This window comes from Lepisma saccharinum, chromosome 15 (genome assembly GCF_977018435.1).
Source record: "Lepisma saccharinum chromosome 15, izLepSacc3.1, whole genome shotgun sequence".
NCBI lineage: Eukaryota > Metazoa > Arthropoda > Insecta > Zygentoma > Lepismatidae > Lepisma > Lepisma saccharinum.
Genome location: NC_139243.1, coordinates 35796175 through 35918063, shown reverse-complemented (window position 1 = coordinate 35918063; position 121889 = coordinate 35796175). Strand labels below are relative to the sequence as shown.

The following is a 121889-nucleotide window of genomic DNA, read 5'->3' as shown; positions in this document are numbered from 1 at the left end:
TATTGGCACATAAATGATTTTAATATTAGAATTTACATACAAAAATATGATACTTAATGTTTCAACATGCAAATCTCTAAAATATGTTTCTAATTTTGTTTATACAGTTCTCCCCTTCAAATACAACTCAGCTAACATCTGAAAAACGTAACTTTTAAAGCACAAGATTTGAGTATTAGTTGTATCAGTAAAGAACTGAATTTAGTTCTTATATAACAACTTCAATCCATATTTTTGAACAAAGAAAAAAGCAATATGATAAATAATAATATTTATATTCAACATTTTTCACCCACATGAAAAAAAAAATTGCACCTAGAGCTGATTCCAGTGGTGAATTGAACATCATGATTGGGATGAATGGTGATATTCCAGATGATTGCTGGTTCAGCCTGAGAAGCAATCCTATATACCAACTGGTGTGAACAGAATGGGTAATAGATTACCACCCACACAACCTTCTTGAACTTGACAAATTCTGAAGTCATGGTAATTTATGGACAGATATCATGATTAATGCAAGAAAAACACTGCATACTTCTCAACAGCCTTTTTCAGTCATTTAATGACAAGACACTTTATACAATTTTTTCAAACATGTTTTATAGTAATTTTACTGCAGGGAAGCTTCAAGAAATATTCCTTCAAGAAACTGTTTTCTGCCAATTACTAAGTTCCATGTGAGCACATCCTAATGGTTTCTCTTTGAAATGTACGTCCTCTCTGGTAAAGTTGCTGCCTTGTAATCAAGGGGTCCCAGTTTCGATGCCCTGTGGAGGAACAAGTGGTTCAAATCTGACTTTAAACTGAACGTAGAGTCCTGAGTAGCCTTCCAGGCCAAAAAAGTGGACTTAAATCCAAAATTCAAACTCAAGTATGTACTCTTCTCACACGTAGAGAAAGTATATTTTTATGGGGAAAATCTTAGTTGCAAATTGAACAATTAAAAGGTGTCTCCTTGGTGTAAAGCAAGCCCGTTGCTAGAATTGATCTCCATGGGGGCTCACGGGTTATCACGGGAGCTTTGTAAACCAAGTCCATTTTTAAAAAATTTAACAGTATTAAATGAAGGTAAATTATGTGTGTGGGGGGGAAGGGGCTCATTAAGTTATATAAAAAATTTATAAATACAAGGCACGTCCAGAAAGTAAGTTCCGTTTGGTAATAAAATTAAATTGTGTACAGATACAGAAAAGTTATTTATTGCACAAAATTCTACAACTCTTAAACTACTTTTCCACTTAACTGCCGAAATTTTGCAGGCATTTGTCATAGCGTGGCACAAGTTTTTGTATACCTTCTTCATAGAAATTTGCCGCCTGTGTCTTCAACCAGTTGGAAACAGTTTCTTTCAGCTCGTCGTCATTGTTGAAGTGTTGACCGCCAAGGAAAGACTTGAGATGTAAGAACAGATGAAAGTCGCTAGGAGCGAGGTCAGGGCTGTACGGAGGATGGTCAAACACGTCCCAGCCAAATCCCTGTAGGAGGTTTTTCGTCACATTTGCAGTGTGTGGTCGTGCGTTGTCGTGAAGAAAAACAACACCTGTTGACAGCAATCCTCGACGCTTATTCTGTATTGCGCAATAATAATAATACAGAATAATACAGAATAAGCGTCGAGGATTGCTGTCAAAAGGTGTTGTTTTTCTTCACGACAACGCACGACCACACACTGCAAATGTGACGAAAAACCTCCTACAGGGATTTGGCTGGGACGTGTTTGACCATCCTCCGTACAGCCCTGACCTCGCTCCTAGCGACTTTCATCTGTTCTTACATCTCAAGTCTTTCCTTGGCGGTCAACACTTCAACAATGACGACGAGCTGAAAGAAACTGTTTCCAATTGGTTGAAGACACAGGCGGCAAATTTCTATGAAGAAGGTATACAAAAACTTGTGCCACGCTATGACAAATGCGTGCAAAATTTCGGCAGTTATGTGGAAAAGTAGTTTAAGAGTTGTAGAATTTTGTGCAATAAATAACTTTTCTGTATCTGTACACAATTTAATTTTATTACCAAACGGAACTTACTTTCTGGACGTGCCTTGTATCATATACAGAGGGTTTCAAAAGTTGTGCAACCCAAACTTTGAAAATTTATATAATCAAAACCATAAGAGATATTTACACTGGGTTTGTTGCACTATAAAGCCTCATCCATTGAAATATTTTTCAATGCTTAACATTATCAATTTATTAAATGCAGAAAATTAATTATTGCAACCAATAATGATCATGTGCAGCATTTCATGGATTTATAACTGGTGATTTTATGGGTCCAATGAAAAAGTGTCATTTTTGGGACATATTTCCGCAGCTGGCAACACTAGCAGGTTGAAATGTTGTCATGAGATGTACACACCACGTGCCTAAGTATTGGCCATACATTTACAAGAAATATCAAAATCATAATTTTGCACCGAAATTTGACTTTTATGTGTAAATTTCCACGCACCTGGCAACCCTGCCATTCCAACACAGCTGACGGGAGCTTGTTACGAAATGGTAAGGGTGAGTCATAAATGTGGCTTCTACATGTCTACTTTTTAATTATTATTTTAATTTGGACATTAAGTGTCCTGATTAAATCACTAAACTAATCATGTAGGTTATCACTGGATTAATAAAATTATCATTTATCAAATAAAGAAAAATGTTTTAAATTTCCTGAAAACATCTGAGAATTGATCTTCAACACTAAATACCAACTCTTAACAATATGTGGGATCATCTGTTGGTGCTTAATATTGTTGATTTTTGTCTTCGGAAAATGGAAACAGTCTGACAACAATAATAAACATAATACTCATGTGTCACAGTACACCATACTCCAGGTTTTTTTTGGATGGAGCGGTACCTCGTGGAGCGCATGACGATTTTCAGCGAACCTTGTTCTGCTGTTTTGGTTGTTAACATATGGAACCAAACTTCATCAGTGAAAAAAAAACAAAAAAAAACAAAACAACGAAATCAAGAATTCTGATGCAATTTTCTTCGATGAGAGATCAACACCACCTGCAGTACTTCAAGCGTTTATCCTTATCAAGGTTTACGCCTTCCCGATGACGCAGTGGTACCGTCGTCTCCTTGTAATCAAGGGGTTCACTGGGTCGATATCCAGTGGAGGCATATAGAGGTTCGGATCCCACTTTAAACTGTAGGTCCAGTCCTGATTAGCCTTACTGTGCATAATGTGGACTTAAACAAATCAATCAATTATCAAGGTTTACGCACATCCCCCACTGCGGCAGGGGTTAAAACCGATGGCGACCACTTCTTTTTTTTTGTCACAAACACTTCCGCTTTCTTGAAATCGACGCTTTGTGAGGTACAGAAGAAGCAGGGTATTTTTCTTGGAAAACCTATTGCACATGAGTGTAAGAATGAGTAGTAAAATACTCTTCAACAATGCATGCACTCTGCTCCAATGAATACACCATACTGAAATAACCGGACACTAATGTCGAAGCGAGAGTGAAGAAAATTCAGGGTAGCCAGGGGCAGCCTAGGATTCTCTCAAGAGTCCAATTTCGGTACAAAATAACGACTTATGATTTTTCACATAAATGTATAGACAATACTTAGGCACATGTTGTGTGCGTCTGGTGACAAAATTTCAACCTGCTAGTGTTACCAGCTGGGGAGATATGTCCCAAAAATGGCACTTTTCACTCAACCCATAAAATCACCAGTCATAAATCCATGAAATGCTGCACATGATCATTATTGGTTGCAAATGACAGATTGACATCGCATCAACCATCGGACATCTAATTATGGCTCTCCGATAATATCTTATATAGTTTTCTCACTCCAAAGTACATTTCTGGAAAAATTTTAACGCTGCCTTCCGGCAGTTATTAATTTATTTAATTTTCTGAATGGAGTAAGCATATAGTGTCAAGCATTGAAAAATATCTTAATGGATGAGGCTTTATAATGCAGCAAACCTGGTATAAATATTTCTTACGGTTTTCGTGATATAAATTTTCAAAGTTTGGGTTGAGCAACTTTTGAAACACTCTGTACTATACAAATACTACATTTTTCTACATCTTTTAAAACATCTCTTGAAGTGTTAATTGACAGGTACTGAAATCATCCCTTACACATTCCATACTATTTTAGATTATAGTATTTATATCACACACACAAAAAAAAAAAATGCACAATATTCCATCACAGTGCCTTCAGTATATTCCACATCCAGCCAAAGCAATTAAACTCCCCTTCATTCCCAAATCTTGGGAGCTGTTGACCTTTGACACAGATGCAGATGGAATTTGCATGATGTCATCAGTGTCACAGATTTCTGTCTAAATGGGAGGTCGCAACAGGGACAGTGAAGGTACAGATAAAGAAGCTCCCCTATGAAAGAACTTTCTGAAGTCTAGAGAATATTCTAAATACTTGCAGCTACTTCTGCTCATAAACAAAATGAGCGAATGTAATAGCTGCTGTTCATGTTCTGTGGATTTATCCTTAAAGTTGTGAGCTGTCTACATTTCCACTCTTTACTGCAAACAAATTATGAAAAAACGTTTACCTAATGTCAAGGGGAGCTGATGGCAGTTCCTGTCTGCCTGGCTACGGGCCTGGTGTGAAGCCTCAGATGTATATTCAGGCTATATTTCCAGGCAAAACATTTATTGCAAATTGAACATTTGAAAGGCCTCTCTTTGGTATGAACTCTCGCATGCTTCTCAATACCTACTTTATGCACAAAATTTTTGTTGCAAATTGAACAATTAAAAGATTTTCCTTTGGTGTGAACCATTTTGTGTGTATTAAGATTACATTTCTGGATAAATCTTTTGTTGCAAATTGAACAACTGAAAGGTCGCTCATTGGTGTGTACTCTCACATGGATCTCAAGGTGTCCCTTACGGGCAAAACGTTTGTTGCAAATTGAACAACTAAAAGGTTTCTCATTGGCGTGAACTCTCACATGCCTATTAAGATCTCCTTTTCGAGCAAAAACTTTGTCACAAATTGAACAATTGAAAGGCCCCTCTTTGGTATGAACTCTCACATGCTTCTTAATATCCTCTTTATGCACAAAATTTTTGTTGCAAATTGAACAATTAAAAGATTTTCCTTTGGTGTGAACCATTTTGTGTGTATTAAGATTACCTTTCTGGATAAATCTTTTGTTGCAAATTGAACAACTGAAAGGTCTCTCATTGGTGTGTACTCTCACATGCCTACTAAGATCTCCTTTTCGAGCAAAAACTTTGTCACAATTTGAACAATTGAAAGGCCTCTCTTTGGTGTGAACTCTCACATGCCTATTAAGATCTACTTCACGGGCAAAACCTTTGTCACAAATTGAACAATTGAAAGGCTTCTCCTTGTTGTGAAGCACCATATGCACATTAAGGTTAGATTTCCAGGTAAAATCTTTATTACATATTGAGCAATTGAAAGGTTTATCTTTGGTGTGAACCCTTTTGTATATGTACAGGTTATCTTGAGGAATAACATTTTTCTTGTAAACTGAGTGATTAAAAAACTTCTCCTTTGCATTGACACCATTCTCCTTTGTATTATCATAATGCTTGGCGTCCTCAATATCTGTCTTGGTTTTAAGGTGTTTTGGTGAAGGTTCAGGCTCAAAATTTCCTTCTATATTGACACATTCTGAATTATCTTGTGGCTGCTCTTGTTTACTTGACTTTCCAGCAGGTACTAGGAAATTGGTAACTGACCTTGCGACATCTTGGACCAAATGCTTCTTGTTCAGGTATCTGGAAAAGAACAAAAATACATAAGATAATGACTGATATGTGCAAAAGCACTGAAAATAAAGGTATAGTGGAATGGACATACTCAGAAAAATGTAAATATGTTTTCAGTTCAGCATTAAATATTAAGACTTTTTATTTCCCCACTTGGACCAAACACATTAGAGTCAGTAAATAGTTTTCTGTACTTTAGAAACAATTTACTGGTTTTAGCACATATTCAATTTCATCACTCATTATATTATCCTCTTTGTCAGGGTAAACATGGCCATGCCACTCTCGCTTTGCACCGAACAACAACAGTGCATATTAGTGATTCATTTTTTGTAGTCTGAAGATGTATCAGGGGCCAAAATACACCTAAGACTTGCATCACAATGTGGGGAAAATGCTTTGCCATGACAAAATGTCCATGCCATGATACTGCCACTGAGGAATGTCTATGAATGAAGTGGTAATTCATCTGTACATAACAACCCCATAATGATACAAACCTTTGGTGGATCTCTGCAGTGTCAGACTGAAAATTCCAAGAGGGCGGTGGCAATTTCTCTTAAAAAGTGTACCAAGAAGTCATTGATTGTAATGACCTATCATTACAGTAAAGGCTGAATTGACACATACACCTATTTTATATAGGGTCTATAAAAATTGGACATAAGGAATTCAAAATATTGTTTGTGACCAACACAGATAAAAGAACAAGTGTCACGCTGTTCGCTAAAGTTTAAACTTACAACTTAACCCCGATATTAAAGTGCAAATATATGTATTTTCAAATTATTAAAAATGTGAAGTAAAAATTCAGATTTTAATTTTCTTAATGCCTGAATTTGTGTCCATATCATGATGCATGAACGCTTTCATGATCATCTAGTTTTCCTGACATTCTTTAAATTTTCTTCTGTCAGCTTCAATAGATGAACCCTGAAGTTCTGGAACTTTCCCCCTTATTAATCAATGTTTTTCGACATGATAGCAACAATCTTCTAGGAAGCCTGATAGATTTTCGAAAATGTATTCCTTGAAACCTCCAAATCTATTATTGCAGTGGAAACACATCCCACAGGTTGAACAAAATCCAAGTTCCTTGTTCGTAGAGAGGGGAGTTGTAATGATTGCCTTAAAAGCGGTGAACTTGTTCAGAAGTGCTGTCATAATTTCACACTTTTGTATGGAATTCATTAGAATGGGAAATGAGAAAGAGTGTTGTAACAAGCTGAGAGACCACACATTTGTGTATCCTCCCTTGATTTTCGTGATATTCAGTCCAGTAATGCAGATGACCAAAATATTTTAATCGTGGCATCACTTCTGCTGATTCCATTGCTGCAAGTCTAAGGCTGGGATTCTGTGATTCTGCCGCAAATAAACTTCCAAGCGATTGTGAGAATTTCAGAAACACTCACGTTTCTTACAAGCTAGAAAATGAAATGGCAACATTTAGACACTGTACTGTGTCTGTAAGCGAAAAATTGACGCAGGAGCATAGGACCATGTATGGGTGTGTTCTGGAATAATTTCAGTAAGTTTTTAAATTCATGGAAAAGAAATGCTTCTCCATGACATATAAGCAGAGTAGCAGAGTAGGATTTGTATGGGGTAGTCCTTCCTCTCTTCACTGCACCCCCTCATATAATGTAAATCTTTGACTCTTGGGAATGATATAGACCTATTATACATTCAAAAATTTATATAATATCACATTGCTTCAAAATAAGTAACTGTGAATTCTTCCACATTGCAATTTTATCAAGTACAGCACCAGTAGCGTAACTAACATGCTCTGCGCCACCCTGCAAAAAAGATCTCTTTTCTAAAATATTAATTCACGCCTACATTTATATTAGGCATATACAACTATGACAATTACATGTAATTCAAATCAATGTAAAAACTTGTACGGAAGGTTAAGACAACAGACAAAATGATATTGATATTGCATTATAATTATCCTATGAAAATTCACTGTTACTACAAAAATTACGAAATTGTCAAAATGCCCATTAGGCCAGTCCTCTGCATCTCTTCATGGAAGCAAATTCCTGTGCTAGTTTGATCAAGTCCAGTTTTCACTTTCGATGCTTAACAGCGCCAGTCCACTCAATGAGACTCTCGCCATTGTGCTTCTCAAGTAATATTTGATCAATTTTAGCTTAGAAAACGACCTCTCAGCTGATAATGACATCACAGGTAGGGTCAAATACAGCACATAAGTAGTAATATGTCAGGAATGCTACTAGCCAGAATTTTGTTTTCTATCAAGCGGAATTCTGCAGCTTCGCTGATGTTCGACATGTTTCTTCTCTTGATTTCAGTTAACACTACATTCCGAAAACAAACAATTTCTGTATCTATAGTGCAAGATACATCATCATCATATTTCTCGCAGAAATTAGTAGTGGATTCCACTGACTATTGGTGCGTTTTGTTAGGGCAGGAGGGCTCAGAAAGGTGAAGCTTTCTTTGATTCGTTTCATACTGTAAAATCTAGTGTTGACTTCATTTACTAGAATATCTAAAGCACGGTAGAAAAATGCATTTTCTTGACTGTTGTCTGCCTTCAGCGACGTAATGAATGGCAAACTATTCAGCTAATGAAGGTTTTCATCCAATCTGGTATTTCATTTTCTACTTTTCTAGTGATTAACATTTTCTGTTTGCAGTTGTATGGGCATAAAAATATAATATGTTTGGTTGAAAATATATTTTAACGCTGAAAGGAAATATTTTGTGAACTATTGATCTTTCTTAATTTATCATTCTTACTGCGCCCCCGAAAGCAGGGGTTGCGGGGGTGTTATTTACGCCCCTGTACAGCACTGTTTATAGGAAGTTCTTGTGCCGTTCTTAACATTAAAACAAATAGTGAAATACAGTAAAATTAAAAATAATCCACACGAACAATAATTAGACATATAGCATCTTTTAGCCTTGCTTATTTCTGACCTGCGAGGGGCAATGAAAAAGAATTGAAAAATGATGGCTTCAGAGAAATAGCAAGACTGGAGGGTGCAGATGCCTCAAGATGAATTTTGGAAATTTTCACGCTGTACAGTCGGCACGAGCTACTTTCGTGTTATTTTTTACCTGATTATTACAAATCCTTTTGAATCACTGTTTCTGTTCAGTAGGCACAAGGCAGCTCAGTCCTGCTTTGTTGTTTGTAAGTCCAAGGGCTTTTCAAGGATAAAATATTCACTCGGGCGAGATGAAGATGGCATCCCCCACTTTAACTGTGTCCTCCTCCCCCCTCTTTCTACCCTGTTCCTCCAACTTTCTACCTTCCTCCAATAAAAAAAAAGAAACATGACCATATTATGTAGCTATAGTTTTACTGACAAAAAATAATAGCCTCGTTTTAAAAATACTTTTAAGTGTTTCTGTTAAAGAACACTTATTGTAGTATGTGTTTAATTAATTCCTACATAATGACATCAAATTAACACTAATCTCTTAGCTTAAATTGCTACATGATTTTGCAATATACCGTAGCTCAGTTCTGTGTAATTCTGTTTTATACTACACTACTGTAGGTCCAGGCAGAATATAATTTAAAAATGTGTTAATTAAACCTCATTTGTACGTACTGCATTTATACGTAATTCGGTCTTATTTGTACTAATTTTCATAAAATATAGTTGAATTGTACGTAACCAAGCTATGTCACAATGTCACAGAAGTATACATTTCTTATCATTACAAAAACACAAGGTGATGAAATGGGATAGGTAATAGCTGACATTTGCAGTGTTCCATAATAAAAACAGAATAGTGGTTCCTTCAGTGAACGTTTTCAGTTGCTACTGGTCGGCTATGGAGAACAGAAAGATGAAAAGCACACTCTTGACCAGAAAATAAAATTTATACGGGAAGTGGACGCTAATCCACATAAAACTAAAGCTGAAAATGCTGCAGATTTAACCCTTAAACGACAGCCCGTCACTTATAGGCAGTGTGGTATTTGTAGAGGGGGATGGGGGAATTCCCCCTCCCTGGATACTTGTCCCCCTCTCTGCTTGATAAATTTTATAACCAGGGGGGAATGATATTAGGGGGGGGGAACAAAAATTATTGGCAATTTAGTTACTTTTTCCCATTTCGCCATTCAATTGCAACATTTTCTCCGACAACTGGAAGCTCATTTTGGCAAATGCAGATGTGGCCTCAAGCGCTGTTCAATTCGTGGAACTGTCAAACAAGTGGACAGGGTTGACAAACTTCCCTCTTCCTTTTTCTTTGTCCACAGAATTTGGCAGGATAATGCAACCCCAATGAATGTGCAAGTTACAAATGAGTTGTCACATGACTCGTACATGTCACCACAGAATCTGTCATTTGTATGAGAGGGACAATAGTGCACGAAGATAGCCTACGTGGAATTTTTAAAGTGAGCGAAAGAGCCCTTTACAAAGTCATTTTTTTAAAGAACATGTGTGTTCTATTTCTAGAATAATGAACTAGATTTCTTTATGAAACTAGAATGTTAGTGAAAAAAGTGAGCATTACGAGTTCTAGACTCTGCAATATCAGGAATCTGTCTTCGAAATGAACGAAATCTGATAAAACAGGTGGGGGTGAAGGCTGTGTTCATCGAAGGATGGGTTCTAAAAATTTGCAAGTACATCTACACAAGAAGGCAGGAGTATTAAAGCGGTGAGTTCCTTTGACAGTTGGCTAACTAACTAACTAACTAACTCCCTAGCCTTCTTAAACCCGAAGGTTCATGGCTGCAGCAACACAGGCCTTCCATCTTTCCCTATCTTGAGCAAGTTCTATATACTCTTTTCCATCCCTACCGATTTCCCTTACGTCCATCTCAACGTTGTCCCTCCATCTTCGTCTTGGCCTTCCTACAGGTCTCTTACCATCTGGTTTCCCAACAACAATCCTGTAAACTCCTCTTTCCTCTCCCATTCATGCCACATGGCCTGCCCACCTAAGTCTTCTTGATTTAATTATTCTAATAATATCTGGACATGAATACAAATTATGTAGTTCTAAATTATGTAACCTTCTCCACTCACCTGTCTCCTCATCCCTTTTAGGTCCAAAGATTTTCCTAAGGATCTTATTTTCAAATACTCTCAATTTATGTTCCTCTTTCAATGTAAGGGACCAAGTTTCACATCCATATAATACTACAGGCAAAATTACTGTTTTGTATATTTTAACTTTTAGTTTCTTAGATATTAAACGAGAAGACAAAAGTTTATGAAGAGAGAAGTAACATGCATTTCCTGAATTAAGCCTACTTTTTATTTCTTCTTTAATATAATTTTCATTTGTTAATATTACTCCTAAGTATTTGAATTTGGAAACTGGTTCAAACGAGTTGTTATCAATAATTAGATTTTGATTATTACCTAACACTTGGTTTCGGCCTGTAAGCATATATTTAGTTTTCTCTTTGTTAACTTCCAAACCTATCTCTTTAGCAGTTTTGAAAAATATTTTAGCATTATTCTTAATTGTATTTATATCATCCACTAATAAGCCTACATTGTCTGCATATGCTAACAACTGAGTCACAACATTTAATTTTAGTCCTTCGTTAGTTTCTTTTACCTTCCTAACAGCATATTCTAAGCCAAAATTAAAGAGCAATGGAGATAATGCATCTCCTTGTTTTAACCCATCATGAATTGTAAATTTGTCAGACACATTAATACCCACACGAATTTTACTTTCTGTTTCACTGGTGCATATTTTTATCATACTAACAAGCTTCTTAGGTATTCCAAACTCTACTAATATATTATATAATTTATCTCTTTTTGACCGAATCATATGCTTTTTTGAAACCAATGAATAGCTGATGGACATTTTGAATATATTCCCACTTTTTTTCAAGTGTCTGTCTGATGTAAAAATTTGATCTGTTACATTTAAATCCACATTGATAATCACCTATAATTTCATTAGCATATGGTGTTAGTCTTGTTAAAAGAATGTTAGATAATATTTTATATGTTGTTGAGAGTAGTAAAATTCCACTGTAATTATTGCAGTTCATTTTATCACCTTTTTTAAACACAGGAACAATTATGGATTCTTTCCACTGTTGAGGGATTTCTTCTTTATTCCATATTAAACAAATTAATTTATGAATTTGATATATTAATGAATTTCCACCATATTTAATTAACTCAGCTGGTATTAAATCAATGCCAGGTGCTTTGTTATTCTTTAGCCTTTTAATAGCATCCTTAACTTCAGTTAAGTTAGGTTCTGCTGTGTGGACTTCATTTACTTCTGATTTATCTCCTACATGGACATTTAAAAGGTCATGAAAGTAGTTCTTCCATCTATTTAGAATATCGCTTGGGTCAGCTAGAAAATCACCGTCTTTATCTTTTATCAAGTTTACTTTAGGTTGCCACCCCTTTCTAAACTCATTTACACCTTTATATAAATCTCTGATATTTTTATTTTTGATGTTTGTTTCAATTTCGTTAATTTTGCTTTTCAAGTAATCTCTTTTTTTACTTCTAAATGTGTGGTTAACTTCTCGCTTTATTCTATTATAATTGTTTAGATTTGTATCATCAGAGTTATTTAACCACCTAAGTCTAGCCTGATTTCTTATTTCTATTAGATTATGACATTCATTATCAAACCATGGCTTACTTTTTCTTGGTTTATGGTATCCTATACTTTCTTTAGCTGCTGATTCTATTGCATTACGTATGTGCTCCCAATTCTTATTTACGTTTGTTTCATTTATATTTTCATCATCATTTAAATCCTGCAAAACATCAAATCTATTTGACAGTTGGCTGCCTGTGAAAAATGTGAAGTTACATACATTATCTTTCAACATCACTGAATTAAAATACATGGGCCGACCCCCATGATGGAATGGTTAGCACATCGTGATACGATGCCAGGCGACCTGGGTTTGAATCCCTGCCTGGGCATGGATGTTTGTGAGTGTCCATTCATCAATTTCTTCATTTCATCACTCATCGCCATTAGCCAAAAGTGATAGAAAAGCAAAGTAAAATAAACTAAATCAACCAATCAATCAAGCTAAAACACATTGGCCAGTTTGGAATGTGATATTGTTTGTTGGAAATATTTTCAGCATGGGTTGTCAAGTTGGTAGTTGCAGCAAGCTAAACAGATTTATAAAATATCATGACTAAAAGTACAGAAGAATTGATATTGAATTCATTCTCTTGATCGCTTGCGTACCAAAAATGGATTATGAAATTACGTACACAATAATGGGCATTAGATATAGTAGTGGTAATTGCTATTGTCTTGTATTCAAGGAGTTTCAGACTAATTAGGCATAAGTTGGACGAAACACTTGCGCAGCTAACAAATTTTCAGAATTAACGAGCTAATGAAACTTGTGTTAAGCTCCTGGGACCTGAGAATCAAGTTAATGAGTAATTTTTCTGATTTCACAAATTTTTGTTTCTGCTCCCCCCCCCCCCCCCCCCAAGTTATGCCTAAATTCGATTCAGGTCCCCAAAAGTTAGGTCCCAGGCTGGAATTCTGAGGACGGGGGTGAAAATTTCACTTTGAAAATTGTAAGTCACCTATAGGTGATAAGATGCTTTTGTGTGTAGTATCTGAGTTTTGGACATACTGTGACTCTGATTATGTTCGGATATACATGTTTTGAGTTCTGCATGAGTCATGAGGTATGTGATGAACAATGAGCAAGGTTTAATATAATTTCAGTTATATGGGGGGAGGGGGTCAGCCCTCCAAAAATCACGTTCTATTTTTTTTTTTTTTTCCGCTATTTTCTCATTTCTGGGATATGCATAGGCTCTTCTAGTAAGGGAATGAATGCACCAAAATATTCTTCCAGCTTCCTTTTTCACATGTCAGTGGTAATGGGCTGGCAGCCAAGTTGCACGGGGGGGGGGGGGGGGGTCAAATTTGCTGAGAGGAGTTACATCGCTGGGACAAAATATTTTACGATGCCTTTGTTCATTTCCAAACAGGTTACAGCATGTCGGAAGAGTGTTTTCCAGTCTCTCCTCAGCCATGCTATGCTATTTTTGGCTGCAATGACATGTTTATCCAGGCCACGGGAGGAGGGGGAGGGGTTGGTGGCTGCCTTTTCAGGAAGGCATCTTGAAGGGCGAATTCATTGTCTTTGCAGTGTTACAAGTGGTTGTGTGTGCTTTTGCAGTTGGGAACTGTTTGTGTGCTCTTGTGTCTAATTTTTATATAGATCAGTGGTGGACTGTGTGCTCTTGTGTCGGCTTTATACACAGTTCAGTGGCAGACTGTTTGTGGGGTTTTGTGTCGGCTTTCTATATAGATCAGTGGCAGAATGTTGTGCCGGTTTTCCATTTGTTTCCCCTCCAACACGAGTACAGGTGTGTAAGATAGCAAGAAGACCCGGTTTGCCACTAAGTTATATTGATGAAGAGTTGCATGCATTAGATACGGATTTGGAACCAGATGATGACAACAATTCCAACCTCACGGTGTTTAGTAACGACAACTCTGATGATGATACAGGGATGGCTTCAGACAGCGACAGTGACTATGAACCTGATTACTTGACATGGTGCAAACCAACTGTACGGGACCGACGGATTACTGCTTTACAGTATACAGATAACCACGGTGTGACTGCCCCCATGGATGCCAATTCATCCCCCCTGGACTTCTTCAGACTTTTGTTTATGAACTTACTTTTCAATCTACTGGTGGTGGAATCCCAAAGATATTACGACCAGCGTGTTGCAAAACATGGGACAAGTAGTCCAGCAACTCTCTTTATGATTTACCAATTCTTTATCTTCTCTTCTGTTCTATTGGCACTGGGACATCACAAGCTGGACAGAATAACTGAGTATTGGACATGTGATGGAATATTTTCAGCCCCTTGGTTCAGACAAGCTATCACCCAAGAACGCTTATTACTTTTCCTCAGGTTTCTTCATTTCGAGGACAATTCCCAACACCAAGACCCAAATGCCTGAGACTATGATAGGTTGTGGAAGATCATACATTTCTTCATTGATGGAATCAATTACAATTTCAGCAGGCATTACGTTCCTACGGAATGTATATCCATTGATGAGGTCATGGTTCTGTTAAAAAAAAAAAGGGTGATCTTCAAACAGTATATCCTGAAGAAGCACAAACGATTTGGAATAAAAATATTTCAAATCAGTGAGGAAATGGGATATACTTACGACATGAAAGTATACCTGGGCAAAAACAGACGATGCCAGGCAGCAAATGACACCGACACATCAGCTAGTCATTGACCTGAAACAGATGGTCATAAATTGTTTATGGGAACTATTTCTCATCTCCTGCGTTATACAATGAAGTAGCAACTCTTGGAATCCAGTGCTGCGGTACTGTGATCTAAATCGACGAGGTTTGCCCCCCTCTTTATACCAAAGCACTTACGTCTCACAAAAGGAGATAAGGAGATATTTGTGCTTTTGTGAAAGGAGGTTTGACAGTGACCTGTTGGAAGGACAAACGAGAAGAATAAACGATCATAAATATGCATCCAACATCAGTAGACGGACACTTCATAGATAACAATGGCAATGCTATCAAGCCTGCCATTGTCAACTATAACAAGTCCATGGGGTACGTTGACAAATCAGACCAGATGACGTGTACATACTCCACACAAAGACAGACTCGAAAATGGACCAATAAACTGTTTATGCACTTACTGGACAAGACTGTTCTGAATGCTTTTGATGTACCGACTGTTCCACATGAACATCGCTTATAGGTCTTCTCTTGGAAGAGGGAAAGAGGTGAATATCCACCGGGCCCTCCCAAGTGACCCCGGGTCTTTCCAGGACCCCCTGATGAGCCCTCCACATGCCCGTGGAAGCTTCTGGGAGGCAGAGAGGTGCAGGTTGTGCGCAGAGAAAAAACATAATAAAAACAACATTATGTTGCCCAGAATATAGGGGTCTGCGGGACAGAATTTTTTTGGTCGGGATGGGAAATTTTTTTAATCCCGACATTCGGGATGTAAAAAAAATCGCCATTTCCAGACAATGTCGGGAAATTTTCAGGATGGGAAATGTTCGAAATTTCCCGAAGCTCTGAAAATCTTGAATTCTATACGTCATTTTCAACTTAAGTGATTGTTTTTGCATTTCTGGAATAAAAACAAACAATTTCTGATAAGTTCCAGTCACTTGGAATGCAGAAAACGTCGAGAATTAACAACTTTTTAAAATGACCATTCGGTATTTCCCAACTGCTCGGGATCCCAAAAAGTCAGGAAGTCATTTCCCGAAGTCGGGATCAGGATGGGAAATTTTCTTCCCGATCCCAGTCCCGACTTTTTTGGATCCCACACACTATTACCAGAATGCAACGTAAAGCTTTGCGCACCCTGCTTCCGAAAATACCATTCCCACTAGGAAGAGGGGATGGAAGTGACCATACACGGTAGCCACACGGAGTCAAGGTAAGATGAAAAATAATTTTTTGTAGCTTATATTTTTTTGATTCACATTGGAAAATACTTTCTTTCTCGGAAAGTATCTTGAATATTTGCGTGATTTTTTTGTACACTTTTGTTCACAGAAAGTGGCACACTCGTTGAGTTAAAGATCAGCTTCGGAGCCGATCGAGTGTGGCAGTACAGCCGAAGTAAAGGTTCGGAAAACAGCACTCAGCAGTGTTGCTTACCACTATACTAAACGCAACTCCAACTGATGGCTGGGAAACAGCGAATCAGCAATCAGTTGATTTTTCTTAGAAAGAGAACAGGTATTTTCAAGTCACAAAGTACCGAGCATTGTTCGTGGGATGAAACAAATGAGCATTGGGTTCACCACATGTTGCCAAACGTACTGTAAATGGAGAAATAGTTTTCTCGGTCAACACCAGAAATCAGAGGGTTCAACTACACATGTGGTTCTGCACGTTGAAGTTTCCGGAAGGTCCACCCACAGGTCGTAATGCAGGCGGACACACAGTCATATAAAGGCAACTGCCAAAAACAGAAGTATGCTTGGCAACATTGCTTCAGGAGAGCGATGTGATCCCTTCAGGTTTTTCTTCACAACTGAGTTTGTTGACGCCCATCGAACCACACGTCCTTAAAAGTGATTGGGGGACAGGACGCGCCAGAAACAACCATCAAGGTCAACAGCCAGTTGGAGTTGTGTTCAGTATAAAGTTTTTCACCGGATGCAGGGAATTTTCTGACTTGCTGAGTCAAAAGAAATGGTCACAGAAAAGCCTTGAATTTTAATAATTAATGCAATCCAGTGTCCAGTTTTACAAGACAATGGCAGGGAAAAAATCGGTAAAATATGTTCGAGATACTCAGTATCCCATAACTAATCTAAAAAAAGGTAACCTACTTCAATCCCTTTGCTTGGGGAATAGCTCATATTCATTTGAAAGCCAAGGGGAATGGATAGTGGTTCCATTACCTCTTTCCCTAGCTTAACGTAACAGCAACGTCGACGTTGACCAAGAGGACGCAGGTTCGAATTCCGACCTGAGCGTGGGTGTTCTTTGTGAGTGTCCCTTCATCACTTTTCTCATATCATCTTTTATCTTCTTCATCGCGATTAACTAAAAGTGGAAGAAAAGCGAAGCTAACAAAAATAAATCAAATTGACATTCAAGATGCGGACGGGAGAAAATAAACAATCCAAGGCAATAAGAATATCTACCACAGCCCAAATGACATGACTTCAGGATCACTTTTGTTACTTTCTCTTACGTATGCGAACTGCTTTTTAGACTTGTAATTTGAAAATGAAAGTAGTATAACAGAGCTCCCAAAATCAGTACAGGCTGGATGAATGTCTTCATATTTTCCTGAAAAATCACTCTTCTTCATCAAATAGTTAGTTTATAAATATAATTATGTATGTGCCACATATCAGAATCTGTTATGTTGATAGAAGCTCGAGTACGAAGATTATTAAGGGTTGGAAACACTAACCTTGCACAAAAGCACGTCTTTGATCGTCTTCATTAATATTGTTGTAATCCCTCCTTTACCAGGGATCTTAGGTCACAGGGATGCAACAATGACACATGTAGGTAGAGCTTAAATATACTTGTGGTTGAACCTGCTCCGACTGAGAGAAAGGAGATATGGATGATTGAATTTAGGTTATTCACACTTGTTCATACCTGGTAGACGAATGATGTTTCTTGTCCAAATGCTTCTTGCTGATCATATTTTGACTGATGCCAAGGTTCGATACCGTGACCCTCGGCTCACTCTTCCGAGCAATCCTGCACGAGTGGCTGCAAGGCATATGCAGCCGTAAACTTCGTACACCGTTGATGTAGTTCAGTTTGATGTAAAGTAAATGAGTAAAATGAGAGAAATAAGAGCGAACCCTGGGGCGAGCTTGCTTTTATAATCTTTTGCCTCGAAAGGTTATTACACCTTTCGAACACGCTGGATCATGTTAGATCCACATATTTACCTCTCAGTCAAAGCTCTGAGGAAATAACGATGCGTGCACATTCTTGAGATTGCTTGGCGGTCGGACAATTCCAGTTAATGAACAAGCATAAATAATCTCTTGACGAGGTTTTCTCGTACTTTCAATCACCATATCTCTACAATATACACACACAACATTAACTTATAGTGTGTATGAAGCATATTGCTTTCAAATTAATGTAATTAGAGAGAAGGGACATTGAAAGTTTGGAACCGGACAGGTAAAAGTGCAATCTTCAGGAGAAATCACCCTAATAGCATGCTTTTTCGCAACGCGGCTTGTGTCCATGTCTGTAAAATGCCAGCTTCGTAAACTGAAATCCTAGGTTCGATTCCTAGCATGGTCATTTTTTTTTCTTTTTCTGCCAAACGGGTGCCACGAAAAGTATTTCCTTAGTCACAGCTTTATACTTTTTTGTTGTTCGTGTGACAAGGAGAAAATAATTATTGAAAGGACTATGCGTGTAGCATAATTTTGAGTTTGGAAGGTATTTTTCTTTATTACGTTGTTACGTCACCAGAAGATCAAATGTTATTCTTCTGTGAAAGAAAAATAACAGAATTTAAGTTCGAACCTTCGGGTTTCATCGATAAGGAATATTAATGCCTTCCGTCAATTATTTGGCACTTCCCTCGTTTCACCCCCCCCCCCACACACACACACACGCACACAAACACTGACAGACTGGTTGCACACTCGATTCTACAGGGTGGTCCAAAAGTGTGGAAAAACCTGAATAAAAATTGAATGGCATGATATTTCCAAAAACTAACATTGCAGGTTTGTAATAGGGGTGGGGAAAAATGTTATAGGGCATATGACGATGATGGCCGCCATCTTGAAATCCGCCATCTTGAATGCAACTTTAAAAGTTCAAATGGAAACCATGTCGTGTAATACGTCATTTCAATAGGAAATTTTCTCACGAGTTCAACGGTGTGCATAATTTTGCTCTAGCACCAACAGGGACGAAGTTATTAACGTGTTTATGCTTGCTTTATCGTTGCAGGTGACGTAACACAGCATGGGTCTCATGCAGGCAGAATGCATTGAGATCATGTTGATCTCAGGTGAACGAAGCACGAGGGTGATTTCAGACGATTATAACCACCGTCACCCAGATAGGGTCCCCATCCATTATGGTACCGTCAGTAAAGTGCTTGCAAAATTTCATGGAACCGTCACTGTGGCTGGCAAACCAAAATCACGATGGTGGCCCTCCTCATTACGGAAATTGTGTTCGTCAGTACCTGGATGTGCAGTTTCCCCTACACTTGGATTGGACGACGAGGTGCTGTGGAGTGGCCACCACGTTCCCCAGACCTCACTCCGCTGGATTTCTACCTGTGGGGACAAGTCAAGCCCATCGTTTACTCCGAGAAAATTCGAGATATTGTTCACCTTAAGCAACGCATAATTGACGCATGTGCCAGCATTACTGCAGACACTTTATGCAGGGTTTTGCACGAATGGGTATCAAGACTGGCTTTAACTGTGGAACGTGTTAATTACGAACAAAATTTCCGTACTGTACTGTTGCTTGGCGTGCTGGCAGTGGCCACTGAAATTAATCAGAAAAGAAAAAACAGCTTCGTGGATGAGAGTGAGTACTAGTTTCTCCGTATTTGTATACATATTTGAGATGAGATCCAACTTTGTAGCAAAAAATGCATAATTTTCAACACGGATAGGTTGGTGTAATTCCCTCAATAGAGGTGAAACTTCCAATTACTATGCATGTGTACGAAATTTTCTATTGTGAGCATTTAGCTACTATATATGTGGTAAATTCTGCTACATCTCATGAATAAAACTTGCTTTCTTGTCTGATCATACTAAAAGTATGAAACATAATCATCAGAAAACACAAACCAAGTACCACTGTAAAACTCACATTTCTATCATATTTAAATTTTAATTATTGATTTCTTAAACAAGAAGTCATTTTAACCCTGTACTTCAAGCAAACGCAAAATGACTATCATTTCGGTTGATTTAAAATAAATTTTGAATATTTATAGTAATAACACCTTCAACCAGACATACAAGAATGTGTTGATTTTACAATTTTTACCAACATATTTCTCCTTGCATCCAGAAATTACTGATATAAAATTTAATGTGGAATGTCAGTGTTTGTGTGTGAGTGAGGGGGGGGGGGGTGAAACGAGGGAAGTGGCAAATGAATTATGGAAAATATTAATATTCACATACGGATGTAACTCAAAGTTTTGAACATAAATTCTGTAATTTTTTTCACAGAGGAATAACGTTTGATCTTCCGGTGGGATTTGTTACCAGAAGAAAACATCAGAAGTGGTTGTGATATGCAAGGAGTTTCAGTAACAACACAATAAAGAAAAATGCATTCCAAACTCAAAATTATGCCACATGCATAGTCTTTTCAATAATTATTTTCTCCTTGCCATGCGAACAACAACAAAGTATAAAGCTGTGACTCGGTGAAATACTTTTCGTGGCACCCGTTTGGCAGAAAAAGAAAACAACTGACCATGCTGGGAATCAAACCTAGGATTTCAGCTCATGAAGCTGGCATTTTAGTAGGGCGATTTCTCCTGAAGATTGCACTTTTACCTGCCCGGTTCCAAACTTTCAATGTCCCTTCTCTCTAATTACATTAATTTGAAATTTGAATGCTTCATGGTATAGTCTCTCTATGCTGTGCGCACATTGGTCTTAGACTATAAGTTAATGTTGTGTGTGTATATTAATGAAGACAATCAAATATGTGCTTCTGTGCAAGGTTAGTGTTTCCAACCCCTAATAATCTTCATGCTCTAGCTTCTGTCAACATAGCAGATTTTGACATGTGGCGACGAATCTTATAAGTCAATGGCACATACATAATTATATTTATAAACTAACTATTTGATGAAGAAGAGTGATTTTTCAGGAAAATATGAAGACATTCATCCAGCCTATACTGATTTTGTGAGCTCTATTATCCTACTTTCGTGTTCAAATTACAAGTCTAAAAAGCAGTTTGCATACCTAAGAGAAAGTAACGAAAGTGATCCTCAAGACATGTCATTCGGGCTGTAATAGATATTCTTATTGCCTTGGATTGTTTATTTTCTCCCGTCCGCATCTTGAATGTCAATTTGATTCATTTTTGTTAGCTACACTTTTCTTCCACTTTTAGTTAATCGCGACGAAGAAGATAAATGATGATATGAGAAAAGTGATGAAGGGACACTTGGAATTCGAACACACGTCCTCTTGGTGAACGTCGACATTGCTGTTACGTTAAGCTAGGGAAAGAGGTAATGGAACCACCAACCACGCCCCTCTACTTTGAAATGAATATGAACTATTCCCCAAGCGAAGGGATTGAAGTAGATTTTCTTTTTTTAGATTAGTTATAGGATACCGAGTATCTCGAACATATTTTCCCGATTTTTTCCCACCATAGTCTTGTAAAACTGGACACAATAAATACTTATTAATTTACACATGTAAACTCGAGGATAAAGCACCTGTGTGAAAACACATAAATTTGTCACAATATTCAATTTCCATTGTACAGTGTCATACTTGTATGCAGAGGTGCCCATCACCCCCCCCCCCCCCCAAGACTCTGGATTCAATCCCGCACCAAATTTGTTTATCAATTTTCTTGATAAATATGTAGAATTTGATTTTAATTTGAATGCAATAGCATGATAAGTGATCAACATTTATATATTGAAATGTAAATTTTCGAAATGCAGAAAGCTAGCACATTGATTGGTTAGATAATTTGAAATGTTAGAAAATAAATTAATATTAATAGTGTTTCTGGATGGGGAATAAATGTTAAAAAACCCAGAACTTAATGATAAGATAGAAAAATCTAAACTGGGACACCACTGGCATACAGAGGAATTCTTGTGGCTGGATTTGTAAAGGTAGATATTACATATCTGCATTCTGGGAGGAGACAAGATACAGTATAAAATATTTCGTAAATATAATTTTTTTCCTTTGTTTTAAAAATTGTTCAAAGACAAAATTGGTAATCAGAGGCTGTTTTAAGGGCAGTTTGCTTTTATCATAAGCATCATGTTCAAAGGTTAATTAAAGATCAAGCTGAACTAATGAAAACAATAACGGGAACAAAACATGGTTTAGAAATGCTTGAAAGTTTTTTATTTCTGGTTTCACACTAGAAACTACACATTCCAAACCAACCAAATAAAACATACCGGTAATATAGCCATATAAATGATTTTATTGTAGCAATTTGAAATTTACATACAAAACTATGATCATGTATGTTCAAACATGAAAATATCTCACATATGTTTACAATTTTGTTTACACAATTCTATCATCTGAAATGTAACTCTTCATGGATATAATTTGAGTAGTAATTGTAAAAATAAAGAACTGAATTGAGTCAACACATAACAACTTCAAACCTTATTTTAAACAAAGGAAAACAAATATAATCTAATTTTTCAACACATTTCACCAATAATTATGTGTAAAAATGTTTGCATAAAGATCTTGAACATCATCTCCAAGCCAGGTGTCAACAAACCAAATAAAGAAAATACTCAGAATATAAAATACAAAAATTATACACCTGAGATTTACATGAGGTGCTTTCTTGTAGAAAAACCTCATACTACAATGAGCTGACAGTCTTGAAAATACAGCATATTTCTGAGATTCTGATTATTCCTATGAAAATAAGTTGGAAATATTACACATTTACAAGATTATTCATCAAAATAAATCAATATGTTAAGAAACACAAAAACTTAATGCAAAAACTAAAATATGACTATAATTAATATCAAATTAATATCAATCATTGCAATCTCAGTCTAATAACACCAGCATAAGATTTTAACACTATTTGAAAGGAGGTAGAGGAACCTGATTATCAGTTTATTAAACTTCATCACCATTAAAAATAAATTTGTCATTAACATATCACAAAATCTGTGTCTACAACGGATTACAATTTCATTAGTATTAATATCGTGTACTATGAAAACAGTATCATAATTTGTTTCTTTTACAAGATACTTTTTAAATGAACTTAACTAGTACTTTGGATTTGGTTTCTAAGATGAAAGAAAATTTGAAATAAATATATTCAGAAAAATATACATTATAAAGAATTCAAAAAGTGTTTTGAAGTATACGGCCAGTATTACAATTATGCTATCATAGACAAAAATGTTACTTTCCACGAACAAAACTGAAGAACTAATTGTTCAAAGGAATAAACTGCACTGAGTTTATCTCCTGGATTATCTTGTAAAGTTATTGTATTGTAAAAGAATTATCTTGTAAACCAATGCATATTTACATCCCTACATTGGGATTCAAATCTGGGACCCCTGATCATAGTGCACTGTGCTAACCACTCTGCCGTGGACATTGGTAACACCAAAAAATTTGTAGGGTTTGGGAGATCAGTCTGTTGACAAAATTTGAATGATTCAAATCTTAACAATAATTATCACGAATTAATAAAAATATGCGCAAATAAGGAAGCCCCAACACCAGCAGAATCAGATAGGTGCTGGTGGAGGCAAAATTTCCTTGGCTAAAGAAAATGGATAAACAGTGGCTGACTTTGTTAACCCTAGAAAGTTAACGTGTCGTCTGACAGACTTGTTTTACCCCCTTCCACTAAAATCTTCCGCTTCCTACCCTGTCTACCTTCATTTGGATCGGAGAGACTGACAGAGAAGTATCAGCATCCTTTACAGGCATTTCTTCAGTGCATTTTAAGGGTTTTTAATTTTGCATCATCTGGCAGATTTTTCGACTTTAGATGGTGGCTGTTGATAAAGGATCAACTCCCAAATAAAATCCTGGTTATGGGCCTGGACCAAGACCTGCCAAGTGTTTATTCAATGGGTGACGGAATAGAGTTGCTTCGCCACACTTTCTAGAGTGGGGGGAATAGAAAGAATTCAGATGGGAAATTTGATTAGAAGAATTTATGAAAGGATTATGAATATTTTCTTTTACAGGTGTACCTCTTTTTTCCTCCCCTCTTTTTTTTTTTAGCATTTTGAAAGTTTGATTTATGGTTGCATGGTTGTGAACACAACTAAAAAAAAATTCTCCCTTTTTTTAAATCAATTACAAAAGTTTTTCGGAATTAAATAAATGGATTTACCATTGCTGACATAATTCTGTTAGTCAATTTTTTTATATGTTGATTAATTATTAATTAATGTGTAATTTTTTTTGTGTGTGTAATTGCCTGCAATTTGTTTTCATGATAAGTGTATCACCTTTTGAGGCATCTACCATAAAATTTTTGTTGACAGTAGCTACCATTAATTGTTTTTGTGTTTCTAATTGAAATTAAAATGAACAACATGAGTGAACCTGCAATTCCGACAACTTCTCGTAATTTTTCAAATGTTCCTCCAACCCTACCACCATTTCCCCGGCAGATTTCCTTTCGATGCACAGTAGATCAACTTTGATTCCTCCATTAACTTATCACCCCCCTTCTCGACCAACTACTTTTGCCCCTTCTCAAGTTAGAAGACCTTTCCAAACCCAGTTCAAACTGTACATTCTAATTTGGTTCATGCACCCAACTCCATCCTAAATTCTATTAGTTTAAAGAATTTAAACCTAAATATAGAATCTTTGCCTATGTGCAATGGACAAGTCCCGCATGAATCGTTTCATTTTCTACTGGCTTTGCAACGGATGGTAAATTCACCTCACTATTAATGGGAATGGATACTGCATAGTGCAATGTGTCGCACAGTGGGATTGTTACGTTCTATTTGGACGGATGCCTTATCTTTACCATCTTCTTGGAAAATTTTGAAAACTCGAATTTGGAATCAGCTGGTATCTATACCTCAATTTAATATGCTTACTGATACTTATATAATGCGTTTGTAGCGTCCTTCTGAACCATTGTACCTGTATATTTCTGAAATAGTTGATTCAGTAAAAGCTTTGGCTTTGAATTGGAGTGAGATGGACATGTTGCATTTTATTCTACAGCATTTAAATCAGGTATCGATCAGTTGTTTGGTTTTCTCCCTACACCTAGAACCTTACATGAGCTTAATGCCATGGCACAAGAAATTGCTCATGTTGAAGCAAGTAAATTTGACTCGTGGCAGCATTTGTCTCATTCTTACGCTGGTCGTCCTGATACAACTAAGCTATCTAATGTTTCCCATCAGATTGGGTAAACTAGGAACACACCTAATACTCCTCTTCAATCATTTACTCCAGATCATCATGTATTTTGCAGGTACTGTAAAGAAAGCGATCATTTGATAACTCAGTGCAATAAAAGACCCAAGCGTTCTCGCAATCCCAATCCACGATATAGAGACACTTAAGATGTAAGATTTCAATTGTCTGTATATGAGCAATACAGTTGTAATTGTGTACAGTACTGTGGTATCATGTGATTTCGACTAATGTTTAATACTTTCCTTGAATACTTGATGATTTTTTTTTGTTGTATTGTCATATATGATTTGTGATTGTATATCTTGAAATGATGATTTCTGTTGGTGTATTCTCTAGTCTGTGATGACATATTTATGATATATATTACTTTCTTCCTATTTTTAATGTGATTTCAAATCATTTTAACATAAAGAGCACAAAATTAAAATAATTCATAACTTACAATGGTAAATCTGCAAATTGAGATTTATGTCTATCTTTCATTTTTAATAAGTTAAAAGTTAAATCTGCCAATCTTTGTAATAGATGCTCAATTCCTAATCCATCCTTGCAAGTTTAAAAAGTTTTCTCTCTTCTATCCTATCAACCCTCTTGCAATTATTTTTTCTAATTTTTTCGTTTCAGCATTTTGAGAAAATGTGGACTACAAGTGCATGTGACATCAAGATTGGAACTATGTATTCATCATCTATGCGAAGATTACAGTAGGAAAACTTTATACTCTGGATTTTCATCAACTTTCGTGGGGAATCACTCAAGACGTCTTGAATCATCAATCATTTTGGAATCACCTGGCATCATCAATTGTCTTCAATTCCTAAATCATCGTGGATTTTTTTTTTTAAATATGTAAATTTTTTCAGGAAGAGTGTTGATTATATGTGTGTAGCAAGTGTCTTTGAAATTTTCTTAGAGGTAGACATTGTTGTGTTTAATAATCAAATAATATATATAGTCTGTTGTACAACTATCTTACACAGCGTAAACAATTATTCTTTATTAAGAAGATTTATAAGTGCTGTATAGTTAAAATTAAATGAAAGTGCATTCAAATTTTTTAGAACTTTTAGTTATGCAGAATGTTTTCACTGAATAATTCAATATTGGAATGCTAGTTTTGGTGTGCTCTATATATATATATAATTTTCTTGCATGCAAATAGAATATTGCATTCTTGCATGGGTCAAGGTCTGTTGAAATTACGATAACATTTTTTTTCTTGACTGTATGGAGTTAGTTGCAATTTACCTTGAAGGTTTAATGTATATTTAAATCGGTACTTTATTGCAATTGTACTATCTGCCAACTTAATATGATAATGCTTGGATAATTAATTAGCCCTGAAACTTATTAGGTGCTCAAGTATGCTTTATGAAGTTCTTTCCCTTTTAAATTCATCGGTGAGGGGAATTTGTAACGTGATGCCAAACATAGCTACAATTTTCGCTATTTACGTCATTACGATACACTTAATTCAATTTTTCCCTCAGGTAAAAATCCCCACCAGAATATTCCCTCGAGGTTAATTTTGTTTTTTGTTTCTGAAATCTCCCAACAGATGGTGCTGTGATCGTATTCAGACTTATCATTGTATTGAAAGTTGCGCAGCAGTTCTTCATCAACATCGCTCTGCATAACACACTCTCTTATATTTGTTTTCTGTATAAGAAACACACTGATTCTTCATTTTTAAACATCGTACAATTTTTACTTGTCGGTTGTAATATGTTTAGTCTGTGAATCAAGTGCATTCACCGTGGTTATTTTACGATGAAGTTTTTGTGAATTTTAACTTGCATAAAACTTATACTGCTTTCAATTTATACTCTATAATGTTATAATTATTTGCTGCACATTATGTACAGTAACAAGGAAGTAACTAAATCGCCAGATCGTCATTTATACTCTGGATAGAAATGGATTTTGTTCGGCACTTGTAAGAATTTTCGAACGTACATTACTCGCCATGCCGAAATAAGTCATTTCAACTCTGAACTAAAACAAGTGAAATATGACGGCCAATAAGATTGTTCTATGACTGGATTTCACGTGAAGATTGAAGTGTGTGCTTCTGTTACAAAAAGTCTGCACAATGGATTTGATAAGGTACGTAAATGTGCGCTATTGTGATGAATAATGTGTACTTTGCAACAAGTGAAAGAAAGGTTACTATTGTGAAAACTTGTGTGCCATATTTATTACTTTGTGCAACGATACGTGAACCTTGTTATATTGAACATAATTTGTGAATATTAGTGCTACATTGAACTCACGTAATTTAGACTTAAATTAAGCACATGTATAAACACGATAATTGCAAGTTCAATTAAATCGTTAATCCACGTGTAAAAGGTAATCTATTTGTGAAGGTACGTAAACTTGAACTTACGCTATCATGTATAAAAATTAAAATGGCGCCGAAGCCTGATGCATGCGCATGTAGTGCTCCGAAATTTCAACTGTTTTCCGGTTGCTTGGGTGCTGTTGTGTTTGTCTTACTTGTGATGTGGACTCGAAGTATTGCAAGAGAAGAAATGCTGGATAACTGCAAGTGTGTGGAGGACTGGTCGCTTAGTTACAGGCGATTTTCTTTCTCGGCCATGAGCTCGGATCGAAGTCTCGTGTGGACAGCTTCTGGAAGCCGCAAGAACAACGCTTCCCGCCAGCCACGTGGCTCGACCTAGCACTGCCTCTTGGTTGCTGCGTTCTCCCTCCTGCTGGCAGGCGACATTCATGTCAACCCCGGTCCCCGGCAGTTTCCCGTGGAGAATGTGGTTTCCGTATATACTACCAAAATGTGCAAAGTCTGGCCAAAAAGCTATCAACACTGGAAATGTTTTGTAGTGAATTTCACGAATACGACGTGATTGGTTTCAGTGAAGTGTGGTTTAATGAAACGATCGGCGAGAGTGAAATACCCCTGAAGGACTTGCAGGTATTCCGCAATGATAGAGGTTCACGTGGAGGCGGAGTAATGTTACTCGTAAACAACAAGTGGCCCTGCATCAGACGTCAGGATCTGGAAACGTCATGCGAATTAATATGGACTCAGGTAAATATAGGCTCACAAAAACTTTTAATTGGCTGTTTTTATAGACCCCCAAAATCTGGCACTACAACCTTGTCAGCATTATTAGATTCTGTGCTGGATGCTATGAAGAAAACTGACATTATTCTTATGGGTGATTTCAACCTTCACATAAAATGGTCATTGTCGAACTCTGGCCTCTGCACAGACAATGATGACAAGTGGTTTTTTGATCATTATATCAAAGCGATTGGACTTCATCAATTTGTAGACTTCCCCACAAGACACAGAAACTCTCGACCTGTTGCTGTCTTCATACACAAAGGTCAAGGCCAAGCCTGGTGAACAATTCATCGCCTCGGACCACACCCCCGTCCATGCCGAAATCCAAGTCCCTGGAAAAGCCCCCAGGCCCTCCCCCTTTGATATCCTGATATAAAATGGATTCTCTCTGTATTCAGGATTTCTCAAGTAAATAAAAAAAAACTGTATAAATTAACCTTACGTCAATCTTGAAACATAATAGAGTTCCTTCCCAATGAGAAAAAAAATAACCGATTTTTCCTTGATTAAAAATCAACTACCTATTTTGAGCATCTAGATTTTTTGAAGAAGTACAAATGGCAGATATAGCTGTATACAAGTTGTTTTATGATCATGTGCATGTTTAAGGAAGTTTTAATGCGATAGTATTTTTAATTGAGTTTTTACATGAACGTTCATTAATTGCATTACTAAAACTCATAATTGTTGCATCGCTTGTTGTTTGATTTAATGCACAATATATTTAGTATTGTTACTTTTGATACAAAAATGAATGAAGAACTATACACATGTTAAACTGACATAAATTGTGTGACAATCAAATATGCATGTTATTTATCAATGAATAAACTGCTTGGTTCACTATATTTTAAATTCTTTGCTTTCAGTACTAATAGGACACGTAGTTTGTTTGGAGGGTGTATAATGGTGGATTTATTGAGATTGTGCGAATGAGTATCCTTTCACTTGGTTGCTTATGGAAAATATTAATGCTATTGTCTTTCAGCAAAAAATCCCTTTTGCACGTAATGTGTGGCCACGGTGGCTCAGTCGGTAACGCGTCTGACTACCATGCTAAAGGTCCCGGGTTCGATCCCCGGCTGGTTCAAATTTGGGAACTTCTCTAACGATGGAAGCGGAACCGGCGCCCACCCAGCGTCGAATGACATGGTTGCCTGGGGGGAAACCTGGGGGGTAAAGGTGGTCAGGGGCATGATGCTGATCACATCACCCCCACTCACGACTGGATCAAGAAAGTGTGGGGCGTTACCCCCACACCCCCTATACGCCTTCATGGCGTGGTGCTATGCACAGGGGAGCACTTTACTTTTTTTTTAAAAGTATAAACGTAATTGTTGGTTCCTCGCCGAAAATAATCATCACGGTATTTGTCCTCTGCATGTATGGTAGCCCAGTACGCGCATTTATTATTATTATTCAGAGTACGCCAAGGAATGGCGTTACAGGGTTAAAAAGCCTGCATCATGTAATGAATGGTTTCTACCTTACAGCTATTGCCAACAGGTTTCCACAGTGCCATTTGAATACATGGTTACAATTCCTACCAGATAATAAAATGGTTTCTCCAGAGTTGCAGACATCAAGTAATGATTAGTATAATACAGAGATCAGGATCCTACTCCAAGTGATATATGCACAGACTGAAGAGAATTCCATTCAATTTCTACTTAGAAACACTCAATGTAACACACCACTATTCCCTGTGTGCAAATGCCACTAATGCTTTCTTTTCACATGTTCAGTAAGTGTACTTCTACGGGCAAAATATTTGTTACATATTGAACAATTAAAAGGCTTCTCTTTTGTGTGTACTCTCATATGTATATTAAGGTAAGATTTTTGGGCAAAATCTTTGTTGCAAACTGAACACTTAAAATATTTCTCTCTTGCGTGTACTCTCATGTGCATATTAAGGTTATCTTTTCGGGAAAAATCTTTGTTGCAAACTGAACACTGAAAACGTTTCTCTTTAGTGTGTACACTCATATGCATATATATTGCCTGTCTACTGGAAAAATCTTTACTGCAAATAGAACAATTAAAAGGTTTCTCTTTTGTGTGTACTCTCATATGCACTTTTAGGAAATATTTTTGTAAAAAATCTTTGTTGCAAATTGTACACTTAAAACATTTTCCATTTGTGTGCACCCTCATGTGTATATTAAGCATGTCTTTCTCAGGAAATTCTTTGCTGCAAATAGAACAAATAAACTGTTTCTCTTCTGTGTGTACTCTCATGTGTATATTAAGGTGATGTTTTTGGGTAAAACCTTTGTTGCAAACTGAACACTTTAAAGGTTTTTCTTTTGCGTGTGTTCTCATATGTATAGTAAGGCATTTTCTGTATGCAAAATTTTTGTGGCAAATTGAGCAATTAAAAGGTTTCTCTTCGGTGTGAACTCTCCCATGACTTTTAAGATCTCCTTTATAGGCAAAATTCCTTTTGCAAATTGTACACTTAAAAGGTTTCTCTTTTGTGTGTACTCTCATATGTCTATTAAGGTCTTTTCTATAAGCTAAATGTATGTTGCAAATTGAACAATTGAAAGGCTTCTCTTTTCTATGATACCTTATATGTCTATTCAAAAGTTCTATTTTGGAGAAACTTTTGGTGCACAAAGAACATATATAATGATTTCTCCTGTTCTCATCCTTGGCATCTTCAACGTCTCCCTTGGTTTTAGAGGACTTTGGTGAAGGTTCAGGCTCTACTACTTCTTCACTTAGATATTCTGGATTATCTTTTGGTTGCTCTTGTTCACTCAAATTTCCTGCAGATATTGGTAAATGGGTAAATAATGTTGTAACATCTTGGACCTGTCCCTCCAAATAGCTCTTGTTCAAGTATCTGAAAAAGAAAAAAAATGAACATGCAAATGTAGGGGTGCATCTAAAATAATTACTAATATCTGCAGTACAGAGGACTTTAAGGGACTGGCATTTATTTTCTGTGCTAACAAGAAAACAAGAAATGAGACTGTACTTTCATATTTGCCAAGATAACATTACTCTGACTTTCACCCCTTGTATTGTAATATCACGCATACTTACTTCATTAAATTATTCAATGTAAACAATTATAGATTGCAGTCACAAGATAAACTGATTTATCTACTTACTAATTTGAGGATTAGGCTATAAACATGCAACACAACAAGTCTAATATTACCGTACTACATAACAGTAAACTATAAATATCAAGGACAAGAATGCTGAGACCGGCTGTTCAAAATTTCTTGACATTTAAAAGATAAGTCACATGTTGATCAAAGAGTTTATTCATTCAGGATCTCTTCCTCGTAGTATTTAACAGATTCCAGTGGGATCTTACAATTGTTCAGTTGATGGTGGAGCTTAACATGAACAGGTTTAAGTTGACCAAAGTTCTTAGTTTGAAAAGATTGTTCATCTGGCGATCTGTACTAGTTCTGATAAGACTCTCACTGTACAGTTTTTTTTTTTATTTCTGGAACATCGTTACCAGTGATGAGTCAAGTTGTTTCTTAATAAGGAACGGTGACAGGTCTTTGAGTGTAGCAGCTCCATTTTTCATCTTTGTTTCTTTTTTAGATTGACTCTCATTCAGTTCAACAATGCTTATTACATGATAACATGGCACTGATGTGATTTGCAGGCTCAAAGGCCTCACACGCTTTGGAAATTTTCTCCCATGTGAAGGTGATTACATAATTTTCTAAGCAAGGTCCATAAAATGTCACCTCATCATGCCCTTTATGCCGAGGAAGGCCTACCCCTATAAATGAAGGTTATGCAGGAACCAAGCCTAAATCCCTGTAGCCACGTTCATGACTGCAACTATCCCTGCAGACAACACTGATCCATCAGCAAGTGCAACAAACGCCTTGGGATAGGTTTTTTTTTCTAAGCTGTCTCCTCTAGTAGGACTCTTAGTTATAGGGAGGTCAATGGAGATAAAAAATGTGAGGTATGGAAATCCATGATGGAAGAAATGAGATGAGAAGAAAAAGGCATTCCTACTAAGCCCCTCACCTCGTCAAGGAGGTCGAACATGGAGGGGGAGTTAAAGGATGAAGATATGGCAATATTTCTAAGAATGGGTGTGTCTGACGATAATGACCCACATATATAGGGTGTGCCACTCACTCTCAGCCCTAGATTTTCTCCTATAAAAATCAAACTATTGATCATAATATAATGAAATTTGCTATGGACATACCTTGGTGTACAAGAAGAATGATGTCATCAGTGGAGATGGTGCTACAGTCTCTCTCTAATCGTTGCATGGGCATGTGCATGTATCTGGGTGATTCTGCTGTTAAATGCTAATCGTACGGGTGTGTGCTCTTAGTCTGAATTCTTGGCCCTACTGTTGTGATGCACGTGTTTGTTGACCAGGCATATTGCCTGATCTTACCCCACTGGATGAAAGGAAAGGTCTGCCACAACAAGCCATGGACTATCATGGAACTGCACGACAGCATTTGACAAGAAACTGATGCTGAAACTCCTCATGTGTTGGTGGCTACATTCTGTAACATGGAGAGGCATGTGAAGCATGTGCTGATGCTAATGGTGACTACTTCCAACACTCCCTGTGACATCACAATGCTTCTCATACACAAAGGTATGTTCGCAGCAAAATTTCATTACATTATGACGAATAGTCTGATTTTTATAACTGAAAATCAAGGGCCAAGAGAGAGTGAAATACTCTGCATAATGACAAGTAAATACTTTATCCATGAAACAGATAAATGCAGTGATCCTCAAATAGGTTCAAAATGTAAAACACTCAAAACTTACACATGGTGATCTAATGGAAGAGCATCTGACTGCCATGCGGGAGACTTGAATTCGATTCCCAGAAATATTTCTAATCTTGTCTCTGGGGATCACCCAGCCTGAATTGATATTGATTTCATTTCATTTGATTTATTTTACTTCGCTTTATCTGCCACTTTTGGCTAATTTACGAAAATGGGGATGAGTGATGACATGACGAAATTGATGAATGGACACTCACAAACATTCATGCACAGGCCAGGATTCCAACCCGGGACCCCTGGCATCATAGTGCAATGTGCTAAGAACTCCGTCATGGGGGCCGGAACCCAGCCTGAATTAAATGGATACCTTGGGGCAACCCTGGGAGGAAAAGGTGACTGGAGCATAGTGCTGATTGCATCACCTCTAAAATGGCAGAGGTCAATAGAATGTGTGGGGCCTTATCCCCACATTGCCCACATATGCTTTATGGGATGGTGCATAATGCACAGGGAACCTTACCTTAACTACAAAACGTACAAGAAATTGCTAGAATTTTTATGAAAATTTAGTTCCTACTACTTAGTTTCATGACAGCTCTCTCACTAAATTTTCTATTTTTTGAAGATTTTTTTTATTCACGAATTTAAGAAATGAAAATTATATTGATCATGTTACTATAATAAACTCCATGACACAAACAGGCTACATAAGGACAAGCCCTGGTAAACAAGGTTCTATTGGGCAATGTGTGGTTAGGTCAGTGCATTGTGTCACATCATTGATTTTTTTCAGGACTGCAGTCTACTACTACTGATTTCTAGCAGCTCTACCATTGTGTTCTAACACTGAAATTATGAGTTCCCACAATGAAACAAGATAAGGGCTGGTCATACCAAAGGTGAGAGTGCTAACCATTATTCTATGTGGGAACTCAAATGCATTATAATAGGTGATTCACTGAAGATACACTTATGTTGTTTCTTTTTTAAATATCTTCAATACAATTTTAAGGACATATTTATTTGATGTAACAACTCATATTAAACTAACCTTAACTTATCTCTATGAATAAACAAGTGCACAATGAAGAGTTTGAATACAGATGGGAGTATGATATACTGCATAGTGCCCATGAAAGTAAATCACTATACTCCTTCAGTAAACAATGCTCTATGGCCTTCCTGATGGCACACTTGTAGCATAGTAACCTAGTAATCAAGGTGTCCAGGGTTCAATACCTGGTTGTGGCACATAGTGTTTCGAATCCCACTTTATGATGATCCAGCCACAACATGATAGTTAAAAAAGTAAAGAAATCCTTTTACCATCCTGAAGACATTTTTTAGGGTTAGGAATTGAAGAAGAAAACAATGTTTTCAAGGTAAGTGAAAAAACAGTAAAAAATGTAATGATTTGTTCTATCATATTGATCATGTTACCCATCCAATATAGCCAGAATAACATTTCATTTGACTAATTACCAATGACATACCGCAAGGCACATTTAACAATCCAATATATATCTACCATGAAGTATGCCTCTTTTCTAAAGAAATGTACTACGCAAAGAAACTGATTCGTACAATTACGTATTTTCAGGGTGTTGGCGATCAAACCTGCTTGGTTCATATTAGCACCAGATTGACATTCTAAGATTAATGAAAACTGATGAAACTAATGAAAACAACAATGATAGGCTAAGCCATGGGAACCATACATGTTTAGAAAGGCTTGAAACTTGGTTTTATTTATATCTTCACACTGGCAAATAATAAAAAAATTCTATAGAATCTACTCATTCCGAACCAACAAAAATCTTCAGAAGATCAGTGATAATAATCACAATAAAACACAATATTGCCATATAAATGCTTCTAATGTAATAATTTGAAATGTACATACAGAACTATGATCATGTAGACCCTATGTTCAAACATGAAAATATCTCAAATGTGTTTGCAATTTTGCTTACAAAATTCTTCTATCATCTCAAATGTAACACTTCATGCACACGATTTGAGTAGTAATTGTAAAAATAAAGAACTGAATTGAGTCCTCATGTAACAACTTCAATCATTATCTTTAAAGAAAGGAAAACAAATATTACTTTCAATTCTTCAACACATTTTGCCAATAATTTTACGTAAAAATGTTTGCATCAAGAGCTTGAACATGAACAAGACATCATCGTCAAACCCCGTCTGAACAAACCAAATAAAGAAAATACTCAGAATATAAAATCCAAAAATTATAAATCTAACATCTAAGTAAAGAAACATCCATAACAGAATTGCATGATATGTTTTCTTATACAAAAACCTGATATTGCAATGAGCTGACAATTTTAAAAGTACAGCATATTTATGAGATTCTGCTAGTTCCCATGAATCACTAGCATTGAATATTGCTTTCTGAGAATGGGAAGATTGAAATATTACACATTTACAAGATTCTTCTTCATCAAAATAAATCAATAGCAAAAACTTCATGCACAAAATTGAACATAAAATATCCTGGTGTATACAGAAAGCCCAAGCACACATACCTCTACCTTAATGCCCATAGTTTCCACCAAAAAGCTTAACGTCTTGCGGTTCTCAACACACTAGCCCACAGAGCAGTAACCATTTCGGATGAAGATAACCTACATTCAGAACTCAACCATCTTAGAACCATGCTACAACAGAATGAATACAACATCAGTGACATCAACAGGGCAATCAACAAGGCAGTGACATCTCAGTGGAAACCAACCCTGGACAACAGTCGACCATAGGGATGTTGTCCCTTCACCACACAGCATCCCTGCTAGCAGCAACACAGGAGAACGTCCCACTACAACAGTTTTTGTTGGGCACACCTCTGGGAAACTAAGTACAATTCTCACAAGACACGGAGTAAAGAGCATCCACAGACCACCACTCTTCTCTGCTCAGTCAAGGATAACCTAGAGCTACGGATTCCAGGAGTATACCATATTCCTTGCGAGTATGGGACACCATATATAGGCCAAACAGGATGCACCATTGAACAATGACGCAATGAACATCAGCATAATATCAGATTATTCCAACCTGAAAAGTCATGACTTGCAGAAGACAGCATCACAGAGGTACAGGGTTTTATTTTCCGACATCAAAATAGTAGCCAAATGTGCCGGTTACTGGGACTGACGAGTAAAAGAAGCCATAGCCATATCATGGGAAAGCGCCAATCTCAACAGGGACATGGGACTCCAGCTCAGTCATGTCTGAAAATCATTCCTCTGTAAAAACAAAGCTGCAGCCAATAAGAACACCAGGATCCACAGCAAGCAAGAAGACAGAGTCCAAACTCTGCCCCATAATAGTCATATATGTAACTCTACACTGGTCTCCATATCTATATTCCCTGATGATGATGAGAGCAATGCATGAGCTCGAAACATTGGAAGCCAACATGGATTTAACCTGGCTGGTAACCCGAGAACACTTGTTCAAATCACATCGCCAGGAAAGCTACAATTCCTATAAAATATCACAATAATTTTCAAAAAGAAGAAATTAATTTCAATCAATGCAATTTTATTCCAATCATACCAACATACGATATAAACATTATTTGAAAAGAGGTAAAGATTATCAGTGCACTGAACTTTATCACCAATAAAAATACACTTGTCATTAACGTATCATAAAATCTATGTCCATACTGATTATAACTTTGCTAGTACAAGGTGGACAGACACACTAGGATCATGATAAAATTCAAGTATAATTCCTGGTATCCAAGGCGAACTTTCCAGAAATTCAAGGGTACAAGCGGATGTTTGCTCCATTTCAATATTGCATATTACCACCTCTCACCACCCACACAGATACACACACAAATATATATAAGGTAAAGTGTCCATGAGATGCCAAAGTATCGACATATTGTAATACAATTCAATTAGAACATTCAATTCAATATTTAAAATATTTTATTTAATATGTGGAGTTTACATTTGCCATTTCACATACTTCAACACGAAATACATCTACAAACACGAGTCACAAATTTGGAACAATATACTAAACTATAAGAAATTGGTAATTCTATAAGAATTTCAAACTCACATTTACCTAAACAACTTCAAGATATCTTGATATCTGGTAAAAATGTTTTCAATATAATTATTCAAGCCTTGATTGATTTATTTATTTTACTTCACATTTCTGCCACTTTTTGCTAATTGTAATGATGAGGATGAGTGATGATATGATTAAATTGATGAAGGGACACTCACAAAGACAAACATATTTCCAGGCTGGGATTCAAACCTGGGACCTCTAGCATCAAAGTGCACTGTGCTAACCAATCCACCATGGAAGCCAGGACAAACATTGGTATCACAAGAAATTTTGTAGGGTAAGGGAGATCAGTTCATTGATAAAACTTGAATAATACAAATAATAACAATAAAAATACACCCAAATAAGGAAGTATCAAACCAAGCTGTACGTATACTTTGTACATAATTTAAATGCATAAGAAAAAATCTCCAGTGAAATGTAATGAAATGTTATCCAATGACAAGCATGACGAAACCATGAATGTACTCATTCTAAAAGTGATTTGTTGTTGTTATTGATTTAGTTTATTTTACTTCGCGTTTTGTGCCTCTTGGCTAATTTGCGAAGATGGGGATGAGTGATGAAATGATGAAATTGATGAATGGACATTCACAAACAACCAAGCCTGACCGGGATTCGAACCCGGGACCCTTGGCATCGCAGCACGATGTGCTAACCACTCGGCCACAGGGTCGGGCATTCTAAAAGTGAATAAAACTATCTATCTATGGTGAAGTTCCTATGAGGCTTTTGAGGCTTAGCCTACCCAAAAAATGTTGAAATTAAAATGTTCTTGTACCCTGTAACAATCAAAGTCCGTTAAAACGAATTAAACTATGCAATCCGAACGTTTGGTTCCGACAATCCTTCAAGATGTCTTGGCAGTCAGGCCAGAAAGAGGAGAGTGCGTTCGGTCTGAACTGCTCGCGGTAAAAGGCAGCTACAGCGTAAGCTCTGTGTAGTTGGTAGGGGAGGGTAAGGGGAGGGGACTGCCGATTTGCTGGGTGAAAGCGGTTAGCCTCAGAACCAACCTGTTGTGCTTTTAGTCTTCTTGTGCAAAGTGCGTCGTTCACGTGCTGCATTGTTGAATGTTAATTTACTTCAAATGCATGCACGCGTGTGTGTCACATAGTGTATTTATGTTATAAAAATGGCTTATACTGAGAGAACATTGACGTCATTGTTTGAGGAATTAAAAGAGAAACCATTTTCAAGTTGGACTTATGAAACGAAATGTGCTTACAAAGATAGGCGATGGACACCACATTTAGATATTAAAGTAGCAGATGGAGGAAGACAAAATAGAAAGTTTCAGTTTTCATGGTGTAAGAAATATCCTTGGCTAACAGGATGCTCTAATACAAGTAAGTTATATTGTTATACCTGTATTCTGTATGGGGGTGAAAAAGAATGGCCATCTTCTTCTTACGGGGTCTTGTGTAACAAAATATTTTTATAGAAAGGCTGAGAAACATCCAAGTTCAAGAAAGCATCTTCAGAATGAAGAAAGTTTTCTATTGTTAGGTCGTGGAAGAATTGAACATGCATTTGCTGAAGGAGCCAAACTTCAAGCCATCAAACACAATGAAATCGTGAAACAAAATAGATTTGTAATCGAGAGACTTATCGATGTTGTTTGCTTCTTGGGTAAGCAAGAGCTTGCTTTTAGAGGGCACTTTGAAGATGAAAGTTCAGACAACAAAGGAAATTATTTTGAATTATTAGAACTTCTTTCCAAACAAGAACAGTTATTACGTGATCATTTGCACTACTCTTCAGGCTTTAAAGGCACGTCAAGTACAAATCAAAATAAGCTGATTGAATCAGTAACTGATGTAATTAATGAACATATTAAAGAAGAGCTACATTCCTGTGAGTTTGTTGGTGTGCAAGCAGACGAAACTCTCGATGTTTCTTGCAAAACTCAAATGAGCATTTTTCTAAGGTTCTGTACACAAGATGGTTCTAAAGAGAGATTTATTGGCTTTTATGACATTTCTAGTGATAAAACTGCTTTAGGGATATCAGAAGTTATTATTAAACAACTTCATGCTTGGAAAGTTTCTGATAAAATAGTGAGTCAAACCTATGATGGGGCCTCTGTAATGGCAGGTGATCGAGGAAGTGTGCAACACTTTTTGAAGCAAGTATGTTCACGAGCTATATTTTTACATTGCTATGCTCACAAATGAAATTATGTGTTGAAAACTCCAAGAGTATTTGCAGTGAAATAAGTGTAAGTGAACAAGACTTCGTGGCTCTCAGATGCTTAAGCTACAAAATCTTGGACTGTACAAATGGAAATATGTTTTGGAGATATTGAAAAGATAAAATTTGTTGAATTGCTAGACCAAAATAGCTTTGGCGATATAAACTAAATTTTCCTGTGATGAAATTAAATAATCTTCTGTCCACATATCCATTTTTCAACAAAGAACGATTAGAAAATGATTTAAAGAATATCTATGCTGATGAAGAAAAGCATTTACCTCCTGCAGACCATCTAAAATTCATAGTTAGCAATGATCTTCAAACAATCTACAAAGAAGTAACACAACTTATCAAGTTGGTCTTGACATTCCCTATTAGAACAGCTTTCTCCGAAAGAAGTATGAGCACCCTCAAGAGAGTAAAAAATTATCTCCATAATTCAATGAAAAATTAAAGATTAAGTTCTCTCAGTACAATAGCCATTGAAAAAAAAAACTGGTTAAAGAACTTTCTTTTGATCAAGGCTTCAAGGAAAAAGTAATTGATACTTTTGCGACCAACAAGAATCGACGCATGGGCCTGCTGTATAAAAAAATATAAGGTAAGCAGATTTTTCAGCTTACCCGGTATTTACACCTTAGCTTCACCACTGCTATCTATCTACCTAGCTAGCTACTGCTACTGGTGGTGAAGCTTCATTCTTTGCTTCGTACTTCGGCAAAGAAAATGCTTAAAAAATAGCTTGCTTTTTGGAAAGCTTTCATCCTCAAATGAATGTTTTTTTATCTTACAACTATCAAAAACAGGTTTGTACAGTGCAATTGGAATGTATGGTTCAGATCTCAATTAATAAAATGGTTGCCTGGTGGAGGCACATAGTGGTTCGGATCCCACTTTAAACTGTAGGGCCAGTCCCGATTAGCCTTACTGTGCATAAAGTGGACTTAAAACAACAAATCAACATGAAATAAAATGGTTGCACCATAGTTGTAGATATGAAGTAATGATTTGTATAATATAGAGCTCAAGATCCCATCCCAAGTGATATATGCGCAGACTGAAGATAATTCCCAGTGATATCTACTCAGAAACACTCACTGTCCCAAACAACTATGGCACTAATGGTTTATATTTGCTATGTACCCTCTTCATATGTTTAGTAAGTATATCTTTACGGGTAAAATATTTGTCACATATTGAACAATTAAAAGGTTTCTCTTTTGTGTGTACTCTTGAATGCATATTAAGGAAATATTTCCGGGCAAAATCTTTGTTGCAAATTGTACATTTAAAAGGTTTTTCATTTGTGTGTGTCCTCACATGGATATTAAGTGTGTCTTTGTAAGAAAACGCTTTGCTGCAAATAGAACAAATAAAAGGTTTGTCTTTTGTGTGTGTCCTCATGTGTATATTAAGACTATTTCTATATGCAAAACTTTTCTGGCAAATTGAGCAACTGAAAGGCTTCTCTTCTGTGTGTTTCCTCATATGGATATTAAGGTTATCTTTACGGGCAAAAGTTTTGTGGCAAATTGTGCAATTGAAAGGCTTCTCTTTGGTGTGAACTCTCGCATGTGTATTAAGATCTCCTTTATAGGCAAAATCTTTCTTGCAAATAGAACAATTATAAGGTTTCTCTTTTGTGTGCATTCTCATATGTACATTAAGGCCACCTTTACGGGCAAAATGTTTGCTGCAAATTGAACAACTGAAAGGCTTCTCTTTTGTATGAACTCTCATATGTTTATTCAAAAGTTCTTTTTTGGAGAAACATTTGTTGCAGATGGAACATATATATTTCTTTCTCCTGTTATCACCCTTGACATCTTCAATGTCTCCCTTGGTTTCAGAGGATTTTGGTGAAAGTTCAGCCTCTACTATTCCTTCTTCAATTAGAGATTCTGGATTATCTTTTGGTTGCTCTTGTTCACTTAAATTTCTTGCAGGTATTGGCAAATAGGTAAATAACTTTGGAACATCTTGGAACTGTTCTTCCATGTAGCTCTTGTTCAAGCATCTGAAAAAAAATTATTGAACATACAAATGTAGGCTTGCTTCTAAAATAATTACTAATATCTGAAATATATAGAACTTTAAGAGAACAAGAAATTGACTGTACTTTAATATTTGCTCACCTCAGAAATTGCATGATGTAACTTTCTGGCTGTGTCATGGTGCTTCAAAATTTGAGCAGTTAATTATTTCATTCTAACATGGAGAATAAAATTTGATAGTTATCCACACTGAACTCTGTCCTACAGTGTGTGGGGCAACAGCAGAGGGAGAGTTCAGCTGAAAACTCTTTCTCCTGCTTTAAATTTTTCTGAACATGCACAACCTCAAATGCATTTACGGTATTGGCCCTCAATAGTGCCTTTAAAACGTAAAGGCACAAAATATCAACATTTCTAAGAGGAATGGGTGTGTCTGATCATCGTGATCCACACATATAACAACAAGGAAACACTAAATCTATGAAAACAGACAAATCTAGCAAATTTTGAATCAGAAATACAGCTGTGATTAAATGTTTTAAGATGTTCAAAATAATTAACACAGAACTGGAAACCTACAAGAAAGCACAAATTCTATTTAGTTTTACAGTATCTCTTCCACAAAACTCTCTTCTTTGAAGAAAAAAAGGTAAAAATGTCAAAGCCGGGAAATGGATATTTCAAATTTACAGGAGAAAGTACTTACGGAATTGAGTTTCTGTGGAATTTCGTAGAAGTGTTTTCTCGCATTTTTCAATGTATTTGGCCACTAATTCATATATTTTTATATAATAATGTCCGTCCGATGCACGAAAGCTGTTGCTTGCATTTCGATCCATGTACTAGAACCGGATGTTGCAAGCATCTGATGACATAATCCCCGGTAAGTGTTTCCAAACACACAGTTTTTTCACTATATTGCCCAACCTAAAGCAATCTAACCTAACCTTACAGTGATGGTGCGTGGGGCTATGCGGGAATGGTTTTTGGGGCTATGCGGGAATTTTCCTGTTAAGAAGGTTGAAACACTGCTTTGCCGTTTGAAACACAGCATATCGACAATGCTAGTCAAGATTTGCCTGCCATCTTGCGTGTTCAGGAAGCGATAAAAGAACGAACAATAATTACTCGATATGTCGACAATAGATACTAATTTTGTTAAAAAAAAAGTGAAATCCCTTGTTAAACAATCTTTCACAATGCAGAATAGGTAAGTACGAATGTCAACAATTACAGAATAAACGAGTTACAGACATTTCCTGGCTTTGAAAGCTTTACCGAAAAAAATATTCCTAAATTTTAAAAATGAAAATTACATTTACCGTACTTCCATAGTGACACATTGTCTACCTCACTTTTCTCTATTCAATCAAACTTCTAACATTGATTGATTGATTGAATTTTTGTTTTAAGTCAACTTTATGCACAGAAAGGTTAATTGGGACTGGACCTAGAGTTTAAAGTAGGATCTGAACCACTGTGTGTCCCCAATGGGTACAAACCCATGCTCTCTTGATTACAAGGCAACGATGCTACCACTGTGCCATCGGGGAGGCGCTTAATACTAAGTGATACTAAGATATCAAAATAAGTTTTGTGGGAACAAAAAATATACACTTTCACAACTACGGGACAAAATTTGTTGTAGTAAAAAGTAACTAAACTCAACTCCAAGCTTCAAATAGGTTATAAAAGGTCAAGGTCTGGTAAAAATGGTTTTATTGGCTGATGTGTGGTCAGTGCATTGTATCCCACCCGTGACGTTTTCTTACTTCAGGTACCGGCATCTACTACTACAGAAGGTCGTTTCATGTCCATGGTAACAAAGTTAGAACCCACCTCACCTTAAGAAAAACCATGATGCCATGAGCGGTGGTGCTCCACGTGATACCCCTGTCTTGCAGCAATGGCCCTGCACCGGAGTTTCCATTGGAGGAGACTGCGTTGAAGAACACATTGGTCCAAACGATCATATTCCTCCTGACAAGCTTTCCAAAGACCCTCAATTGTGCGGGGCCGTCTGCTTCCCAAGGCTCGTTTCAACAACGGAAACCCTAAAAAATCCATGGAAGAGGCATCGGGGGATTTCACAGGGATGTCTGTAAAGGGGATTGCATGAATGCCGGTTTCACGTGCCATCCGATCCATGTATGCCTGCGTGGACTTTGCCGTATGACTGGAAGTCTTGTCCTGGTGGATGACAACACGAGATGTGTCGCTGCCATAGAGAGAAGGAATATCATATTTGTAAAGTGGCTCTAAATATTCGTCTGGTAATAGGCTGCATTTATTTTAGCCTTTTTTTCCACTCTGCGCAGTGGAAGTTTGTCTTTATGGCAGTAACCACCAACAACCATGAACCTGCTTGGAAAACTTTTAGCACATTCACGTACCCACTCAGATCAACCTCTTGCATCATGTGGACGATACTAGATGGCCATTTTTTACCACATCACGACAGATACACCTATGCTTCCAGCGGTCCCCTGCCAGATGGCGTTCATAAAGCTTCCGACTGTTGGTCTTCCTCTCTTGGACATGTGAGGCACGAAACTTATGAACTTGAGCCTTGTGCTTCCGCACAAGTTGTAAATCTTGGGCTATTATGCGATTTACAGTTTCAGGGAAACATTGTACTGCCTGTGCAATCACTCTTTGCATTGCAGGGTTTTCACATTGCACCGAGGATCTCACTTTCCGCACAACATCGGAGGAACGCTTGGGCTTCCGATATGTCCGAGGCCCACTTTGACTGGTTCCAGCAACAGGTACAGTGCAAGCTCTATGGCGATTCAACACTGCATTGATGCCCTTCTTTGACACATGGAATGCTTTCATGTGGCACTGTTTAATTATCTGGCTATAACTATAACCAACGTCGGAAAGAGCACAGGTGTACCCCTCCCAAAAGACTGGAATTTTTGGTGCCATATAAACACTCACTCACACAACAACCATCTTTTTTGCAAGTCAACACACAGTACTTTCATCCTACTGGCTCTGGCTGCTCTGTGCTATGCCTACGTGCTGCTCCCTGGTGACCGAAATCATTACCATCAACGTGAAACAACCTTCTGTATTGCTTTCAACAGTGCCTTTCAATCCGAGGTAGCAGTGGAGCAGTGGCTAGCGTGCCGGGAAGTAGGATCATGGCAAATTAGATGAAACATCTGTGTACCTGGAACTGCTAGCTATGTAATGAAATAATCTCTTAAAATTACATTGACAGGTATAATTAAAGCATTACTCATTTGTAATGACATAAGTGTCGCACATAAAAATTTGTTATTGTAAATTATATGGATTGATTGAGTGATTGATTTGGTGTTTTAAGTCCACTTTATGCACAGTAAGGCTAATCGGGACTGGACCTACAGTTTAAAGTGGGATCCGAATCACTATGTGCCTTCACCGGGTATTGAACCCGGGACCCCTTGAGTAAAAGGCAACGATGCTACCAATGCGCCATCGGGAGGCCCAAATTATATGGACAGTGTGGCATTATTAGACTGCAGAAAAGCACCAGGAACATTGATGCATTGAGTTGATTGAATTGTTTGTTTTTTTTTAAGTCCACTTTATGCATGGAAGGGCTAATCGGGATTGGACCTACAGTTTAAAGTGAGATCCAAACAACTATGTGCTCCAACAGGTATCGAACCCAGGACCCCTTCATTACAATGTGACGACGCTACCACTGTGGGGGAGGCCCAGCACCATTAATATGCAAAGTAAAATAAAATAAAAATCTAAAACACTCGTTAATACCTTAACACTTGGCAAACTGGACACCAGCTATCCACATACTGATGCCAAGGACATCATACAGCTCTGGGTCTAAATGCTGGAAGATGCGATCTTACTTCCCAGTGAGCTAGCTGAAACTCTGACCACCTTGGCCATGGAAGGCACTTTAGTAGGTCATCCATTGTGCTGGGTTAACACTGAAATTGTGAATGTCACACCAGTAAAGAAATCCAGGACTGTTCATGCCAAATGTCTGTGTATATGCACTTATGTTCATTGTATACACTGGAAATATATAGGTGGATAGTACAGTGCATTCAATTTAAAAGCGGTACGTAAGGTATATTTGAGTCTTGTTTTTGTTGTTGTCGTCCGTTATGTTCCGTCCGTTCTGTTATGCCCATTGTTACAGGAAAAATTTATTGTAGCGGAAGAGAGGGAAGGGGAGGTGACAAGGAGGGTGGGAGGGGACGGACGCATTTGTTCTTCGTTGAGTTGAGCGAGTAAGCAATTGCCCTCTACGATGCCATTTAGTGTTCAGGAACGTGCCTTTATTGTTGAACAATATTTCAGAACAAATTCATTTAAAAAAAAGCTGCAGTAAATTCACGGAAATGTTCGGTAAGAGTGCTCTGACTTTATGTTCAATTCAGAAAATGGTCAATAAATTCCGTGAGACAGGGTCTGTATGTAACGTGAAACACCAACGTAGGAGGACTGTACTAACACAAGAGGCAGTGACTAATGTTAATGAAATAATGACAAGATCTCCTCACAAACCTTTACGACGCCTAAGTCGGGAGAAGCAAATGTCCGTAGGATCAGCCCATACAACAGTGAGGAAAATGTTGAAATTATATCCATATCGAATTCAAGTTTTTCAAGAATTAAAAGAAATTGACTACCCTAATCGTGTGCACTACTGTCAATGGTTGAAGGACTTCATTGGGAATGACATCACCGTGTTGGACTATGTGTTCTTTTCCGATGAAGCATGGTTTCAACTGAATGGTTACGTGTCTTCGCAAAATTATCGAACATGGAGCTCTGAAAATCCTTATCTTTTCGTGGAGTCCCCCCTCCACCCTCAGAAAGTTGGTGTCAGGTGTGCCATAACCAGGCGGCGAGTGGTAGGGTCAATTTTTTTTGAAAACACAATAGATAGTGAAATTTACCAAAACATTATAATGCAGTTTGTTGCAATGTTGGAACCAGAGGAACGTCGGTGCTGGTTTCAGCAGGACGGCGCAACTCCACATACTTCCAATGAGACTATGGCTATGTTAAGAGATTTCTTTGGACACAGGATTATTTCAAAGGGTCTGTGGCCCGCCAGATCCCCAGATCTTTCAAGCCCGGACTACTTCTTGTGGGGGGCTTTGAAGCAAAAAGTATACAGGCAGAATCCACGTACCACATCACTGAGGAAATTAGGAGTATAACTGTAGATGTCCTCCATAATGTTACAAGAAATATGGAAAAACGTGTTAACATGTGTATTCAAGAACAAGGTCATCATTTTCAACATTTGCTTTAAGAATCTTACTTGTATATTTTGTATATTGTATATTTGTGCTCCATACCGCTTTTAAATTGAACGCACTGTATAAAGCTGATTACAGTGGTGCCAACCTATATTCACCAAAGTTCACACAATAACTTGTCATACTTTTAATATTATGTTATTGTTATATATTTGCTTATTACAATCAGTAAATAACAGATATATAATATTAAGGATGCACTGTTTGTGTGAATTAATATCATGATACATGGAAGGGAAGAAACCAAAGTTTTTGGTGGCCCTGGCTGCTTTCTATGGAACGGCTCATACAATAAGATATTTCGTATTGTTTGTTCACACATTTTGCGGTCTCCTGCATATTGTGTGAGCCATTGTCTCCAACTTTTTAACCAATTTCGGGATGAAAACACTTCGAATGTGCACATCTTTTATCAAAATCCAGTTTGAATGATCCTGTTTGCCGGTATTAACAAATGAGGTACAGACACTATTCAACTATATGCATTGTTAGTCACGAAACTCTCAACTGATGAGATGGGAGAATGAGGAAAAAAGGCAAATGAAAATAACTGGACAAGTCCATTATATCATGAGGGCGCATGCTGATTTGCATCATTGCTGGTATGTGTATATACATTTTGATGCCATTATCTCAATAACAATTTTCATGGGCAATAGTTTGGTACCTCCACTGAGAAAATCACCCTGTGTATTCCATAGTGTTTTCAATATGTGCCTTCAGTGAACAATTATGCAATGCAGATATTAAATACATTTCACTGAATATATTGCCACGTAACTTGCATGACTACTGATGGTACATGCTGCACAGATAGGTTAATCAGGACTGGACCTACAGTTTAAAGTGGGATCCGAACCACTGTGCAATGTGCCTCCGACAAGTATCGTACCAAGGATCAGTTGATTACAAGGTGATGATATTACCACTACACCATCGGAGGGGCCATACACATCATAGAATTAGGAGAAGCTTGGTATGTTTTACATGATCAGCTATATATATATATATATATATATATATATTTGTCATTATTTGATCAACTTGTCTATTAACAGCAGTTAAAATATGCAAAGTTGCAGATCCATATCTTTTGTATTTCCAAAACTATAGGGGTGCAAAATGTTTTGACCATTTTTACATCATCTTGTCAACTTTAAATTAAAATATTTCGGCAAGCAGGGCACCTATAGAAGTGATTCAGAGGATATTGGAAAGGTATTGAAGGCTCTTTCACATGAGATATTACATGCCTATGGTGAGGTAAAAAAGCAATTGAAGGTGGTGTAAATACAATTTTGGTAGTCATTTTCTCAAAAACAGGTATTTTAATTTCTTTAAAAAAGATTATGTGCCTCCACTGGGTATTGACCCCGCAACCTCTTCATTACAAGGCGACGATGTTACCACTACGATTCAGGGAGGCCCAAACTTGCCTTGGGCAATCAGCAGCAGTTGAATTTATGAAGGTTGCACCAATAACTTCCTTCAGCGTGTAGAGAAGGTTCTCTATGTACAAGTGCCAACTCACGGATGCCCACGGGGCCAATCCGATCGCATAGTGGTAACTTTCTTGCCTTATAATTAATGGGATCCAGGTTCAATACCTGGTGGAGACACATGGGACAGTGGCTCTGATTCCAGAATATACTACAGTCCTGATTAGCCTATCTGTGCATAAAGTGGAATTAAAACAAATCAATCAATCATGGACGACTTGATAACATCAACACACAGAGAACATTAAAAAACATATTGTGATACAGTGCTTCAAATTATGATAAAGATTTTGTGTTGCACAGTTGTATATCTTTTATAATCAAAGAATAGAATTCATTGCACTGAAAATAGTGCCTTTTTAATACAAATTGCATCTAAAACTAGGTATTTCATAAAATTATTATTAATTAATTATAAGTGCCTAAAATTCCCCAAAAGGAGTATATAAAGTCTTAAATCTCTCCTTTTTAGAACCTAAAAATCCATCCCTAGTTATCATGCATTACCTTACCTACCTTACCCTAAGTCTAACATAACTCCAAACATGGCTACCAAAAGTATCTTTACACCATCTTTAATTGTCTGTTGCTTCTTTGGATGCTAGCATAAACATGTAATATCTCGTGTGAAAACCCTTGAAGAACTTTCGAGCACCACCTGAATCACTTCTACAAGATACTCTGTTTGCTGAGGTATTGCTATTTAAAGTTCACGAAAGTTTGAAAAAAAAATGGTCAAAATCGCACATTTTGCACCCCTGTAATTTCAGAAATACAGAAGACATGGCATATTTTGCTATTGCACTTTCAGTATGCAAATTTTAAATTAATCAAAATACGTAAGGTTGAAAGTGCTTCTCATTAGTTGATTTCACATGGTATTGCCCTGTATTCATTGACAAAATTAAAAACAAAGCAGAACTCATCAAAAGCAAAATGATAAACCAAGTCATCAAAACCAAGGTTTGGAAGATTTTTAACATGGTTTCATTTCTGGCTTCACACTGCAGCCTTGCTAATTACAAAATGCAACTGTAAAGATTTTCTCCATATTTCCAGGGAATTTACATAGATCACATGAATCTATACGACGCACGGTTTTAGAAGCAATATCGGGCGGAGCCACGCAGAGGGTGTGCGTGGCGACCAGCCAATGGCAGGAGTGCAACGTTGTACAGTTAGGAAACTGCAGCATGCAAGTTACACACCATGTTCTAAATTTTTCTTGCACTCAAAAAGTTATTATAAAACTCGACACTTTAAGGTTCATCATAAGATGGGACACGACATTTTGAACCTGACTGTCCAAGTCCCATGAATTTCCATCACCTACAGCTGGAGTTATCATTTCATGAAGAAACAAGGGAAACACCACGTCTCTACACACACACAATGACCCTTTCCTTTTCCTTCCGTGTTCAGTTTGTTGTTTTTTTTTTTTTTCGTTGTTGACCCCGCTGAGTTGTTGTATCTTGGTAAAGCTATGGGTGTTAAATTTGGCTGAATATGCACAATGACCCTTCATTGTCATGGGCGTTCATGAACATTGCGAGTCAGTTAAGTCAGTTTACAGGGCCTCCCAGATGGTGCAGTGGAAGCATCGTTGCCTTGTAATCAAGGGGTCCCGGGTTCGATACCTGGTGGAGGCACATAGTGGTTCATATCCCACTTTAAACTGTAGGTCCAGTCCCAATTATCCTTACTGTGCATAAAGTGGACTTAAAACTCCAAATCAATCCAATCGAAGTTAAGTCAGTTTGAGTTCAGCATTTTCGTAACAAGGGCGGTGTAAGATAATTTTATTCGTACACCACGAAGAACAATTGTGAGAGGATTCAATACCGCCCTTATTGATTGATTTATTTTACTTCGTTTTTCTGCAAAGATGAGGATGGGTGATGATAAATTGACGAAGAGACACTTACAAACACCTATGCCTGGCCAGGGATTCAAACCCGGGACTCCTGGCATTGTAGTGCGTTGTGAAATACAACCTATATGTTCGATAATTGTGCAATACTGTGTGTGTTGCGTGACTGTTATTTAATAATGCCCCGCCGGCGCCTTTGTGGAGTGGTTAGCATATCGCGCTACGACGCCAGGAGTCCCGGGTTCGAATCCTGGCCTGGACATGGATGTTTATGAATGTCCCTTCATCAATTTCATTATATCATCACTCATTCCCATCTTCGCAATTAGCCAAAAGGGACAGAAAAGCGAAGTAAAATAGAGCAAATCAAATCAAATTAATAATGTCGTACTCGAAACCTAGTACGTACCAGTAGTACAGGCACCAAGGGTAAAATACTCATATTACTTTCACAAGACAAAAATCTTAGTTTTAAAGATTTTTACTTCAAGGAATTAGCGTTCGCAAGAAGTGCATGCTGAAACAGTGTTTTCTCAGAGTCGAGAACTTACGGCTAAAGCGTTTGGTGCATGTGTGCACACCATGTTGCATATTATAAAACAGGGTAAAATATCTACCACAGAAATCATTGAACCCCTCTTTAAATATCCTGGGAAACATGCCAGAAAACAGAAACGAGAGTGATGATGATGGTCTTGCAGTTCCTCTATAATAAATACCTTCAAACTTATTTCAGGTACGAGTTTCTCTTATATGCTGCAGTGATATGATATAATCCTGTGTAGATATTATATAATCCTGTGTAGAATTATTCACTATATATTTAATTGTAATCAAATACATGTGCATGCATTAATATATATAAAAAGTTGAATATTGGACACAACGAATTCTTTGCGTTTCCCTTCCGCTAGCAGTTGTTTGACAACAGCGCGACAGCACTGCATATTGGCTGAACTCATGTTCCTTCTAAAAGCGTACGCCATATAAATCTTCCGAAGTACAGTGATATTCTTTATAAAACACACAATATTGCCATATAAATGGCTTTAATATAAGAATTGACATACAAAAATATGATATTGGATGTTCAAACATGAAAATTTCTAAAATATGTTTCCAATTTTGTTTACACAATCCTTCCATTTAGATACAACTCAAAGAGAAAGTAATGTAATAAAGAATAATATATATTCAACATTTTTCACCACATTTATCATAAATACGGTCACAAAGTTTTAAGTAAATTGACACAAAATGCTGAGAGATATTTTAATATCCTAATAACATTACTGAAATGGATGCATGACAAATCAAAATCACAAATCAATATTCATAATGGCCGCCCTTAGCACGCACACATTCCGTAAGTCTTTGTGGCCACGCATCAATTGAATTACGCAACACATCGACTGGAAAATGAGCAACTGCCTTCAGAAGAGACCTACCGTTTAAACTTTCAATTTTGGGATGTCTCTTCTTACAAGCCATCTCCTGAAGCTTGGACCACAATTTGTAGTCCAAAGGGTATAGGTCCGGACTTGCAGAAGGTCAATCTGAAGTGGAAATGAAGTCTGGAACATTTGCTATGAGGGCACGCTCCATTTCTGTGAAAAAGGGGTAAAAACATCAGCCAAAGTGTACCAGCAGACAGTGCTTGAGTGACTAGTCATGAATGTCAACAACACTCTCTTCCATGGTCAGAACTGGAGCTTCTAGCAGGATTCAGCCCCAACATATGGGGCCCGAACAACACAGTAGTGGCTGGAGCCAAATGTACCAGACTTAATTTCTACTTCGGATTGGCCTTCTGCAAGTCCGGACCTATACCCTTTGGACTACAAATTGTGGTCCAAGCTTCAGGAGATGGCTTGCAAGAAGAGACATCCCAATATTGAAAGTTTAAAGAGGTCTCTTCTGAAGGCAGTTGCTCATTTTCCAGTCGATGTGTTGCGTAATTCAATTGATGCGTGGCCACAAAGACTTACGGAATGTGTGCGTGCTAAGCGTGGCCATTTTGAATAATGATTTGTGATTTTGATTTGTCATGCATCCATTTCAGTAATGTTATTAGGATATTAAAATATCTCTCAGTATTTTGTGTCAATTTGCTTAAAACTTTGCGACAGTATTTATGGTAAGACTAGGTACATAAAAGGGTGTTTGCATCAAAAGATTGAACAGTACAGGATTTGCAAACCACGTTTTAACAAACTAAACGTACAAACTACTAAAATATGGATTGTCTTATTACAAAATTAATTGAAATCCCATGCAGAAGTTAAAATACAACGAAACATATTTTTGAATATGTTGTATGTGTTACATATTATGATGCTGAATGTTGAAACATGGAAGTCACTAAATATAATGTTACATTTTTTGCTTACAAAATTCTGTGCAAACAAATTTAGGTTATCATTCACAAAAATGATACATTAATACACCTAATTGAAGCATTAATTATAAAAATGAAGAAACAGCACTGAGCCTTTAACTAATGACCTCAATTATTCATACCTTTAAATAATAAGAGAGAGATTAATACATATCAAGATGTTACATTTCTTACACTGATATTTGCTAAGCATATCAAAGTATACTTAATGCACATATAATGCAAAACTCTAAAAAAAAGAATGCAACTTAATTTACAAAGTTGGATTAATTACAAGAGGGTCAATCCATATCAAGTGGTACAGAAAAGAAAATATTGGTCGCTTGCTTGGACATTTTTAAAAAAGTTTTTTTTGTGTGTGTGGTGGGAGCCTCGTGTGTTGACAGTTTAGAACCACTGTTATTTTATTTTTACTATCACTGATTTCAAGATGGCAGACATTTTTTTATCATGGCACACGTCATTTTCTCCATTCGTAAGCATCAGTCACGACTTTTTTATCTCAGCTCTGGTAAGTCCTAGGACAATGAGACAAAATCTGTGATGTTAAGCACATTATAGGCTACAATTATTATATATAGACTACTATTACCATTAATATAGACTACAATTTTCACATCAAAGCAACTCAAAAAACAAAGATTTTGTCACCCACCATCTCAGATTTCGATGAAATTTGGTGTACACCCTTTCCATTATCATTGAAAGAAACCTCCTAGAATGTTTTCACTCTATCTCAAACTGTTTTCATTTTACAGTACTTCAAAATGTAATTAAATCCATGTTGTCTGTCACCCTTGAGACACTCAACACAAGATACCCTTGCTTACATTTTATTTTTTTCCTCCTTTACCAATGATCAGATCTCTTTGAAATTTTACACAAAGCTCAATGAAATAATGAGGATTTTCATTTTACAGTACTTCAAAATTTAATTAAATCCGTGTTGTCTGTCACTCTTGAGACACTCAACACAAGATACCCTTGCTTACATTTTATTTTTTTCCTCCTTTACCAATGATCAGATCTCTTTGAAATTTTACACAAAGCTCAATGAAATAATGAGGATTTCAGAAAAAAATGCATCAGCAATAAAACAAATTATAAAAGCCTAAAAAAGACTACTAATTGGCTTATAGCGTAATTTTTGTGGTGGACAACTAGATTATGAAAACCTGAATTTTCAGGAAGTGGGCATGAAGGAACCAAAACTTTTTGATGTTGAAAATCATTGCAAAGACATGCTCTTTCCCCCAAAAGAATAAAATTTGTGTTTTTTTTTTTTTTACTCCTTGTAACGAAAATTTTACATTTTTTGGACATTGTGGAAATTTTCAAGGTCAATCCATACCCAATAACCCAGCACTGGTCGCATCACCATTTTTTAAAAATTTTATTTTTTTTGTTGTGGTAACCCCTATGCAAGGGTAGTTCAGAACAGGCATAATTTTTCTGAAACTTGACTTAGTTTCAAAATAGTGGCTATTTTTGTTTCATGACTTGCCTTCCCACATTTTTGGCCCTTGCAGACAGTTGTGAAAATTATGATAACTCATCTACGAAAAATTATAGAAATATGTGATAAATACCATTGTTTTCAGTACATTTCAAGCTACATTTTATGCTCTGTACCTTTTTTCACCATCTCTAATGCAAATGGATGAATTTAGGACCAAAACAGATTCAATTTTCAAGGGAAATCAATGTTTAGCATTGTTTTTTTAGGGGAAGTAGTGTATTATCAGAGCTGTAAATATTTTTAGAGGAAGCATATACAATGTAGAAAACAGATTTAGTATACCTCGTACAGTGCAGCAATTTTTGCTTGGTCTCCTGTGCTAAGCCTTAGTGGCATAGTCAGTCACCAGCAATTTAAATGGTACTGAATCAATTTTCATTCCCTGATATAGTGGCTATCATACAATGATTTCTACATTATGTATTACCAAATTAAAAATGGGAATTGAATTATCAGGTACCCTGTAGATTAAATAAAGCCAAAAATTGGTACAGCACCTAAAGTGCTTCTGGAATCATCTCTCTCAGTGGATTGTCGATAAAAATACCCTTCAAAATGATGAAGTGTTTAAAATATTCCACAAGCAGGTTTACCCAACATGGTCAACATTCTAATAAGGTGGACATACATCATACACTCTCTTCAACTTACAGTGTTCCCCATCCATTATTGAGTGTACATTTAATGCATCATGATATGTACCTACACTTACATGTGTCAATAGTAATAAATAGTTATGTAAAAACAAACTCTCTTGATATGAATTATATGAAATTTCAAAAGGCTTAAGTGGCGATCTTTATTTTTATTTTTATTACTAATATTAGTTTCATTTTGAGGTGTATTCTCCTCACATGTAGAGCAAAATTATCTTTATGGGCAAAATCATTGTTGCATATTAGTTATTTGAAAGGTTTCTCTTTTGTGTGTGTCCTCATATGTGTATTAATGGGCAAAATGTTTGTCAAAAATTTAACATCTAAAGGGCTTCTCTTCTGCATGTGTCCTCAGATGTGCATTAAAGTAATCTTTACAGACCAAATCTTTGTAACAAATTGAACAATCGAAAGGTTTCTCTTTGCTTGTGAAGCTCATATGTTTATTAAGGTTACCGCAAAGGGTAAATATTTGGTTGAAAATTCAACAACGAAAAGGCTTCTCTTTGTTGTAAAGCCTAATATGCACATTCAGCATCCAGTTTTGCTTAATATCTCTGCTGCAAATTGAACACTTAAAAGGCCTCTTTTCAGATTGAATTCTCAAATGCACACTAAGATCTCCTCTAATGGCCAAATTTTTATTTTTGCAAATTGAAAAGCCTGTATTTGGTGTGAAGAACTTTCAGAAGCATATTAACACCTCCTTAACAGACAAAATCCTTGTCACAAATTGAACCTTTCTCGGCAAAAGCTTTGTCGCAAATTCAACACTTGAAAAGTGGTCAACCCTAAATAGGTGTTCCATTGCTGTGAAGCCTCACATGGTCACTAAGAGCTTCTTTCTGGGGAAAATCTTTGTTGCAAATTGAACACTTGAAAGGATTCCCTTTGGTGTGAACCTTCATATGAGTATTAAAGTTATCTTTCCGGGCAAAATTTTTGTTGCAAATTGAACATTTAAAAGGTCTCTCTTTGGTGTGAACTCTCATGTGCATATTAAGGTGATGTTTACGAGTAAAATGTTTGTCACAAATTGAACACTTGAAAGGCCTCTCTTTGTTGTGAACTCTAAAGTGATTATAAATGTAACGTTTACAGGTAAAAAATTTGTCACAAATTGAACAATTGAAAGGTTTCTCTTTGGTGTGAACTCTCATATGAATATTAAAGCTATCTTTCCGAGCAAAATCTTTGTTGCAAATTGAACACTTAAATGGCCTCTCTTTGGTGTGAATTTTCATGTGTATATTAAGGTGATATTTACGAGTAAAATGTCTGTCACAAATTGAACACTTGAAAGGTTTCCCTTTGGTGTGAACCTTCATATGAATATTCAAGTTATCTATCCAGGGAAAATGTTTGTTGCAAATTGAACACTTGAAAGGTTTCTCTTTGGTGTGAACCTTCATATGAATATTCAAGTTATCTTTCCGGGCAAAATCTTTGTTGCAAATTGAACATTTAAAAGGCCTTTCTTTGGTGTGAATTCTCATGTGTATATTAAGGTGATATTTACGAGTAAAATGTCCGTCACAAATTGAACACTTGAAAGGTTTCCCTTTGGTGTGAACCTTCATATGAATATTCAAGTTATCTTTCCGGGCAAAATCTTTGTTGCAAATTGAACATTTAAAAGGTCTTTCTTTGGTGTGAATTCTCATGTGTATATTAAGGTGATATTTACGAGTAAAATGTTTGTCACAAATTGAACACTTGAAATGTTTCTCTTTGGTGTGAACCATTATATGCATATTTACATTATCTTTATTAATCAATTTCTTCTTGGAAACTAAGTGATTAAAAAGCTTCTCCTTTCCATGGATATTTCCTTTGTCAGAAATAACATTGCACATGGAACATACACATTGATTTCTGCTATTAACACACTTTGAATCCTCAATATCTGCCTTGGTTTTGGAGTATTTTAGTGAATGTTCATGCTCAAAATTTCCTCTGCTATTGACACATTCTGTATTGTCTTTTGGCTGCTCTTGTTCATTTAATTTTCGTGATGGTATTAGGAGATGAGGAACTGACCTTGGGACATCTTCACTCTGCCTTTCCACATAGCTCTTGTTCTGATATCTGGAAAAAAAAAATAATTGAATATTGTACGAATGTAGTTTTGCTTCCTAATCACCAAGATGCGGAGATGACTGAAAGGAATGGATAGTAGATTAGACTGTAGACAGATACAGATACTTATCAATTTAATGGAAACACATGGAGGTGGAAACACGTCAGTTGTCTGGGTTGGCAACAGTCAGGCGGCAACCGCAGCAATGGGCTGTTGGTGGTGGTGTGGTAGGACAACGTCCGTAGTACGTGAGAAGCAGTAGAATGGCAGAGTGCAGTGAACTGAGCTGACAGAGAGAGTGACAAATGGACGACCTCTCTGATTTCCAAAGAGGGCAAATTGTTGGCGCTCGGTTATCTGGTGCGAGCGTGACGAAAGTGGCAAGTGTGTTGAATGTGTTGCGAGGGACAGTGTCGAAGGTGATGACGGCCTACACAACTCACGGTAAAATTACATTGGCGAAGAGGAACAGTGGTCGGAAGAAAACCCAAGCGACAGGTCCCGACGAGCATTAAAGCAGATTCACTATGAACCGTCGTGCGACTGCGGTGCAAGTGACAGAGGAACTCAATCAGCACCTTCCACATCCTGTGTCGACAATCACAGTCCGCAGCGAGTTACATGACATGAACATACAGGGTCGAGTTGAATGGGCGAAACCACTGATAAGGGCCCATAACGCTTTAGCTCGACGCAAATGGTGCCGTGAACATACAACATGGACCGCTGATGACTGGAAACGTGTGATATGGTCGAATGAGCCAGCATTTACCATATTTCAAACCACGAACCGTGTTTATGTTTGGTGGATGCCCAAAGAAGCGTATGACCTGCAGTGTCTCCTCCCAACCATGAAACATGGCCGCTGCTCTGTGATGCTGTGGGCCGCAATATTCTGGTTTTCAGTGGGTCCTGTGCTGACGCTAACTAGTCTGTGATGTGGTTCCCTCGGCACCTCCACTCTGCACACAGTGAACATGTCGACACATATGCAACCTAGCACACCACCACCACCATCTTTGTTTTTCTATGTAATGGTGATGTCCACTACGGATATTCGCTTTCTTCTTGGTTGTCAGTCTCCACATATCACTTTCCGTGGTAACACATCTCGCTAAACCCTTCCCTACCTCCATGACTTCAACAGACCCATTAGCTTTATTTGGGAAATCCTTTGCGCATCAACTTCACACATCTGCCATGTGCTTTTTTGAATAGAGCATGCCGCATTTCTTTGTGGAACGCACTTCGCCACGGTCATATGTTTGGCCGTTGTGCCAATATTTCCTTGTAAACATAATTTTCACTTTTTCCCATTTCAATAACTCCGAATGGGTGCCGTTTCCGGCATTTCGTTACATGAACTTTTGTGTTCATTTGCAGTTGTAGTATCACCTCCTTTTTCATTCCTTAAAGTGTATCATATAGGATTATTTGTACATTTACTGTTATAGTGTATTTAGACAGCATTCTATTTAGGATTTTGTTGTTAAGTATTTTTGCTGTATTCAATTGTTGTTCATAACTTTATTTATTCATATCACTTGATATCGTTTGATAAAACTTAATTATCATGGAATTAAATTTTTAAAATTTCCTGATTGGTAACTTATGATATATTTCATAAAATATATTCATACTATAGCATGAGTTTAGATTTTTGAATTTTGTTAAAATTGTGAACAATTTTGTAAACCACTCAATATTATAAAGATGCTCTTCCCTCCTTATGTTCCTCTCGTCAAGTAATTATATTTTCTTCCTCCCTCTTTCCTATTCCTCTTTTTTTTTGCCTTTTATATTTTCTATTTTGTTTATTTTCATGCATTTTTGTGGAAAACTGCATCTACAACTGCCGACCAACAAGCTTTGGAGCAAATTTGGGATCAGCTCTTCTACAATACATGTGAAGTAAATAACCATCAAATTGCGTACTACAACTGCTACAATCTTCAGTATGGAAAATGTACATCATCATGTTCTACGAATATCGACTCCTATCATCTAGAAAAATTTTGTAAATTCGTGATATTTTAAGGGAGAATTCACAACGTGACACATGTGACACGAGACACGTGTCTCTTGGAAGCCAACACTCAGTAATCAATGAAACCTTTCGAACCGAAGAATATTTAATTTCATAGGTACATGTTAATTCATGCATAAAATCTTAAACACTGTAAAGATTTACGAGGAAAATTCTTGGGCTAAGGGCATTTATTTGAAGAAAAAAAAATGCCAGGACATGGTTGAGAATGATTTCTCTAGTGTTTAGGTATTCGCTTGATTCAGGCTGGAAAGTCTAGCGTATACAGTTTGAGGTCAGTGCATATTATTTCTCAGTTTTCTCATGCACAAAATGCCTCTCCCAAGTTTCAATAACTTGCACAAATTTTACAATGTCTTTTGTTACATTCTTTTACGGGTGGCTAATAAACTGATTAATGCAATTATATCGGCACCATCATGCAAACTGAATTAAGAAACCAGTGTTGATTGCCACGTGTCATGTGAATCTTGCATCTTCGGTGTGAAACTCTCGTGTCGCGTGTCTCTTCAGTGTGAATTCTCCCTTAAATTTCCCATCTTAAGGTGCTCAAAATTGTGTTATTTCAAATTCAGATGCTATATACGAGGGAAAGTCAATATATAGTTACAAAATGAAATATCTTCAAATTGCTGCAATGTGAAATTGTTTTATGAATATCAGTCATTGCACTGATCCTTTCCGCAAGTTTCGGTGTAGGTGACAGCACCACTGTGTCATTCAAGTGGCCATGGGCATAGTTAGGTAGGGCCTAGGGGGAGCTAAGCCCCCAGAGCTTAACATTAGCCCTTCAAATGCATGCGACAACAACATATACACAAAATAATTAAGGAAAGAGAAACTGCGCAAAAAAAATAGAAAATTCATCATGATACTCTCATGTGTTAGTCTACTAGATGCAAGGGTGCAATTTCTCCGTAAAAGTTGAAGTCCATGTGCATTTTATGGACAATATGCATGGATAAGATTTCAAAGAAAATATATCACATCATTTCTCTTGATATTCCACCTTGGAGCTCATTGTAAATAATGTTGTTGCATTCAAACAATAGCAGCTTGGTACTCTGTGTTAACCCAAAAGGAGTCTCTCAACAATGACTTCCTACAATTGAGTATTTCTCAACATGAAAAAGAGCCTCTTTGTATAGACTTGAATAGAATCACAATTTTGATAGATAAAGGCCATCAGAACAAAAAAGTGAGGTTAGTTCCTGTAGATCTGCACTGGTGTATGCAGAGGTGGGGGGCTGAAGGGGCTACAGCTCCGTCTGAAATTTTGAGAAACTTCAAACAAAAGCAGTTAAGAACTCTGGAAAAAAAAAACAGTGGTAAATGCAAACTTGCCTTAAATTGACCTCCGATTGCCATTTTTAAGAGTGGAAAGTTTTTAATATACGAAATATCTTATTGTGTATGCCGCCCCCCCTAGAAAACAGCTATACACTATCCACCTTTAAAATTCCTGCCCTTTCCGAAAAAAAATCATGTGTACATTTGTCTAGATCTTTGTACGGCGGATATGTGCAAAATCGTGCATTTTAGTGATAAAAGCATGAAACTTGGAATGTAGTTTAATATCCATCTTAATATCATTTTAAAGATTGGAGGCATTTAAAATACCCTGTTGGTCAGTAATGGCGGACGTTTTCAAAATGTCAGCCAATTTATTGGTATATCTTTTGACACAAGTGGTATAAATGAACTTTTATTGGTCCTGCTTGAAGATTTATCTTTGTTATTGGTCAAAGGGAAGGAAAACTTTCCATTAATGCCTACAAAAGCATTCTAAATGCCTATAGTGACGAAAAATACCTTGATTGCCTATGTTTAAGGGGCACGTTTTCAAGATTGTTTATAAGATCATGTTGCTGTTCAAACATCTTCATTTTTGAAGTCTGAAGTGTAATCGTTAATTATTAGCACTTTAGTTACTAATTATTATATCTCAATGATGAGGATATATGGGTTGTATAAATTCCAGGGGCAAAAACACAAACAAAGACTGAACCATTTATAGTCGGGCCAATATGTGCAGATATTTGCTGAATTGTGCATTTTTGTGATAAAAGCATGGAAATTGGTCAATAAATGAGGAACATCATATCAAACATTCGTTTTGAAGGTTGGTGGCACTGTCATACCCCATAAATGGATGGGGGGGGGGGTGAGGGAGCCTTTTCAAAATGGCCGTCATAGGGATCCTCAATACATCATATGGGCTACATTTTGATACTATCGTCACTTCCTTTGTCTTGTCGTCACGAAAAAGAGTGCAGGAGACTCTATAAAAGTAATTATTACATTATATCAAAGACATCTGATAACAGGTAAATGCTGATTGCCTAAATTGCAGGGACGATTATTGAATTTTGATACCCTATTATTTGCCTGCATCATACGACAGTTATATTTGCATAGTTGAAACTTTAACAATAGATAAAAGGATTCTTTTATGCTACTTCCATTGAGGTTGCTTCAGCGGAGGACCCTATAGAAAAATAATAACATTATAATCAAGCAGCAATATGAAACTTGCAGATTCTTGTCTTCATGTCAACAATAACAAAAAACACATTTATAGTACCACAATGAGAATAATACATGGCATCACCAAATCTAACTCCTGGTGAGCTCTATAGTAATAGCATTAATTACATCTGCTTCGAATCATGTTGAAATCAAAGTCATTATATTTTTTTGTTTTATTTTTCAGCGAGAAAATTACTACACACTTTGTGTACAACATACACTTTACAGACTTCTGATATGTATATTTTCCATTTTCTGGTTTTCTTTCGAAGGAGTAGCCTAATCCACCCATAAACCTGGTAGTCCGATAAACGAACACGTGCGGCATAAGAGATACTCTCAGTAGCAGAACATTAAAAGTGAGAGTGAAAATACTTGCAAATTTCTCGCGATATTTTTTGGAGGGCAGAGTGGAGCAGGTTTCCCCGTAGGCCAAGCTGAAGGGATGGAGGAGGAGATGTGCGAAGGCTTCTGGCAGAAGGATATTTTGTTTGTGGTTGCTTTATGAAGGAAATTTGCAGTGCAAGAAACCTAGAGAGGCTCACGAGCAAAACAGTGTGTTAGTTGAGGGGACTGGAGGATTGACGGAGAACGTAGTGCAACTACTTCTACTCTGTCTCAAGAGTCTGTGGCGCAAGCGAACAAAAACTGGTCCTCTGCGCAAGTAGTGACTTGAGAGGGTTCAACCAACGAACTCATGCGATGGGAAGAGATTACAGGAAGGGGACAACGTAGCTGCAGCTAGCAGCATGAATAAGTACTGCTTACCTCCACCCACTTGCTTTCTTCCCTTCTCTACCGTTACACGCGGCATTGCTCCCCGACCCCTTAGACGTACTAAAGGTTGATGGTTACTGGACCAGAAATAGCGAGGGTCATTGAACAATTCCTCTTTGCAATCAAGGTACCTGAACTGGTGAAACCAAGAAGAATGTGCACCACGAAGATTAATCCAGCAAACATGCATCTTTTGTGAAGCATGTCAAATCCTACGTGTTGCCTACAAGAGAACTTAGAAACCTGACACACGAATAGTGGCAGATGCAGCTGTTGCTCAGTCTGCAAGAGGCATCCAGGAACTCGGATTTCTTCCAAGAGTATCTAATACATGGAACAGTGCCTTTCGATAGTTTACTTAAGAAAACAATCTTCTCCTCTTCAGTTGTCCTCCTGTGAGAACAAAATCACACGAAAAGGAACAGTTCGACCCTGTAAAACATGATAGAAACGATCTCTGTTATTTATATTGCTTTGGCCTCCTGTGTTGGTAAATGGATGCAGGTTGGGAGCTACATTCGATTTGTTTTCATGTCTAGAGGAATTGCTAGAAAAAATTTATTTACCACCCTGAAATACGAGTAGATATGCTTGCCATACAGATGATGCGGCAGTAATTAACTTTGCATCTGACAAACATCACAGTTCAAGTCAGTTCGACTAGTAGATGTGGTTTTTGACATGTATCGCACCACGAGCTTCACAACAGCAAAAGAGGAAAGACAATTTGAAGTCGTGTGGGCGAGCAAAGGAATGTTCTCCAAAATTTGCTTCAAATCCTTCGTGTAGATGAGGAAATGAAAGAAATTTTTCTCTGAACTTCCTCTTAAGCGTCAGTCTCCTCGAATCGTTGTACATATCTACCTGTGCAGATTAGGGGAAGGCCACTGTGGACCCAAACACTGATTGGCTTTCACCATTTTCCCAGGAACAGCAGACACTCTAATATTCCTGCACACATTAGATGGTGTTGACTGCATATTCTAGAAAGGTGCACTCCAAACGATGGACACAGTAGTGATCGGCCTTGCCATCAAATTTGCTTAGAAGCTTGGATGTGAATGTTTGATAGTGGCAAAGGAACTAGCAAAAATTTCGTATCTGGATGCTGCAAAAATGGACGAACCTAGAGGTCAGGCAAAGTGCAGTAATATCTCAGCTCTCTATGCCATAAGTGGGTGCCACACCACTTTTAGCTAGCTTTGCCCACAATATGGGACTTTCGTCTTTCTCATCTCGTTTCGTCTCGAGAAAATGCTGTCTAGTCCCGAAAATAGCCACTTATCTCGTATAGAACATCTTTGATGGACTGGCACATATGTTCCAGTTCTTGCTAATGGCACCACCTGCTGAGAATACTTTCTATGTAAGAAGGAGCGCTACATCATAGCTCAGTACGATCGGTGGAGGCTCGAGGGGAACGTCAACAATGACCGAAGAGTTAAAAAGTAAGAGAAATTGAAATACTTCCTCAACAAGAGATGCTCTGCACTAACATCATCTTGAGTGGCCTACCAGGCTCGCCAGGTATGGGTACGAGCCCTGGAAAAATCTCCAGAACTACCCACACTTGATAAAGATGGTGAATGAAAGCCGAAATGCCTAACACTACAACCAGAGAAGAAGGCATGGGTGGAAATTTTGAAGTGTGGCTATGTCGATAAATGTACAAGTGATTTTCCAGCATGGACCCGATCCTCAAGACCTTCGAGTTCAGTTGTGAGCTCCGTATCCTAAGCTTTATGGAGTTTAAGAGCTAGTAGCATAAAGTGAACATTTGAGTGTTTGATTCTTTGATGCTACTTGTCTGCCTAGTCTTTCAAGCTTCAATTCTATCATTTTCCTAATTCCCTGCAAACCTTCAGAGTACCGAACTATGCAGATGCGGTGGCTGTGACGAAGGACAAGACACCATTTGAAGATGTCAATTATGATTTCGTGATGTTACTAAGAGCATTTATTGATTGTATTCATATTTCCTCAGGTACTGATTATAAGCAATAATTTGAAAATTAAATCAATTTGATTAATGAATAACATTTAATACCGTTGTTGATGTGCAAGAGATTCTTTCAAGTAGCATTAAATGGTTCAGTCTTCGTTTGTGTTTTTGCCCCTGGAAATTATACAACACATATATCCACATCGTTGAAATATAATAATTAGTTACTAAAGTGCTAATAATTAACGTTTACACTTCAGACTTCAAAACTGAAGATGTTTGAACAGCAACATGATCTTATAAACGATCTTGAAAAATGCACCCCTTAAACATAGGCAATCAAGGTATTTTTCATCCTATAGGCATTTAGAATGCTTTCGTAGGCATTATTGGAAAGTTTTCCTTCCCTTTGACCAATAACAAAGATAAAGCTTCAAACAGCTTCATTTATACAGCTTGTGTCAAAAGATATACCAATAAATTGGCTGACATTTTGAAAACGTCCGCCATTACTGACCAACAGGGTATTCTAAATGCCTCCAAACTTTAAAACGATATTAAGATGGATATTAAACTACATTCCAAGTTTCATGCTTTTATCACAAAAATGCACAATTCAGCCAAATATCTGCATATATCGGCCGGACTATCTGCATTGCGTACGGGTTAACACATTGGGGTCTCACGACGGGCATAGCCCGCATGGCACTTAAAGTCAATGTGGACGAACGACGGGCATAGCCCATCCTGCAGTATGCAATCGCTTTGCCGATTAACTATGGGCTTTGTTCGTACTTTGTCTCATGTGCGTGTTCATTCAAGCCGCTCTGTTGAAATTCCGACTGCTAGGTGACTCATGTGCTATTTTTATCTCACACCTGCGACTGTTTGTGTTTGGGTTGATGTAGGTTGCATTGTTTAGAATGGCGTCGTTAGATCCAGACTGCATAGAAGAAATTCCACCTCAGAGTTTGAAGTTAGCGACGATTTTGATGATGCAGATGAATTTGAAGATTTGGAAGGTAGGTTATATTCGTAATAATTAATTGTTGACAATATAAACAGTGTTGCAAACTCTAGTATTTTATGAATAAAGTGAGAAGAGGTAATTTTTTTGGGTCTATTCATCTTGCCTCTTGCTTGATTCTCCTACATGCACTGATGTATTTTTAGTTTTTCCATTTATTATTTTGTATAGTGTATGTCAAATGAAAATTTATTTTATTTATTTAGTTTATTTATTTATTTGTTTAATTTGTACAGATATTGATACATCGTCTGGTCCTATCCTGCAGCCACTTTTTCATACAAAAGCTAATTACCTGTAATTTGTAATTATTTTTTGTTATATGCACATAAGAAGTATTCTTATGCAAGATTCAAAAGATATATTGATAGTTTATGTAGTTAATTATTGAAATTTCCAGATTACGAACTTAAAATATCTATATATTAATATTTGTAATAATGTTGTACTTCTTTTTTTCTTCACAACACACTGCTGAAAAAAATAATCAAAAATGTCTGAAAATGAAAATAAAATTTAACAAATTTTTGTTCATTGAAAAGAGGAAGTTTTGTAGATTTAATAAATCTGTGGTACATAAAAACAAATTAAAAATATTTTTTCTATGATTTTTTGAAAAACAACGAAAACCCGCAGTCCAGAGGTAAAAATGCTGTATTATGAGGCCAGACCCGAATGTGTTAACAACAATAAATCTTAATCATCTTTGGGAGATTGGAAAATCATTATTTGATATTTTGCTCATACTGTTCGTGAAATTAAGTTGCATGTGACAACATTTTCATTCCCTTTGATTAAAAGGTTTGTTAATAGTAAAAGTCAGGTGTAGAGTGAACAGACCTAGACTATCGAATTTGAGTTTGAGAAAAAAAATTAAAGGATGCGATGCATGTGTAAAATGATCTTATAAAAACTGATTTGAATGTGTTCTTTTGAAGTCACCTGGCCAGGGTTATATAAAAGTTGTTCGCTTGAGAATCCTCATTTAAAAGTTTAGTTTTAGAGGATAATTTAATAACATTTCAAATTTCCATATCCTTCACGATTAGTGCATGTTTAGTACAAGTATATTTTCTTTGTCAGACCATCTCTTCAGGCACGTATGATGTTATTTTAATAAAAGGTTGAATTTATCATTAAAGTCTACAAACAAACCAAGAACAGTGCACCTGTTGCTAATAAGTCAATAAATTACGAGGTTATCAATTTTGTAATAGTCCAGAATTCTTTGCTTCCCTAATTCATTTCTTCAATACGTAATTTTCTTAAGATCCGAAAGCATAGGCTTAACTTGTACGGTGCAAAGGGGTGGGGCTGGGGACACAAATCGCAGCCTGGGTAGATGCTTATTTTCAGTTCCAAAGTGTATGCCAGTGTATTCTTCGGCTACAGCTCAATGATCTTCTTCTGCAATCAGACGTCTAAAAATATGGCTACAGTCAACAATGAGGCAACCACTATAAAACATAGAAATGGAAATTGTAGTGGTCCACTAGGAATTCTTCAGGAATTTATACAGAAGAGCAATAACAGAGCACTCAGATAAGCCAATTATGTAATTTGCTTTGTAGCATTATAATTGTTTATTACCATGAGCACAGGATTAACCATTAATATTATAACACACAAAAATCATACATTCTTTATCATAACGAAGAAATGTGTTCATTAATAAATTTGCAACAATCTATAATAGTACATTTATTCCTTCCATTAAAGCAACATTCGATATACACACAATTCCATTTCTTTTGTACGACATGATGTGGGTGGGGATACCCTGTTGTTCCCCAAGGAGAATGCTCGTTTTCATTCCACATCTAGATGGTATACTGGCTATCATTAAGCAAGCCTGATTTCCTGTACTGAATATGTGATAGGTCATGGTGATGGATGAATATTGGTTTGAAGTTGTAGTTTTCAATCCACTTTATTCACACACAGACTATCAGGAGTGGACGTACTGTTCAAAGTGCATCTGAACTACTATGAGCCTCCACTGGGTATCAAACTCAAAACATCTTGGTTACAAGGCAATGATGTTATCACTATGCCATCAGGGAGGCCTGGAATGAATGAATGGTGGATAACTCAAAAAACCTATAGACACTGTACCACAGGTCTAGGTATGGTGCTACAGCACTTCAAAATATGATAAAGATTTTATATTGGACAATGGTATCTTTTTTATAATCAAATAAAATTCACTGCACTGAAAATAGTGCTTCCTCTATACAAATTGCATCTAATATTAGGTATTTCACAAAATTATTATTAATTAATAATTGTAGCTATTAATAGATTATAAGCACCTAACAGTCCTAAAATGGAGTTTATGAAGTCCTAAATCCCTATTTCTCAGAACCTAAAAATCTGCCCCTAGTTATTATGCATTACCTAAACTACCCTATCCAAAGTTTAATATAACTCCAGATCCCACTGCCGTACCCACTTCTAAATTTGATACAGCTTTGTGTTAATAGTGTATGTATGAAATATAATTGTTTTAATAGTTAAAAAGACCCATTTTTGAGAAAATGGCTATCAAAATTTTTACATCAACTTGACATATACATGTAAGAATTCATGTGATTGATTGATTGATTTGCTATTTTAAGTCCACTTTATGCACAGTAAGGCTAATCGGGACTGGACCTACAGTTTAAAGTGGGATCCGAACCACCATGTGCCTCCACCGGGGATCGAACCCGGGACCCCTTGATTAGGCGACGATGCTACCACTGCGCCATCGGGGAGGCCTTAAGAGTTCATGTGAAAGAGCCCTTCAAGAACATTCGAACACCACCTGAATCACTTCTATAGGTACTCTGATGAACGAAATATTGGAATTTAAATTTAACAAGATGTTGAAAAAAAAATTATCTAAATTGCACATTTTGGACCCCTGTAATTTCTGTTAAACAAAAGATATGGATCTGCAACTTGGCATATTTTTCTACCTCAGATTAATTACATTATAAAAGTTCTTGTAATGGGTAAATCCAAAACATTAAATGGTTTTATTGCTCATCACATCACATTCCTTTAACGACATTAAATAACTCCCAATTAATATCATTTAGCATTGTAACACTTTAAAATGTCTTGTGACATTTGGTAATTTTTAAACATCTCTATAGAGCCAGAGGAAATGTTGCAGTTAAAAAAAAAAAACATGAATTGTGTCTCCTCTTCAGTTTCATGTAAACACTATTCATTCTTCTTGTTTGGGTTAACCTGATGGAGAATAGCAATGTAAAAATATATTGAATTGAATTGAAATGTATTTATTTAAATGTTGTTAACAGATTAACCTTAATACAACACTGTGTGTTTAACACATATGCATAAAACTATTTTACAAAATAAGGTTAGAATACATAAAAGAGGGTTGCAATAATATACAGTACATTCAATATATACATCAGAAATTAAAAAAAAAGAAGATATATATATAAAAGTTAAAACATAATTGTTCTTAATATAGCTTACACTTTTGTAGAATTTAATTTCCATAGATTGGGATATTCACCTGCACTAACGATACCAATTTGTCCATCCAAGTGTTGGATTTCAAGACTGTAGTTGCAATTACATTATGATGTTTTCTGATGTTATAATGACGCACTTTCACGCATATTTTTTTTTTTTTAGATTTGTTTTACTATATGCTAATACAGTTATTAAAATGACACATGTTTATGCAATGCTGTCCATCATTCTCTGTCATTTGCAATAAAATAAGTCTCCAAGGTATTGGCCAATACCAACAGTCACACAAGTTTCCCTTCTTAAAAGACTTACACAAAAGGGAAGAGTGCAATAAGAAATTGTTCAATCTGTACTGCTTGAATGTAGATGAAACAAAATGAATTCCACAGTGACCTTTACCCATCTTTCCAGACTGGTAGACACCCTGACAAGTGTTTAGAATGTCACAAGATCCTTTTCCAAGTACCACTGTGTGAAACCAAGAAAACCTACTTACTTTCATGATTTGTTCCACTTACAACACAAAGTGTCTACTAGGTTCTGTAGCACTGCTGATTTTGTGAATCATTACAAAGTACACAGAAAATGTACTCAGAAAATAATCAAAATGATTCAATATTCAGTATTTTTTGTCCGTGCATTAATCAGGGTTGTTACGATTTTTTGATTATGAAATTCCCTGACATTTCCAGGTTTTCGAGTCCAAAAATGATTTTCTTTCCAGGCACGATGTTTGCTTTTGAACCTTGTGTTTTTCAACTAAATATATAATCCATTATTCACTTTTACAACTATTTCTTTTTAGCAAATTTCATTCTACATGCACAAGAACAAGTGAAAATTCGAGCAGTAAAATGTAAAATTACAATTGGCATAAAATACATTGGCTGCTACAATCACGTGCATCAAGAACCACACACAACTTTTCATTTTCTGGTGGATTTATAGTATAGAAAATGCTGGTTTTTTGCTTACATTTATAAGTACACACCATCGGGAGAAATTTTTGTTGCATATAGGAATTCTATCGGATATGCCAACAAGACTAAGATCTATAAAATGATAGATGATAACCTCATCTTCACCAACCTTTCCGATAATTATGATATTGTCAATGTACTTTAGTTATCAATAAAATATCTGGACTGCAAGTGTTACTTTAATATTCTTTCTAATATCTAGTAATATAAAAGTAAAAATTTATTACAGAAACTCAAAGCAAAAATAATTTTTACACAAGCTGAGAATCACAAGAACGAGAATCACAAAAACGAAAGAAACAAGTTTCTCAACTGAATCTTTTTTGGGAGTGGAATCACAAGAACCGAATCCAGAAGTGAAGTGAACGGCTTGTTCATTTTGCAACTTTTTCTCTTGCAGACTACAAAATGCATGTGAATTCCAGACGATCTGCAAAATTCCCTGACATTTTCCTGATTTTTACCTGAAAAGCCAAATTCCCTGACATTTCTCTGTTTTCCAGACTTGTAGCAAGCCTGATTAATGGAGGAAAAAATCCTACTTGAATTTTCACTAGTCACTTCTCTTCGGAAGTTTCATGTTGCATCTAAGGCTATGTGTACAGTCACGGACACTGCCAGCTTGTAATGAATACATTGAATATATTCATTACAAGCCAACAGTGTCCGTGACTGTACATGGTATCAAACTGACAGTATGTACAGTCGTTAATCACAATGAACTGTCTACATAATCTAGGATTGACTGACATGGTATTTTCCTTCCTTGTTTTGTATCTTGGCTCAGGAAAGGTGAAAAAAAATCACTTACTGTTAGAAAGCAAGCAACATGCAATTTACGACTTCTATTTTACAACTACTGCTAATTTACAAGGTGCCATTTGAAAAGATAGGCGAGATCTCTGCTGGATAAAAAAAATATATAGCTAGACTTGTATATGGCAACAACTGATTTTTATAACACACAGATCAGCATCCTACTGCAAGTGAGATGCATACAAATTAAAGACATTTCAATGTAATTTACATTTAGGAACACTACCATGAGATATTTTTAAATCCTTGAAGATTGCGCAGTTTGAAAAAATCAATCTTTACCTTGATAGCATAGCCTTACTGGTTTCTCATTGAGGTGTACCCTCTTTATATAAAGAGCAAGTTTACCTTTATGGGCAAAATCTTTACTGTAAATTGAACACTTAAAAGGTTTATCTTTGGTGTGAATCCTCACATGCAGTGGCGGAGCAAGGGGTGGGCAAAGTGGGCAACTGTCCGGGGCCATGCACCTTAAGGGCTCTCACGTCCATGGGGTTGATACGAAAAATGTAATAAATAGAAGTGGGATAAAATATAGAAAAGACTAATTTTTGTGGGCAATAATTGTAAAACACTATGTTTTTATCTGGTTTAATATCTAGTTAAACGTTAAAATTTGAATGGATACGTCAAATCAGGAAGCGTAACAGCGTAACAACAGGCAGGCAGTACCTATGCCTAACGGGGCCTGAAAGAAATAAAAATTATCGTAGTCTTTATCGTGTGAAACATTTACGCAAAAATTCTTGATTGGAAACTTTTACTCATTTATTATTTTATGGAATAAAATGCACTTTCTCTTGTATTCTCTTCCTTCTCTTGACCTTGAGCTCTGAATTACAATAAGTTAAAAGTAAAGCACTACATGAAGCAAGTGTGAGGCATTTAAATGCTTGCATTGTTTCCGTCCTTCCTACAGTAGGCCTATACCAAGGATTTTTTTGAGGCAGCGGGGAGGAAGATCCAAAATGCTGCTGAATTGATTCTGATTATTTTCCGTCGATTTTCTGACACTTCTGGCGAATCACTATGATCAGGAAGAGTGATATAATGAAATTGATAAAGGACCCCTCACAAAGAACACCCATGTTCAGCCTGGGATTCGAACCCTCTGCCCATGGTATGATATCACGCTGTGCTAACCACTCCTTCATGGAGGTCGTAAAAATGCTGTTGAGTATTAGATGTGACCTCCAATGTTATGGTAGTATTGCACCTAGTGCTAAGTGTACACACAACGGCAAAAGTAATATGTCCATTACTATTTTCACTCACTCTGTTTTCCACAGTGTGGCGTTAATGGGCACTAAGCAGATGTCAACATTAGCTTTGCATCAACAGAATTTCATTTCTTATAACAACAAGAGATTTAGAGTAAAATATAATGAAAATAGTGATGAACAATTTGCCTACTATTTATTATCTGTGCGATTGGCTGTACAATTGTAGAGTTGCAATGTTATGGTCTAAAGTAATGAAAAAATCAACTCACCGGCACGATTGAACAGTCATAACACTGTGCGACAATGAAAATTGCCGCAGAACAAAAACATGTGATTCCTATGGAGTTTAGTGTCGTGATGACAATAGTGAAAACCGTTTTTCACTATCACCTAAACTTTTTTCTGTAAACACAATGTTAGCATGTTATTGTTGTAGCGGCGCTTATCAACCCAGCCTGTTACTAGGGCTCGACAAAAAGTACATGACAGTGTCGACATGCATATGGAAATGATCGCTAACATGTAAGGAACACAAAAAATATTTGCATTATTATCATATGACCAATGTAACTTGAGTTATACCCCCAAAACGAATTGTCGGCACGCCACTGATTCAAGCTTCAAAATGCAGCGGTACCTTGAAATAACTTTAGCTCAGAGACTATTTGCCCTGGAGATATGAACGATATACCGTTGTACGCAGAATGAATCGCACATTCAGATGATATATAATTTATTCACATTCAGCACACATATGGAGGGTGAAAGGGGGGAAATCCCCTGAATTTTTTTTTTAAAAAAAGGGGGGTTTCTCCCCCCGCCCCCCGAAAAAAAGGATATGAAAAGTTCAAAATGCACATAAAAATTATCGCTCGCATGTTAGAAACAGAAAAATATTTGGATCATTGCCGTATGACAAATGTAACAATAGAACAACAAAGCCGGTCTTCCTTTGTTGGCAAACATTTGACGCTGAAAAGAGCCGCAAAAGAGAAGTACCTTTTCCCAGCTTTTCCCCTCCATTTTCATGAAGACAAAAAAAATGCAAAAAACAATTTCTGTTAAATACATGTGTTAGGAACAATATAAAAAAATAAAATCGATATTCGAGCCAAAAATAGAAAAGTTAATACGTAAAAACTACGACCTTGACACAGCGTCTCGATCGAGATGCTTGGTACCCCGAGGGTTACTTTTGGGTATCTCGTTCGAGATGCTTGGGCACCAAAAGGTTAAGAGATGGTAATTGAAGGTTCTCAAGATAATAAATTGGGTCCAAAGTCTTAAAACAAGTATCAGATTCTACACAGCTTAGTTTTAAAAACATACCTCCCAATTCCCCCTGCTTACCCTATGTATTCGTAATGGGAATTGTAGCTTTCTGACGTGATTCGAACAAGTGTTCTCGGGTTACTAGCCAAGTTAAATTGGAGTTGGCTTCCAACATTTCAAGGGCATACATGGAGACCAGTGTAGGTTAATATAAATGACTATAATGTGGCGGAGTTTGGATTCTGTCTTCCTATTGGCTCTCTCTGGATCCTGGTGTTCTCATTGGCTGGTGTATTGTTTTTACGGAGGAGTGGGTTCCAGGCATGGCTGAGCTGGAGTGCCACGTCCCTGTTGAGATTGGTGCTTTCCCGTAGCTTCCTTTACCGATCAGTCCCAGTAACCGGCACATTTAGCTATTATTTTGGTGTCGGCAAATAAAATTCTGTGTCCCTAGGTGATGCTGTGTTCCGCAAGTCCTGACTTTTCCGGTTGGAATAATCGGATATTACGTTGATGTTCATTCCGCCACTGCTCAATGGTGTGTCCCGTTTGGCCTATATATGGTGTCCCACACTCACAGGGTATTCGTTATAATCCTGGAATACGGAGTTCCAGGTCATCTTTGACTGAATGGAGTAGGGCCTTGGTTTTCAGTGGCGGCCTGTGAATGGTCTTCATCCCGTGCCTGGCTAGAATTCTTTCTTAACTTCCCAGAGGTGAGTCCTATGAATGGTAGAACTGTTACAGTAGGGTGTTCCTGTCCTATCTTGCTACTGGTAGAGGGGCTGGGCGGTGCAGGATCGATCCTTGTAAGGGCCTCGTCCTCATGCTCGGCTTCTCTTGGCTGTGAAGAATCGGCCCTTCTAAGGGCCACACTGTTGTCCGTGCTTGGTCTGCTGAAATGAAACTGCCTTGTTGATGGCCATGTTGATATCTCTGATGTGGTATCCATTCTGCTGTATATACATTCCCTGAAGATGAGAGCAATGTATGCCCTCGAAACGTTGAAAGCAAACTCCAATTTAACCTGGCTGGTAACCCGAGAACACTTGTTCGTATTCATAATGGTTATTAAAATAAAGAACATGTCTAATGTGAGTGACTAAATTGGGATGTCTTGTAGACTTACATCAATGGTTATAAAACAAAAATTCCTCAATGTTAAAGACTGCAGACTTCTAGAGCCTCCCTCACTCCCAAAACACTCATTCATATATGAAAGGACGAAATCGAAATTCTTGCACAATCTGAAAAATCGTCAATGTTATTTTCGTAATTTTCATGGTTTGAGGGGAATCATGGGCCCTGCCCTGGTTACAGGCCTGTCCTACAGCTTCAGATTTCAAATCCCGGAAAACAGACAAAGGCATTTTTAGGGTGAGTGAAATTATTATAATAAATATAATAGTCATCAGTAATTTATTGTTATTTAATATGATAAATTGCTGATGTATCCCTGAAGATTTTGTATCGATCCACATTGAGATTTCAAATTTAAAGAATGGATGGGGGCCTCGCATTCTAATCTCACCCAGGGCCTTGCGATATGTTGCTACGCTGCTGCTCACATGCACACTAAGATCTTGTTTCTGGGCAAAACCTTTTTCGCAAATTGAACACTTAAAAAGGTTTCTCGTTGGTGTGAATCCTCACATGTACACGAAGATTTCCTTTATGAGCAAATTCTTTGTTGCAAATTGAACACTTAAAAGGGCTCTCTTTAGTGTGGACTCTCATATGCATATTACGTGAAGATTTGCAGGTAAAATCTTTGTTACAAATTGAACAATTGAAAGGTTTCTGTTTGGTGTGAAGTGTAATATGTGTAATAAGATAATCTTTCCGGCCAAAATCTTTCTTGCAAATTGAACACTTAAAAGGTTTCTCTTTGGTGTGAACCCTCATATGCAAATTAAGGTTATTTTTCCAGGCAAATTCTCTGTTGCAAATTGAACACTTAAAAGGTTTCTCTTTTATGTGAACCCTCAAATGCACACTAAGATATTCTTTACAGGTAAATTTTTTGTTGCAAATTGAACACTTAAAACACCTCTCTTTTTTGTGATACCTCTCATGCACATTACAGTCTGCTTTACGGGCAAAATCTTTGTTGCAAATTGAACATTTAAAAGGCTTCTCTTTGCTGTGAACAAACACATGACGATTACAACTTCCTCTACAAACAAAATCTTTGCCACAGGTAGAACACTTAAAAGGTTTTTCTTCAGTGTGATGCCTCATATGTATATTAAGGTAATATTTCCTGGTAAATTCTTTTTTGCAAATTTCGCAACAAAAAGGTTTCACTTTGTTGTGGACCATCATATGCATATTAAGCCTAGATTTCAAGGTATAATCTTTGTTGCAAATTGAACACTTAAAAGGCTTCTCCTTGGTGTGAACCCTCATATGCATATTAAGACTTCCTTTACACACAAACTCTTTGTCACAAACTGAACACTTAAAAGGCCTCTCTTTGCTGTGAACAAACACATGACGACTGTAACTTCCCCTACAGGCAAAACCGTTGCCACAGATTGAACACTTAAAAGGTATTTCTTCAGTGTGATGCCTCATATGTAGATTAAGATAAGATTTCTGGGAAAATTCTTTTTTGCAAATTGCGCAAGTAAAAGGTTTCTCTTTCTTGTGGAGCATCATATGGATATTAAGGCTAGATTTCCGGGTAAAATCTTTGTTGCAAATTGAACAATTAAAAGGTTTATCTTTCGTGTGAACCCTCATGTGAATATTAAGGCTTGATTTCTGGGTAAAATCTTTGTTGCAAATTGAGCAATTAAAAGGTTTGTTTTTGGTGTGAACACTCATATGAATATTAAGGATAGATTTCCGGGTAAAATCTTTGTTGCAAATTGAACAATTAAAAGGTTTATCTTTCGTGTGAACCCTCATGTGAATATTAAGGCTTGATTTCTGGGTAAAATCTTTGTTGCAAATTGAGCAATTAAAAGATTTATCTTTGGTGTGAACCTTTGTGTAAAGGTTATCAACAGGAATATTTTTTTTCTTCCAAACTGAGTGATTAAAAAACTTCTCCTTTGCATGGACATTTGAATGAGTAATGAAATTTCCTTCCTTGGAGAAAAATTGGTTGAATATTGAAGATATATGTTGTTTTTTCCTGTTACAGTGCTTGGTATCTTCCATATCTGCCTTGGAATTAGAGTATTTTTGTGAAGGTTCAGGTACAAAGTTGCCTTCTCTATTGACACATTCTGTATTGTGTCTTGCTTGCTCTTGTACAATTAATTTTCCTGAAGGTAATAGCGTAATTGACCTTGGATCATCCTGGTTATGTCCTTCCATGTAGTTCTTGTTCAGATATCTGAAGGAAAAAAAAAAGAATTAGAGATATTTACAGATCACTGAGAAGAAGGCATAGTAGAATAGAATGTCATTAAGGGGATTCAGCCATTTCTTCTTGTCAACTTCCCATCTGTGTCAGTCTTTTGTGTGACTACAGGTCGGCCAATGAGGGTTATTTATTTTGCCGAGATTAGATTGGGAACATACGACTTTGAATGATAGTACTAAGGAAGATTGTGTTTTTGTTTCAAATCCACTTTATGCACAGATATGTTTATTGGTACTTGACCCACATTTTAAAGTGGGACCCAAACCACTATGTGCCTCCACTGAGTATCTTACCTAGGATCTATTGATTACAAGGTGACGGAGTTACCACTATTACCTATAAAGATTTATGTACACCACTACTTACAATAATGTACGTAAAATATATATATGACAAACCTTACTTTTCATCAAATGGACGTACCATCAGTCTTTTTCTTATTCAATAAATATTCAATTTTTTACTTCTTTGACATTAATTTCCTTGCCATGACAGTTTCATCTCTGATTTTATAGCGTCTTTTTACTATTTATGTAATAACAATATTTTTTAGTCAAGAACAAAGAACAAAATAGGTATTAGCGTTGTCTTTCCTCAGTTTCTTAGTCTGTGGTTACATATCCATCGGAGAAATTAAGTACTAATTCATTAATTTACATATTATTATGAATCGACCTATAATTATTTTAACGTATAAATAGAAACACTCGGACTGGCTCCCTAAATTATATTTTTAGGTATGTGCCTAGTGATGTGAAGAATTAGTATGACTCAGTAACTAGCCTTTGTTATTTTATACTGGAATTATACAAGTATCGGCATCAGTAGGAATCGGTCATGGTATCGGCTCAGCTTTAGTTATCATGTATTAGTAAATAACACTTATATTTTGTATTTAATTTCTATTATCATTTTAATAACATTCTTTGAACATGAATAGGCATTTCTCTAAATGCACAGTTGAATATTCAGAAAGAGAATGATTGGTAAATTCTTGGGAAATCCTAGCATTATATAAGTAAATGAATTTTTCTTATTTAATGTCAGCTTTGTTTTCTTTTTGGTTAATCAGGACAATGAAGCCTGGGACCTTCTGTGCTGAAATCATATGTCACTCGAACACTTTCAACCATAAAGATGGCATTGTGTAATTAACAATACTGAAGAGGCTGTATACTGAATGGGAATTCTCTGAATTCTGGGAATAATGTGAAGTTTCTTTTTAACAATTCATTTTCCCAAATTGTTGCAAAGTTATCTAGTTCTAGAGACTGCACTGATAGTAACATGATGGAAAATAATTTTTGGTCAGTTAGTATCTTGAGATGGATGCAAATAGCTGGCACTCCCGATGCACCCACACATTTTAATAAACAGGTGGAAGTGGAAGAAAAAAATAGTCAAAATGAAACCAAGAGACGATATATGATTTTTAAGGCCAGAAAAAAGTGATATACAATAACCTAAACACAAAAACCTTCAAGTTTATCAAAATAAATTAGGAGAATATGTGGTAGTCAGTTTGTTATAATCATGACACATTCTTATGGAAAAATAGTGAATGTGAAAGTTACAAAGTGTAACGCTGGACTTGGGTTTGGTTGAAGTCAGCCAATATACAATTAAAAGGGAAGCGTGCAATTGGCGATAATGACTCAACATGGTAGAAACCTGGTCGAGCAATCACAAATGTACATATTTACGATGTACTTTCCACAGGAGTTTACAAGGAAAATTAATGAAAAGCACGAGGTAAGCCATATCTCTTGTAAAGGGTCCGGCAATGAATAGCAATTACACCTTCTCCATTGTAATCATCACTAAACAGTTGGTTAATTTAACGTTTCCCCATTTGCTGTACTGTCAGATAAACAACACAAATAGAATTGTATTCATGCACACTGTATGTATTATTATAGTCTACTGCTAATTAAAATAACCATTGCACAATTCAATTTTTGTGGTTATCATTCACTCTTTTGTTTCATAGCGATTGATCTAGATTGGGTGTGAAAAGCACACTTAATGTTTTGCATCAACCACACGTCGATACCTTTCTGGTGTGTGACGCATGTACTTAGTTTAATCATTGTACTTGATTGGTATAAGGCAAATAGCTTCATAAAAATTGCAACAAAGAATTCATTTAACAATTAACATGCAATTTATTCTTCGTAAACAGAAATATTTTAATCTTTCATAAACATCAACACAATTAATGCCAAAACATGGCAAAACACAACATTCATTAACATTCAATATTTTGTATCATCGAACAGATACACACACGACCAGCGTGTACACGTAACCATTCATATATATATATTTCACAATTTGTTAGAGGTTTGGCTAGAAACAATCTTACACAATAATTAAATTCAACTTTACTCATGTGAAGATGTACATATTGTTTGGTGGATCTCGCCAGCAAGATTGGTGAATCAAGAATATTTAATTTATCTCTTAAATCAACCAAGATTATATTTGGGTTTTAATTCTTGACCTACCTTGCACATTTATATCATATTCATGAACCTTACTTGGTAATAACTTCACATTCAGATCTGCACAACATTAATGCTACTGTACAGGAAACAAGAATATTCATGGTATTTAGGTTAAGCTAATTGCAAAGGCAAAATTTGCGTTATACGTATACTTCTTGCTTAGGTTCATTGTAGTTTAATCACACTACGAAGTTGCATTGTCAAAAATTCACTATTCTTTTATTTGAAGCATACTACGTGGTCGAAATTATGCGTTTTCAAATTCAGTTCATAGTCTTCTAGGTAAAGACACATTTAAGTTCAATCACGTCTAAAGAATGTTGAAAGATTTGTATGATCGTTGAATATGGTTCGTTTATTTTAAATCGCGAACATTATTCGTGCAAGAATTCAAAGTCTTTAAGCAAAATTTCGCATGTTGCAAAAATTACATAATCATAATAATTCACTCAAAAATAAACGTATGTTCTGTACTGTTCTTAAATAATCACTTTCTAGTTCCAAAAACTCTCAGCGGAGATTTACGTACCTTGCATTGGGTTTCTTACATGAAACTTGGCGTACCATAACTGAATTAACTGCCAAATTCCTAACCTCACATAATCAATTGCATGAGGTCCTTCATGCAATGCAAATGGCTGCCTTCACGTTAAGGCAGGTTGGAAAGACCGTTGCATGGTATGTCGTTCGGCTGGACAGGGAAAGCTGGAGTACGAGGGAAAATGGAGTAGCCTGCATGATTCCTGTGACCAAAGTAAATTAAAAAACTTACGACTCACTCCAACCAGACTTAGTGCATAATGTCGCCATTAGGTGGCAGCAAAGAGCTGTCAGACTGGGATGCGATCTGATGGCCGTAAAGTGAACATCTTGTGTTCAGTAGGTGAAGACGTTCAATTTACTTACATGTAAGGTTTTGTGAGTAAAATAGTTGAAAATGTTACAAAAGAATAAGTGTTAATAATCTCAAGGACCCTGTGACTTACATAAATTGAATTTCTTGATGATATGTGAAATTAATTCACACTGGCCACATTAACAGAGGTTCTAATGTTGGACTGACGAAACACCATCAAGTTTCAAATGACTTCCTAGTCCTGTAACTACCATGTAAAGAGGAAAACTCTGGCACTCCTCGGGGGATGTGGATTCTTGTGAAGGGTAGATTGCTTACACAATTGTCAACAGCTTGCTTGACATGCATTTTGCATATTATATTACTATCCGTGACAAAAAAATTGAGCCCTCGGTTTACGAGCTTGTAAAATTGTACTCCGTGGGAGGAAAAAAGTAAAATATACCTCATTGGAAAGCTTCAAGGATCTACTTTATAATAAGCATTATCTGAAAATTCTTCTTAACGGGGAACTTAACACCATACAGTTCATAATCGACTGTACATATAATATTGAGATTTTGTGTACTCGAAATTTGATTATTTTTGCACCTCTGTAGAAAAAATCAAATGCATATTTTCACTAGGTACTTCGAAAATTGACATTTTAGGGTAATGTGCAAACTTGAAGTGCATAATTACAAATTCACTGAAATTGCAAAAAAATGTTGATATAATGCATTTGAAATATTTATCATATTGCAAATGGAGTACTGCTGTACTGCAGGTTTTTTTCCCATTTTTTTCTAGCTTTTATCTTCATATGAACATAGTCTCCTTCGGTACCCGGCGAAAGTACATACTGGTTCGGATCCCACTTTAAACTGTAAGTCCAGTCCCAATTAGCCTACCTGTGCGTAAAGTGGACTTAAAGAGAACATCATTTTCCCAGTATTATTTTATGTCACACATTTAAACAGATATATTGAGTAAAATGATGTTCGATGAGGATGATTTGAAGTCATTGAGAGATCCAGTCTTCTCTGTATACAAAAATAACGCACCTACTGTGTACAGCGATTTCATAAGAAAGGGAAACGGAGCAAGGTGCATAGAAATTATATTAAGAAAATTGCGCATTTGAAACCTTCACACCAACTAACATTTTAATAAAATCTCTTTCGAGCAAAAACGCTTGTAAATTGTGTTTATCTTGCAAAATTCACTTAATCATCATATCTAGTTTTGGTGGTGGTTTCAGCATTTAACACACCTGAAATATTGCTTTTATATTTTGGTCTGTTTCACAGCTGCAACTCTTGTACTAAGCAAGGAGTTGTGGGTTCATTAAGAGAGACAAAAGGACTAAAAACATTAATAAATTTTCAATAAATGAGTGAAAGGTAAAAGTATAAAATGCTGTTCATGATGGATTCTGTTGAACTTGATAATTAAAATAAAAGTAGTATGTCTTTCTTCTCCCCACACCTTGGAAATACTCGCCCACATATTTTTGTTGTTCCCTTTTTCTTTAGATACCTTTTTCACTGTGCTGACGCAACCCCCAACACTCCGCCGTACATTTCACAGCTCGGTTTATGTCGTGAGATGCGCCTATTCATTTCCTCTGGTCAAAATATCTCTTGGCACTGACTATAATTTCTTTTGCACAACTATGATATTAAAGTCTTGCCATTTTCATGCAACAAAAAATCACTTCACAGAACCGCCATCACTCAATACAGTGCGTACGAACAAACACATGAACTTGTCAGAGACCGACTGCCTGGATAGAATGCACATAAGTAATTATTATTATGGCTATGTGGGAGTTCAGGCAATAATTCATGGCAGGAATGTAAACACAGAAGTGGCAAAGGAAAATTTCGGCTTCTCTACAATGCTTTCCTTTGCACAACACATTGCTTTGGCTCATTTCCCGTGTGAAAGCTGCTTGGACGCGGAGTTTAAAGGGCAAGCGACAACGCTTGGCAACACTTTACAGGCTTTCTTAGCAACAATGTGAATTGCCCGGGAACTGGTTGCCAAGAGAGTTGCTTTCAATTCACACAGTGTGCAAGAATGAGATATGAAAATTTTATTTAAATTCCACGGCCATCATTTTGATATGCATTTCTTGACCATCAAAGGTAAAGGTAAAGTGCTCCTTGTGCATAACAAAATGTCATGAAGGCATATAGGGGGTGTGGGGGGTAACTCCCCATAGTTTCTTGATCTGGTTGTGAGTGGGGGTGATGTGGGCAGAATCACATCCCTGACTGCCTTTACCCACAGGGTTTCCCCCAGGTACCCATGTCATTCGACGCTGGGTGGGCGCCGGGGCCGCTTCCGTTAGAAAAGTTCCCTGATTTGAACCAGCCGGGCATCGAAACCGGGACCTTTAGCATGGTAGTCAGACGAATTACTGACTGAGCCACCGTGGCCACTTTCATGACCACTGGGCTGACAATTACCGAGGTTGCAACATCATAATTAACAATTAATTGTGACTGTTCCAAAGATGATAGTACCCTTATATTTGGCTGAGATATTTCCACATAAACAAGATTCAATCACAAAAAAAACATATTTTTACAACGGTTTTACACGAAGCTACACACAATTAAATTAGACTTATGTAAAAAACACCCGAAAAAACTACATGATTACAAACATTTTTGTCTGAATAGAAAACAGACAGTTAAAATAACTGTGTCCTGCTTTTGTCTAAAAGCAGACACTTGTAGCTTTCCAATGAGGTATATTTCACTTTTCTCCTCCCACAGAGTACAATTTTACACGTACGCAAACCGAGGGCTCAATATTTTTGTCACGGATAGTAGGTGCAACTTCTTGTAGACAGGAGTCTTCCAGGTTTCATGCAGGCCTCTGGCGATGACTCAATTCTGTTCATTTTTTATAATTAATTCTAAAATCATTTGCATGAAAAGTTACATTTTTTCAGGTGGTAGCAGATTGAATTTTATTACTTATTTATTATTATATTTGAGAGAGTTTGAACATCCAAAGTCATAGATTTGAATATAAATTTCAATATTTTTACATTATAATAATTTAATGTAAATTCCTGTAGATAGCGGATAGGCACACCACACTTGGATTCTCCAACTACAACAGTTAGCGCTTGGAAATAGCAGACGACATGGACGCAGATGAACAGTTAACAACAGCGCACCTAGCGGCAGTCTGAGAACTACAAATAAAAGAAGCATGCCAAGCAAGAGTACAACAAGTTCCAATGAGGATGGTGGGAGTGGCCACTAAAATTAATAGAACATAGGAAAAACAGGTTTGCGAATAACGTGAATACTAGTTTCTCTGTATTTATCTACTACCGCGTCTATAAATTTCCCAATTATGAATAAAATAATTTATATGACAATATTGTGTGTTTTGTTATGGATAGTACTGCATGTCTGAATAATCAGATAATTGTGGAATGTGCACATTCTCTGGGAATGTACATGAAAAAATATTTACAGTTGAGTTTTGTAATAAAGAAGATTGCTGTGTGAAGACAGAATTTAAGCCAGGTTTTGAAATATTTTGATGACATGTGTGGCTCTGATTACATAATTTATTTTTACTCATATGATTTGTTCAACTATTCTTTAATATTGTAAATTGGTATAGAAAGTTAATAAGCTATTATACGACGACATAAATTCACACACACAAACTTACAGTAAGTAAAATTTTCTCCAGGGCCACGCATTGCACAGTGGTCCAAGGAAATTCACCATTAACTAGAAGTTGTGAAAATAGATTCAGTACACTTGTTGTTCAAGAACAGAAAGCTATTGAAATATATGAATCCTAGAATTGAAAACTACCTGTGGTTATAAGCTGAGAGTCATCTTCTGATGATGTGATCTATTTTAATTTGTAATAGTATAGACTTTTTCATCCAGTTAGCCGCATGTTTTTATGAACCTTTATTGATGCCAATTATAGTTAGAAACTTCGTTCTTGTACTTCTAGGTTCTAATTCTAAAGTGATGTTTTCATAATCTGGTTTATCAAGTGTTGCATTTTTAATATGCCATAACTTAAGTTTGTGAATAGAGTAACAAAACAACAAACAACCAGAAGTTAAGAATGAAAGCGTAATGTTTCAAGTTTCAAGATTCATTCATTCTTGCTCTTTTTAATAAAATGGAAAATGCTATTGAATACATGACATTTTTCCAAGAAAACTGCTTGTTCATATTTAACACCTTGATCAATCTTTCAGCAAAACATGCACTCTTCATATAAACAGGTTCTGGAAGCCAAGTAGAGGTGCTACCATGAAGGAGTTCATGAAAACTAAATCAGATATTGAAGTTACTCTTCAGTCTGTGCTAGACCATAGTAAGTATGACCTGAACATAAGCAGCGGACCAAGAAGAGAGATTACAAGACACAAGACATTTACTTCCTGTCCCTTGAGTCACTTCAGATATACTATGAATCTCAGAAACTATGAGAAGTTGCTCTTTGTCAAAATTTTTGACCATCACGGAAAGGATTTTTACAGAGAATCAAAGTAATAAAATTCCATGCAACAACTAAAAATTAAAAATAATGAAGCTAAGTTACCTGAAATATTTAGACAAAGTTGAGCCTCTTGTGGAAAATGTCTTCAGATAGAAAAAAAATAGGAAACAAATCAGCATTCTCTTTTCAATTCAATGATTACAGAACAAATGTAGTGCTGGCAGCTGGCAACTTGCTTCTCCCTGCTTCTGTTCTTCGGCATGCAGACGGAAGTGTCAAGGTAGACTCATGCATGGGCTGAACAAAGAGCGATGCAATTCTTGGCATGGAAGTGTGAAATTTAATAATACCAGATCATCAGGTTGTAGACAGTGCCAAAATTGGTTTAGGAAAAAGCGTAATGTTGCCGACAGGCAGGCCAGCTTTAGGTAACTAACCACAGAGGTGGTTCTGATGTATTTAACTCAGAGTGAAGACACAAACTTGTCTGATAGTTCAAATTCTTTAAAGTTTGCGACCTACCTCCAGATCAGGGATGGCCACATAATTCGGATAATGGAGATACATATTTCAAATAACACTGTGCGACAATGAAAATTGCCACAGAACAAAAACATGTGATTCCTATGGAGTTCAGTGCCCTGATGACAATATTGAAAACCGTTTTTCGCTTTCACCTAAACTTTTCTCTGGAAACGCAATTTTATCAGCTCACGGCTGCATGTTATTGTTATTGCGGCACTTATCAGCACAGGCTGCATAGGGGAGGGGGTGGAGAGAAAAGGGATAGATAGCCACTTGGTTGAGGTATAGTAAGGTATAATGGAGTTGGTTATTTGCATCAGTCAGTTGCTAGTGGGATCACCAGTGTCTGTTCCTGCAGTGTGTGTCATGCAAAACCCCTAACGTGAATAATACTATGTGCGTGTTTGCGTGTTTCTTGTGTTCAGCGGTGGCTAGGAAGTGTGTTAATTTATCAAACCTTTTCTGTTATGTGTGTGGTGAGTTTACGACGAAGTCCCAAAGACATCCCATTTCCACGGTTGTCAAGAAGGCGTACGAGTTGTATTTCGAATCAAAGGTAGATGAGGGCACCACAGAACTGTTGCTCACGTTACTCTTGCTATTTAAGAGGCTGGTTGCATGGAACCCACCCACCTATGCCATTTGCCGTACCACAGTTGTGGAGAGAACCTAGAGACCACATAACAGATTGCTACTTTTGTTTAATGAAACTAACTGGAATCAAGTAAATCAAAACACACAGTTTCATATCCAAATTTGGAATCTGCAGTGTGGCCAGTTCCGCATTCCCATTCTCTCCCAGTTCCAAAACCACCAACGGAATGGACACTGGAAGATGAAACAGACGCTGGTAGTGACCAACCAATAGATCACGAAGATCTTGATAGCATGCCATCTACATCACAGCCCCAATCACAGCCATCGTCACAGGCAGAATTGGCATAAACCCGTTATTGACAAAGACAGTGTGCTGTTACCACTGCTCCATCTGAAATTGGGCTTCATGAAGAATTTTGTGAAAGCAATGGACAAAGATGGCAGGGTTTTTAATTTTTACTGTCCAAATTGCCTGCGATTAGTACTGCAAAAATTAAAGAAGGTATTTTCATTGGTCCTCAGATTCGTGGCTTGATGAATGACATAACCTTTGAAGAGATGCTGACAGATACTGAGAAGGCAGCTTGGCTTGCCTTCAAAGATATATGTAACAATTTCTTGGGTAACGTCAGGTCTGACAATTACAGGGAACTGACGGAACACATGCTGGACTGTTACAAGGCTATGGGATGAAACATGTCTTTCAAAATACATTTCCTGCATTCTCATTTGGATTTTTTCCTGCCTAATCTCGGAGATGTGAGTGACGAACATGGTGAGCTATTTCACCAAGATATGCCACGGAAAGACGATATAAAGGAAGATGGTCACCAAACCTTTTGGCGGATTACTGCTGGACACTCCTACAAGAAGTTTCACCATCCACCCACAAACGAAAAATTTCCAGGACATGTTTCTAACTTATAAATACATTTCAAGCTTTTTGCAGCTTTCTCATACCTTTTTTATGTTTTGTAATACAAACAATTAATTTTGTTCCATGATCTGTATTTTATCCAGCTACAGGTTCCTCCTGTACTGTAATGGAAGTCATTTCCAAGTGTTGCGAAAGTTGTTTTGCATGACTTACAATATATTGTTTACTATATGAAATATAGGCTAAGTGGTACATGCAGCATATCTTTTCCAGAAAAATTGGTACGTGATGGAACATTTCCGATTACATTTTTGTAATCAGCGTATTTCATTTAGTAAAGAATACCTTCTTTCATCTCGCGGCAAGACACAAAGTTCAAATTTGTTGCACTGTGTAATCTAAGATCCATTTTGGATGCAACAAATAATCTGGATATCCAAATATCCAGATGATTTGGATAGTACACATGTGATGAGCGAATTGTAGGAAATCCATACAGTGATATATGAATATTACAAATAAAAAGAATTGGATAGCCCGTAAAATTGATAAATGGTAAAACTGCCTGGATAATGCACACATTCAGATATTTGGACATATATCTCAATATCAGAATATCCGATACCTAAATATTTGATATCCAGAGAAAAGTTTATCCAGATTTTGCTATCCCCATTCCAGATTGCACTAGTATGGTGTAGAAGGTGGAGCTTTGAGTCTGCCATCTATGTGTATAAATATTAAATGCAATCACAATCCTTTCACAGTTCCTTTGTCTAAGGTGAGTAGATTGGAAACTAAATGATAAGTGGTGGAGTAACCTAAGTGCCATCCTAGAATCTAGCGAACAACTGTCAATCGTGAAGAACTTAGTCCTCTCAATTTTTGTATAGAAGACTTCCTTCCTTTGACAGTCCTTATTTCAGATATTTTAATTTCATAATAAAATGAGTTTTAGTTCAGGGTCAATGAATTTAGCAGAACTGCTACTCTTGTACAGAATAACACCTATTTGACAAAATCATATAGAAAATATGACAAACCCATTGAATTCCATCCAACATAAGTACTTTGTATACAGCACAGTAAAAGTACTAGGGTTGAGATAATAACAGACATACTTGGTAATTTGGAAATTTAAAGATGTTCAAAATACATGGTTATTACCGTAAATGTGGAAATAAAAGGATCACCTTGCAACTACACCATTTCAGTCTACCCTATTTCTATATCCAAAAATGCATGTGATATTAATATTTTCATGTTTCTTTTCTCAGTCATAAAGTTATTACATGTGTGTACCCTGTAGTATTAGATAATAATTTACTACAAACAATATTGGTACCATTGACCCTGTACCCCCTACAGAAAGTGAAATATTTTGCATGGTATATGAATATTTTGTTGTTTGTGAACATTTTCAGTTGATTTTAGCTCGCGGAAATGTGTTATTGTGAAATAAAGTACGTTTGTTACCTTAGCATGCTACTTTACCATGAAGAAGAAGAGCCTGAAGGCTTCACGCAAGTGAATCTACCACCTTAAATAACATTCCACAACAGCAACTATAATTTTACATAGTTAGGTTAGGATTGTTAGGTTTGGTACCAATAGTTACTATCGACATGTTCTTTTGCTATTTGAGTATCCATACAAAGGGTTTCAATAATAAAAAGGAGCGAAAGCACTCCAAAATGGCAGGTTTTTGCTTACACATGTCATATTTTGTGATCGAATATCTCAGCTATTTGTGTTTTCTGCATGCCGGAACTAATTTTATATTACACAAAACATCAAAATCTGTTGAGTAATATAAATGTCAATGTAAGTCTTGAGGGGGGGTATGGTGGGTAAACGGCCCACAATATTTCCTATCTGCTACAAGTGGGCATGATTGGCTGCTGCTACAGAATATTTGGTGGGTAGATCAATGTCACCGATTGCTTGATGACTTACTCCACCCACTACCCTAGATAAACCTGCACTGTGGCCACTGAAATCCTATTGGGCCCCTTTCCAGTCAGACACATCAAACATGAGACAAAGATCAACATTACAACACCTCAAATAACAGACTAAAAGTGAGCATGACAGTATGAAAATAGGATTGCTTTTATATTTAAGGAAGCTCTTCTAGCATACATGGACTGTTACAGTGTAAAATCTCACTAAATGCCATCTTCCTGGTTGCTTTACGATGAAAGGATGATAACAAAAGCTTCTCAGTAATTATAACTGAACCACCCTTGGCAAAATATGCTGAGTTTAAACAAGAAAGCCAGCAAGGAGAGGGGGGGGGGGGGTTGAGATTTGATGCACAATCCATGCAGATCACTCAAGACAAGAATATCAACCTGGGGCAACTGTTGAAAAAAAAAAGCTATTATCACATTTGACATGTTAAGTTTGTAATCAAGGAAGGGTTGTGAATATCCACAATTTTTTTCACCTTCTTAGTAAATTGTACGCTCTTCCTCATGGATCTCAGAGTTGGCTGGGTCTTCCTGTTTTAAATGCTTTGAGGATCAATGATTGTCAACAGTTAGAGGGAGAGAAAAAAAAAAGACTTAGCAGAGATTGCAGCACTACAAATAATTAGCATAGTGAAAGTCAACAAGTCAGAAGGTTTTATCCATTAGGCAATTTTCTTCAAATCATGCTAAAATGGGTTGTTCACAATAACAACAAAAAAGGTATATATTTCCAGAATAAGGTTGAACAGAGTTAAAATTTTGAAATAATTTGTGTGGTAGAAGTTTGGTTACCAATCACTTTCTCATGTGGGAACTTTGGCTGCACATCATCTATTTAGTAACTACAATAACTACCGTAAATTTAGAAAAATTTAGATATTTTTTTATTCAACTAAAATACTTGCTGAACTGCAATGGTATTGCATGCAAGCAAAATTTGATGAAGCATGTCAAGATGGCATATAAAAAAACAATTTTCCATAAGCTGCACATAAACTGTATTGTACAAATATTTTAGTCAGCTGAAGTTGGCTCAACCACATGATACAACCCTTCTAAAAACAATGCCACAAATTAATGCATAATACATGGGTTGTAAATTTAATAGTGGCAACTATTAATTTACAAATGATATGAAAGAGAGACCTCTGTAAAACTTTTACAGCCCTTTGATGTAGTTGTTCAGCGATGTGGAACCAGTACCTGTTCTGTTGATGGTTTGAATGGAGCTGTCTAATGGCTGAAGAATTTCTGGAACAGTTCGGAAACTTCATCTTTTAATTAGATTTTGATTATTACCTAACAATTGGTTTCGGCATGTAAGCACATAGTTAGTTTTCTCTTTGCTAACTTCCAAACCTATCTCTTTAGCTGCTTTGAAAAATATTTTAGCATTATTCTTAATTGTATTTACATCATCCCCCAGTAAGTCTACAACATCTGCATATGATAACAGCTGAGTCATACCATTTAATTTTAGTTCTTCGTTAGTTTCTCTTACCTTCCAAACAGCGTATTCTAAGGCAAAATTAAAGAGCAATGGAAATAATGCATCTCCTTGTTTTAACCCATCATGAATTGTAATTCATAATTGGGAAAAGAGATATGCGGAACAGTTTCGTGGATAAAGTGAGTACTAGTTTCTCCATATCTATGAATTGTAAATTTGTCACACATATTTATACCCCACGAATTTTACTTTCTGTTTCACTGGTGCATACTTTTATCATATTAACAAGCTTCTTAGGTATTCAAATCTCGACTAATATATGAGGGGCATGTAAAAAAATGGGTCAATTGGTTATTACAGAGAATAAAATCAAGCAAGAAATTTTATATGTTCATGCTATACAAGTGCATACCCTGGCAATTTTTCTACATAGTTGCCATGACGTACTGTGGAACAAGTTTACATAGACCCTCTGTGTTGAAATCTGCCACCTGGGATCTCAGCCAGTCGAGAACTGATCTCTTGAGAACTTCACTATCATGAAACGTTGCGAAAAAGCCACTTTTTGACATGAAGGAACAGAAAATAATCACTTGGGGTAAGATTGGGACTGTATGGTATGTATGTTCCCATCGGAATTTGTGAAATGTCGCAACAGTATGGCCATCTGTGTGTGGCCGGGTGTTGTCATGAATGAGCAGAATTCCAGACCGTAACATTCCTCTTCGCCAGTTTTGGATGGCACATCGTAGATTAGATAGTGTTTGGCAATACACATCTGCTGTGATGGTTCATCCCATTTCTAGGAGTTCCACGAGGATTACACCTTTTTGGTCCCAAAACACGGTTGCCATGATTTTGCGATGTGATGGTGTTTGCTTGAATTTCTTCGGTTTTGGTGAACCGGAGTGACACCATTGCTTGGATTGCTGCTTTGACTCACCAGTGACGTAAGATATCCAGGTTTAGTCTCCAGTCACCATGTGAGAAAACAAATCATCCCCATCCTTCTCCAGGGTTGCTACGATTTTTTGATTATGAAATTCCCTGAAACTTCAAGGTTTTCCAGCCCAAAAATTATTTTTTTCCAGTCATGTATATATCATCACATTCTTTTCTTTTGAACCTTGTGTCAATTAAATATATAATCCATTAATTATTATGAATATTCACTTTCACAGCTTTCTTTTAGCAAGTTTCATTCTACACACACAAGAAAATTCGAAGAGTAAAATGTAAAATTACAATCAAATGTATTGGATGCTACAATCACGTGCAACTAGCCTTCAGGCTAAAGTAACAGAGGTACATTTTTCTCCATTAACAGATCTCCACAAAATAAAAACAACAGAAAAAGTTCATAAACCATACACAATGTTTCATTTTCTGGTGGACTTATAGTATTGTAGAAAATGCTGCTTTTTGGCTTACACAGCATCTGGAGAATTTTTTGTGGCATATAGGAATTCTATAGGAAATGCCAACAAGACTAAGATCTATAAAATAATAGATGATAACCTCATCTTCACTAACCTTTCCGATAATTATGATCATGTTGTCAATGTACTTTAGTTATCAATCAGATATCTGGACTGCAAGTTTTACTTTGATATTCTTTCTAATATCTATTATTAAAAAAGTGAATTTTTTTACAGAGGAGCCATAAATTTGCAGAAGACTGAGAATGATAAGAATGAAAGAAACAAGTTTCTAAACTGATTTTTTTTTTCCCCACAAGAACCGAATTTAGAAGTGGAAGTGAACTGCTTGTTCATCTTGCAGCTTTTCCTCTTGCAGACTCCAAAATGGACATAAATTCCAGATGTTCTGCAAAATTCCCTGACATTTCCCAGTTTTCTAGGTTTTTCAGATGCGTAGCAACCCTGTTTTCCCAGCGGGCCAAAAAATCACATGCTGATTTCATTATTTATCTTTGTGAGTGTTTGTCAACATTTCTGGCACCCACGTCGCACACAGTTTGCAATAACACAGATTGTCTGTTACAATTCGATGCAATGTTTTATCAGACACTTCAGGAGACTCCGTGCCTAGATCAGTAATGGTGAAACTGCGATTGGAATGCACTTTCTCATCAACACATTGCACAAGATCGTCAGTCTGAACACTAGGCCTGTCGCTCCGCTCGTCATATTTGAAATTACTTCCCGAAAAGCACAGCACCATTGTCTTACCTTTCCTTCACTCATTACTGTTGGTCCATAAATGGCACACAATTCCCGATGAATGTCAGCTGCACTTAGTCCTGCATTGAGAAATCTAATGACAGACCTCATCTCACATTTGGTGGGATTCTCTATTACAGCAGTCATTTCAACTTCCTGCTACTCGCACGTACACACCTCCACACTGAGAAATATACCTCTGTTGAAGGGATGGAATACTAAAGCATGCTTCCGTGAACGTGCAGCTTCGTCAGTGTTACCAGTCCCAAGTACAAAATTATTGGCTCTTTTTTTTACATGTGCCTTGTATTATGTAATTTATCTACTTTGACTGAATCATATTCTTTTTTGAAATAAATGAATAACTGATGACATTTTGATTATATTCCCACTTCTTCTCAAGTGTCTGTCTAATGTGAAAAATTGGATCTGTAGTTGACCTGTTACATTTAAATCCACATTGACAATCCCCTATAATTTCATTAGCATACGGGGTTAGTCTTGCTAAAAGAATATATTTTATTATGTTGTTCAGAGTAGAGAATTCCATGGTAATAATTGCAGTTCATTTTATCACATTTTCTAAACACAGGAATAATTATAAATTCTTTCCACTGTTGATGGATTTCTTCTTTATTCCATGTTAGCTGATTGCCTGGCATTGCCCGGGTATTTATTATTCCAAAATAATGAATTCTAACTATAGTGTAAAATGTAACTAATTTTATTTACAGGTAGGTATTTAAAAGTATAAGTACTGTATACAAATGTCGTCGTTAATATCACTAATTAGCTTACCGACTCCGAAAACTATGGATTTGACACTAATGTAGATGTAGGTCATTTTTGACATTTTATTTGCACCCCCTCTCCCCCCCATGACTATAGGTAATGAACTTGGGACTTGAGAAGAATGGGAATGTCACTATGGATTCCACACTAATATCGGTTGTTTTATGTCACCCCCTTACCACCCTCTCCCTAGGGGTGGCAGGGGTGCCTTGGAGTTGAACGGCATTGGGAGAGTAACTATTCATCTTAGTGACCCCAAAAATATGGATTCCATACTAATATTGGTCGTTTTACATATCGCCTCCTTCCCACCCCCACCCCTAGGGGTGACAGAGGTATCTTGGAGTTGAACAGCATTCGGAGTGTCACTACTCATCTTAGTGACTCCGAAAAACTATGGATTCCACACTAATATCGGTCGTTTTATGTCACCCTCTGGTTAGGTAGGTACAGATTAAACAAATTAATTTATGAATTTGACATATTAACGAATTCCCACCATATTTCATTAACTCAGCCGATATTAAATCAATGCCAGGTGCATTGTTATTCGTTAGCCTTGTAATAGCATCTTTAACTTCAGTCAAGTTAGGTTCTGGAACTAAAGGTTCTGCTGTGTGTACTTAATTTACTTCTGATTTATCTCCTACATAAACATTTAAGGTCATTAAAATAGTTCTTCCGTCTTTTTAAAATATCGCTTGACTCGGTCAAAAAATTTTCATTTTTATCTTTTATCAAGTTTACTTTAGGTTGCCACCCCTTTCTAAATTCATTTACACCTTTATATAAATCTCTGATGTTCTTGCTTTTGCTGTTTGTTTCAATTTCGTTAATTTTGCTTTTCAAGTAATCTATTTTTTTACTTCTAAACATGTGGTTAACTTCTCGCTTTATTCTATTATAATTGCTTAAATTTGTATCATCAGAGTTACTTAAACACCTAAGTCTAGCCTGATTTCTTATTTCTATTAGGTTATGACATTTATTATCAAACCATGGCTTACTTTTTCTCGGTTTATGGTATCCTATACTTTCTTTAGCTGCTGATTCTATTGCATTACGTATGTGCTCCCAATTCTTATTTATGTCTGTTTCATTTATATTTTCATCATCATTTAAATCCTGGAAAATATGGAATCTATTTGACACTTTAATTTGGTAATCTTTCTTAATTCTATCATCAGCAAATTTTCCTGTATTAAATTTTAGAACTTTTAGATTTTGTTGCTGATGAATTATCACTGAGAGTCATTCTCTTAATTCAAGAATTACTAAACAATGGTCACTGGCACCTCTATGTGAATGAACGTCAATTATACTAGTATGCCTTCTTCTATCAATGAGAATATGGTACGTAGGACCACATAAATTTATTCATTCATTGAAAGCATACATGATTAGTTTAATGACTTAAGTGGGACAATTAATGGCCAAACTATACATTTTGAAAAAGGAACTCCGAGAGATTAAAATTAATATCAGTCTCGACAAAATAGAGGTCTACTTGCTGTATTTATGACTAGCTCTTGGAATATCAAACAAGCTGCGTCGGCTGGCATGTAGCAACAGCATTGCCAGGTGTGTAGAATTTTCCACTTTGAATTCAAATCTCAGTGAGAAATTATAATTTATGATTTTCTATGTAAATGTTCCGCACCTTGGCCGTGCACTTTAAGGGAATGTGGAACAGTCTCCACGGGATCTTAACAAGCTCTTCCCCTATGGCAGCGTTGACAACTTAGCTCTCTCGGAGCCAGATAGGGCTCTTTCTTGCACTCATTTGGCTGTGAACTGGGGTGCCTGCCCCTGTGCCCCACTATGATGCCATCTCTGGTTCCGGCACACATAGACCAACTTTTGCATTGATTATACATTTTGCATGTGACATGATATTGTTATATTGGCTGCATTGCCCCGCCCCTTCTTATATCCCCAGCTACTTTTTTTATATGGCTGTGTTCACATGAAATTGGCATAATAATGTTATCGGGAATACTTTATTTTCGATTTCATACAACCTTCAGTGGATTATTGAGATGGGTGATGCCACCGGATTTACATGGTGAAAACTGAAATTGTCATCAATTTAGAGTTAACGGTAATATCAGTACCCCACCCCTTTGACAACTAACATTACCCTAGGAAGCACTTTATCCAGACTCTGTAAATCTAGATCACTGAAAGTCAGTTTCAACTCCATTTAAGGTGAAATTTAGCTCTTCTATATGCACCAGGTTTTGCAACACTGCCAGGATAGCCGTAGGAGGCAAGGAGAAATGCATTGGCGTTATGGAGAGCATTATTTGATTTGCTCTCTTGCAAATATCAAACTTCCGATGGAATAGAGAAAGATATCAATGAGAAGAGGGCAGTTTGAAGATGCATTTCACCAGCGGAAAAGTCGTAACTTCCATTTGCTTAGCCGTAACTTGATGTTGAAGTTGATTTCCCATAAGGAATACATGGGATTCCGAAAATTCTTATTCATCATATTTTTCAAACATCGTGTCCAGCTTAATAATCAACATAAAAAAATGGTTCCACATACAACATGGAGAGAAATTCATACTTTTGGACACACCAAGGTTTTTTTTTCAGTAGCAGTGCCCATTCGGGCAATACTGAAATCAATGCACAATTAGTGCGGAACTTTATCTTCTCCCCTCAAGGTGTCATTCTTTGGACACCGGCTACGGGATGTGCACAAGTTGGAGTCCCCTAGGGGAAGCGTAACAACTTCTCTGAGATTTCAACCTGTGTACCAGACCAGTGGCCACCCACATTCGTGAGTAAATTGAGGAGCTAAAATTAGTAGGGAAACTTGGTCATGGAATCCTACAATGACTGGGGGGGGGGGGGGTGCTGAACACAAAACACCCTGCAACTGGCTTGATGATCTCTCACCTCGGGTGAGTGAGTGAGTAGGATCAGGTGGGAATGAGGCTGTTGTGCCATGGGTTATGTAAATATACGGCCAATATTAGGCACATGATGCTTGTGTTTATGTTGACAAAATTTTGGCCCCAGTTAGTGTGTTGTCTATAAGCTCTAATACTAAGTTTTGATTCCCCAATTGGTAAAAGAAACATTTTTCTTCCCTGACAACTGGATGCAAGGTAAAATATTTCACAGTCATCACAATACTGTGGCCCTATGCTGTGTTAGTGTTCATAACTAACGTGATTACACATTCACTGCTTGTAACAGTTAATCAATTTACAATTTTGAGTCTGGACCGTATGTTTTTTATTGTGTTATCACAAAAATTCAGTGATTACAACAATCATTGCTAGAAGAACATGAAAATAAAATGTACTGGAAGATTAAACATTATTATTATAAAAAAAAAGCCACCGAAGTGCAAAACAAAAATTGTGGATCATATTGGTCAATGTATTTCAGTGTGCTCTGTCATTCGTGGAGCACCTCCCTTGTTTAACACACACACACATACACATGTAGGTGAATGGGTCCATGCCTGCTTCTATATCAGTAATTTTTGGATGGAAGGGAGAATTACTGGTCAAAATTGTAAAGTCAAGTTATATGCTTCAGTCTGGTCGCACGAGTTATTACTAAAAACATGTCTCATATTTCATTTGCACAATAAATATGTAAAATCTCTGTTTGAGAATTGGAAAATTAAATAAAAATTAAGTGAAAAAATGTGAGTCCTATAACTTCAATAAGCAAAGAACAATGCGTGCTTCGAACCAACATAGTTTCATTCCTTAAAACATCACAGGATGTAGAATAAAAAAGTAAATAAAATTGCGGTGGACAATTTGCTTACCATTATCTTTGCCGTTGACTTTTCTTGGTGCAGAGTCTGAAGAAGACCTTGCTAGACAGTTGAAACGTTACGTTTAGTTTATGTTTTAAAATAAAATAAATTTCTGCCTTGGTCAGTATATTGAGTTTTTCAAAAAAGTTACTTGCTAACTTGCTATACTGCAATTTGAACTTAGAATCTTCAAAATTTCGTACATGCAAACTTAAAATAACGGCAATATTACAGCAAAAGATCACAGTCGCCAGGCTGAAATTTTTAATCGCCATGGCGACCTGGCAACTGGGATCTTTCGAGCCCTGGGCATGGTGATAGGCATGCTGTGTCAAACTTATCTTTCTAATTATTTGAAATAGTATAAGGGGAAACGCCACGTCACATCTCATCATGCAAGTGTATAACTCCACAGTCAGGCAACCAGAATATTTACATATGCTGTGTAATCTCAAGGAGGAAAAAAGGGGGGGGGGGGCCTTGGCAGGGGTCACAACCCACCTTTTGGCCCAGTATTCCTAAAGAAAAAAAAATCAAAGGCAGGAAAAGATGACAAGAGCAGGTGTGCCGATTAAAAATTCTTAATTGATCCAAAAGAAAACAAATGGTAACAAATGCTTTATTCAAAGTATGCACCATCGCTAGCTATACATTTTGCCCATCTGTCCGTCAAATTGTAGATGCCCTACCAGAAAAATCGTTCACGTTTTGAGGTGATCCAGTCAGCAAGCCATTGTTCGACATCTTCGTAATTGGGGTGTAAGGGGTGACCTTCCACGTAGGCGCCCAAAAGTCAACCTCACTTCCACGTAGTGCACCCTGGATTAAAGACTAACGAGGCTCTGGCGACTGGCCCTATGGCCAGTATAATTTTGTGTGTGTTGTCCTGTTTGTTGTCCTTGTGTGTGCTGAGTGCCCGTTTACAGCCTCAGCTTTTAACAGAAGTCAGAACATTTTAACATTTTTAGTTATGCAACGCTAGAGTTGTTATTTGTAATGATAAGGGGCTGGCCCCCGTATAATGTGACGGGAGCAAAATAGCCTAACTGCTGACGCTCCCAAAATTTTAAATTCAAAATCAAATCAAATCTTCGTAATTGTTGAAGTGTTGCTGGGAAAGTGAGTGAAACACCGATGAAAACAAGTGGTAGTCCGAAGGGGCTAAGTCTGGTGCGTATGGCGGGTGGGGCAAAAATTCCCAGCCAAGTGCAGAAATGGTGTGTCAGATGCCTTTCGCTGTGTGTGATGAGACGTCGTGCTGCAAAATCACTTTTCCATGTCTTGTCGCCCAATCTGGATCTTTCCCATGGCATGATGACGATCAGATATGGTTTGGCGACCAACATTTAACTTCTCTGCCAGTTGTTGTTGCGTTTGCGTATCATCTTCATCCAACAGTGCTTCCAATTCAGCGTCTTGGAATTTTTTTGGCTGGACCGGGCGATCTTTGTCTTTCGAGTCGAAATCACAACTTTTGAATCGTCGAAACCAATGCAAACATGTGTCTTGCATTAGGACATTGTCACCATACGTTTCCACAAGGATACAATGGCCTTCACTCACGTTGTTCTTTTGATTGATCAAGAAAAGCAGGACATGCCGCAAATGCTCCTTATTTGGTTTGAAGGTCGACATGTTTACCACACAAACCCAATATCACGATTACTTGCACTCGGTTGCAGATCCACGGCACTTTGACAGGTACTGTTCTGGCAATACACTGACGTAACAGTTGAGACTGTGCACCAACCCTTGCTTCCAGCACCATCCAGTGATGAAATTAAGAATTATTAACCGGCACACCTGGTATGAGGGCTGACTACCAAAAGAGCATACGTAACACCCTGTTTTTTCTTCGAAAATCCTGGACACGCCACTCTATACATGGATTGATCCCACAAAAAAAATGCACCATATGGCAGGAAATTTCAAAGGACTATAAATTCCAAACTAGACTTGATATTCCAAAGCAAAAAATATATGTTTTCTTATATTTCGCCAAGGATATCATGTAACAAATTTTGTCCTAATCTGACCTGGTGGTGGACACTCCTGGACAATCTTGTATGGAATGACCAGTAACCCTGCAGCACTGGTGGCACAATACAGTAAATTATAAGCATCATAACCTACAGGAAATAAGGTCCAATTTTGAACCTTATTACTGCCATGCTCATTTTCAATCCTTCTACTAAAATTTCCTTCACCTACCTTTCTGCAGGATCTGCCACTTCGCCTTCCACCTCATCAGGATTCTCTACACTATACTTCATGTCTTTATCTTCACTTAAAATTACTTCACTATTGTCACCGTCCTCAGCTGGCATTTCATTAACAAATTGTCCATGGTCACATGGACAATATCCTGCACTTTTAGGAACATTTTCTCCACTAGGAACTTCCTGAGTTTTGTCTTCGAAATGAATCCAACTATCACCACTCACACTTTCCACTTTACAAATTGAAGTTTCATTCATGTTCTCAGTAGATAGTTTGATGTCAACAGAAGCATCCTGTATGCACTCATTAGATGGTTTGATGTCAACAGAGATATCAACATCGGGAGGCTCCTCGAATGATTCTGTTTCAGTCTTAACACACGACTCATCCGGAAGCCACACATTCTCCACAGATGTTTGTTCACAAACTAATGGATCAGCACTTTCTGTTTCAGACTTTATGAGCACTTCCACTGGAGAGAAACACGTATCAGACATCGGAGCAGCCAAATTTTCTTGACTATCATCAGACCAGGATGCAGAAGCCTTCTGAAAGACAATCACACGCAGTGTGGATTAAAACCCTGATCTCTAATTTAATATTTCAATTTTACTTTTTTAAAATAAAAAATAGTCAGATTTTTATATTTAAATCACAGGTCATTAAAAAAAACACCCCAAAAACTTCTGCACACTGTAAGCCTTAGACTTTCTAAAAAAAAAGGGGGATGTGAGGTTTGATACATGCTAGTGGATACAGGGACAAAGAAAATTGGCTATAACCAGATCTAGCACCTCAGCAGAATACTTGAAATAATACAGAAGACAGTCAGCATGTTCCAATGGAACAATCTAATAACAGTGATAAATATTTTTTTGATTCATTTTGTCCATGCTGCATCTGAATATTTCATGGTGCTCCAAGACAGAAAATGCATAACAGTAATTGCACTTGCAGTACAACTTAGAATAAATATTCCTCAGGGGGCAGTAGCTACAGAGCTAAACTAAAATTGAGGAAAAAAATAATACAGATGAACTTAAAATTAGGGTTCCAGTGTTTGTGTGATCCGATTTTGTTATGTAAAATATAAAATAGCTATGAAAGACCTTCTAGGACTGGTTATTAAAAGATAAAATGCAGTGTTTTGATCTTCTAGACAAAGGTTTCCATCAAGAATGTTGTTATATAAAAAAAAACTTACATTTGTCCTACAATTGGCCTTTCAACCTCCTCATTTTACAAAGTTCCAGATGAACACTCATGTTATAAGACTGATAAGTTGAATGGGGTGTTTTTTATTACCCTCTCTATGTACGGCTTTTATTACTATTTTAGGTCTCACTGCAGAACATGGGCTGCTTTTTTCCTCTAAATAGACGAACAAAATTTATATCCCCTGAAAGTACGTACCTTCTACTTCCATTTTCCGGTGTTAGTTTTCCAATTACTATTATATTATTGCGTGTAAAAAATGTTTTCCTGCTGCTAAAAGCAATGCATTTCTCCATTCGTTCGCGTCCATATTGCTTATGCACAGTTGCTGTCATTTGTTTCGGGGTCTTCTCCGCACAAGAGTTTTGCTACCTTGTGTTCAGACGTCACACTAGGAATGCCTACGAGGTTAAGTTAGGCCTGTTAGGTTAGTTTCCATTAGCATAAATAGAATGGAAAATTATTCTTTGGGCTAAGAGAACTAAATCAAGCTAGCCTAAAATAAAGATGCTTTTTCCCGTGACGTCAGAACACAAGGTTGCTCAAGTGTTGTGCGATAAGTGAGACCCTTCCTTTCGCTTAATTAGAGTTGATTTGTCACTCCGGATTCCACCCACACACACGCAGTTTCTTTCATTATTTCAGACGAACATGCACAGTTTCTTTCATTATTTCCGACGAACACGCACAGTCTCTTTCATTATTTCAGACGAGGTATGCTTACAAGGTTAGGTTAGGCCTGTTAGGTTGGGTTCCAATAGCATAAATACAATGAAAAATGTTTTTTCCTGCTACTAAGATAATGTATTCATGTCCATATTCATTCACTATTTCGACGAGGAATGCCTACAAGGTTAGGTTAGGTTTCATTAGCATAAATACAATGACAAATTAATATTCAGGCTGAGAGAACTAAACATAGCTACCTAACAACGTAGGCATTTTTTGCTTTCACTAGAGTTGTGCAGGAATGTGAGCCACTTTTTCCTTTCAAGAGCGCCCAACCTGGATACGTATTTTTCAGGTTTTTTTTTCAAAGAAAAAAATTTTCCGCACCTTCAAACTTACATTTCCCGATTACTAACTACAAAACATTACCAAAAAATTATGAACCGTGTTCCTCCCAAGCAGCCCATACTCTGCAGTGTTACCCTATTTTATTATGATGAGTGCATTAACACATACATTTATCAAGAATGTATGGTAAAATATAATGAACACATTATGTAACTCAATTGAATTCTAAATATTTCTTTAAACATTGCAATATCTTGTTCTGATGATTACATATACTCCATTCCTTATGTATTTCAAAATAGTTTTACAATGAGGTCCATGCCACACAAAAAATGATTTGCTGTGCAAAACAGGAGAGAATAGTGTAATATGAAACACAATTTTATTCACAAGAACCCTGATACTTACATATCCCTGTCAAAGTAGTTCTTCAAGAAAGTATACAGGATTCCATTATTAGTAATGTAAAAATAATACTTTCTATTCATTACAAATACATCTATTACCACCCCAAGAACAAATAAGATTTGACTGCATATTTTAGTACGTCACAACTTCAAGTAAAAAAAATTAACTTTACCTCAAAGCCCATCTCCCCTCTCCGATTCTCTTCTGCAGATGATGGGATTTCCTTCAGAAGGTTTTCCGATTCAGAAGACATGTTATGGAAGTCCTGCCAAGATCATCTAGCTTGTATATGAATGAAGAGCATACGAACTCTGGCGCACTGTCATCCTCTGAAATCTAGAATGAAGAAAACTGAAGTCATAAGTAGAGTAGGGTTGGGACATGGGTATTTAGACACTGAGTAGCTAAATAAAATTTGGTTAAATACTGGGTATTTATTAAACATTTAGTTATCTACCAAGAGCCGCCATAGCTACGTTCGTAGAGCATCTGGTTATGACTCGGAAGACCTAGGCTCATCTCATGGCAGGTGATCTGCACAAGGAAATTTTCCAGTCATTTCCCTGTTTCTGCATGGCTCTAAGGTTCAGACTGCCTCGTATAAATCAGTACCTGGAGGGCAACCCTGGAGAGTAAAGGCAGTCAGGCAATCACAACTATGGCCACGATCAAGAATATGTGGAGCTCTATAACTCCACATCACACCATGTGCCTGCACAATACACAGGGATAACTTTGTATTTCTTTCATTTTTAGTTATCTACCTCAAAAGTAGATATTTAATATAAATAGAATGTTCCCCTTTATATTTTGTCTTGAGATAAAAATATAAACATTCCTCTTTGCAATTGTTACAGTTGAACATCTGGAATCCATACCAGAATTGTAAAATTTACTGTAAACTGTATTCTTAAATTATACAAAGCTTTGTATATTTCTATTCCTATTATATTTTGGTGATTCCAGTATTACATATTGCACGTCCTCACTTCTCTAGCTACATTCACATCTCCTATTCAGGATGGTCAATCTTGGACCACAATAAAACTCAAGTATAATTTCTGGTTTCAGGAGAACTTTCCAAAAATTCAAGGGTATAAGCAGATGTTTTCTCTATCTCAACATTACATGGGCCATTTCATACATAATGCACAGTGTGACAATACTGCAGAGTGGATGATGCAACCGAAGTAAGACTGGCATCATTTTACATAGAGGGCATGACACAGCCAGCCATATGTTTGTGAGCTCTAGACTTTACTTTACATAGCGTGACTGTGAGACAGAGTGGAAATGGAGGCTGCAGATGTCTCGGGTACTATTAGAATTGAAACTCTACGTGGCAAAAAACAGACAGAAATCTAAAGAGCATTACTGGAAGTGTGTGGCGAGTCAACACCATATAGTACAGTGTCTCGTTGGTCAAATAATTTTCATAGTGGTTGTGTGAGTATACAGGATGATGCAAGACCAGGAAGGTCGAACACAATAACTGATTAACGATGTGTGCACCTCATGGCAGCAGCTCTAGAAGAAGATTGTCGTGTAACTTGTGAAGAACTTTCTAACACCACAGGGATCCCACCAACGTCTGTATACAGCATTTTGATCAATGTAGGGAAGAGAATAATTTTGGCACGCTGGATCCCCCACTTCTTGACAGCTGCACAGAAAAAGATACGCCTGGACAATGCAACCACGCTGAAACAAAGATTCAACATTGAAGGAGAGGCATTCTTGCATCGGATTGTTGCAATTGATGAAACGTGGATCAGGGACTTTGAACCGGAACTGATAATGCAGTCAAACGAGTGGACTGCATCTTCACCACGACCCAAAAAAATTCAGCATGCACAATCAAATTTCAAACAAATGATGATTTTTGCTTATGATCATCAGGGAGCAATCCTCACAGACAGAGATCCATGTGGCACACGTGTCAAGGCAGTGTATTACCGTGATTTCTTGTAAAATCTGCAAAGAAAAATGCACAAAACATGCCCTCAGCTACTCGAGGCTGGTCTACTCATTCTTTAAGACAACGCTCAGTCACATATCGGGTATGTCGTCAATGAAAAACTAGGTGATTACAGTTGGGATGCGATACCCCATGCTCTGTATAGTCCACACATGAGTCCCCCTGACTTTGACCTCTTCCCCAAGTTGAAACTGCCTTTGCGTGGACGTCGTTTTTCATCTCTGGAAGAGCTTTCTACTGCCGTTACCCAAGCCATTCAACAGCTGAACAAAGATGGCGTATGGGATGGCATACAGAAGCTTCCTTGATGTTGGGATTCGGTCATTGCCAAGCAGGGACACTACATTTGAAGGACTGTGAAGAGACATTGCTGCCACAGCAACATATGGGTGAGATATATAATTAGTGTGCATTATTTATGAAATGAGCCATGTATATATTAACAATATAAAGGGTCTGTGTGATTACAATGTATCCACAAAATACTACATAATTCTATTAAGGCGAAGAAGGACAATTACGCACCAGTTGTGCATTTATTTCAATACATTTGGATTGGGCACTCCTATTTAAAAAAGCGTTTAGTATGTAAGAGAGCATGAATTTCTCTCCATGTTGCAAGTGAAAACTATTTTCAAGTTGATTAGTAAGCTACACATGATGTTTGAAAAATATGATTAATAAGTATTTACAGAATCCCATATATTCCTTATGGGAAATCAACTTGAACTTTAAGTTACAGGCTAATCAATTGGGAGTTTTGACTTTTTCTTTTACTATGACATAGTTCAATGTGTCCTTTTCTGTTCATGTACTTTTCTACATCATTGGATGTTTGATATTCCCAAGAGAAGGAATAAAATAATGGTCCCATAAACCTAACACATTTCTCCTTGCTTCCTACGGTCATCCTGTCAGTCTTGCCAAACCTGATGTGCATAAAAGAGCTAAATTTCACTATTAATAGAGCTAAAGATTACTTTCAAGGAGCTAGATTAACGAAGGCTGCACAAAGTGCCTCCTAGGGTAATTTTAGGTGTCAGAGGGATGGGGGCGCTGCTATTACCGTTAGTTTTAAAGTGATGACAATTTATTCTTAGTTTTCACCACCTAGATTTGGCGGCATCATCCATCGCAATAATCCAATAATGCTCATATGAAATTGAAAATAAAGGATTCCCAGATAACAATATTGTCATCTTCATCTCATGCACAGCACAATATATAAAAATAGCTGGGGAGGAAAGAGGGATTGGGTGACGCAGCCTATATATGTATATTTCACGTGAGGGTTTGGGTGATGCAGCCTATAAATGTATATCACGTCACGTGCAAAATGTACGCTCATGGCAAAAGTTGGTCTTTATGGGCCGGAGCCAGTAGTGGCATCATAGTGGGGCAGAGGGTGAGTGCCACAGTTCACAGCCAAACAAGTGCACGAAAGAGACAGATCTGGCTCCAAAAGAGCAAAGTTGGCAAACAGTAATTGGCAGCTGCCCCAGCGAGAAAGACCTAGGGGAAATTGTCCCTCTCCCTCTTAAATGGGATATGTACACACACACACACACACAGCTGGATTTTCCTCCTCCTCATCAGTTCCATGTAGAAACAGCCAATGGAAGGGAAAGGGAATATATCTACCTCTACCTTCCTTGCCTCCCCCCCCCCCCCTGTAGTGGTTGAAAGGTCGTGATTTCAAGTGCTCCAGTCTATCTCCTATATGAACAGATAGGGGATTCGTTTATCCTTGATTCAATTGTAAATCCTCTAAAGAACTCGGGCAGGGTGAAATTTGTGCAGTACTTATGTTCTCTGTATTTACACCACAAATTTTTACACATTGTACAATGTGTATGTATAACATGGGATGCATTTTCAATATTTATGAAATGGGAACTTATTATGTGCAGACAAAAATGGTATGCTTTCTTTCTTTTTTTTCAAATATGGAATATATGATGATTAAATAACAAATATTTGCTCACACTCTCTCTCAATCTCATTTTAGTAGTGCTTAATTTAAATATACTAATCTCTTAGCCTCCTATGAAAACAATTGGGTAAGCTAAACAATCATAACTACAGACATATTTATTTAGGCAAGAGAACATCCATTCTTGTTGTTGTTGTTGGTTAGGTTTATTTACCTTCCCTTTTCTGCCACATTTGGTTATCACGAAAATGGGGATGAAAGTGATATATGATGGAATTGATGAAGGCTGGGATTCAAACACGTGACGAGTGTGCATTCTTGTTCCTGTGTGTTGTAATGGACACTGCCAGTTTGTCATGACTACCTTGACTTTCAATGGAATCGTTACAAGCAGTGGCGGAGTACCAACTAGGCCCACTAGGCACGTGCCTAGGGGCGGCAAATCTTTTTTTCACAATATCAAGAATAATAAGAAGTGTCTTACGTACACAGTGACAATTTAGACCTATGAAACCAATGTTTCAAATCAACGGTTTGCAACACTTTTGCTTCATACGAAAGAAACCTTGATGTATTTATTGGATTTATGTGTTATCAAAAAATGTTTCGTTGCTCTGCCTCCTTCAGGTGCCAATCAATTTGTTTTTAACCCGTGCTGTGCCTTTTATCGCTTACAATGACAATGCAAGCCGCCCAGCCATTGTTGATTTGTTTTTGTAAATACATACCCCTCGATCTTCCACTAAGCATTTGTTAATGGCCAGACAGGAAAGAAGACTGATTGTTTGAAACTCGCATCTGTAACAATGCCTGTCTTAAAAAAAAACAAAAAAAAACACATAAACACTGCTGATAAGTGAGTGAGTGAGTGCAGCTTTCGCGTGGACCGCAACTAGTTTTTGTCTTACTGGATTCTCTGGCTGGTGCATTCAGTTTGTTGCTAGTGCCTTTGCAATTTGGTGTTTTTTTGTTTGTTTTTTAATGCAGCAGGCAGCATGAAGCGAACAAAGTTAAGTGGGGCGGCTTATCGTAAACTTGCAAACGAAAAGCGTGAAAGAGAAGCAACCTTACAGAAAAAGCTTGGTACAGTGGACACGTTTTTTAGGCGAAAGGAACAAGTGATTTCCGAAAGCAATCCAAAAATTGAAGTGGAAGCGGCTACATCGAGCAAACTCTGTGAAACGTAAAATGTTGAAAATATTGTGAGTTTAGTGGAGGAAGAAAGTGCACCTGATGTAGTGTCCCCTCAGTTCGTAGGAGTTCCTGATTGTGACAGTGAGAGTGCAAATTTCGTTAGTGACGATCCTGCCGAGTGGTGTCTGAATGAGTCTACAATTGACATTCTTCTAAGACGTGGAATTAATCAGAATGCTGAAAACACATAGCAGGTAAGATAAGATTTTTAAATAATAGTGTTTTTTTCGTAATCTTGTAAATGGAGAATCAATTTTGCAGAATTATTTGGTATATTCGTGCAGCACTGGTGTCGTTTAATGTGCATCATGCAGGTTGTTCAAGGGCAAGACAAACATCGCAACTCACGGCATTTCAGACTGGAAAAACATTTCAAATATTCTAGCATCACACGAAAATTCTGAAGAACACAAAAACTGCGAGTTGGCACTCTTAACAAGGCAGAAATCTGTTGGGACCTTGGGGAACCATTTTCAATCACATATTCAGACGGAACTTACGTACTGGGTCAGTGCAAATAAGTTACTACTTTTCTTTTGAGAAGGGCGCACATTAAGTTTGTGCCTAGGGGCGGCGAGGAAGCTTAATCCGCCACTGGTTACAAGCCGGCAGTTTCCGTGACTGACTCTGCAGTGAATAATGAAATCATTTGGAATGAAAAATTTATTCCAGAATTCAAAAAGCCAAATGAATATTGAAGAAACTACAAAAGGGTGTGTATTGTTACCTGTTTATCCCTTTAATATATTGAATTTTTGCCAGCTCCCATCACTTTTTCTAGCTGTATAGATTTTATTGCGACAATATTAGCATTGCTCTTCCATCACTTTACCTAACTTCTGTCATGACGATGAACGTTGATTAAATTGAATGGGTGAAGGGTGGATACAAAGAAACACTTATGCACAGACCAGGGCTAGAACTCGGACCCTTCAGTAAGAGATCGTAAGATGGAGAAATTAGGGGAAATCAAGCAATGCAAAATTTTTCAAAAAACTTTAATCATACACAAACATGGTGTTTAAAAAATTCAATTGAAAATTACCATTGAGGGAAAATGCAGTTTGCTTTACCGATACCCATGTATCCGAATGGTTAGCCCTTTCATCTCGTCTTTGTTGTTAGCCGACCTCCGTGGGGGAATGCAGGTGGTCCTGGATCACTACCCGGTGGAGGCACATAGTGGTTCAGATCTCACTTTAAACTGTAGGCCCAGTCCCGATTACCCTTTCTATGCATAAAGTGGGCTTAAAACACCGAATCAACCAACCTTGGGAGAGTGGTTATCACAGTGCACTATGACGTAAGGAGTTCCAGGTTCAAACCCCCACCTGGGCATTGGTGTTCTTTGTGTTTGTCCCTTCCTTAATTTCATCATATCATCCTCGCGATTAACCGAATGTGACAAAAAGCGATGCTAAGTAACAAAAATCGGTAACATTTCAATATTGTCCCAACGGATTTCTTCATTTTTACAGAAGAAACTACATACGGAAATGAGTTTGTGTATCATTTATAAGTTCATGGAGGTATTTTCTTTCATAGTGGAATCTATTTCACAGGGAATTCATGAATTTTTCAACAGAAATATCTCTCCGACGCACAATTGCCATTGCTTTAATTTCCTTCCACTAGGTGAACCAGATGTTGTGTACGTTTGATGACATAACCCCCTGTCAGTGTTTCCAACCACACCCTTGTTTTGTAAGAAGATGACAATTTTAACTGTTTGCCTAACCGAACCTTCCCGTGCATGGTTCGTGGGGCTATTCATGAATTGGGGATATCCGTGAATGGTGTGTAAGGCTACACATGCATGGAATGTGGGGATTCTTCGGTTTGAAGGGGTATCCATACATGGTTTGTGGGGCAATTCAAGAATTGGGACTATCCGTGCATGGTTCGTCGGGATTTTTCGGTTGAGAAGGTTGGAAACACTGCATACCCACAGATGATCTACCATGCTAGTCAGGTTGTCTCGCCGGTAACGGTTCCGATTGTGTTATGCTCTTTTTCAAAATCTTGTAGCAGAAACACTAACTAACGTAGGACTTTGGAAATCATCGTCACACGAAATTTGAACCTTTTTTTAAAGTATTTAGCAGTGTTTCCGATATCAGAAAAGTACTAGTTATTGTTGAAAAAAATACTTTAAAAATTCCTTACACAACAATTGTCTCCTAACGATATGCATGGCATTCTCCGTTCATGGAAGCGAAAGGAAGCATCGTGAAGTACTGCTGAGGTAATTTAAACGTTACGGAAGCTAATTAGCACAGATATCTCCTGAAGGAAACACAAATTATGTGAAAAATAAGATGTTAAAAGTACCTTGCCAAAAACTCACCTTTTCGCAAACTTCGTGCATGACACTGACTACAACCACTACCTGTTCCTCTCTCCCCGGATGTTCGCAGCATGTCCAAAGGGGTTTCGTGTTTGAGAGAAGCAGTAGCAATATCTAGTAGTAAGTAGGGGTGTACAGGATGGGAAATTTTTAAAATCCCGACATTTGGAACGGGTAAAATTCGCAAATTCATGACAAGATGGCAACGTTGAAAATTTTCCAGCAGCCACTCCCACCCGTACCGATGGATACACAAGTCTTTTTTTCAGGGCTAAACAAAAAAAATCATAAAAATTGACCCAAAATGCCCACGGATTCCCGGCTCCGTCCCATGGCCCCACCTTTTCCTATAGATTCCCTTTAAAGGCATGTTAGAACCAGGTCTTCGGGCTCCCTGAATAGCAGTTTCGTAGCACTCATCGTTCGCGAAACTATACATAAGACTAAACACAGTTGATAAATCACATTTTCGAGCCACGTTCCCTTGGCCCTGGAAAAATATATGTTTAGCCCCACCTGGATGTTTCCTTTGGCATACAAATTTCCAGAATCGTCGATTCGATATGGGGCTGTATAACTTCATCGGTGTTTTGTGGTGTGGACAAGAACGACATTTGTGCAGGAAACAATTGTCGACACACCACTGAAAAGCTATAGAGTTGTTTGAAAAAGTTTCATGAAGCCTGTAGCGGTTCCATGTATCACCGAACATTTTCCCTGCCAGACAAAAGTACACATTCAAACCCTGCACGTAAACGACTAGGATCAGTGAACCGATGACGAAAACCCCTTTGTACCTCACGGATGTGACCCACAGAGAAGCGGAAGTTCATCTGAAAGACGATAGTAATCAAATGGCTGTTGTCAACCATAGATTACATAGGAGTATATGGAAGTGAAAACCCTGTGTCAACAAAAACCCAGTACATTATCGCTAAAACTGTGCAGTATGTGTTAACAGAAATAACTCCAAATCGAACCATGTAAAAATTGCATTCGTAGGATGACGAAATCGCAATAAAACGAAAGGAACTTGGGCCAAAATGACGAAATAAACGAGTGAAAGGTGTTGGGACAATATCGAAGTAGTAATCAAAAATCAAATCATGGTTTGATTTGGTTTATTTTACTTCACTTTCCTGCCATATTTGGCTAATCACCAAGATGATATGATAAAATTGATGAAGGGACACTCACACACAAAAATAACACCCATGTCAAGCCAGGATTCGAAACCAGGATCCCTGGCTTAGTGATCAAATCAAATTGTTTTTGATATTTGAAAGGGATTGGTGTTACCTGTACTTTTATTTAGTAGTCATACCTCATTTTGCAATCTTTTCTTGTCCTTGATGTTCAATTTTCAGGAATACTGGGTGTTAAAGTGTGTGTGTGTGTGTGTGTGTGTGGGTGGGAGGAAGGGTTTATGATCCATACCAACGCTACCCCAAGTGTCGAGGTTACCGCACGTCACTGATGTCAACAGACGTAAATCACAATTGAACCACGTAAAAATTGATTAAATTTTAAGTATCCCCGAAATGCCTGAAATTCCTTTATTTTCTTCATTTTCACATTGGTACTTACGTATTCTGCATTACTAAGGATTCTTGAAGGTGCCATTTCCTTTTTTTCACGGAAATAATGTATATTTTCGACGTATGAAGAAAGTTTTGTTTGTTTCTTTTTCCCTTCAGTAACATGCTAAATGGTGGTCACAGTTTCACTACCGTAGTCGGCATGCAGTGTTTCCGCCCCACTCCACCAAAAAATACCTACGTAGCCCCACAAACCATTCATACATAGCCCCATGAACCATTTCCGGTAAGGTTAGGTTAGGTAGGGTCACATTTAGGTTGCAATAGTTAAAAATTGGGGTAACATTATCGTATGAAGGAAACGGATTCCTTCAAATTTACAGGAGAAAGTACTTACGGAAATAATTTTCTTTAGCATTGTGGAAGTTCCTGAATGTAGATTTGATCCATTTTAATGTGAATGCGTGTTGTTTTCTGCAAAAATCTCTGTCCCACATGCAGTTTCGGTACTATTATCGTATGGGTGAAACACCTACGAATCATATATTTCGGACTTCTTTACATTGCTAACGTGTTGCGGAACATTTCTTAAGGCGAAATAATGCATTTCTAACTAAGATAATATTTATTTTCTCTATTTACGAGTACTTACTGTTACTTGTTGTTTCGAATCTGTAACACATAATGGCCGTCATAGCATACTGGTTTAGGGGGCGTTCTGAGTGTGTTTTGTCGATTTATGCAGTGGTGCAACCTCGTTCACCGGAAAATATCTACTTTCGTGCCCCTATTTGAAATTATGCTAATACGTCGCATTTACGTGTAGAACTTGTAAAATAACCTTGCGATTTACCACGTTCATTGTTCATACACAGCAATTCGGAACCATCTTTCTTTCGCAATTCGTTAATGCTCTTCCTTTACGCACAACACTCTTGCAACCTTGAATATTGACGTCAGACGAGGAATGCCTACGTGGTTAGGTTAGGCCTGTTACGTTAGGTTCCATTAGCATAAATACAAAGAAAAAATAATTTTTTCGCTAAGAGACGCGTTACCTTTGTATTGCCTAACATGAAAAAGATCTCTCCTTTGAAGTCAGAACACAATGTTGCTGCTAGAGTGTTGTGCGATAAGTGACACCCATTCGGGTCGGTACCATCTTCCTTTCGTAATTCGTTAATTCTCTTCCTTTACGCACAACAATCTTGCAACCTTGAATATTGACGTCAGACGAGGAATGCCTACGTGGTTAGGTTAGGCCTGTTAGGTTAGGTTCCATTAGCATAAATACAAAGAAAAATTGTAAAAACAGCTCTCTCCTGTGACGTCCGAACACAATGTTGCTACAATGTTGTGCGATAAGTGACACCCATTCGGGGAAAATGGCTTGTTCCGAACTCGACAGGTGGTTCTAGTGAAAACACGGCGAGGCTGAAACACTGGCTACGGGGTTGCATCGTCTTAACACACGGAACATTGCACTCTCATGCAAAAAGCAAATGGCGGGAGCAGAAACAGCGTGTCGGACAGAGATTTTCGCAGAAAACAAAACACATTCACATTAAAATGGATCAAATCTACATTCAGGAACTTCCAAAATGCTCAAGAAAAGGATTTCCGTAAGTACTTTCTCCTGTAAATTTGAAGGAATCCGTTTTACCCATACGATAATGTTACCGCAGTTTCTACTCCCGCCACTTGCTTTCTGCACGAGAGTGCAATGTTCCGTGTGTTAAGATGATGCAACCCCGCAGCCATTGTTTCAGTCTCGCCGTGTTTTCACTAGAACATGACGTGTCGAGTAATTTTTTTTTTTTTAACTATGCTTGCCTAACCTAACTTAACCTAACCTCACGGAAAATGGTTTTTGGGGCTAACGTGAATGGTTTTTGGGGCTAACGTCAATGGTTTGTGAGGCTAACATCAATGGTTTGCGACGTATTAGCATAATTTCAAATCCGGGCACGAAAGTAGATATTTTCCGGTCAACGAGCTTGCAACACTGCATAAATCGACAAAACACTCTCGGAACGCCCCCTAAACCAGTACGCTATCACGGCCATAATGTGTTACAGATTCGAAACAACAAGTAACAGTAAGTACTCGTAAATAAAAGAAATAGACATTATCTTAGTTAGAAATGCATTATTTCACTTTAAGACATGTTCCACATTCGAAAATAACACGTTAACAATATAAAGAAGTCCAAAATATATGATTCGTAGATGTTTCCCTCATACGATAATAGTACCAAAATGGGTTTAGAAAAAAATTTGCTTAGTTCCACCCACCATTCTCGCATAGCCCCACGAACCATTGACACATAGCCACACAAACCATTTGCGGAAAAGTACCATTTTCAGTTACAAAAACAAGTGTTTGGAAACACTGACCGGGATTACGTCATCACACACAGGCTACATCCACCTGGAAGTATATGGATGCAAGAGCTTTCGTGCATCGGTCACATATTTATATTGAAAAATAGTTGAGTTACCGGCAAAATTGAATGAACGATGCGAGAAAACACTTCCCCGAAATTCCACAATACTAAAGAAATTGCATTCGGTAAGTAATTTCTCCTGTAAATTTGAAGAAATGCGTTTCGGGGATACTTACATTTTACCAAAAATTGCATTGGTACCATGACGAAATCAGAATAAAACAAAAGAAACTTGGGCCCCTTAGTTTTAGGGTCCGCTCTCTTCAAGCTTGAATTCAATGTTAATTTCGCCCCTCTAAAGAATCACACAGGTGAAAAAATTCTGCATAAACCCCTGGCACGGATACACTGAAGGTACTAATTTTCTTACACGGGAACAAAGTAACCAGCCTGACACAACTCCATGTGTTCCAACGAGGTAAACAAGAAACAAAACACTAACCACAGAGCTAAAATGGCTGCAGTGTTGCCAGATCAAAATTAGAAAAGTCCTCCCCTCTGGATATGACGTCACACGATTGAAGCTGTGCCTGTGTCTGTGGCCGGTAGCGATGGGCGGGACAGAATTTTTAGGGTCGGAACGGGATCGGGAGGGTTCATTTTTTAAATCCCGACATTCGGACAGGGAAAATTCTCAATTTCCCCACAAAGTCAGAAAATGTTCAGGACGGGAAATGTTCGAAATTTCCCGAAGCTATGGAAATCTCTAATCGACATTTCCACTTTGACATGAAAAACGTTTTAAATCCATTCATTTTACAGATAATGGCACAAACATGAGATGTGCAAAATATCTCGGCGATATTTGTTTCGGTTCTCGAGAAACACGCCTTCAAACACCGCTGAAATTCACCTCCTACGTCACAGATTTGAAAACGTTCTCCCCACAGACAGGAGGTCCTCTGACGTCATCACTTAGAAATGCGTGGAGGCGGGGCTTCTGCTCGTCCCGTCAACTTAGCATGAGCCGCGGAAGCCACAGAAAATTCACTTGTTACTGTTTAAAACAAGTATCTTACAAGTTCCAGTGCAAAAATCTGTGCTCCATTTCTGGAGATGAATTATGCCCTAGCAGTATAGTAGTATTTACTATAATTCAGCCACTCGGTAGAGGGTTTTCCCATTAGGGTGACAAAGCAAACCTTGTAACAGTCAATGGCTGAACACGTGAACACCCTTGTTCATTGCGAATACATAGGTTAGTTCTGACTGGCAAGAACTTAATGTTATAGGAATGCTCTCTTGGAATTACAATTATTTTCTTCACAAATTATAAGATAATAATTTTAGAACACACTGGTTTACACGCCAATTTCTGCAATATAAGAGGTGATACGGTATAAAAAGGTACGGTGAGTTTTTAAATTTCCTGCAGTAAATGACAGTTTTCTTCAGTTAATATATATATATATATATATATATATATATATATAATATATATATTGCAAATGTTTGTATTCAGCCTACTTTTACGTCGCTTTTCCGTTCACTTTGTTTAACCGCAACGATGAGAACGCATGGTTTATTTAGTATGTATCATCTCTAACATCACATTTCTTCCCACTTTTGGCTAATCACTATAATGAAGATGAATAACTACAAGAGTGCAGGAGTACACACCCCCAACACACACACACTACCACCACCTGCCAACCTGCCACGATAAGAGACGAACTTTTTCTTCTGTCCCATCTCATTTCGAAATCATTCACTTGTCCCATCTCCTTTTATGAGACGAGACGGAACATGTCTCGTCTCGTGAGCAACACTAACATTAACAATAGAAGCATCCCCCTAGCTGTCCCCAAAGTCCCGAGCAAACATCCTCCCATGTAACAATTTCCAGTTCAATGAAATGCCACTCACAAGGAAACAGTCATGCCCATGTCGAGTCGAACCTGGAACATGCGACTTCCTCAGATAGGCATGAATTTTGTGTATAATAATTACAACGCCAGTTCATTCCTGGTAATTCTGAATCTGCAGTTTGGTTTGCATATATGAGCAGGATAATATTTAGTTTTCGAGGGCTGTACCGTCGAAACGAGGGGAAAAAAATTAAAGTTTTTTTTTTTTTGTATTTATAATGATAAGCCTTTGCATACGTTGTTAATTCTATATTTTTCTAGACTTGAGACGAGAACGAGAATTGCCCTCCCAAACCGAGACGGATGTTTATACAGTGCTCAAAAGAAGTTTTGCATATTAAGAGTTTGTGATCATTTTAATGTACTAGATACATGGAATCATATTTAAGAGTACAGGGGAGACATACTAACAGAATGAAAACAGTGCAGCCATGCAGAAGAAACAAAATCATACCAGAATCACAACACAAGCACAAGTTTGAAAATGTGGGATGCGAAACACAAAAGAAAGGCAGTGCAATACCGTGTACCTACGGCTCCCAGGCATGATTGGGATCAACAGATGGCAGTTCAGTACTGTGTATAGGCACCTCGAGCCTGAAGGCATGCTTCAACACGATGGGGTATGCTAAGGATAAGAGCATTCAACTTCTCCTGAGGAAGACTGTCGCACTATTGAATGGCAGCCTCCTGCAATTGCACTTTGTTCACAGGAGGATTTTTGCGGCTGACAATTGCTCGCTTCAGGTGTCCCCATGCATGTTCCACACAGTTCATGTCTGGAGAATACGCCAGCCACACCATGCGTCGAATGCCATCACATCAAGGAACTCTTGAAATACTCTGGCTCGATGTGGTCGAGCGTTATCATCCACCAGCGTGAAGACATCCCCCACAGTTGTAGAGAAACCTTCTACCACGAGTTCGAGAATAGCGTTTCTGTACATTAGACCAGTCATGTGACACCGGATAGGAATTAGGGGCGTACGTCGATCAAACATGATTCCGCCCCAAAACATGATGGAGCCCCCCTGCTGCTGGTGACGTTCCTGGATGAAGGGCTCGTTCAATCTCTCATCTGATCGTCTCCAAACCCTAATGTTTTTGCTTAACGAGTGCAAACTGATGGTGACCTCCTCTGTAAAGAGCGTGTGCTACCACTGTTCCTGACTCCATTCACTGTGCATTGTTGCCCACCTAACACGGTCTCTCTTATGGTGTGGATTAAGAGGAAACTTGCGTATGAGTCTTCTTGGCATCAATCCTTCCTCATGAAGTCGATTCCGCACTGTCTGATTGGAAACATTCGCTCCTGAGGCCGTCCGCAGATCTTGGCACAAACTGGTAGCAGTTGCAGTGGGTCTACAACTTGCCGAAATCACCACGTACCGATCTTCCCTGCGTGATGTTTTCCGTGGCCGTCCTGTCCTTAGTCGATTAGCAACTGATTGTGTCTCCCTGAACTTCTTCCACACTCGAGAGACATCACTTTGGCTCACTCCAACACGGGCAGCGACGTCTACTTGGCGATATCCCTCTTGCAGCAGCGTTAAAATTCGAATCCGGTCCGTAGCAGAAACGGTTGCTAGAGGCATGTTGCCCTTCGTTTTCCACGCGCTCTCTGTGCAGTTTCCAACTCACAAGTGCAGATAAGACACGTACAATGCCTCCCATCGGGCTGCTTTCAAATATGCTCAGGGGTCATGTGACAAATACTGCCCCCTATCTGCTGAATATCGAACTCAGGGTGCGTTCCGAAAGTCTTAACGAAACGAACGCATTCAACGAAAATAACTGGGCTCGTGAATCTGGTGAAACCAGTTATTTTACGGATTTATGGGACACTCTAGGCGAAAGCGCAGGCGCAGCGTTTTGTTTAGGGAAAGTTTCCGCATGGCGTCAGCGGAAGGAATGTCCTTATGGCAAAAATAAACTCCATTATGGCCACTGTTACTCATTTTAATCACATTCTAAGAAAGGTCAAGGCATACTTATCTTGTGCATGTTGCTTCATATCGCTATCTGTTAAAATTATAATACATTTTCCGAAGTAGTGCAGTTTGAATCCATCAGCACGCGCTTTGTCTGGAAGGAGCAGACGATTTTCACGGAACAAACCAGCATCCTGGCCCGTGCGTTTGGTGAATCTCGTTCTTGCACGAAACGCACGGAATGCGACTTTTGGGACAGCATAATGAAACTCACGAAACGCACGGAAGCACTTATGGAACGGCCAGTTACCATAACTCGTTTAACGCGTTAAACTCGTTCGACTTTCGGAACGGGCCCTCACTTGGGGCATTATGTCGGTGTCTCGTGTATTGCTCACATAATGAACATTGAATACCTTTTGGCGATATCGCGACCCAAACCGCATGCAATCATAATATACAAAACTTTTTTTGAGCACTGTATATTGAGACGAGACTGTCAATGAGACATTTACAAATAAACACGAGACAGACATTTACAACTCTCAACGAGAACGAGACCAAGGCTGCCATGTCTCGTCTCGATAGGATCCTTAGTGGTGAAGTTGTGAACCAACCAATTAATGCGTTAGAGGCAGGGTTGGCAAAATTTGTGTTTTTTTAAAAAAGAACAAAACAAACTGTTTTTTTTGTTTAAAACATGTTTTTTTTGTTTTAAACATAGTTTTAAACATGAGTTTAAAAAAACATGTTTTAAACATGTTTTAAACAAAACAAATTCAACCTTTTCCCAGTAAATTATACTTAAAGTCGTTAAAGAGAAAAAATACTCATTTTTATGAGTACAATGGCGACAAGGACAGTTTATTTACCTTTGGAGATAAGGTTTACCATACTACAGGGAAGGGGTGTGCGGGACAGAATTTTTTGGGTCGAGACGGGAAATTCTTTAAATCCCGACATTCGGGACGGGGAAAATTCTCAATTTCCCGAAAAAGCCGGAAAATTTTCGGGACGGGATGAGTTCGAAATTTACCAAAGCTCTTGAATTCTCGAATTCTACCCGTAATTTCCATCTTAAGTGCTTGTTTTTGCACTTCCGGTACAAAACCACAATGCAGAGAACGTCTAGAATTGACGACGTTTTAAAATGACCATTCGAAATTTCCAGACTGCTTGGGAACCCAAAAAGTCGGGAAGTCATTTCCGGAAGTCGGGATCGGGACGGAAATTTTCTTTCCCGATCCCGGTCCCGACTTTTCGGGATCCCGCATACCTCTACTGCAGGCATAGTCGCCGACTCCATGGGGCTTGGGAGGGCTCTAGTCCCCCAATATTAACAATGTGGGGGCAGATCCCCCCAAATAATTTTGCTTAAGAGGATCTAATGTATTATTTTGCTTCTCTTGTAAAGTTTACTCTGAATTGTGCCATATGAACTTAACTTTTAATACACATTTAAAATTTTCTAGACCATCAACTTTGGGGGTTGAAACCGTTAAACCATCAACTTTGGGGAGGCTATGACTAGAGACAGCAAAACGCATGATTTATTACTAGTATATACTAAGTATGTAATTATGAGTATTGTTAAAATGTTTACTAAAAAAGAGTTTCAAAAGACGATGTGCATGAACTAGGGTAGTGGATGGGACGTTCGGGCTACAAATGGCTCTCGCATGACATTCAGAACGAGATCATTGATATATTAGGGAGATCTATTTACGCTCCGTGGTAGCAGATAATAAAAGTCGGGAATATTTTGCTATTATGGTTGACGAAACTTGTGACATATTCCTATCCATCCGTGGACAATTAATATTCTGCATTCGAACTGTGAATAAAAAAATGATATTTTTGAGGAATTCATGGGCTTTTATTAAGGGTGTGCGGGACGGGAACGGGACGGGAAAAATTTTCAATTTCCCTACTGAGTCGGGAAATGTTCAAAATTTCCCTAAGCTCTGAAAATCTCGAATTATACACGTCATTTTCACTTTAAGTGATTTCTGGATTAAAAACTAACCATTTACGGTAAGTTCCAGAAATTGACTATGCAGAAAACGTCGAGAAATAACGACATTTTCAAATGAGCATTCGGTATTTCCCGACTGCACGGGATCCCGAAAATTCGGGAAATCATTTCCCGAAGTCCGGATCGGAACGGGAAATTTTTTCCCCGATCCCGGTCCTGACTTTTCGGGATCCCGCACACCCCTAGCTTTTATGAGATTCCGAACACTGAGGCTAAAACTTTAAAAAGGGAGAGAGTGAGTCATTCATTAATTTATTTCAGTGATCAGAGCCTCCCCAATAATTTTGACAAGTCGGCGCCCGTGTCTGCAGGGACAAAAGTTGTGGGTAATAACCCCCTTTTTCCGCCACTACTGAAGTAGGTTAGGATTTATATTCATCTAAATTTCAAGAAACTAAATATAAAATTACTATCCTCGTCCTGAAAAAATCACGGTGAAATATTTCCTGTTGCCTGAACAGTTTATATAGCAGAAAACAACCTGCAGTGTCATAATAGATTCTCCAAATGAATTTATCTTTCAAAGTACAAAATTATGTTACCAAAAGTAAGCATCTGCGCTTCATTCAGTTATACAGACCAATGAATCGTATCGCAAAAGAAAAAAAATCAAGTAATGATCAAAATCACGCATTGTGTATTTAGATAATTAGTTTCCATTTCAAGCTTCCACCAGTCTCGAACTTACAGGACGATACGAAACAAGGAACTGAGAGGTTTCGATTTCTACAGTTATTTTACAGACTTATGGGACACGCTAAGCGAAAGCGCAGGCGCAGCGTTTTGTTTAGAGAAAGTTTCCGCATGGCGTCAGCGGAAGGGATGTCCTTATGGCAAAAATAAACTCTTATTATGGCCACTGTTACTCATTTTAATCACATTCTAAGAACGGTCAAGGCATACTTATCTTGTGCATGTTGCTTCATATCGCTCTCTGTTAAAATTATAATACATTTTCCGAAGTAGTGCAGTTTGAATCCATCAGCACGCGCTTTGTCTGCAAGGAGCAGACGATTTTCACGGAACAAACCAGCATCCTGGCCCGTGCGTTTGGTGAATCTCGTTCTTGCACGAAACGCACGGAATGCGACTTTTGGGACAGCATAATGAAACTCACGAAACGCACGGAAGCACTTATGGAACGGCCAGTTACCATAACTCGTTTAACGCGTTAAACTCGTGCGACTTTCGGAACGGGCCCATAGGCAAAAAGCTTTCTCCCGTGACGTCTGAACAAAAGGTTGCTCAAGTGTTGTGCGATAAGTGAGACCCGCAAAGCAAGGATTAATTGACACAGATTAAATGAAAAATAGGGTTGCCAAACAAAAAAATATCACAGACTATAAAATATCTACCACCAAAATGTGTTTTAAACACTTGTAAAAAAAACATGTTTAAAACACATTGTTCTAAACGTTTAAAACATTTGTAAAAAAAACAAAGCCGTGTGTTTTAAACGTTTAAAACAAAGTGTTTTAAACACTTTTGTTTTAAACATGCCAACCCTGGTTAGAGGTAACGAGATGAGGCGGCTTTTTTCGCAGTACAAAATTCAAAATAATTATATCGTACCATTTCAGTATGGGATATTGTTATACACATGGGCGTATATATAGTTCACGGGGGGGAAGGATGGATCAACTTTTGGTATGATTAGGGTTGCTTTATTTCGTAAGTGAAAATCCAGGACACTGCTGGCAGGAAGCTTGTTGGGGAGCATGGGGGGAGGGGATGTTGGACCCGACAAAGTTGTAGGTTTGTAGTCACGCTGCTTAGTATTGATACTTTTCTGTTCATCTTGTGTCACTACGTTTTTAAGAACCAAATTTCTTTAATATGATTCGAGGGGGAAAAAATAACTGATTTGACAGTCTCAAAGCAGTTTCTTATCGCAGAAATTCCGAAACTATCAGGAAATTGCAGATATTGGTCTGCAGTCCCATCTGGTGTGTGGAATTACGAATGTTCCTTCCCATCCGTATCCCGTCCTATACGTCTCTAATATAAGAGAAAGAAATAAGTCCGAAGGAATTTTTCATGAACAAGCGGATAGAACAAGGAAACTGGTAATTTTAGTGAACCAAAAAAAGGGGGGTCGGACCCGTTGAATCCCCCTTAAATACGCCCAAGGTTATACACATTATTTCCTTGTAATAATTATACATAAAGTAAGTATATATATGTGCTGTGCAACTAATGTAATCTTCTCAGTGTATTTTCTCTTATCTGCACAAAAATATTTGATCATAATTTGCGCAAAAGAAATGGAACACAAACTGAAATTGCTTTATGGAAAAGAAAGTTAAATAGGCTTTATAAATAAAGTGAAGAATGTGAAAATTCCTATTTTGCACTACATTGGTTGCGGTAAATATAGATAAATATAAGTTTAAAAAATATTTTTGAGTGTCTGGTCAGCAACCAATTTTATAAGCAATATTTTTCGCATGGCCTGAGAACACACACGCAGCTGAACCCTTTCATTTATCTTGCACGTGAGCAGCAAGGATATTTCATAGAAGAATGATCATTACAAAGCATAGCTTTCCTTTCTCCTATCGCTCCTTCTTCCATCATTTAAATCGGTACAGATTTGTAAAACTGCTGCACGTGTTCGCTCACCGTGGGCTACCCGGAATTGGACGCTCGAAGCAGACGACAAACGAGCTCTCCCTAAGGAGTGACGTAGTAACATGGCGGCGGCGTGTTTTCAGCGCAACGCTAGCCTCGCAACTTTGGAAGTCTCGTTTCTGCCTTAAACTGGACGCAGAGAAACGCGAGAACTTGCAGGGGTCATTTTTCCAGGGTGTAGTTTTTAAATTTGTTGTAAAAAAAATTGAGTGGAAATGTCCATTCTACACCTCATTATGTTGACCTGCATCCCATATATGTAATGTAGTGGATGTAATATACATTTGTAACTCAATTATGCTGATCTACATCCCAAATATGTTATCAAGGGTATTATAATATATATTTGTAACCATAACTGCTACATGCATGTATGTAATCAAACCGATATGTAATAATATGGTGAAAGTAGGGTGACCAGACATACTCTTTTTAAGAGTATTATACTCTTTTAGAGGTTCATATACTCTATACTCTTTTCAATTTGCAAAAATCCCCAAATATACTCTTTTCCTTGCTATTTAATTTAAAATCCACAGAAAGAAAAGAAACAATGAGGTAAGTGGAGGCCAGTACAGGCTGGGTCAAATTTAAAAGTGATTGTGCCTCTTATAAAATTCTTGTTTCCACTGCCTGGTACAAATGTTGATTGTGAAAGACTCTTCAGTGTTATTAAAACTTATTGGTGAGAGGAAAAAAGTACACTCCTGGTGTCAACACTCGAACAAGTAATGAAAGTGAAATTTAATGTGGACTTGACCACAATTAAGGACGATTT

At 37.4% G+C, this 121889-nt stretch overlaps 3 protein-coding genes across 3 annotated transcripts; all 3 read right to left on the bottom strand.

Annotated features, from left to right (window-relative positions):
* Positions 1-691: 691 nt before the first annotated feature.
* On the bottom strand, positions 692-101463 carry LOC145999203 (uncharacterized). Its single transcript, XM_083136136.1, has 4 exons — positions 101383-101463; positions 98562-99118; positions 5290-5748; positions 692-770 (listed from the first exon to the last, which is right to left on the bottom strand). Exons 1-4 carry the CDS (start codon positions 101461-101463, stop codon positions 692-694), a joined length of 1176 nt encoding a protein of 391 aa, XP_082992262.1.
* LOC145999719 (uncharacterized) lies at positions 29965-63176 on the bottom strand. The gene is made up of 6 exons (XM_083137000.1): positions 63061-63176; positions 56629-56851; positions 48842-48921; positions 41354-41553; positions 32879-32993; positions 29965-31330 (listed from the first exon to the last, which is right to left on the bottom strand). The coding sequence occupies exons 1-6, from the start codon at positions 63174-63176 to the stop codon at positions 30199-30201; spliced, it is 1866 nt and encodes a 621-aa protein (XP_082993126.1). The 3' UTR covers positions 29965-30198.
* Positions 101464-115668: 14205 nt separating the features above from the next.
* On the bottom strand, positions 115669-116109 carry LOC145999202 (uncharacterized). Its single transcript, XM_083136134.1, has one exon. It carries the CDS (start codon positions 116107-116109, stop codon positions 115669-115671), a length of 441 nt encoding a protein of 146 aa, XP_082992260.1.
* Between the last annotated feature and the right edge of the window lie 5780 nt (positions 116110-121889).

What these genes read in the sequence shown, in the direction of transcription:
- LOC145999202 (XM_083136134.1), bottom strand. Translation starts at nt 116,109, where the DNA reads ATGCCTCTAGCAACCGTTTCTGCTACGGACCGGATTCGAATTTTAACG.
- LOC145999719 (XM_083137000.1), bottom strand. Translation starts at nt 63,176, where the DNA reads ATGCAGTCAACACCATCTAATGTGTGCAGGAATATTAGAGTGTCTGCT. An exon ending in CCTTCCCCTAATCTGCACAG is followed by an intron (nt 56,852 to 63,060) that starts GTAGATATGTAC and finishes TTTTTTTTCCAG; the next exon opens with ATATCAGAACAAGAGCTATG. An exon ending in CTTTCCTTTCATCCAGTGGG is followed by an intron (nt 31,331 to 32,878) that starts GTAAGATCAGGC and finishes TTTCTTTTTCAG; the next exon opens with ATACTTGAACAAGAGCTATT.
- LOC145999203 (XM_083136136.1), bottom strand. Translation starts at nt 101,463, where the DNA reads ATGTCTTCTGAATCGGAAAACCTTCTGAAGGAAATCCCATCATCTGCA. An exon ending in GTGGCAGATCCTGCAGAAAG is followed by an intron (nt 5,749 to 98,561) that starts GTAGGTGAAGGA and finishes GTTCTTTTCCAG; the next exon opens with ATACCTGAACAAGAAGCATT. An exon ending in CGTGAAGTAGATCTTAATAG is followed by an intron (nt 771 to 5,289) that starts GCATGTGAGAGT and finishes GTTCCTCCACAG; the next exon opens with GGCATCGAAACTGGGACCCC.